This window comes from Pezoporus flaviventris, unplaced genomic scaffold (genome assembly GCF_033815535.1).
Source record: "Pezoporus flaviventris isolate CSIRO_AGI_PZ_B2104156 unplaced genomic scaffold, CSIRO_AGI_Pfla_v1 ptg000037l, whole genome shotgun sequence".
Classification (NCBI taxonomy): Eukaryota; Metazoa; Chordata; class Aves; order Psittaciformes; family Psittacidae; genus Pezoporus; species Pezoporus flaviventris.
The window spans coordinates 14,428,959-14,573,137 of record NW_026892585.1 but is presented as its reverse complement, the minus strand read 5'-3'; the positions used below and the strand labels follow the sequence as shown (position 1 = coordinate 14,573,137).

Below are 144,179 nucleotides of genomic sequence, written 5' to 3'. Positions count from 1 at the left end.
TTATTGAAAAGGGAGCTCAAATGCATAACTAGATGTACACTGTGTATGCATCTTCCTGGGCCATCTCAGTTGGTTTTCGGCCTCCTTTCTACCTATTCTTCTTGATCTTTCTTACCTTTAGCTGCATAAACATGCTTTATCAAGCATGATTTCACTTCAGGGAAATATTTCTCATGTGCTTCCTATTGATTCTGTGGAGAAAAAGAAGAGAATATTTTATTTAGTATTCATGCACTGAAAGAGCAATTGAATTCTTCTCACAAGTATAATTTTAGTCAAACAAGTCATCTGAAGGCTAGATAGAATTTTTGTTTAAATCGTTTAAACACTAATGCATTAGCATACTAGCATGTGTATATTAATAACATATAGGAAAAAATAGTACATTCGGCAGTAAGATGTTGTAGTAAGCTCCTAATAAAAATAAATTAACATAATTTAGCCATTCTAATTTAATAATCTTCAGCTTTTTATGATATACAGCAGGGTAAGCAAGCCTCATTCGTTGCTTACACATACACACTTTATGTGTATAAATATATTTGACATCAGTTTATACGCATATATTCTTTCCTAAGGATTCATACATCAGATGATATTCAAATTATATCTGGTTCAAAAAAAACCCTACTGGGATATTCAGCAACTAAATGAATTCATTCAGAACTATTAGTGATCATTTTCAAACAGGAGTTACAGAAATAAGGGAATACGTGTATTTTGAGTGATTAATCAGGACATTTTATCTGCCAATGCTTCTTAGAATAGCTAATTGGTTTTCCAGCATCTGTGCATGGTAGATCTTGGTTAGCTGTGCATTAACAAAGGGCACCTCACTGACCCTGAACAGTCAGACATCATTATTTTCAATCAGACCAGATAGTTTTTAGGGTAAATTACAAATCCATCGAATGTTGCTGTTTGTTGTGCCAGTCAGGAAGCTCATCCATTTGAACCAAATGGAACCTCACTCACTTTCTGGAATTAGGAGATAAAACCCAAATTGGATTTTTGGTTTCTTTGATGGTGTCTTTTAGAAAAATTGCCACCTTCTTTTTTATTTTTTCTTTTTTGGTAAAAGTGTTTTGGATTGGGTTTGTTTTTGTTTTTGTTGGGGGGGGGGGGGGGGCTTAAAGTGAGAAGAAAATACAGCTCTGATAATACCTGAAGATACCCTACCTCTCAAAACAATACTGCTAGAAAGGGGAAACTTAGCCTTGACTAGCTGAAATATTTGAAATAAGGTATTACTTTGATCATCTCTTTAAAACTTGGTGTTGAGTGAAGTAGGGCAGGAATAGTTTCTGACTTGGGGCAGGCATGACTGCCTGCAAAAGCGTCTGAAGTCACCCCTTGCACTTTCAGGTGAAATTATGCTGGTATTTTGGCTCAAGTCAATAAAAGTAAGTGGATTGTTTGTGTTTGATATCTTCCTAGGAGCAAACAAGTGTAGGAAATGAAAACATCCTTTAGAACTGTTCAAGTCAACAGAAAACCTCCTCTTTCGCTCCCTCTTCCCACTTTCCCCTCATTTCCTCTCAAAAAGAATAAACAAGGAAGAAATGATGATGAAGGCAGTTATTTCTTAGGCAACAAATGACCAAAACCTGTTTATAACACTAACCTTGAAATACAAATAGTAGTAAACGTGTTAAAAGTCAGTTATTTTTTCTCAAGCACCTGGTATGTGTTTTTTAACACTTGGTTTAAAGTATTTACAGGTTTCCTTTGGGCATATCAAATAACTCTTGGAAAGAAAATGCTATCGCATAAGGAAGATGATGTTGGTCTTGGAACACTAAAGGAAAGGCTTTGCTCTCTCAGTTCAGGCACTTCCAAGGTGTTCCCTTCACTTTCTTCCATTTCACAATCAATATAATGCAGGTGTTTGTGGCAAGGTGCAGTGCCTTGTATTCCCAGGACACCAGCATGCTTTATGAACCACTGAGGACAGGAGAATCAGGAACTGGAACTTTGAGTACTCAGTCAAAGAAGAGACACCAAAGTATTTTGACTCTGGATGCCTCAGCCTCAGCTGTGTGCTGCTGCCATCTCTTCTGTTAGCATCCCAAAGAGAGCTACATAACACACAAGAGAAAGGAAAGACATATCAACAGCCACTGAGATGTCTGTGCTTCAGGAGCCTTGTCCCAGCCACACACTGATCAAGAAAGGCCACATGGAGGAAGGTGGGCACACCTCTGCAGACAGTCAGGGCTATCCAAGGTAAAGGTCCATGTCTCTCCACTGACTTTATATTTAAGGTAGCCTTGAGGTTGTCGTCTTCCAGCATCAGGTCTTCTGTCCCCACTTCACCACAAACCTCTTCTGCATCCTTAAGCAAGCTGCTTGATCCAAATCAAAGGAGTTTAGCTTCCTGGTATTCAGATTCGCATTGGTAAAATGAGAGTCATGGCTCTTCTTCACTTCAGAGGGATATTGCAAGAATATTACATGAAAAACTGTGAAGCACTACAGACATGAGTATTTAGGAGAACATCAGAGGATATAAATCTCTTCTTTCTCCCAGAATAGCCTGCTCTTTCATCTTTTTGTTGCTGAGGAGCTGAAGTAGAAATTGAAGCTGACATATATTTCCCTCAACACGGTGCTGAAGCCATTTCTTTTGGAATGGTGATTCCTACACAAAACCATTTCCAAGTTCCCAGATCCAGATCCAGGTGCAAGCCTTATTTTTGTGGCAGAATTTCTTTTGGGCTTGCAAACACACTTGGGACTCCCAAAGGTGTAGAGCTCTGCAAAACCACTCTTATTGGAAAGGCTTCTTGTTCCTACTAGGACAGGAAGCCTTGTTTAATGCAAATACTAATTTCCAGTAGTACTGGCAGTTAAAACATTGTGCTATTAGCACAGTATTACAAAACTAACAATGTGACATTGCTCTTCAAGCAAAAAATCAGACTGAGCAATACTTTTGAGTTTTAAAATTACTTCCATCGGAATCTAAGTCACCGTTAATAAAGCAATTAACTTTTTTCTATCCTTTTATCAACATTAAAAATAGTCTTTACACCTCAATCCCCTTTTTTTCAGTTCAAAACTGTTCTCCCAAACAGTTTTCCTCATCTTTGCCAGGGCTGCGGTTCCCTCCAATGACGCAGAAGGAGGCCCACTCTTCCATCCTGCTGTAATGAAATCAGACTGCCTCTATAACCTGTTTTTTTAACATTCAAAGTTATTTATTGTTGTGTTTCTGTTGTGAGTAGAAGGACACATTTTTTGAAAGAAGACAAAGAATAAACAGGCTTGTTAGTGTATAATTATTGTGCATGAATTCCTAGTTAGTTGTTTCTATTTCACAGGCAAATAGGATGTACTTGAAAGCCTCAGCGTCAATTCAGCTCCAATATTGGTAGAGCAGATGAGTGAGTGTTTTCAAGGAGGGGTAGAAATGTCAAGTCCACTAACAAATTTACGGTACAATATAGCAAAAGAGAAAAACAGTGTTTATGGATTGCTTTCTCCAACATGGTACTTTTTATCCTGCAGAATAACACTTTAAAAGCACATTGACAAAATGTTTCCCTTCTCAAAGAACAGTCTTTGTATTTAGCTTGGATGCTTATTCCACATGTGTATTAAGATTGATCCAGCAAAATTATGTAGCAAATTATGTTGGGAAAGTGGCAAAAGTGACGGTACACTGAAGAAAGCAAAGCAGGGTCTCATCCTCTAAAACCAGTTTGTACAAACCAAGATTACTGGCTTGGGTCCTCTCTTAGCTGCCTGGTCACCCAGCTGTGTGAAGTTTTCCACTGGCTGCCACTCTCCAGAGCAAGGGCTCTCTGCTCCAACCTGGTAGAACAGGAAGTGGTTCCACACCAATAAGTAGTCGGATGCACTATATGCATCTGTTGGGTCTCCGTCGTGATGCCACATACTTGGTTGGGCACAGTGTTACACCCCAGACAGCTCCTACATCACTTAGCCAAGGTGGACCATGGGCAGAGTTCAGAAAGGCTGAAGCCTGAGCCTAGGGACATGCCCTGCCATCGCACTGTGCTTCTGGACGGAGGGCTCCTGCTCTTCATCCAGGTTCCTACATCAGTGGTAAATTACCAAAGCAGCAGCAAGTACAAAAAACAGAGAGTGGATGTACTAGGAAAAGATGAAAGATGAACGTAAGTAAACCCCTTGTAGGAATGACAGAAAGCATCAGCCAGGCCTCTTTCAGCTCTACAGGATAAGCTGCTGCATCTACCCAGTCAGTCAGCAGCCATCACCTCAGCTACTAGCACCAGTAGAGACATGAGATTCAAGACCCACAAAAGCACTAAGAACCCAGAGAGAGTCTGTCCTTGCAGGGAACTGATGGAAAAACCTGTTGCTCTTTCAATGCACAGCCTACATTATCCTGCCTAAATTTGAGATTTGGACAAACACTTGGAAAAACAGCCATCTAGGTCTTGAACATGAAAGTGTGCTGGAGAAACACAGCAAAGAAATTTAATCTTTTGAAGTCCACATCACATGGGATTAATTTAGCAGGCCATGCTTCTGTTCTGTTTCATTATCACAAAGTATTTGATTGACTTTGACATTAAAGTGAAGAAATGGATATTAATAAAAGAGTAAAAATAAGGAGCTAGAAGAACAGATACTGGGATCAGATTGTTAATTCTTTCACATTCACACTTCATACACATGTCTATATATGAAAAAATGCTTTTGCAAACATCAGAATGTTCATTACACTATTCAGAAACAGAGGTTGACTGTGACAATCTGCTGAAAACTGCCTCTATGATGATAACAGGAAATCAGTCACTTATTCTGCTGGATTGTTCATAAAACTGACAGGCAGGCTCCAACTGAATCCGAGAAGCCTGCACCTGGTCAGAAAACTGTGAGATCTGACAACAGCCTCTCTGTTGCTAATAATTATGCGCCAGTTTAATCACCAACCTCATGCTTAGCAAAATGAAAGCATAAAACCGGGTAAATGATGAAGCTATAGGTATTTAAATCATACAGCAGTGTTTGTTCAATTGGCATGGTGATGAGTTGCTCCCTTTTTTTTTTTTAGTTCTAGATGATGCTGACAGCATTCAAAACCGAGGTTAGAAATTACAGCAGAAGAATCTGACTTGTGACACATGTCATAGAATATGTCCTTTTTCCCCTAACCAAATATAGGTTACTATCATTCAAATTAATAGCTCAAAACACCTGCAATGCAAATAAGATTAAAACTCTGTTTGTTCTTTTCTATGCACAACGGTCACTTCTTTGATTCCTGTTTTGCATTCAAATTAGTTCAGCTGAGAAACACAGAGTACAGATGGAAGTTAGATTACATCATTAGTAAAGTTGTCCTGGATCAATTTAAATCTATTACTCTTCTGAAAGAATTAAGAAATGTCTTTGTGGGAGGATAATATGTATTTTCAGGCACAAGTCTCATCTGTTGTCAGATCCATGTGTGTTTCGTGTGTGTGTTTGGGTTGGTTTTGTTGGGTTTTTTTCCCTTACAAGGAAAATTCGCTCTTATTTCTTTTAAAACTTTATGTTATTTAAACCATGTTACCCCATCACAGCAAACTGTCTTCACTAGCATTATGCCTCACATTTCTCTGGGTTTTGGCACTGGCAAATACTCATGAAAATGAAAACTTGGTTATATTTTATTCTCCTGGGGTTCTTGAAGGACCCAACCTTGAAGATGGACCTCAGTCCAGCAGCTTCCAGGAAGGAGTAGGATGAGAAAGGGAATACAAGAGACCTCCCATGACATTCGCTGCTCTTGGAAAGGACTGAGAGATGGCTGAGCCAACATTAACCTGCACCAAGCAAGGGACTAAAAAGGAATAGCAGGCAATGTCTGTTGGTGGGACAGGCTGCCTCCAGGAACAGTTCCACCTCCCTACCCTACCACACACACACAACTTCAAACAGCAGCAGCAGGCCAGGCTCTGCTCTGGGCTGTGACAAGCTGGACAACATGTCCAGCTGTCCTAGCAGCATTTCCAAATAATCTATCGAGCTGCTTAGTTTTATTCCCTCTCCCACTACAAGCCTGTCAGATAGGCAGGAGTGGGGCTAATTAATACATACACAGAACTGGGGCTATTTAGCACATGGGGCTTTTTGACATTTGACAGCTAGGTAGTTTGAAGGTTTGATCAGCTAAAATAGGGATGCCAAAATGAGACTTGATTTATTTAACTTAGGCCTTCAGAATACAAAAAAAAAAAACACTCCAAAACCTAAAATAAATTAGATACATCTGTATCATGCGATAAATGCAAGTTTGCCTGAAGGCAGCCTACTAACTGCCTTCCAGGTGACTACCCAGCTCAGAAAAGCTACTGGACACAGAAGTACTGTATTTAAGAGCAGCTGAGATCCATCAATTAGTCTAAATTACTCTCATTCTTCTGCCATAATGTTTTCCCCTGTGAAAAAGAGGTAGGAAATGGCTGGAGCTTTCCAGAGCAGCATGTATGAGAAACAGAGGCTCACCTGCATGTAGGAGTCCAACTATGCATGTAGGAGTCCAACTGTGCTAGAGGGGCACACCACTGCTACATGTCAGAAGGACGCAGAGGTGAGATGCTGCCCAGGCACTCAGGAAATGAGGGATAATATAAAAGGGGCTCCTATCTCTTGTTATTTTCAAACTTATATAATTTCCAATGCTTTTAGCGCAGCGCTTTTGTGGCAGAGAGATACGTGTAATTGGATTCTTTCTGTTCTGTTATGTCATTACCGGCTGGATTAAACCAGCAGTGGAGAGACTCCCCAGCTTAGAAAATTCCTCAGGTAGGTGCCTGGGGCGATGGATGTCTACACTGTAAGTTTGGAGGAGGGATGAGCTGAGAATCTCTACTGAGGCACAAGTCCCTTGTGGATGCTTCTCCCCTGGTCTTAGGATGTCCAGCAAATACTCTGAGAGCAGATCCTACAGTATTAGTGCGAGAAACAGAAATTAGAACAAGGAAGCTTCTCTGTCTTGGAAATGTGTAAAACTTATAAACCAGTCACATCAAGAGATGGCTATTTAGAAAGGCAATGAACTGGTTTTTACCCCACACCTGCAGTGCAGAGAAAGGTTATGATGTTGCACTTAGCTGCTAATGACCAATTTCTGGCTTGTTAACCTCATCATCTGCCACAATGCTAAATATCAGAACCAAAGAGAACTAAGAGATGTTTAACTCCACTTTAGTAAATACACAGTATTACTTACTGTGTATATTATATTTAGTAAATATTTTAGAACATGGGCAAGAGCCAGTGAGTTTTGCAGTATTCACTACATTTCATGTTAAATTCTTGAAATCTTCATTGTTTGCAGGAAAATATTGCCAGGTTTGGGAAAATCACAAGAGTTTCCAACAGTACATAGTATATTTTTTTTAGCAAATATTATCACAGCAGGTTCAGCACAGGACTTGTATAGATTTAAAACAATTTATTAAAGATGAAGTTAATTATTTTTATCCATAATTATAATAATTTCAAATCATTTTTAAAAGGGATCCTTTTGTTTAAAAATCAGGCTGCTCTACCCTCTGGACTTCTACCTGATAGTTATCATTAAATGGCCAGCAGTTAACTTTAAAGGCTTGCTGTTCTATTAATTATATTGCACTATATAACATTCCTGCACAGGGACCTTCTTCTAATACCTCCTAACCCACTTCCTCATGAATTGTAATTATGTGTGGCAAAGAAAAGCCCACATCATTAAGACCATAAAAGACGTATTCTATTAGCCCTTCTTGCAATTGCCACCACAAAACAGGAACTTAGAAAAGCAACAACCCCTTCTTCTCCAATTAATTAAACAATGAGTATCTCCAGAATTATTCTGTTACCATCTGGTGACAGACGGTAACAAGCAAAGACAACAGAACAGCTGGGTATGCATGTGTGAGATGTCACAGGCAGCACTGCCTTTTGTTATGTTGTTATCAATTTATTGTTATCAATTTATTTCCATTGGAAAAAATATGACAAGAGGTTTACTGGAAACTGAAATGAGAGAAAATCTGGGATATACACTCTGAAACGGACATGGGATAATAATACATTCAAATTATTCCCTCAGTTTTGCAAAACCCTCTCAAAAAGTCCATACTGGTGCCACCAAAACAAAAGAAAGCATTTTCTCTGGTAGGACATTTACAGACACTGCAGCATATGACAGAAAAATGCACAAAAACTATGAGTTTTTTCACTTTTCATCTGCAACAGTGTTCACTTATGTATTTTAATGTAAATTCTTTAATTATTTTAGTAATCTTATCCTCTTATACGTCAGCATTTATGGATATCTGTGTTGTATACCTCTAACAGTTTCTGTGAATGAACTAACAGGCAAACAGCCAAGGACTACCACTTGGGGTTCTTTTAAGACAACAGTATCACTTCCAGGCTTCATCCTACCCTCTTCCAATTGTTATTTATAAGGATATTTTTACATATTACCCACAAAATGTTACTGCCTTCCCTCCTGGAAATACTGCAGAGTAACAGTTTTGTGAGCTAGCCGAGAAGACTCACTACTTCCAGGATCTATTTTCCCTATTTTTATTCAGTCACACAAGCACAAATGTGTGTAACATCACAGAGAGCTTAAACATAGCTAACAGTATCATATGCAACTGCAAAATGCTGCACTTTCTCATGGATGGAAGTTTAAACAGGGATCTTAAAATTAGTACAGAATTATTTATATACACACACTTTGGGGTTGGTTTTCGGTTTTTTTTTTGCACTAATATGTGTGCTGCTAGGTGTATTAGCACAGCACAGAGACGTCTTTTGGCCTCTTACCATCAACTTCTGCTGGTGTTGAAGAAGCACTTCCAGAAACATCAGCCAACAGTAAGGTAATTCAGTTCTGCCTTACAGCTTTCACTCATCCATCATCACTTCATCGGTCTGCTGCTGCTCGTCTAAGATTTTCACCTCTTAGTCTGAAAAAGAAAGCAGAGTTTGTGAAAAGCCTGAAAAGAACATACTAACTCTTATGTAGATACACTGACAGAGAGCTAACACAGCGAGTATAAATCACTGTTATCAGAACAGTTGATGTGAGCTTCTCTTTACAAGAGCAAATGTTTCACAGAAGGTGCTGTGTAGGCAAGCTACATCAGAGATTGCTAAAAGGTCTTTACACCTTAGAAATCTATTGCTTTACTTCTCATAATGGAGGTGTAATGTTTTCTACTAATAGACCCATTTTGCAGTTTGCAGAAATTAAATGTCTTCCAGTTCCAGATAATTAATTGTATGGCATATCATAACCTCTTCAAAAGAGGTAGGTTGTAGATTTACAGTCTGGATGTTTAATGGATTAATACTTTGCCACATTACTAACCTTGGTGTCCTTAAAGTTCATTGATTTAGTGTTTAATGAAATGAATGAAAAAGGGGCAATATGGAGCTCAAGTGGGAAGAACTGTACAGAGGTAATATACAGAATTGCAAAAAATTATATGGTACCCTACAATTATGACAATTACCAACAAAGGTAGAGAGAAAACTGAGATATACTTTCTCTCAAGCAGATGCTGGAATCTGGCAGTTTGAAATGTAGACATAATGAATGTTCATTATTTGAATTCCTCTTTCTAAAGGCCAAAAACATTGCTTTTCTGAAAATGAAGTCATGTAAAGATGGTCTGAAATTCACCCTTCTTTTACATATATGGAAGTACAAGGCTTTGAACAAAATCTTATCTGAAGCATTAATACTATTTGCTATGCAATTACAGAGTGCTGCAGAGCTCAGTTACAACAAGCCCTCCCAAGATGTTTCTGCTTCAAAGCCGGGTAATAGGATTCCTAACCAGAGTGAGCCCAAGGGTTAAGTGTCTGCCCTGTAAGTGATAGTCATTATTTACAGCACATCGTAAGATCTGAAAATAAGGTCTTAATGTTCTTGTATGGCTAAGAAATAAATGCCATCCCAAAAGTTCAGAATCAAAAAGACAAAATACTTATCTCTGTTTTTTAAATTAAGCCATGAGTAAATGAGGCTGTAGCAGATCAAACTGGACTTCGAATCTTTGCAACCCAAGCTCTATGTCTTAGCAGCACATCCGTCCTTTCACAGGAATGAAAAAGGTGCCCAGCTGGGGAAATACAGGGAATGTGCAGAGATTTAGCTCCAATTTGGCAGCATTTTTCAGAGCCTGATTAACATTAAGAAGTTTGTTTGATGGGGAGGGAGTACAGTGCTCAGCACTTTGTAAGTTCTCATCTGTAACTACTACTTTGAAGGAACAAAGAACTAAGGAAGGGAAAGATTAAAAGTTGTACGGCTTAACAATTTACAAGCTGGGTTAACAGAGGAAACTTTCCATGAAAAGATGTGAGTGTGTTTGAAGAAAACTTTTGGCACTGCCCTGAGGAAATCTTGCCTGCGGTCATAGCTCCAAAGCGAACAACCTTTCTTGGTGTGCTCAGCCCGATTCACTCTGTAAAAGATCCTCAGACTGAATGGCTAAAATGCTCGTGTTTGAACAACTCAGTTAAGCTACTAAATCCGTGTTTTGTGACCCCATGCAACTTTAAAAACACCTTGAGCTTCTACGGAATACAGCAGGATTTCTAAGGAAAAGGTCATGAAATGCCATTTTATGCATCCAATTATGAGATAAATAGGCAAGTTTCAAATAATTACCTTCAGCAGTTTACATAGTGTAAACATGGTCAAGGCAATGAAAAGCATAAGCATTGGCACGTTTGTCAAGACAGGTTCCAGTTAAGGAGCATTTTGAAAGTGCACTGGAGAAGAATCAAGAAAGAATAAAGGCTTAAGTTAATCAAAACTTAGCAAATATCTGAACCATAAATTCTAAAGAATATTAGCAGGATAGACGTGACACTGAAGAGTTGCATGAATAAAAATAATTATTTATGGAACAGCATTTATATTCAAGGATTGGTATCCTGGCTTCTCTCTTTAAATACGAAGTCATATGTGAGAACAGTGTTTACTTTCAACACAGAAGAAGCCAGCAGTTCTCAGATCAAACATTCAGGCTGAGTATTTTCTTATTTCATCTGGTGCTTAAGTTTGGTGCACGTGACGTTACCAACAGGCTACAAATACAGTAAGGTATCTCTGGGGCCACATGTTACAGGACTGGGACAATAGCGTGATGAATTTTGCAGAGTATGTATTGCACAGCAGAACCATGCAGGTGACAAAAAAAAACCCACACTTTCTGTATTTCCCTTCCTACAAACAACATTTCAGGTCTGATCTGCCAGTCCTTCGTCATGACAAATTCCCTGAGAATTCACCATTTGACTTGCAGACTGCACAACTGGAGTTACTAATAGCAGCAATAAAAATAAAAATGCTATAAACCTCACAATTTTCATTTTCAGTTGTCGTACCAAACAGCAATTAATCTCCACAAAAAGAAACTATGCTTTCTCCATGTTGTTAGACTCTAGGAAGATTTACCACAGCAGAATTAACCTTAACTATAGCAATGATGTTTCTCTAAAGGATTTCTGTCATGGTCAGGGTAAAAAACCACAAGCTTTGTTCCAGTGGCCCAGGCAAAAAAAGCTTTTCAAATCTCCTATGGCAGATAACTGCAACATGATCATAATACAAAATAGCACATGGATCACAGAGCACACCTTGCCCCACATGCAAAAACACTGTATGTGCAAGGACACAGAGTTAACTTCAACACAATGCTGGCTTCAATAGAGAGGACTGCAAAAACAAATGTTCCTAAATTTGATGCAAATTGGGTTGATAAGTAATTATCACTAAATGTTCCACCAAATCCATCAATGAAGTTAAAACAAACTTGCAGTTTTAAAACCACACAGGCCAGTAAAAGTAGAAAGGTAGTTTTAAAATATTTTCCAGACTCTAAGCATTGATTTTTCCAGTGAAATATTGGCTTCTTTGACTATTTTCTGCTAGAATGAAACAAACAAACCCTACAAACTGTGCCGGTTTTTGGTTTTGGCAGATATTCCTGTTGCTCAGTTCTGATATAACTGCAAAAAAAATAAAACCAATTCTCTCTGTATATTCATTTTATAAAGCTTTGTTGTATTTCCAGATGCACGAGAAGAGATGGCTACGGTCATTCAAGGTAATCAAAGTCTGAATGGATTTTCACATTTACTGGGTTAAAAGGTTTGACATAACATTACTCTGTGGAGGAATGACACCTGCTTTTGAACGGAAATGTAATTTTTTTGGAAGTACTTCACATAATGACTGATAAAAGACTCTGAACATGTATTTTGAAATATGCCTCCCATATTGGATGGAATACAGAAGTCATCTTGTAAAGGTGAAGTTACAATAATTTCTCATTTTAGCAGTGCAATTACCTATGTAAATTCTGTCCTGTATTACATGGAGAAAACAACTCATGTTCACTGTGCTGATGTGATGATATTAGTTCACATGAGCTCATGTAACACCTGACTTCTCCCAGAAAACCCTCAGTGCTGCCATGCGATGAATAATCACATCTGAAGGTAGAGATAAGTTACCTGCAAGTTCTCCCTGGGGCAAAATAAGGAGGAACATTTCATTTCTGGCAGGCTGCAACTCCCGAGTCCCGCTACACATAAAGATCTCACTTAAGGTTTATGAAGCAGCAACGAGATGGCAGGAGGCACAGAAACCTCCCAGGATACAATCATTCCCTTCCACATGGACTGTTAATGAATCACAGAACTGCCTGGGTTGGAAGGGACTTAGGAAGATCATCTAGTCCAACCCCAAATGAAGGGTCATTCAAAGTAAGTACCTACAGAAATGAGGCAGGACAGAAATTCTTTCCAAACATCCATAATCGATGCAATAGCAGTTTGAATTTAATCTCTCATCAAAGTGAACTGAATATAGAAAATTGGTTTCACTGTCTTGTGATCTCTAGCATCTCGTCCATCATTTATCTGTCAGGACGCTTCAGAAACATCCTGTGTTACTCTTTACATGATGTATTCAGGTTTAATTTAACAGATTACGAGGAGGTTTTATTAAAATACCAGGATTATTATTGCAGCCTGTAGGAGTTGAGCTGCAGAAGTTGTGTAAAAGCAAAACATTATCACTTGCTTTAATCCAGCATGCAGAGGCCCCAGTCAAGGGAGTCCCATTGCGCCAGGCACATCCAATCTTTGCGTGCACAGCCTGAGCCACGCACTACAATGCACTTCCTGATGGAGCCTGCCAGCAGTGCCAGATCATAGGTAAAATCTACATCTTTGTGAAACCCCCTTTCCACAGAGTAAAGCCAAAAGGGTGAGAAAAAGCAACACCTTTTTACAGCTCTCCTCACCCAGAGAGCAGTTTGAGTGAAGAGCAAATTGGATCATCTTCCACCCTGGGGCTGAGACCATCAATATGCACAGCCAGAGTGCCATCAAAGGCAGAGTATTTCACCCAGATCTCCCAAGTACCTGGGTACTTGACTGTATTCTGGTAAAGAAAACTGGAATAGGGTAATGGAGAAAAACAATCCATCTGAGGTGCTACTTGCTGTCTTGATATCAAAAGCCACAATGGTCACAATGCTCAATTTCACTTGCAGGACACTTTCCTAAGTGATGTCAGGAGATTCAAAGGATGCCTTCTGACAAGAATTTAGCACAGCCTTTAGCACAGTGAGCAAATGGGGCCTGGGATGTTAAATGCAGCGGCCAGTTATACTTGCCTTTAAACGGCAAATTCCCATTGTTTAGAATTTTATATATCACTTTAGTTCCTAAGGAACTTTGAAGCCATTTTTTCCAGCCAGTTTCTTGTTCAGCTTTAAGATTAGCTGCTATTTCATGACTGCTGTTTCTACTGAATTGCTGTCCACAGTTTGATGGTGAGTTTTTTTTTCTTGAGTAGTCACCATTAGTTTAGATCCCTACCATTCACATGGGTAATTCAGATCATAGATTTGTCCTGTCTTTATCAAAAGTTAGTCTTCATCTATCATAAACTTTAACTGTCACTGTGATGCTCAGATCACTCAGCCCTGTTGAGGTCTCTAGAATTCCTCATATTCTTTTGTAAATTCTACCTGAATAATATTATGCTCTCTTCAAAATATTGATACATCATCATTTACCCTCTCCTAAATTATAAGAATACAAAGCATCAGCTTTAGCACAGACTATTGAGGCTTTGCTCATTCTCACTTGTTGAAAAGCTGAAGATTATTTTTTTTTTGTCCTCTTCTTTTACTATTGTCTAGCATAGTCCAATTGAGATCCAAATGAGACCACCTAGTGATACCTGGCTCTGGAGAGGAAGGACTGCCCACTGCACAGTGTAGAGAGCTTTCTGCATGTTGTAAATACATGTTGTTTGGGATAATTGTTAAACCACCTGAGCAATTGAAGACTGGTCATCTGGCTGTGAGAAGCAGCACTTAATTGCACAAAGCACCCACATGTGTTACTTGGGATTAAGAAAGCCACCCCTTCCCTCCATGCGCAGTTCAGAAGCCAACTCTAATGTCTTTTCCAGCTTGTTTTGTAAATCTTTGACTACATTCACAAGAAAGACTGGAATTTAGCTTGGCTTTAGAAACAAAATCATGTTTGTTTTCTTTAATCTGATTTCACATCCACTAGCACTCATAACCAGCTGATTTCCCTCAGCACTGGACTACAAGGCACTCCACACTCCTTCACTTTATTGTAGAGGTCCTCTCATTTCAAGAGAGCACCCTACCAGTAAGTGGTATATGATCAACCTGTAGCCCAAAAAGCTCCTTTGCAAACCCTTTGCATTGCCCAGCTCTTGAAGTTACTTCTTCCCTCTCCATTTTAAACAGTATTGTTTCCTGTAGAAGCAGAGGAAAAACAGACACTGATAAAGAATGAAACAGAGTTCTTCACAGGACAGTGTTTCAATGCTTATTGAAAATAATTTGTAATAAATTTAATATGCTCAAGCATAGTGTTGGGTAGGAGTCCAATGATGACAGCATTGCTGCCCTAGCTAAAAGTACAGAAACCACTAATGCTCCTCATCCCACAAAAGTGTTTTTGCTCCTTTAGGGCTTCATTATTCTTGTACAGAGAATGAAGTTTCTTCTCTCTTTTCTCCCATTTTCACCGAAAACTGAATTTAAAAGAAAGTTTACTGTATGTTTCCAAGAGCACTTGGTTTTCATTGTTGGACATTCCTTTGTTTTTAGCACCAGTAAAGGTCTGCCACTCTGTGCCATCACTGGCAGGCTCCCACTCCATTTGGCTAATACATTCACTTAGCGTCACATACAACAATCAGACATATTCTTACTAGTAGGAAATTGCATAAGAACAAAAAGCATGTGTGTGCTATCTAAGATTTCCTTGGAGTGAATTACACTGGATGAATTATTCGGAATTATTCAGAAAAAGAAATTGTTTACTATTCCATCATAACAGATGCTCCAGACAAAGAAGAGAGGAAGCTGCTGCAGCCTCTGACTGAGCCAGAGCTTTTCACAGCTGAGCATGGTTGTGCAAATTAGCTGGTAAACTTTATGGAAGAACCCAGAAAGAAGCAATTAGAATTACAGTGCCAGTTAGAGAATCTGTAGTTTGTAATCAACCAAAATTGTGCCGTTTTCCATATTCTCTGCTGATAATGCAAATGTAACCTTTGAAGAAAACTGCTCTGTATGTAGCACATCCTGAAAGCAAGAAAAAACACTAAAGTCCAAACAAAGAGCTTTGAGGATGGTAGGTTCTATATATCTTGGTCAATTCACATATGGGCATTATACACACTGTGAACAAACTACAAAGCAGGCATTTTGGACACCAGCACAAGTAACAGGGCAGAACAAGATCAAGAGAGCAAAACAAGAACCATGAAAAAACACTGACTGGCTTGAGATCGAGAACTAGAGAGCCCTTGGGGGAAAAAGACTACAATCTCTATTGTTCAGGTTAGAGAAGACTCAAGTGAGTCATGACAACAGCTTTCACATGTGTGAAAGAATGCAGCAAAAGAGGAATAAAACATACAACACCTCAGAACTCTGGAGACAAGACAGAGAACAATGAAGTTTAAATGCAAGCAAAGACAGTATGTTAATCTTCTAATAGGAAGAATAGACAGGTACCAGGATAGATTGCCTAGGAAGATTGTAAACTTTAAGGCAATGTGATCATACATATTTGCCAGCTCACAGTTACGCAGAGGAGGTCCTCTATGCCACCAAATTGCCATGCAGTAAGAGGATGTGTGAATACCTTGCAGATCTCTTACAGATTCTTTACATCTAAATAACTTTCCAGGTCATCAAATTAATTGCCAGAGTTTTTCAAGACTCCACCTTACATCATTTAGGGGTTCACTTTGCTTTATCACAAATTAGTAATCTAAATTCTTGTCTTTCTTATACCGGACACAAATCATATGAAAATATTTGTCTGTCCTCCCAACATTTAGGGTTTGTTTGGATTTTTTTTTCTTTTTGCATGATTGTTCTAAAGTCCATTATCTGCGTTTGGTTTAGGTTTTACTTATTAATTTTTACAAGATTTGCTCAGTTGCCCATAGTACCAATTGGAAGCTTATAAAATGAAGTGAATGCTCAGCTACATTATATGGCACAGAGATATAAGGTCCATTGATCCCTGAAAAAAATTAAATTGAAATAATTGGGTTTTTTTTTCACTGCTACTATTGCAAGCTTTTTCCCCTCCATGTCTTGGTGTGCATTATTGGATGCAACAGAATTTCTCAAGATGAAGAAGGATAAATGTCAAACATATAATGATGAAAATACATAAAGATGTTCCACAGCATATGCCTCATTGCTTTGGCAAAGAAAGAATATTTGCTATTAAATTTTATTGCCAATAATCTAAAATACTGGCTAGTCACTAAAACTTTCTATTATTTTTGAGATGTCTTCATTAATACTGTATACAGATAAGTCACAGTAGGCAGCATATAATCACAATTCCAGCTATGTGACATGGATCAGAGAAATATTCTCAAATAAAACTTTCCTGTAGTCTGTGTCTCTTATCTTTAGAGCAAAGACTGGAGACACATCAGTATAAACAGCAAAGACCAAGCTGGCAAATGGTAAACATTTAATGTTCGTATCTAATTTTGGTCATTATACCCTACTACATGTAGACCAGTCATTCCCTTAGAAAAGCAGATACTTTGTTTATTAGGATAAGTTTTAGAGAATCCTCTAGGGCTTTCTATCCCATTCTTGCACTGGCTACAAAAGAAAGTAAAAACTAAAGAATATGTCCAACAACTAAGATACTCCAGTAGTACAACCACTTTCAGAGGTAGGCCATTACTGCTTCCTACACCTGATGCCAGGGCCACGTGTACTCTCTGAAGCAGTCTTTTGATAACATCTTTCTTGTTCGTCCCGTTGAAACAGCTACCACCAATTAAAGCTGAGTACCTCTTCTACCAACCTCTCTCATTTCCCTGTTCACCCACATTTCAGAAAACCTTGCTCCTGTTTACAGTGACTGGGCATTAAGATACCAAATGCCAGTAAGGAGAATAATTTCCTTCCCCATGCTTTTTAAGCTGTCTTAATTTACATGTCTTTTGTGCTCCTTATACTGCACTTCTCTGCCTGCCTTCTCCTGTTACAACCTGCAGAATGTAGCATTAAAAACATCATAAATCATGCGACTTGGGGAACAATAATTCTGTAATCACCTTACTGCATTCTTAACGTTAATGCTCCTGGGAGCTTAATTTAAAAGCTAAACATGACACAATAGATGTCGAAATTGAATTTAGATGCTTAAATCAAACAAACACAACCTAATGCCCCCACCATATTTTGCTCATAAACATCAGCTGGTTTAGGGTGACCCCATCACACTGGCAACACAGAGATGAGATCTTCGTTTGCACTGTCTTCTACACCACTGATACTTGGCACAAAGGAACAGAAATTAAAATTTTTGCTACTTTACATCTGATTTAAGGCAACTAGTACAGTGTTATGAATAAATGCTGTATAGAATCATAGAATAGTTAGGGTTGGAAAGGACCTGAAGATTATCAAGTTCCAACGCCCCTTCCATGGGCAGGGACACCTCACACTAAACCATGTCACCCAAGGCTCTGTCCAACCGAGTCTTGAACACTGCCAGGGATGAAGCATTCACAGCTTCCCTGAACAACCCATTCCAGTGCCTCACCACCCTTACAATAAAGAATTTCCTCCTTATATCCAATCTAAACTTCCCCTGTTTAAGTTTTAACCCATTACCCCTTGTCCTGTCACTACAGTCTCTAATGAAGAGTCCCTCCCCAGCATCCTTGTAGGCCCCCTTCAGTTACTGGAAGGCTGCTATGAGGTCTCCACACACACATCTCTTCTCCAGGCTGAACAGCCCCTACTTTCTCAGCCTATCTTCATACGGGAGGTGCTCCAGTCCCCTGATCATCCTCGTGGCCCTCCTTTGGACTTGTTCCAGCAGTTCTATGTCCATGTACCATGGTTCCATGTACCAGAACTGTGCACAACGCTCCAAGTGAGGTCTCACGAGAGCAGAGTAGACAGGCAAGGTTTTCTACAAATTCTTGGATCACAGTGTCCATTATCTCATTAGCTGAACTGCAGAGTGGAAAGCTTTAAAAACGTGAGAAATCAATACAAGAACACCTTTAAGCTCAATTCCAAAGGATCCAGAGGAGATATCGTAAGAGGCAGAGAGTCTGCCATGGCAGTATCTTAATCTAAACTGGGATACAAGAAACTTGGACACAACTTTTGGCCAGGATTAAGGTTCAGTCTTTTCCTCTCTCATCCTAGACCAGCAGTTCCCAAGCAAGGAAGTGAATCCACATCACAGGAGGTAATCCAGGAGGAATCAGTGGTGCCAGTGCTGCAGGAGGAAGGCAGGCTCAGGGCATGGTTTGCATCATATAGCTTTTCTGACTCCATCCTCCCCCAGCTGGGAGAGGACCAACACTGCCACGGGAGGCACACAGGCTTCCAGGAGCCCCTTACACTCCCCATCCCTGGGTACCATAAGTGTTACTAGCCCCAGGCACACACAGGTGGGGGGCTGTCCACTCCTCCTCATTAGCATGATGCACGCTGGCACATCTCCCATACCACACTGTGCAATTCCCATGACACAGTCATGATTATCCTTCTGCCATCTGTTGGGGGGTGAACCCACCCATAAAAGCAGCTTGTACAGTTATGCTAACTCAGAGTTGGTCTTACAGGTAGCCAAATCCAACCATATTTCCTCAGGAACTTCCCTTGTGGTTTTATGCACATAATTTAATCGAAAAAAAAACTGAAATTCTAGCCAGAAATTTCCCTGCAGTCACTGAATGCCCCAGCACAGAACTATTTCGTAAGTCCACTGGTTCACTCCACATCAGCTGTGCTGTTGAACAATTGCAGCATGTAGCCACATACTTTACAGCTTCCCATCCTGGGCTGGGCCCAGCTGGGACAACATCCGTACTGAAGAGAAGCATTTTGTCACTTGCTCCAAGAAATACTGACAGACTGTCACTTCTGTAACTGCTATGACCGAAGTCTTTCCCCACATCCAATTGCACGACCAGCAGCCATATTAAAGCTACTGTCTCCTCTGGCAGCTTCGTTCAGCCCATCAACAGCACTGTTGGTATTTTGCCCAGATTATACTGCACCTAATGAGCTCAGTAAAAGTCATGAGGTGCTGGGTCCTCCCAGTCCTTTTAGTCCCACATCTGTGGGGACAACATTCTCCTCAGTTTGAGGTAACTCATCTCTCTTGACAAACTTTCTACTTGGTCTCACATAACCCTAATGAATAAAGAGATAAGAAGAGAGAACCTCTCGATGCCCCACAAGGCACACTCACTGCTCACACCCATTGTCTTCACATCTTAAGAGGAACAACCACTATCTGTTGCACTCCACACGGCAACACAGGTGATTGCTTATGGTACCCCAAGTCCAGACAGATGAGCAAGGTGAGGGAAAACTAAGGACTTAAAAAAACAGGTGCTGATGTCCATGTAGCTAGATTGTCAGCATCAGGCACTGTTGGCACAAGTATTACTTTCATTACAGTGTTCAGAAACCATTGGCACTCTTTGCCTTCCTTCAGATACAGAAAAGAAAATTATCTTAAGCAGTAATGGGTGTACTAGCAAAAAAATCTAAGGGTATAAGTTGTTATGTCATGTCATCCCATCACATACCCACGGCCTCACTGAGAGGTGTGCACTGCATTGATAGAGTACATTCATTTCACCTTTGTAAGTGTATGGGGCTATCTCCACAGGAGGTGGCAGCTCACCTAGAGCTCAAGAAACTTCATCAGCAAAGCAATATGAACGTCATCATAAAGAAATCTTCATTCTGTAAGTGAGCAGAGACAGTGGCAAGTACCAGGTCTTCAACATCTGAAACTGCTGTGACAGAAACTATGACAGAGACTTCAAGATGTTTTATAATGTGGGGGACACACACACACACACACAAATATATATATATATGCACTTCAGATGCAGTTGGTCTAAGCAAGAGATTTTTATCTGTGGTTTTCTCTCTGCCTCCCTTTCTCATCTTCTTTGCTGTAGATCATGTGCAAATTGCTGTGACCTATGAAACAAATCAATGAAGAGGAAATTTAGGGGCCAGCATAAAGAGACACAAAATTATGATGATGCCCTACTAAACCATCCAGCGGGGTCAAAGTGAGAAGATCAACTTTATCCTTTGAGGTTGCTCGTAACCGCAGGAAGCTCCATTAACTCCTGACAGTACATCATAAAACATTAGCTCTTGCGCTGTGGGATGGATGTAGAGCAGGCTCCCGCCAGGAGAGACGACGGCTGTTCTGTGACAACAGCCACTGTGCAACCTCAGCACCGCCTCTGGGTCACAAAGATGCTCAGATTTATCAGCAGATTTTAGAGTCACCTGAGACAGCGTCAGTTGCAGTGTCAGGCATGAAAGCCAGAGTTAATACCAAAGCACTGTCACAAGCAGCAAAACACCCTGTCCCTTGCAGGCATTAATCTCAGACTATTCACACATGCTGGATATGGCATCATTACTTATCCTGGGTTTGGAACCCAGAGCTGCTGCGACTGACTGGTAAGGTCTTCATAACTAACTCACTAAGACCCCTCATTACAAACCCCTTGGTTTAAATCTAAGACATAAAAGAGACTGTAACAGCATCTTTTATGAAACAAATTACACCGGCTTCAGGCTGTAGCTGTGACAGTCCATGACATATAATCAAATAAATTCTCGTTCTGGGAGAACTGATTATCATAAACTGAACCATAACTAAAAATTCACTGGGAAAAACACATCCTTGCATACCCCTAGGTTTCCATAAAACTCCTCAAGGGATTTTTCAAACCTAGGATCTTCCAATATTTCTGTTTAAAACTGAACACATTAAAAATACTTCGCAACAAACTGCACAAACAGGATACATCTAAATTACTTCAATTTGTTTTGATGTTGAGTAATGACAGCTTCACAGAAATCTGTGTTACGGAATGTTTTGGCAAGCTCTATAGGAGTTGCAGGTGTATTCAGATACATTCCTTTGCAACCGGTTACTTCAAAGACATCATCTGCTGGGTCCAGGAGAATACTGGGGCACTGTGGTAAAAAAATAAATCTATTGAATATACTGTACCACAAGTAGAGATGAAGATCTTCATTGTGATCACATTTTATCACCCCTCTGGTTTTTCTGCCCCATAACATAGCCCTAGAATCATGCAAACTGTGTTGTTAGTAGGCCACAAAAGCAAGACATTACTTTTTTATTGGTGAATTTTAACCACAAATTCCATACAGGCCAGCTCTGACTGTCTTCGCAACAGGGCATTTGTCATGTGCCTCCTTTCAGACGTTTCCTATTGACAATCATCTTTGCCATACACGGCCTCAAGAACTGAAACAGCACTTCAGAAATTAAAAATTGATTTTAGCTCCAAAAATCTGACTGTGCATGAAAAAAAAAGAAGAGTAAAAGAAAACACCCCTATCTCTAAAGACTACTTTAAACATGAAAAGTGTCTGGAGCTTTTTTTGCTCCACTGTTTTCACATTGCTTACATCTCTTCTTGTTTCTTAGGGATGAAGACAGTCAGCTTTTTGAGATATGATTTGTCTCACACTGACTGCTGGGACTGGCTGCTAAAGTCTCCGTAACTAACTCAGCAAGGCCTCTCATTACAAAACCTTTGGTTTAAATCTAATACATAAAAAGAAATCATCTGGGCAGATGCAAGATTGGCATTAACCAAAGCTTGTTAGAAATGTATTTTTAATAGTCTTTATAGGAATAAAGTTCACTATCTTCTAACCCACAGATGGCATTGGCACAAAGCATAAAGGGGCAGAACAAGGTTACAACAGGTTCCATGGTTTTAACTGGAATCAGTAAGTGTGTGCGAGGTGTCAGAAAAATTCAAGTGAGCTTTACCTTATGTATTTTTACTGCCTGTATGTTCCTATTATAATAATAAAATTGGTTGGGCTATAAAAGTTGTTTAAATTATATTTATGATACAGCATTAATGAAAAACACACTAGAAATAGGTAAATTTGGGGTTATAATTTAAACAACATTAGAAGCATGTTTTATTTAGCTAAGTTTCATTTTTTATGTAAGAAGAAGCATGGAGTGATGTGTTCACTCACTAAGCAGAGGTGAGGTTACCAACTGCTCAACCCTTATACTATTCCAGCGTAGCAGTCCCCAGACCCCAATTCCACGTGAGTCCCCACCATCCTGCAGCGAGGACTCCCCGTACAGTGAGGCTGTCCCAGTCCCAGTCACACACATTCAGATCTCTGGTCCTTCCATGTTGTCCTCGACAGACAGACACAAACTTATACAAGAACAGTGCTGACAAAAACTCTGAGATGTCCAGTAATTTTTGGAACTTGCATTTTCTGGGTGCCAGCAAAGTGTTTCAGGTTGAGCAACTAAAGCTGGAGGCACCCAAAGTTACTGAATGCCATCTCAAGTGATGGATCCAAATACTGCAAAACTCTTGAGTCCTCTGCCCTTCATTTCCCAAGCCCTGTCTCCAGATTCCAAAGGGATTTAAACAGCCTGGTACTGCTTCTGCTGGTCACTGGGCAGGACCTGGCAGCCACGGGAAGAGGCACGCTGCCTCAGCTGCTGCAGAGTGCTACATGCTGTATTATCAGAGCGCAGACGCTGAGTTAGAAACACCTGGGCATTGCATCCTATGAGTGATTCAAGCCCCATTTTCCCTCACAAAATCTCACCTTCACCTGCAAAAAATCCTTGCCCACAAACATTAGTTTTCTCTAATGACATCTTTCAAGTCACCTATTACTTTGCCTTAGAACACGTGTTTTCCTTTTCAAAGCAAATGCCTCAGGAACTATGATGTCAGTTGAGGATTTATGGGTTATATATGCTCCTGCCTATGACACTGGGACAATTATTTTTTTTGCTTGTAGGCATTTCTTGGGAGGTACCTGTTTCCCTGAGGACTGTATGAAATGTTATTAATACTAATGAGGCAGATGTCCTCATGGCAAAAGGGAATAAACAGTACCATGTTAGAAGATTCAGGGCACCTTTCACTGAATCTCTTTGAAGTCCTATTGTTCAAAAAAGCCTGCAAGAAATTCGTGTATCTCTCCCATGAGAATTAGTCAACAGTTATTCTACTTCCAAAAGAAATTTATTTTGAGTCAATGTTTTTTAAAATCTATCTGTTCATCAGGCTTACTCATGCATTAAGGATGATTTTCAGTGTTCAACAGAAACTCCTGAAACAAGGAGCAATTAGAAACATCTGATTTCATGATGCATTTTGCCTCCGGCAAACCAAGCAACTGTTTCCACAAGGAAAATGCAAAGACTCTCCGTCTTCCAAGCAGTTATTAAACGTACAGCAGAAACAGCTAAATTTCAAAAGCTGAAACACAACAATAACTTGGCTCACAATGGAAGTTGTCAAATGACTGAATCAGTTGTACGACAGTAGAATAAACATAAACATTAACTCAGCTCAACTCAACTAAGTGAAAAAACGGCCAACAATACAAGCAAGAGCACCCAGCCAAAAGTACAGGTCAGAAAGCCCTGGCTTTGCTCTGGGTTTCTTGCCTACATTCAGGCAAGCTCTACAATTGTATCTCTCCTGTCTTGAAAACTGGTGATGGGGTCCATCCCACAGCTACAGCTTGGGAATGGACTAAGTAAGATCTGGGTGGTGTTAAAGGATGTAAAAGGCTGCTGAGTATTATTTAAGAATGAACATTAAGAAGTTAACGATACTTTTTACAGGTGCTAAATATTAGGCACATATGTAAGTGTTACACTGCTGCAGGGACTTAGACCTGCTAGAGTCAATGGGCTGCTGCCATGAGTCCATCTTCTACCTCTGAACCCCTCCTCCAACCTATGGCCTGAACACAGCAGAAAAGGAACAAATATGCGGGTATGCAGGAGTTCAAACAGCACCCTCTGATACAGATATAAACATAGGAAATGCCCAGTCTCAATGACAGAAAAGCAATTTGTCTGGCCTTTTCCTTTTGCAGACAACAATCAGCTCACCAGCTTGCCATAGTTTATTCAAGATCATAGATTAAAGGCAACTTATAAACAGCTTCTATCCCCTGTAAGAAAACAAAGGAAATATTAAATAGTTCTTTCACCAGTGTTTCAGCTGGTGATAGTTAAACAATAAGCAAAACAGGTCTCAACAATATCTAGTCTTTTCTACATACTGGTTAATGGCTTCTGACACTCTAATTTCTTAGGCACGGTCTGTAACTAATAGTTATAAAACCACAGCTTTTCTTAGTCAAACTACAGCACAGATGAAAGGGAGCTAATCCACAAGGCTATACAGATGTTACACTGCACTTTTCATTGAAACCATAAAAGATGGACTGGCTAGGAAAAGTGAAAAATTAAAAAACATTGCTTGCTTATCTGTTCTTTCTGCTTGTCATAACAAGGAAAAAGATGCACATGAGGCAAAGGAAGCAATCTCCAGTCTTGGAAAAGCAGTTCTTACAACTTCACATTTTTGACTCTGCCACACAAACAGATGCAGAAATATTATGCCACAAAATATATCTACTTCTCCTCCCTGCTTTCTTTTGTGATTTCGTTTCATTTCTGTCTTGTCCAGATGCAGAGAATTGGCCCTGTGGACACATCAAGCCAGGTAATGTTCATAGGTGAACAGTCTGCCTTGCAGTAGCATGGGCAGGTTTTCTCGAGGGGGAAATGTCAACATAACTCATCAGCAAGTAAGAAAACAGGACCAGTGGGCAAGGACTATATGCAATACCTGCTTCCTTCTTACCACCACTCAGAAAAAGAGCCAAAAGAAGGTAACGTGGAAGCAGACAGCAGCCTCAAGTGCCAAAATAAATACAATATTTTGAAATAGAGAGAGAAAGAGAGGGAAAAAGACAAAAAGTCATTCTGGAAACTAAACTGAAAATAGGATTATCTTTACAGAGAATCCTGAAATGGGATGTGCTCCATCTGAACACAAGAGTGGAGTATTAAGCTTCTTAAAATTAATCTGGAAATGTTAAATCGTTCCATCAGCAAGGTGTAAATCTGCAACAGTTACTGCAGTGAGAGCCACAGCAGCAAACATCCTCCCTGGCTGGTAGGTGGAAAATGAGACACTTCTCAAAGCCTCCTCTAATATGGCTGCTGAGAGCATCCATGGACTGGACTCAAGAATCCCAGAAAGCTTTTCAATTCCTGCCTCCTGGGAGAGCCCAGTGCTCAACTGTTCTGCATGTATAGCAATGTGGCTATGCATGTTTAGCATGGCAGCATCAAAAACTAAGGCTTTCCTTACAGGGCAAAGAGGAAGAGAGAGCTCTCCCAGGGAGTTCATGATCTATATGGGTGAGTGGTGCTGTGACTTCCTAGCACCAGCAAGGGGACAGTCATCCTCCACTCCACAGTGAGCATCACCCACCTTTCCAACTGACATTAGCTGCAATTTCACTCTATTCTTTACATTCTGGGAAAGTATTCATGAGCCTCAGGAGAACCAATTATTTGTCCCTTAATTATTGAAAGAGGCAGAATGGGCTGCTTTGCCATTCAAATAAATCCCCACATTCTACAACTAAAATGCATTAACATCACCTGGAGTCCTTTCCACTTTCTTGTACTGTTTAATGCATCACTGATCAGCTCCCTACCTGGGCATTTCACAGGAGTTCAACAAATTTTCCATGGAACTAGGGAACCAGAAGCATCTCTAAATAGAACTAGGACACAGAAGTATTAAATGATTGGGTTTAAGGTGCATAGAAGCATGTGGCGGAAGCCCAAGCCTCCTGACTTACAGCCCCATATAATCACAACACTACCGCCATGTGACAGCAACTGAGTAATGACATTAGCAATGAGGTCTTTCAGTGGTTTTTTTCATTTTCCACACACTGACACCCTTCCCCACTCGAAGTCTTCTGCCACTGTGCATATGCCCAGCAACAACTCACTCTTCTGACCAGTTCCAGAGAAATGGAGTAAACAGCATTGTTAATCATTGAAACAAACAAACAAAAAGATAAATATGTATACAATAATTTATTCTCACAATATCACTCTGTTGGTGTCTTCCTTTGACTGTAGCCTCTTCAGAGCTGAACCAAATAACATTTTCTATCTTGTTTGGCACACTGTGGACACCAGTAGAGATGTTTAAAGCCTGTTGGAATATTCAACCAGATAGCAGCCACAGAAATTAAGGGGAGTTATGCAGCTGAATCCTTTAGTCATCCATTTATGTTTCTCCTTCCTCATAAATCAAAGGACAGGAAAGCTATTTAATCAGAAATAAACACTGAATTAGCAGTACAATTCAGCTCCTTGCGTTCTTTCCTCATTGCTTCTGATAAGTACAGTCAGCAAACAACCAAACAGCCAAAGTAAAACATAATGAAAAATTTAAAACCCCACTAGTATCACTGTGCTGCAGATTCCATGAAGCCTTATTCCAGTCTGAAATTGAATAGTCTTCTATTTCAGTGCAGTCTGGTTAAATAACTGGATTTCCAACTTCTTAATAGGGATCTGATACTAGTTGTACCACTGCAAAGCTCAGAAATTTCAGGTTATCTAAAATATTTGTTTCATACAAATATGCAGTCCAACTACAATGATGTGGCTGGATCTCCTTCACCCAGCATTCTGTTCTGATGAGATATGTAAATATGCTTGCTAAAGGACATGGCCAGAAGGTCAGCGTGATAGCTTAGTAAAAATGTAATAGAAACGGGCAATAGCAACAAAGGGAAAAAAAGCAAGCCAACTATGAAGAATGTAATAATTAACACCTAACTGTAAAGGTTAAAGTCTCCACTGCCTTAGAAAATGGTGCTTCTCTATGCCCCTTTCATCTCACAGAAAATGCAGTCAGAAGAGAATCCATCCCATAAGAGCAAATAAAACATTAAGGAGCACAGAAAGCCTATAACAAAGGGCTGGAAAGATTAAAAATAGTCAAAGAATAATTAAGAAAGAATAGTCAAGAGATGTCTGAAAACAACAAATGCCATAAAATCAGCCCTTTACCCTTGCTGACAACATAACATCAGGATATACAAATATACTAATAAAAAGTAATGTATTCTACAGGAGCGGCAGAAGGTTTCCCATGGGATTATCTTGGGGAAGATGCTGTAAGAAGATAAAGGCTAAATATCTTTAAAGGATTTCCAAAAGACATAATTTTCACAGAAAAACAGAAGCCTTCCAGTAACATCAGGCATGCTAGGAAGTAGTTGAGAGATTAAAAATGATTTTTTTATAGTGCCTATTGGTGAGATAAACTTCCCCCTTCAGCATCTGCCAACGGTCTCTGCCAAAGAAAGAACACGATGCTTGTCAGAACACCCCTATTTTACAGCAAGTCTTACTAACTGCCTCTGGCAATTCATACCTCTGGGTATGAAAAAGTGATGAACTTGCATCAGAGTTTACAACGAGATGTAAACAATGGGCAAATTAGTATATAGTTCACAAGAGGCTTGCAAAGAAGAGCACATGTGCTGTGCTTTCAGCTGCCAACGCCAGCCTGCTTAGCCATTGGTGCTGGCTTCAATGCACCTGGCATCTCCAGCAAAAAAATCACTAAGAGCATCAGTCACTCACTAAAGAGCAGCTCTTTGCTGTCCCCACGTTCACGGGTTCGGCTCCGCACTCCTAGAGAGTCAGCATCCATCCTGTGGATAATCATCCCGTTACACCTAGCACACTTAAAAATTAATTACTGCTCCTCTGCAGTAAGATGTCATAATTGAACTCTCTCTCTTTTCATTTAAGACTGAATTCAAATGAGGGTTTGATGGCACTGCAGTACAGTAGCATTCACAAAGGCAATGCTGACCTCAGACCTTTGCGATGGGTTTTGGCCACATAACTGCCAAGGGCTTCCTACAACATTAAGCTTTTGGCCTTCAGCAACGTACATTTATAACCACCTCAGCCTTCGGCAATAGCAGCTGAAACACATGCGTGGATGATGACAGATATCTCCTCAAGGAGAAAAATAGAAGCCTTCAGGAATTTTTTCCCCCAAACTGAGCCTGTCTGTCTTTTTCTCAAACACGTCAAGCAGTGACCGAGCCTTCATGACTGACAACAGTGAAGAATAAGATGACATTTCCTGACCTTTAAGAAGCGTTTACTAATCAGTACTAACTTCATGATTTCACTCATCATGTTACTTACTAGCTTAGCTGTAAAGAAAAAAAAGAAAGTTGAAATTCAGTGTATTTTGCTCTTTCTGGAATACTGTAAGCACTGTCCTGTTCTCTGTGCCAGGACTATGTGTCTTCAAGAGGAGGAAGCCCTGGCCTGCTGTTTGCATTCAGCTCCCACTGGATAGGACACTAATGTACACACATTAGAGAATTGGATTTATTAGGTATGTTTAAAGAAAAAAGACCATGTTTTGGTCATAATGGACAGCACAATTTTTGTTGTTGTTGCAGTTTCAATTAGAGCCTGACTAAAACAATAGTTAAAAGCAGATACTCCAAGAGTAAAAAGGCTTCAGTTTGACTCCGTATATACAGTGTAAACATATCCATAGAGTCAGTCACACTAAGAAAGTATGTCTTCAGTGCAGTCAGAGCATGGAACTGCAGTTCACATACAGGCATGAAGACAGTTCTGAACAACCTAGCTTAGGTCCTTATCACACTACACGCAGACCAGGTTGGACATCAGTACTGGCTGGCTCTCTAGGTATTCATCCAGGACCCTAGACAAGCTCTGCAACTTGTATTAAACTCTGCATAACCGCAGCTGATCATCCTCATACCCGAATTGACAGTTCCAGACAGCACTCAGTGCATGCATTGATTCACCTGGATGTAAAGAACCATCTTGAATTCCGCATGCAAGAGGACATTAACACATTGAATCTCATCCAGGGCACTTGTATGCCTAACTTATCGCAAAGGAGGTTTTTGGCAGTTCAAGCAAAGAAAAAAAGCCTAAGAGAAAGTAAATGACTGATTTCTTTCTCATTAAGACTATCTTCAGCTGAAGGTGAAGCTGACTGGAGATTACTCTCAGGGAACATCTACTCTCACAACACTGCTCTTGGGCGAATGAGATCTGATGGGTCTTTCAGTGTTATTCAGCCACTCACCATGCTCTAGATACCCTCTCACCACTTACTGATACAAACGAGAAGGAGTCTGTGCAAAACACCAAGCTTTAACCCAAACGCTACCTATACCACCACTGCCTGCCAGTATCATATTCAGAGCCCTGGGAATGGGTTCACCCCAAAGATAGCAATGCTTTCGGCCTGCAGACAAGAAGTTAGGGAGAAAAAAGGTCCAGGTAGGCAGGATGGAAGAGCATGACCTCATTTTTTAATAGAAGGTACAGGGGGTGGGAAAGGAAGCAGGAAGTTCCTCCAGTTTCCTTGTCTGGGCAGCCACATTAACGGTGTTTAACAGAAGGCAGTGTCCCATATTGATATATTTTACGTAACTACTGCTGTATTTTAACCAAGCAGCGTGCCAGGAAAACCAACACTGGTGGACGCTTTAAAGTAGAGAAGCAAAGCTGTGGAAAACTGAGAAATAGTATTCAGCTCCTGAGCAGTGGGCTAGAATAGCCCTCTCAGTAGCCTGGAGAAGAGAAGGCTGCATGGAGACCTCTTAGCAGCCTTCCAGTATCTGAAGGGGCCTATAAGGATGCTGGGAAGAGACTCTTCATTTGAGACTGTAGTGATAGGACAAGGGGTAATGGGTTCAAACTTAAACAGGGGAAGTTTAGATTGGATATAAGGAAGAAGTTCTTTACTGTTAGGGTGGTGAGGCACTGGAATGGGCTGCCCAGGGAAGCTCTGAATGCTCCATCCCTGGCGGTGTTCAAGACTGGGTTGGACAGAGCCTTGGGTGACATGGTTTAGTGTGAGGTGTCCCTGCCCGTGGCAGGGGGGTTGGAACTCGATGATCTTAAGGTCCTTTCCAACCCTAACTATTCTATGATTCTATGAATACTTGGGAACGGTACTAACAAGTACCCCTGCTCAGGAGCTCGCACAATGGCAGTATCTTCTTGCAGTTAGACACTCATACTGGATTTGCAACAGGAAACCCAAATCAGTAAGAAAATCTGGGGATTTACAGTTGCTTTTCAGCAGTTCTGTCCTCTTTTAAAAAGTCTCTGCAGTTCATTCTTGTCTCTATTGCCATTTGTCGCCTTTATTCACATTTTTTTATGAAAACGAATTCTAATGGGATTTATTGCTGAGCAAGGGTGCAAAGTCACTGTCCTTGAGGAGCTAAAACCTCCTCTGGCTACAGCTCTGTTGAAAAATGACTGTTACAGATGAACCCAGGACACTCTGTCACAAGGGGTTTACACTTCCTGACTGCATTCTTAAGCAGACACCTAGAGAGATGTACATATGGGGCTATGCTAGTCTTCAAAACCCGCTGCCTCCATGCACAAGCTGTCAACACAATACCAACAAATAAGCAGCATTTGTGAAGGCTGTTCCACTGACTATTCACTGGTTCATCAGGCAACAAACTGACCCAGGGAGGATTCCCCTTCCATGCCTGTAAGAAAATCACATCCGTGGATTCATCCTCTTCTCTCAATACCACCATTCCCTTTCTGTTTTCTTCCTTCCTCTAAAAACACATTAAGTATCTTTCTCCATCTTTCCCCCTTTCATCCCATTAAATTCAGATCACCAGACATTATTCCACACTTCTCAGATGTTCCTAACAATACTTCCTTCACAGTATTTCCATTAGTTTGTGTCTTAACAAATTGGTTCACATAGTCAAGATTATTTTTAATCAGGTGAACCAGGAAAGGAATATTTGGAAATAATCAAGACTTTGCACTGCCTGTTCAGCAGCTGATTACTGTATATATGGCTTAATATTTATGTTCACCTATGCTGTGCAGGTTTATTGCTTCTTACATGTACTATTACTGATGAAATAGGAATGCAAGACTTCGTTACTTTTTACACAAAACACTGGAAACTCAGAGCCTAAATCAATGTGGAACTAAGAGGGAAATTATATTCCTACTTCATGTTCACACAGACTGGAAGGTAAACAAAAAATGGGATTAACGACCTTAAAAACAAGGAGGTGGACACAGTACCCAGGAAACAACTCTGACTTATGATGCCTCTCATAGTGCAGCACTGCAGAAACACAACTGATGGGAGGGAACCAGGAGTGCCTTAGAAACATAATGAGGGAAAATTAACAGAGAAGGCAATAAGGGACAGATATATACCCTGGAGAAAGGAAGGCAATGAAAAATTAATTCCCACCACTGTGACAATTACAAACCATGCCCAGGGAACAAACCAAGGCAACAAAACTTCTTAGTTTCACTAGCTGCCACAAGCCATCGGTTGCCACAGCATCATGGCAAGCCAGAATGAAGTTTCTGAGAAGGCGCTGGATTTCAGCAGCAGAATTAAAGTTCCTATTTCCCCATTCCTCGATTTTTCATGAAGACAAAGCATTCCAACTTAATTCTGCATTTATTTACACTCAAGTTTTGGGACTTGATTTTGGTTTTGAACAGCAGCCAAGTAATTGTAACCACCAACATCCTGAGATAAACTTTTGCATCACACCTCTCTCTGTGATCTCCTGGCTTAGCTCAGCCTGATGGCTTTTCTCCAGAACTAATGATTTTTTTTCCCTCAAATTTAACTCATTTTCTTCATGTCATTTGTGCACAAAACGTAAATGACTATTTTGAAATAAACTGCATTACTTTTGCAATACATCTTGTTCCCACAACCCCTCTTGAAATCACTAGGTGTACTCATCAAACAATGCATGTCTCAGCTACAGCAAGCATACCGTAGTCCTCCACATTTGATGAGTTTAATTAAAGTTTTCCAAATGGGATATGATTATCTGCTCTGCAGAGTTTCAGCAGGAGCAGAAGGTGTTTAACTTTCCTAAAATTAGACTTAACTTGACTGAATGTCCAAATTGTGCTGCAATTGTATTTTATTTAATTTTTACAAGTTGGCTATATTATTTTTAACTATCCGTTCCTGTTCTACATACATATTTAATCAGAGTTCTTCTTTTCCTCAATAAAAAGATTAAACATTAAAAAGATAGCTTGGCCCCTGTGTACCAAGTCAAATCCTACACTCACTGTCAAGGGAACTTGCCTTGTCATACTAAATTTCAGCACAACCCTTTTCTTCCAGATTTTCAAGACCTGAATAAAAATGAGGAGGTATTATACAGCACAGAATAAAAAGAGATTGCTCTGGGTATTTTCTTAGAAATGATGCAAATCAGCGCATTTTAACAAACAGATTTGTTCTTCATCGTGTTTGATTTGACTCCACATAAGCTTCTGGACATATTTCAGATTAATCCCCTGTACTCTTTTGGTCACATCATTTCAGTGTATAATAAAGATCACAGTAAAGCTTCAGCAGAGTCTAAGAAGTCCCATGAGGCCATGGCTCTCCCCAGAGAGCACAATCCATACCTAATTTCAGAAGGAACCAGGTAGGATTTACATTTCTGAATGCATATATGACAAATCTGTGTCCATTGTTCCAGCAATGTTTTGTCCCAGTTGTGCAGAAGTATCCTTATTGCCAAGATATATAAGCAATCAAAGGAAAGTTTAGCATTTGAGATATTTTTGTTTCTTTTTTAAACACATAGTATGTATTCAACACATTGCAGTTTCTAATACCTTAGGGGAAGTTTTCTCTATTCTCCATTCTTTGTCTCAGAAGACAAAGAGAAAAGAAACTCCTTTTTTCCTGGAGTTTCTCAAGGAGGAACATTTCCTCTGTTGCAGTTACTGTCTCAAGAGTGCTCCCACTTTGCATTACTGTAAAAGATAGTATCCCTTATGAGAGGCAAGACTCCAGGCTATGAATATGATGGTCTTCAAAGCAGACGGCATCATGCCTCTTGATGAACAGCTTGATTTCAGCTCCTTTTACCTAGATCATAAATTAAAAGAAAACCACAGCAAACCACTAGCCTATCAATGACAAATACGCCAGTGCCCATAAAACACCAAACTACCACAACCTTTCTCGACTGTTACGTTTCATAGCATTCCTACTGTACACATTCCTGCCCTCGGGCTCAGATATCTCCCCCACTACTTCCAGCCCCACATCACAGCCATCTATTTTGCCTTTCAGAGGAAAGCACCGGGTGAGGCAGAGTCAAACTTTTGTCCTTGTTTGATTGTAATGGTCTGAAACCTTTGAGTTTTCCATTTTCTTTACTATACACTGATGAAATACTTTTACAAGGCCAAACTGAAGCACAGTTCATAGGCTGTCTTAAATTTGATCTTGATTCCATCACTGAATTTTCAAAAATTAATTTTCTTATCTCTAAACCACAGAAATATGAATTAACCAGGTTGCAGAGCATTTATCTTACATCAAGATGAGCTAGCAGTCTAAGCAACAACCTTTCTTTTGCTACTAACACACACAGAGAAATCTGCTGACCTGGTATTTAGAGCGTTCTTCGCTTTCTACCCGCCAGTCGCAACACTCCTTGGAGACCCCATTTGTCATTACAATTGAAAAGTGATTTTAAAAAATATATGGAAAAATGCCTGTGCAAAATCCATATCGATGTAATGAATCAATACACGTGTTTATCACACAAAAGTAAAAATTCTACTTGTCTGCCATCATTCCGTTTTAATCAAGACTTTTTCAGGACTTTTTCTTTAAAACTGGTTTTGTACCTCCCTGGTAAGAATGGTTTTACATGAGAATAGGTTAAAATACAGTGGGAAATGCTGTGGTTTATTAGGACTAGATGTTCAAAGTTATGATTATGCATAGGTTCCCAGGGGATAGTAGGAAGGGGATGTGAGGTACCTTCATTAACATGTTCCAACAACACATCTAGACATATGAAAGTGTCTGACAGTGCAGTTGTGCAGGCACATCACTACTGCAGAGGTAAATTACTCCAGCTAAAAATGCAGAACTCCAGGCACTTACGAAATTATACATGCAATACCCGCCTGCTATATATTTGTATTTATGGTCACATCTGCATATGATGCACTTTAAGAAAATCTTTCCCCTGAAGCTTTCTGTTAGATTTGCTGCCAGAAAGCTGCAACGTGACTGAACTGTCACTACATGGATGTGATCACTCCAGCACTGATGGTTTAATCAGAATCTCTAAGGCAGGAAGGTACTTCTTGATCATCCAGACCAGCCTCTGCTCAAAGCAGCATCAGCCATAACACAATACTCAGGATTGAGTCCAGTGAAGTTTTCAGTATCTCCAAGGATCCCTTCAGCCTCTCTGGGACACCTGTTCCATCACTGACCACATTTAGAGTAAAAAAGATTTTTCTTGTGTTTTAGTGGAAACTTGGTGAATTCCCTGTATTTCAGTTTGGGCCCACGCTTCTTCTTCTGTCACAGGACAAGAATGAGAAGAGCCTGTCTTCATCTTCTTTGCACCCTCCCTTCAGGTCTTTATATACATTGATGAGATCCCCCCGAGCCTACCCTTCTCCAGGCTGAGCAGTCCCAGCTCTCTCAGCCTCTCCTTGTATCAAATGCTCCAGTTTGTTGATCATCTTTGCGTCCCTTTGCAGGATGCCCAGAACATTTTCTACAAGCTGCTTGTTCATTCATGCAGGTCTCCTTCCACATGAGTTTGTTTTCCTTAGAATCATAGAATAGTTAGGGTTGGAAAGGACCTTAAGATCGTCAAGTTCCAATCCCCCTGCCATGAGCAGGGACAAAATTCTTATCAGGATGGACCACCCTTGAGCTTGGAGGTGATCCTTGAAATGTCAGCCACCTGTCCTGGAGACTGTAACCCATGGGTTATTAATGCCAGTGCTAGTCCAGACACAACTATTCCCTTGACCAAATCACCTAACACAGTGGCAGCAAAGACTGGTCTGTCACAAATGCTGTCTTAGAAAGAGGTGATGGAACTCAAGGTCCAGACCCCTGGGGCCATCAACACACTGCTAGAACCAAGTCATTAACCCTCAAGTGCCCTGAGCTGTTCTGAGAAAGCTGATGGTAAAGCTGATGTGAAACTTTTCCCATAGATACCATGAAATTCACACAACAGTATATTTGAAGCCCAGATAACCTAAAATTAACCATGTATGATGTGGGGCTACCCATTAATGCCATAGATACCATAATTTCTGCATTGTTTGACACATCCCTGCACCTGAACCGTTAATTTTCACATTGGACACTGCACACCCTGGACTGATGGCTAGATTTGGTATAAAGACAGCTACACCACATCAGACAAGAAGCATACTTGGCCTGTAGCTTCTCTTTGTCAGTCAGCAGCAGATACTGAAAGAATGTAAGAATTTTCTGTGCTTGTCCTGGTCCTTCCTGAAAATATTCTACCCACTTCCTGCAGTCAGCACCTCAGGACATTCCTATAACCACTGCTGTTGAGAAGCAATGAATAATCACCTGCCTTCTCCAACACTTTATTATTCCATAGATTTTTCTCATTACTTCCTTAATCTCTTTACAAGCCAAGTTCTTAATCCAGTTATTCTCCTCTCAAGAAGAAGCAGGTCATTCCTGTTTCCCTTTTCTGCACCCTCCCCTAGGTCAGCTAACCCTCTTTTTAGACAGAGAAGTACTCAAGATATAAGGGCAGCATGTGTTTATACAGTGGCAAAAAATGCTTCCTCTTCAGTTCTCAGCTTGCTTTTTTATTCATTTCTAACTGCTTATTTGCCTTTCTGACCACTGCAAAGCACAGAGTTGGTGTTTTAAGAAAGCTGTTTAGTGTAATTGCTAGTAATTAGAGCCCGTAATTGTCTAGGTACAGCGTGGACTTTTTCCCTCATGTGTATTACTTGGCATTTAGTGACCCGGAGCTTCATCAGTCAGCCAGCATTCCTCAGCTTTGCCCATGGTCTGGTGATCCTGACTGATTAGATTTGGTTGGTTTTATGAAAATACCTTGTAAAGGGTTTCAAAGTTAGTGTAGCTCTATGCTTGGTGATCTCTAGCACCATGGAACTAACCAACCATTCTCTTCAATAGCCAGATAACAAAAAGCCTCTTTACTATAGCCTCTGGTAGTTGGGATAGCCCACCACATGGTTTGGGATCACTCAACACCCACAGCTGAACTGGAATTACAGGGAGCATGACTTAGCAAAAAACCAGTCTGACAGGGCCTGTCCCCATCACAACGTGGGAGGTTCCTCAGCCAGCTCCAAGGACCCAGACTGTGTGCTTGCTTATATCTTTTCACATACTCTGAGCCACCAGAAAGCTAAAGCCGAGTTAAATGGAAGAACTTAACTACTATTCCTTTGGTACTGTGTCAGCAATTTATTTCCCAAATATTTCCATACACCTTGTGTGCAGTTTAAATACACACATCTTCCCTTTTTTTTTTTCCTTTCAAGTATTGAATATTTCTAGAGCTCCACAGACCTTCTTCAATCCCAGACCACTTCTTCTTGCCCTACAGATTCCCCAGGTACCTGCTCTGTTTAATCAAGGATTTTCACAAAGAGGCTCTGGGAATACAAGTTCAGCTTCATTACAGGCAGACGTTTCAAAACCAGCTGCAGGCTCTCAGACATCCATGCACATACACACATGCACACAGCCATGTAAACACAGTGCTATATATGCGTAACTATATAGCAAGTGCTAAAACTGTCAGAATTTAAATATACATCTACATCCTTGTCTGCACAGTTTTTCTGCCTTATGGAATGGAACTCTAAATGATCCGAACATGAAGGGAATATCCCCAAGATTTCTTCCACTTTCTGTTCTTCTCCAATTAAGAAAATTCTATTGATGGAGATGCTTTTTCATGGTCTTTTAGCAAAACATGATTGCATGGACTGCTGTTTATTTGAAAATCTGCTAAGGAAACCAGTAAGGAATTTCCCCCTAAAGCTATCACAAAAAAAAAAATGATCTCCATATGGGGAATTTCATGGCTTTGTGAGCTCATAAAAAAGTACAACATTTACTCTTGTAATCCATAACATCTACTCTTGCTTTAATTTTTTGCCCAACTTCTAAATACTGGTTTTGACATTTTACCTCAAGGAAGTGTTCCTCAGTCTGCCAAAGGGGAAACAGCATGAGCTCAGGCTTTATTGGGGAGGTGAAGGTTTATTGTGCTTCTCCTGCTTTTAACAAGTCCTATGCTGTAACACAGGCATTGAACACATTATTGTATACTCCAAATTCCATACATACCCAGCAAGCTCATCTAAGACAATGCAAACCAGGTAGGCTTTTAAGCATAACTAACTCCCGCAGCAAAATCTGGCAGGTCTGCACAGCTGGAATAGGTTTACGCCCTGCCTCTAAAATATTTTGGACAGCTTTTCTCTCTCCATATGGACTCTCAGAACAGAAATCCTCTGGAGTTGATGTAAACTTCCAAGGCTGGATTCGTGAAATTTCAGCAAAGAGAATGAAAGCTAACAGCAGAATTGTCATCCATGGTGAAAAGTTCTGTGGGACAAATTTGGGGTACATACATACACACATATATCTTTCCCATGTGAAAGGTATATTCAGAGCAGAATTTGTGGCCATTGTTTGTGGTTTGTATTGAGTTGGTTGTGTACAGCCAGAGCCCTAAAATCTACGCCTGTACCTAACCAGCCTTCTTCAGACAAACGTCTCTCATCATTTACTCCATATCCCTGAGCATTCTGAATCACTGACTGTCATTTGTTACGTATTTGTTTACTATTCAGTAAACATCCTACACTGCTTTGCTGCAAAAACAACTAGAGCCCTCCTGGTTGTTTTGTGGCTAATGTAGTAAAAACAGCTCTTCTGAAGCATAGGAGATTTCACAATGTGACTGCAACCTGTATAAACACTGCTGGGAGTCTCATGGTTTTGTCCAAGGTAAAAATCCACCTGTTCATTAATCTACATTGTATTGTCTCTGAACACATCCCACAGTAAAATACAAAGCTGTGAAAATCTGGAGCCTGGAAGACTGTAGATTGATATTGCTCCCTCCTTTTGCACACATTCATTTCCCATCATGCCATCTTCTGTGCTAACCCTTCTAGCTATCAAGGAGAAAACATAGGGTGGAAAGCATTTTATGTTTCACTGTCCCCCCAAATGACACATTATGCCTTCTTATTAAAACAACACCTTTAAGGAACATGTTTGGTCAGAGAGCTTTGCAAAAATAATTGCTAGTATCGGGGTGTGTCTCTGCAATTAGTCTGTAACCTGGGACAAAACTCACAATCTTTAAATGGCATGGCTCCTTTTCTCCTATGAAAAAAGGTTAGCCTTCCAGTCAAGAGCTGGAGCATTTCAGATCTAAAAGGCTCCTGTAAACACTTCTCAAGAACTTCAGTTTGGGTGCCCAGTGCTCCTACTCTCCTCTACCAACAGCATCCTCTGGTCAAATTAACTCTCCAGACACTCATGAACCTCCCATGGCAATTGCCAAGGTGCTCCATGGGAAATGAAATCCTGTTGGTTACTTCTACCTCCAGAGGAGACCCCAGAGTGCTATAACCAAAAGGAAACACAGAATCATAGAAACACAGACTGGTTTGGGTTGGAAAGGACCTTAAGATCATCCAGTTCTGACACCCCTGCCATAGGCAGTGATGTGGCACATTAGACCGTGTCTGCCAAGGTTCTGTCCAACCTGGCTTTGAACACCACCAGGGATGGAGCATTTACCATTTCTTTGGTCAGCCTGTACCAGTGCTTCACCACCCTCACAGTAAAGAACTTCTTCCTTATATCTAACCTGACTCTCCCTTGGTTTAGTTTGAATCCATTACCCCTTGTCCTGTCACTACAGTCCCTAATGAAGAGTCCCTCCCCAGCATCCTTATAGGCCCCCTTCAGATACTGGAAGGCTGCTATGAGGTCTCCACGCAGCCTTCTCTTCTCCAGGCTCAACAGCCCCAACTTCCTCAGCCTGTCTTCATATAGGAGGTGCTCCAGTCCCCTGATCATCCTCATGGCCCTCCTCTGGACTTGTTCCAACAGTTCCACGTCCTTTTCATGTTGAGGACACCAGAACTGCACACAATACTCCAGGTGAGGTCTCACAAGAGCAGAGTAGAGGGGCAGGATCACCTCCTTGGACCTGCTGGTCACGCTGCTTTTGATGCAGCCCAGGATACGGTTGGCTTTCTGGGATGCGAGTGCACACTGAAGCCGGCTCATGTTCATTTTCTCATCAACCAACACACCCAAGTCCTTCTCCACAGGGCTGCTCTGAATCTCTTCTCTGCCCAACCTGTAGCTGTGCATGGGATTGCCCTGACTCAGGGGCAGGACCTTACACTTGGCTTGGCTGAACTTCATAAGGTTGGCACCAGCTCACCTCACAAGCGTGTCAAGGTCCCTCTGGATGGCATTCCTTCCCTCCAGCATATCAACTGAACCACACAGCTTGGAGTCATCGGCAAACTTGCTGAGGGTGCACTCAATCCCACTGTCCATGTCACCAACAAAGATGTTGAATAGGATATGTCCCAACACTGACCCCTGAAGGACACCACCCATTACCTGTCTCCACGACTGAGGCAAAGAAGTCATTGAGAATTTCTCAGACTTTTGTAAATCAAGAATAGCCAATTCTGCTTCCTTCCAGAAAGGGCCCATGTTATCCCTAGTCTGTCTTTTATCTGCGACATACCTAGAGAAGCCCTTCCTGTTAGCCCTTATCACAGCTTTCAGCCAATGCTGGTTTTGACAGAGCATTTTTAACCCATCCTATGGGGAGCTCTGAGACCTGCTGCCTCACTGAGGCTAGCAACTTTGTTGACTCACTCTAAGCAGGAAATGCACAAGAAAAAACTTCTTGAGTGATTAATTTAGGGCCTGAGCTGGGCAGTATCCAGTGTGGAACATCTTGAAGAGCTGTGCTACAGCAAGTGCTGGGGACAGAAACCATCCAGGCCAGCTTACGACACAAGAGCATCACAGCGCCAGCCCTCCAACAGTAGAGTTAGTAGAAAGCTGTTGTATGCTACTTCTGTCTCTTTTTTCGCAGTCCCTCAAATTCATAATAAAGAACGATGCAAGATATATTAAATATTCAGCAAAATCTGAATACTTTATGTTTTCTACTAAGTTATTTCCCATGAAACCAATGAGCTCATAAGATCATTCTGAATAATAAGTTATTCTTATAGGGACAAGGTATCATTATCTAATATTCATCATGACAGAATATAGTCATCTTACAATTTATGCTGCAGTATCCAAGATATTATCTAACATCCATTATCAGCTATGTCTTGAACTGCCTATATTACATTTAAAGAAAATCAGACAGGTGAGATGTCCTAAAAAGATGCCGTTTTCAAACAAGCAAATGGGAAAAAAAGGCATTGACGGCTATAAATGTAATAAACTCCTACTGATGTCTCAAACTCATTACAGTTCACTAACAAGTATAACGGCTGATTACTATGATAAAAGAAATTGAGAGAAATAGCTTCCTTTCCTTCGTAGGAAAGGAAGTACGATATCTACTCGTCATTGTGCAGATCCACCTGACTGCTACTCGTGGCATCTGCCCAACATGCTTCCCATCCTTTTTGTTAATGTTATATTCATGAAATACCCCTTTCCCCCGCCCATTTTGCAATACCAGGTTTTGAACAAAATTTCAGATGTAAGGGATGCGATCTTCAGAGCTATATTTATTATTTCTAAGGAAGTAATTTAACTAATTATTTCTTTTTCAAGTCCAAAAAGTTAAAGAAATGGTACAGCACAGCTGATATGCCAAGTTCCTTCCTCTGGCTTGCTGATAATAAGATGCCAACAAGATGAAATTTAGCATCATGCAACTAGGAAACTGGGTACTAAACAGGTTTTAAGAGATTTAATCCTGATGAAAATTGTGCATAGAAATATAAAATCCACCCAGTCTGTAATTAGTGATAGAACAGCCAGCTTCTTCTATTGAATCATCCTCCCAACACAAACTAACACTAGCTAAAAACACATGGCTTGTTTCCCCTGTGGAAAAAAAAAAGCTATTTTGGAATAATAATGGTTAATATCTTTCAGATAAACAGACAGGATCCTGATGTCAGAACATGTATCTGGAAGAGATTCTCTCTCTGTGTGGTGACATTTTCTATGTTTTGCCCCTTGCACATCATCAGGATTTAAATCTTGCCTGAAATTTTCATAGCCGCGTTCTTACCCATTATGTTAAAAAGGGAAGTCCCATTTGGCAGCACACAAGAGAGGGTGATGTTTCCCTGGAGTCAGGGCAACTCCTCTCTGCCCATGAGCTTCAGCATCTGTTCTGGGGTGGGCGAAGCAGGCAGCAAGGCTGACCCCTTCTTCCCTTCTCTCCGGTCTACAAAATCCCTCAATTGCCACTATAAGGCTCAATTTGTCAGTGATGCCAAGATGCCTGAGGAGTAAACAGGGCAGATGCCCAACACTGAATGGTTTTATTCAGATGAAGCCCTTCTGGTTTTGTTTTTTTAATTATTGAACAGCAGCGTGAAGTAAGTGAAAAAGGGACCTCAAAACACTGTCAGCCATCCTTTAGTGCTTGTTTTCCTCAAGGCCAAATATATAGCTTGATATTACATAATGCTGCTATATATCAATCCATAATTGGATACATAAATGACTATTTTCTCATTTAAAGATTAGTGTTTCTTACTTTGATCCCAATTTGATGGCGAGACATGCAACAAGTCCTTCTTGATCTCTAGCCACAGCCATATTAGAAAAAGATTTGCTAGCAAAAGACTTCTTCGTGGATTTTTCTAAGGCAGAGCATATGGAGTCAAGGACCCAATACATGGGTGACAGTGCATCTCAGGGTAACTTCATCTAAACTGTTAGGCTTCTAGCTTTCTCCACTGAGTCTAAAGAAGGAAAAGAATCAGAACTAATAAAACATAAAAATAAAATATCACAAAAGCAAGAGCCCTGGGATCCTTTGAAGCACCTCCTCCCCTTAAATTTATCATAATGAAATATGTCAACATGGTTTTACTAATGCATTCCAAATCTGGCAATAAATAATCCAGAGGAAACATGGGACTGAAATCTTAAAGTAGGTGAGAAAATCTTCACTTGACTGATTTTCCCCTATGGAAAAACTGGCATAGTAAAGAAAAAAAGGGTCTTGTGCAACTGCCTTTTTCTATTTTCAAATACAGCATCCATGGCACACACAACCAGTTTACCCACCAGTAAACTGGTCAGCACCCGGTCAGTGGCATCCCAGTGGTCCTACTGGTAGCCTGCACCAGCCCACAGGAGGTCTCCACCAGCTCCAGCCCTATCTGCAGCAGTTGCTTTAAGAGGAGACCCAGATGCTGTGAGCTCAGGGCTGCTGAAGGACTGGGAGGTCAAAGGCAAGACCTCCATGGCACCCATCCTGCCTACAGCCTTTGTGTATGGCTTCCCAGAGAGCCCCATTAACTTCTGCCAGTCCCATGCATAAAGAGGCAATTGCTTCAAAAGCGCTTACTCCAAAAGGCTCTTGGCAGTGCCTCAAATCTGGAACCTGGCCCAACACCCTGGAAAGAACACAGTGCTGCTGGGCTGCCAGCACCACCAGTGCCCCAAGTACTCTGAAGCGGGGGTGGTCTGTCATTGCCTTAAAGAGCTTTCGCCAGGGGTTGAGAGCAACAAAAATGCTTGTTCTGCTTAGCCATAGGGTGAGGCTTCACGTATCAAACCGAGGAGAAAAAACGCTACAGGGGGGTGGCAAAGGAAAGCCCCAGCACCACAGAGCTTTGCACACTGGAGGTCCTCTGTGCCTACAGCGCCCACGACTGAGGTCAAAAACATTTCAAGAATCCTTTTCCAATTAATTCAAGCCTTTTCAGTGCTGTTTGCAATTAAAGGATAATGCGCTTAATTGCTAATTGCACCGATCACTCTCCAAAAAGCCAAAGGAAAAAGTTACTTTCCCTGAATTTCACTCAAGTAATTGGCAAGCACAAGCCAGTGTGCAGACTGAAACAGTAGAAGCAGTGGGTTTATCTGTTGGAGTCTACATCCTTCCTCAGTCGCAGACCGCTTTGATGACAGTGATTCTGGCTGGCTTTCTGGTCTCTTGCTGCACAGTAGTTCTATATTGTGAAAAACAGAAAGAGAAAACTTTGCAGAGCAAGCTTTTTTTGTGAAGATACCATCAAAGCAAACATGCCAAAGAAAAGGAAAAGATGTTCAGTCTTTTAAATACAAGAACAAATATACGGATCCTAGGTTTGTAAATTGTTTTGGAAATATGTGATGTTCAAGTTCAACACAGGAAGCTAGTCACTCTTGAGGAGAGATGCCAACAATTTTGCAGTGAGCAATGTCATTCAAGTCTTGTGTGTGAGCTGCAAGCCTGACAAGAAAGCCTCACGGTGGTTCTGAGCTGTTATTATTAGGCAATAGCATATGTTAGCATCCTTGACACATTCAGCTTGTCAACACATTTCAGTCTCAGGAGGAGTCTAAATAAAGTCTTTGCCTAGCATGTTCAGTAATGGTCTCAAGAGGCAAAAGGGAAAGGGGAGGGAGAGATTACGGCACACGAACTGCAGAGATCTTGGATTTTAAGTCACCCAAAGCAACGAGAATCAGCAGTGGCTTGCTTAATCTTTTATTTCCTTTCCACAATGAGCCTGCCTCTATGAATACAGTTCTCTTGCCTCTCAGCTGTTATCTGTCACTTCATACAACAAACGCAGCTTCAAATTTGACACTTTTCTTATTGATAGTCTTTGTTCTGAAAACAACTCTCCTGTTGATCTAAAGAGCCAGAGGCTCTCAGCCCCATCCTGTAGTCATTATGGTCTTGCGTCTCCAGTGCAAAGACTTTCTTCAACTTGTTTATTCAATACTTTATCTCTCACCCCACAAACCAGAGCATCTCGACTAAACCCTACCACATTTGTGTTTCTCCCTTAACCTTAATAAGGGAAACCAAAGGTAGAAATACTGCAGGACAGTAACACTGCATCCTATGAACTGTTTGGTCTACAGCTGACCAGAAACTTTCCTGACTAAATTTCAAAAGGACAAGAACAGCCAGTAACGAGTTCTACCAGTCACAGCAGCATTACAAACACCCACAGGAAAACTGCTTGCTGCCTGCCTCTATAAAACACCTTCTGAGGGAGGACCCATTTTGGGAGTTGCCACTTCTTCAAGTCTGCAGCACATAAGCAACTTTAGCTGGGTTTATAACACCCTGTTGGAACAGCTACATTTAATAAGAACAGCCGCTCTGGACCTGAACTGCCTACCCCACATCCAGGATTCCACAGCAACAAGCAGCAGATGCCTACAATACAGAACAAGAACTGGGCAAGCATGCCATGATACCTCCCATGCTTCAACCAGCCTGAAGTTTGGACACATCCTTAAACAAAAATATGATCTACTGTTTAGCAGGCAAAAGATTTTTCTTCTCCTTTTTCTGTGCTTCTTGGCACAGACAAACCTTTGGGAATAAAGCCTTCTGTAACAGTGATTTTCACTGTCGGCCAAATGCTGTGGAAGGAAAGACCTCTTTTGGTTCATTTGCAGCCTTCACAGACCAGTTCAAGACTGCTCATTCTTGTAGTATAAAAAGTTGTAGTGACACACACCCCCTTTTCACTGTACCACTGAGCTGTTTGAATCATGGGGTACAATTAATGCTCATTTCAGAACCTGAGCACTTTCTTCTTTTACTCTTCAATCTCAGTTAATTTTTAAAGTCATACAACTAAGCTCAGCTGAATGAGTCCCTAAATTTTCACCAAAATGGCAAATGAAAACTTTATCAAATTCGTGAATAGCTCCATTTTAATAAAAATCTTCCCTTTTTTTTGGAATAGATGTGAGGAAGGAGATGAAGGTATTTATAACACCTACTGGAAAAAAAAAGTCTTTTCTTTAAAAATCTTTTTCCTCAAAGAAATATCTGGACTCGTGTCCAGAAGTTAGGCATTCAAAAAGGATCTAAATAAAAGGATTTTAAGCAGTGGTGACTGCCCACCTAGTTTCATGCAGATCTGCTCGGGTGCAGAGCACACCATGAGAAAGGTTTCTGGCCATTACCCATTAAACAAGGCAGATGTTGATGTGACCCATCAGTTCTTTCACACATCATCTCCTCTGCAGAGCATCAAACTGCACTACGGGGCCTGCTTCACACATAGTCACATCTGTTGAAGCAAAGTGAACATAAAAACACATAAAAATTCCATTTAAATATGTATTTTAGACACTTAAAACCCCAGTACGTTTGCTTCGGGCACTAGCATGTTATGTAAATCCAGAAAACATCACTTACATACACTCGGAAAGCTCCAGACTGTTCAGGGATGTAGACTGAAGTAAGGAGCTGCAAATAGATCAAGCCATCAGCCTTAAATGCCTGAAAGGCTACAGTCTAAGGATTTTCCTTTATCATGTCATTCTTTGCCTGAAGCAAAACCAGGAAGGTGATTTAATTAACTGAAAAACACCTGAATGTTCATTCAACGCATAGCCCCTCAGCCTTCTTCACTCAAGACTAAATACTTCAGCAGACCAGCTTTGCTATCTCTGTCCTGTTCAAAACCTAGAGATTCCAGTTAAGTATGCAAAAATATCTGTCAAAGAACAGTTACACTTCCTTGTTGATTCCAGCAGTTACAGTGAGAAACCTTAGGTGAACCCAGCACTACAGCAAATCCCCAGTGCGGATGAAATAATCCGCAATTACACAAACACAAGACACAGAGCAAGACTTCCATGCAGATTTCCTCATCTGCACTTGGGGTTTGCTTTTTAACTTAGGGTAAAGCCCCAGCAAATGCAGAGCCAGTGTCATTCTTCCCTTACTCCACTCCCCATGTTACTCAGAATACACATCTCAGTACACCAGAATCAAATTTCTTTACTCCCTAGCACATTTGTCTAAATGGCTGCTTCTAGCTCCAAGCAGCTGTCACTAAAGCAGGGTTAATGATGCATGTAGCCCATTTGTGAATACACAATTTGTGAAATGCTTCAAAGACATCATTGCTTGTTCACTTCTTAGTGAAGTAAGCAGAGCCATGCAAGATGCTCCATTTGATCATGCAAGGACACATGGAGAGACAGGAAAAAGACATTAAGAAAATGCTCCTAATTCAAGGGTCCGATGATGAGGCATTTTCCAGCAAATAGCATTTGGACTTCAAGCAGAGAAGCAAAAAAACCCCAAAGTAACAGCTCCAACTTCAGTAAGATTTGGTAGAGAAGCATGGCAAAAAACACTGGTGACATTCCAACATTTACAGATGTAACTTTCTCCCTTTGAACTGGCAAGTTAAGAAGAAAGCTAAAACACAATATACAAAACTTTATTAAAAAGAATATCATGTATTAAGACTAATCAAAGCTTAACAGTGATTTGGTTAAATTCCCTCGTAATTATCAAAACCATGAAACCTGTTACTAGAGTGGCCCAGGTCTGGGATTTCCCCCCTGATGACAATACCAGCAGAAACAGTTTAAAAGCACTCGATAGCAAAGCTAATTAAAAGGAAAAAAAAGCTTTCCAGTGGCATAGGAGGGGTGTTCAGAGAGGGGAAATTACTGCTTACAGTCTTAATACGTAAAGGCTATTTTGAGTGGCACTAACTGTTCCCTCTCTCCCACAGAAAGCAATTTTCTAATGATGAGCAGTTAACAAGGCAGATCCAAACAAACTTGTTGCTCATTACCTGACAAGCCCTTCAGTCCAGTGGATTGGTCTATCCCCTGGAATCCTGATGGAATCACTGTTCCTGGAAGTGTTAAAAAACCATGCAGATGAAGCCCTCAGTGACGTGGCTTAGTGGTGGACTTGGCAGTACTTGGGAATGATTGGACTTCATGATCTCAAATGCCTTTTCCAATGCAGGTGATTCTATGATTCTGTCTTTCGCATCAAAACAAGTGGTTTTTGAACAACCAGGGGCACCTACCCAAGGAAGCAGGGAACAGAGATACATCTTTTGACCTGATTATCCCTCAAGGAGTCCCGTTTAATCACCTCTGCTCTATGTTCTATCAAAACATTGTGATGATAACTTAAAATTACTTTGATCCCTATAGGTTAGCACTTGAAATAAATCACTGTTATGAAACCTTTCTGTCTACACAAAAGCACAAATCCTCCTTTTTTTACTGGTGCAGCTTCTCTTGAGGACTCTCTTAGGAGCACATTCAGTAGAATGAATCAATGTTTTTCCTTGCTCTTTCACAGTCTACCTTCTCTGGTTTACCTAATTTGCTGTAACTGGGACATTAAGCACAAGATACAAAATACAAGTATGTCAGATTAATATCAGGAGATGATAAATGCAATGTAAATAATTATCATCTGAGTTGTGGTTATTATCAAAAGACTATCAGTTGGTCATCAGCTCATTAACCAATGATTCCTATCTTGCACCCCAATATGTGTTAAGGTTACACCTGAAGATCAGGGCCCCTTCTGACTAGCAGACAACATTTCTGAAAGTTGTACAGACAGAAGACAAACAGCAGAAGCTGAGAGAAAACGTATTTGTACCACAGACACTTCAACCACTTGGCTTCATCACAGGCTGATCACAGCGAACTCCCCCAGAGTCTCACACCTGAGATGCAATTGTAACAAATGCAGAATGAGGGACAATCACTGTGGGACACCCAAACCACAGATTATCTACAAAACTGCTTCCTTCAAAGGTCTTTCTCAGTGCTGAGCGAACAGCCCTGGAAGTAGCAGACATGGGATGACATTCACTCCAAAGAAGGGAAGATCCAAGAACTAGACACTATACGAGTACAGGCATTTTATAAGCCATTTAAGTCCCACAAAAGCATCATTTTGCAGCCCTGATGAGAATATGCATTGTGTTGGTTCTTATGTGAATGCAATGCATAGGTAAGATGCAAATTAAGTTTAAGATTAGATTTTTATCACACTTTAAGGCTGTAAGAGGTCCACATAATGAGGTCCATAGGACATGCATAGCACACAACTCAAAACCCAGAAATATTATACTCCCCAATTTCTCAAAATAATCAAAGAGCAGTTACTAAAGATATTTTTTTCTCTTTGAAAATAGAACAAAACAAGAGTTGATGACTGAGTAGTAAAAATGAATGATTCAGGCTGTACCATGCCTCAGAGGAGGTGAACCTGCATTTAGAACAGTTTCCCAAAAAAAGCAGTATGAAGTTGCCAGCCAACCAGTCAGGGAGGGTTTGCCTCTTATTTGATTACCGGCATGAAAGTCATTAAACCCCAACTCTCCCGATGAATCACTGAGAGTGGGTTAACATAAGCCACCACTCCACATTTTTTGTTTCCTCAAAGTTACGTATTATGGTTCAATAAGCAAAATTTTTCTTGAGTCATCAGCATAAGACTAATTCTCATTCTCTGAAAAGCGTTAAGCAAGAGCCACTGTCACTGGAGCCAAAAAACTTAGCTCATGTTTGCTAAAGCAGCCAAAAACTCTAACCTGTTCTAACAAGGGAAAAGGGCAGGTTTTTAAGATATCGCACAACATGGCTGCTTGTGGTAAAAATCAGTAAGTCTAAATCCTTTTTTAGTACCTCATTCTCACAGCTTCCAGGAAAGCAGTAAGTCATCAACACATCTGAATATCAGAGTATGAACCTAAAGGGATCCATTTCCTTGATGTTATGATTTATAGCCATTTCTTACCACAGCTTGCACTCTATACCCTACACTCTATGCATCCATAGCAGTACATTGTGGACCGATAACATCTATACAGATTTAGCTCTACAGGGCATTTTTGATAGCTGTCAATATCCTATATGGTAATAGCATTTCCAAAGAGCTAAATCCTAGGCAGAAGTCATCACTAGGCCCTTGCTGGGAGGGAGAGAAGCCATTAAACATACATCAGACCAGCTGCCATGCAAACCTAAAATACAAGAAAAAAAAATGTATAAATAGATTTATAGGAAATGTCAGTGGGAGGGAAAACAAACAAACAAACAAACCCCAAACCCACACAACCAAAACACAACAGCTCAAGGCCAACAGCAGCCACAGTTTTTCAAAGTACAGTCATATGCAATAAACAACAGCCTTCACAGCTGACAGCATCTGCTCTCTGGCCTTTCACAGTTTAAAATGAAAGTAGGTCTTTCAGAGTAAGTCAAGCAAAAGAGAGAAGAGATGTCTCATAAAAGGAATAAACCAATCTGTAGCTAACACCCTGTTAGTCACTGCTACACTTAAGCGAGAAAAGTCAGGAACTAGCCCTTTTGATGCTGATACACTGGCTACACCGGGGACGTTTTTAGAAGGATTTTCCATAACATATGATTTGATATGAGAAGCATGCAACTGATCTGGGACCTAGTTCTCAAAAGGTAAGATGCAGCTTCATCTTCATGCAAAATGCATGTTGGTGGAATAAGGTGTGTTCAGCACCTTTCAGGACTGAAGCCTGACTCGCAGGATTCTCTCTCCCATTTCTCCTTTTATCCAATTCACTTTGTGGGTGCTTTGTCAGAACTCACCCTTGGCAGGAAAAACATTCTTTCTCACAGATGATCAGCTCTTTGTGTATAATAGGATCTCTGCATCAGTCTATCCTAGAGGATGGAAAGAGGGAGCTTTTTTTAATAAGAGCTACATGTGAGGGCAGTTGTGGGAGTTTTCCTCCTTGGAGATACTCAAAAGCCACCTGGTCATGGTCCTGGGCAACTGGTTGCAGGTGCCTGAGCAGGACCAGAAGACCTCCAGAGGTCCCTCCCAACCTCAACCACTCAGTGATTCCACGATGTGCAACCTCCTCTCAGGCACCTGGAGAGGGATATGAATTATAGAAAGGCTCCCAGTATAGAATTAACTTCAGAACAACAGTCAGAACAGTTGAGGGACTCATCTAAGGTGAAAAGCAAGGAAATTCTGTCTTCAGCCCCAGTCTTTCCCAGGTCTTAAATACCTGCATCGATTTGGGATTCACAGGTTTTCTAGATCACACCAGATTATTTCCAAAGCAGAGCAGAAGCCGTTTCAGACCTTGACTGTGAGCAGCAATAGACCCCAATCTTTGTACAGTAACATTAGTGTCTGAGCACCCCAGCTGTGCTGCAGACAAGACTTCTGCACACCCAGCTGTCAGAGAAGATTCATATCCACATACCTGTGTTCCTAAAGCTACTGGAGTTTGTAGATGTTCAGGGGGAGGAAGATATTTAGCCTGCCAGAAGCCACTCTATTGGGTCAGAGCTGTGTTTTTTCTCCTGGATGAAAGAAAACAGCAATGTTTTTGCATAGATGGGAAGAGCCATTCCCACTTCAGCATCATTACAGCAAGGTAAATCGATGGATGGTTCATGCAAGGTCTCTCATTTCCCATAGACTGATGTCATAACCACCAACCAGCTCCACACACCTGGGGACAGGATAGCACTAGCCCTCTTTTACACACCTTTTGGGGCAAGACTGTCTCTGACCACCATTTCCAGCAGACCTTTCATGTACCAGCTGCTTTCAGCAGACACAGGGACTGGCAGGTGTGATGAAAATGCTACAACCCACAAGCACACTCATCATTTACATCCCAGCAGAGGTTTCAAAGCATCTGAAAATTACCTTTTAGGACTTAGGCACCTAATTTTGCTATATTTTAAATGACTAAACCTCTTTGTAGTTCTCTGGGATATGACTGCAGGTAGGGACACACAAATAGGAAAAGACAAGAAAGAGGACAGAATATTATTAAACAAGCAATAGCAATACAGAAGAGTATGAATTATGTAATACCTGATAGTTTATTACCTCACTTTCTTTGGCATTCTGTAGCAATAAATCATGAGGAAAGATGCAACAGGCAAGACTGTTAGTGCCATTTGTCGGCCAAAAGTTTTAATAACTGAATGAGATTCATCATGCCTTTAGAGAAACAAGTATTTCTGCATGTCACTCTCTAAATCTGCCAAAAAAAAAGGTATCTAGAGTATTGGATGTTAAATAACGGCATATTTTCACAATTTATAAACTCTGGATTTAAATTTCCCCTAATTGCAAGCAGAATACGATCTCCCCAATGTATGAGATCCTAAGTTTGTCACTAATAGTGAAAAGCATAAATTTAATCTTGACTTCATAGAATAATTTTTCTTAGCAATGGCCATTAAAAAAACCTCATTGTTCTAATAAAGGTCGTAAGGTTTATTTTTCGGCATGGCAATACATGGCAATACAAAGATGCTGCTTTAGATGCTATTGTAACATTCACCAGAAGTGCTCATAGATTTTTATTTCCAGACAGGAAGATTATGACCATATAGTCTGAGCTGCTACGAAGCACCAATGACAGACAAAACAACTTCTGCATCAAGCCCATAAATTCTTGTTCAGACAATTCTTCACTTTCAGAAGGCTGTCTTGATTAATGGTTTTTACATCATATTGCTATGCTCATGTGTGACACAATGTCTGTGAGCCCTTTCTGTTAAATATGTTCCCCATGTGCATAAACAATGTGTCTGCACAGACACGGATTGCAAAAATAGCCATAAATCAGGAAATCTTACATCTTTGAGAAGAATAAATTAGGCTTACCCCAAATGTCTATTTGAAGACTCCTCTTCTTCTCCCCCCCACCAAATTGAACCAAACAACCCAACCTTTCTGTTACGGCATTGCAAGCACCTCATTGCAAGCCAGGACAACACTCTGACTTCATCTTCTCTGTAAAAGAGAGTTCTGTCTTCATGAACAGTGCTGTGGGGTAGCCTTGACTTACAGCCGAACACCCACCCAGCTGCCCATTCAGTCTCTGCCCGCGTAACAGGACCAATGTACAGGGGTACAGTGAAGTACTACTGCACCAGTTGCCCAAAGGTGTTATTCTTTGCTCTGTCCTATGTTTTATTTTTCCTCTCAAGTCATGCCCCTGGGTTTTTGTTCTTTATTCTCATCATGGTTTTATTTAGCAGTGGCCTTGCTACAGCAAATTCCAACAGCTCTCCTGTTTCTTGGTCAAAACTGAGAAGGTATCTATCCACTTTAAGCTCAAGGAAAACTGTGAATAATCAGTGTCGGTGATGCCCTAGAGAGCAATCGAGTGGCAGGTTATCTAAATAGGATCATAGAGAATAAAACCTTTCCAGTCCACCTCAGTGCAACTCCATACTCATCAGCATTGACAGAAATACACGTGTCTCCTTCCAGTGCCGTACAGCCTGATGGGAACCAAAGATACCCAGCTCTTGAATCGCTGACCTGTATCAGCACTGAAGCCCAAAATATAATTGCAGAAATAAAGACACAACTGTAACATTTGCTTCTATCTGGCTGGAAGTTACAGAGTTTGTACCTTCTGCTTCCATTTTAAATCATCAGTTATATATGCAAGTAGCTTTACAGCTTTGGGCTATGCAAGAAAAGGTGAGCATTGGATACAATTTCAGGATCTCTGCAGCATTCATTTAATCCTCACTATGCAGGTTTGGCATCTGAATTCAAACATTTCTGAGACTAAGCCCTGGAGAGAAGAAGCTGAAGAGCAAGATAAAACAAGTGAAGACTTCATCAGCACAAAGCCAGCGGTGGGTGAAAGTAGGGTTTTGAGCAGTGTGTGGTTTTCTTTTAAACATGTGCTAAGATTGAGGGCACTGATTGAATACAGCTCTGGTAGAACAGCTGCCCTGGCTACAGTAATTAGTCCTACAGTTGCTGCGTGCAGGTGTTCAATTACTGAGGTCCTCTTAGCTGCGTGTTTGTATTAGATTGGCTTTTTCCTTTTGTGGCCTTTCACTGATGTGTTCAGATTTGATGGGGATGGTACCCTTGAGAGATGAGATCTTTGCTCTTCAGGGTTTATTTCAGCCATCCAGGACAAGTGGAGGGAAGCACAAGCAGTCACAGGCATGCAAGTGCCCCAGGCTGAGCATCCTGATGAGAGCAAGCAGACTGTGCAAGCCAAGGTTATTCATCAAGGCACATCCTGGGGGAGGCAGGGGTCCCCGTTAGCTCCTGTCTCCTGGGACACACATCACCTCTAACCAGGCACGCCAACATCAGGAGTGCAATTTTCCCTCATTCAGGAAAGCACCTGAACTATGTGCACTCTGCCAAAGCAGTTTTAAAATTGTGGTTGTTATTTCATACTAGATTGAAAACTCCAGGAGGACAAACTACACCAAAAAGATCTTTGCTAGTTCCCATAAAACTGCATGAACTCCCATCACTATAGGGACACCTTTATCAAAGGACAGCCGTCAATCAAGACCAGCTCTTTAGATAAAGGACAGGACTTAATCAAATGGGAATTAATCCAAAGAAGCCTTATGAACTGAACTATGAAGAAGGCCAGACCTGAAAACTTGGCACCCCAGTCACTGTTGTGAAGTTGGACACAGAGCTCTGAGTGCCTGAAGCCTATGACTGATGGACACCTAAACTACACCCTCACCACACTGGCAGCTCCAGGGTGCCATGGGATACCAGGGACTGAAGGCTCTTCTTCTGGCTGACAAGGTTTGTCACTCAGAGACCTCAGGAAGGTGGTTAACAAAAGCTGGGGTGTAGGTCTCCTTCTCAACAGCCAGGACATTGTTGTCCAAAAGCTGTTCACTGAAAACTTACTGCCACAAACACCCTACATAAAATAAACAAAACCCACAACTGTGTAGATGATGTTGCCTTCACAATCTGCAGCAGAGGCACTGGTGGCTGCAGCTCTCATTTTAGTCCTAGGAAAACAGAAACACCACCTGGTGCTAGAAAGGGCAGAGTACACAGGCGTGACTACACCCATGAGACTGAAGTTTATTCTGCCACAGGAATGCTCCATCCTCATCACGCAAATTGGTGGATGTACACAGGATACACATGAAATACGTAGAAATGTCAGGATTAATTCTGCAGAACACACAAGAGTAATGTTGGGTTTACACCTCAGACAAGCCCAGAAGAATCTTTGTGTCTCCTCTTGCTTCAGTGTCAGCCTTCACTCACAGAAGGATATGCAGGCACAATCCATGGCCAGAGGAACCATGCTTGCAGAGGCCCCAAACAAGCACCCCTTACACCACCATTGTACCCACAGAGCACATACTGCCCGTGGACAGGAATAAGAGCGGTGTTGGACATAATTTGCTTGAACATTGCTTCCTGTGCAACAAGCTGCACAACAGGAAGAGGTGTTAATGAAGTGCAGTGGGAAATCTGAGCTGTCAAAGGGCTAATCCAGGCTCACTTGGGCAACCTCTCATCTGTGTACATCGTCACTTCCTTAATGTAAGGATTTTACATGACCTCTGTCTCTCCTGATGGAAGCAACATCTCCATCCACAAAGCAGGACCCTTGTTTTTATTCATCAAGATTTCAGAAACAAAAATACAGGTCTGAGCAATTATCCCCAGAGAAAAAGCAACAGCAAAACTGGAATGCATTAGCCATAAATGAGGCAATTAAGTCTAACCTTTGCTAACCTGGCAGGTCAACGGTACAAACAGTATGAGAGGAGTTGTTTGGGTCCTATAGATGCCCTTTAAAAAAACAATTATCTGGAAATGTGTGACTCTGTGAAATGACAATACAGCAGTCCTTCAGAAAGAGCTGGGGGGTGAAGGGGGGTCTCTCCACCTGGCCCACACACAGCTTTCCAGTCTAATTGAACCTTTCTCACTGCTCAGAGGAAGGCAAAGGTTTCTTTCAGCAGAAAGTCTTTGGAATTAATTACACTGCTTCTTAGTGGGGAAGGGTCGGGCACATTTGCCTGGATGAGGTATCAACATACAAGTAGGTTTTTAAGAGGTATGAAAAAAAGGACAAAAGCAAAACCAAACCAAAGAGAAGGGATGCAGCAAGGTATATGACTGCCAAGGCTTTCAGAAATTTCTAGGATGACGTGAAACACAACTAACAAAGCACTAAAATGGCTGTCAGGGCACGTATGCAACTCATGGTTATGAGGCAGGTAGGACAGGCATACCCATTCTAGGACAGGCATGGAGCAGGAAAGGAGGGTCTTGGTTTCAGTTTGGCTTTCAATCCTCAAATACTGATCTACACACTGTTCCAGAACGTACAGCACAGCAATCCCACTGAAGGAACGTCTTCAGGTGATACAACTGGCCTCATGCCTGGCATCTTAACCAAGGGATGGGTTTCCCGGTCTCAATATTGATTTGGGATCAGGGTTTTTTTGCCTTAGCCATGACTATATTTTTTTAAGTCTATATAACAAACTAAGCGCAGGGAAGCATTACGTATGATGGTTCACCAACAGCCCTGACCCAAAACTGAACCACTCTTCACAGATTCAGCAAGAGGGAGCCAGAAAAACCTGAAATGAAGACAGTGAATAACATTTACCTGCCATCTTGTATCCAATCTACTGCTCCCTCCTCTCTCTGCTGTCCCACTTACTCCATTCTTGCCATATTGCCTTGGGCATCCATTCCATTTGTCCTTCACTTTCACTTTTCAGCATCCTTAAGCAGCAGAGGCTATAAAAGGTTACCAGAGAACACACTCATGAAATGCACCCCCCAGCAAAGGACAAAAATCGCTACCTGCAGACCCTGCCAGCAGGAAGCAAGACCCTATATATGAGCCAAAGTCATTTAGAGAGAGCCTTTTAAAGCTCAGCCTTCAGGGTGTACTGGCCAGATGCTCTAGAAGGCAGATCTCTGAATATTATATCTGTGAATCAAGATAAGCCCTAGGGTCCACCCAGGCAAGCACTATTTCCACTGAACAGATGAGGCTGCTCACAGCCACAAGCACTACAGTTACTCACACCGTGGCTGGCCACCTTCCTATCTCCAAAGGATGAACAGTCTATAGCCTACAGTGTCCCCCAGGTACTCATCCCTCCTGCTCCCATTACATCACTGTAACACATACAAATCAGCTCTGGCTTTAACCATTGCAATACAAAAGGGATCTGCAAATTAGCAGCACAGATACCACTGGCAGGACACAGGCTGTTCTAATACAATATGCAAACACTGCAGCAACAGCAGCATGCCTTCTGCTTGCATGTGCTATCAGGGACTATGCTGCTGCCTCTCTCCGCACTAGCGGTGGGATGGGAGCCAGCCAGACAGAGGACACATCCTCCATAGTCTACTGCTGCTACTTTTTATGAGACATGCCCTATTTGCATTATGCACTGCTCTTCAGGACTCATCTTCTCCAGACCACCTCTGTTTGTACAAGATGACAGGCTGGTTCACACTGGCTTCAGTGACACACAAGACCTATTGCACATGAAAAGCCTCCAAAGCTTGAAGAGCATGACACTGTCTGGGGTTAGGAAATGATGTATAGATGCAGTATTGCTAGTCTAGGCTCCTGCCCTTGTGCATGCTTGTCTTCACAGACAAACAAGAGAGAATATGAAAATCCTTAAAACATAAGCAGAGAGAAGGGAGAAATTGGAAAACATGAGACCATAAAACAGTGAAGTACTGCAAAATCATTATATGCTCAACTTTGACACGCAAACTGACTACAGCTTTGGAAAACAAAACATGACTATCACAGTACCCAGTTGAAGTAAAACAAGCAGCAAAACCAACCGCATCTATCCCATATAGCTCCACCCCCCAAAACCTTTCAATAAACATTTATTAGTTTCTCACCCCAAATTCAGATTTACAACAGCAGACCCAGGAGTCCTTTCCACCACACTTCATTTACCCCACAAGAGCTCCTGGTCTGTAGCAGCAGCTGCTCTCTATGCCAGCCTGTTACACAGGTGAGCTGAACAAAAAGCATCTCCACATCTCCTCGGGTGCTGCAGATTTAATGAGCTGGGATCTCTTAAAAGAAGCAAATTTACAAACGTTATCTTTATTAGAACTCTCAATATACGTAACTGAAATGCACGGACCATTAGTTAAGCCAGTGTTTTGGCTAATTATGTTATCAGAACTCCCTTGGTGATGTGACTACACATTACCCTATGTTTAATGGCAGTCACTGTTTGGTGTACCTGATCTGACAATCACAGAGCTTTACAGTTTCTTTTCTAAGAAAAAATATCTCCTGAAAAGGTGACCATGTGGTCCTTTCAATGAGTCATAAAACAAAGAGCCCACTGAGCTCTCCTCAGCAACACCAGTCTCCTCTGTTATTAACTTCCCACTCAGTCCATGTAATGCATGCCCCACTGACACTGGACTTAGCAGTTTGTTTCTTACAAGCACTTAAAGTGCTACCAATTCATCTCTCTTCCCATTGCTCCTTTTTTTTTTTCCATTTAGTTATCTGCTTAGGTCTTTTTTCTCCCCTCATTTATGTTAGCGCAGCAGTAGTTTTCATACACCTTAAGCCACCTCCTGCTAAACAACCACCAAGGTCTCAATGGTGCTGCAGGCTTCATGTTGACTCAGTCCTGCTGAGACTGCCCAGAATTGGGTCTGCTCACACTATGGCCTGGACATGTGCTGCCATTGACTTATAATGGGAAAAGCATTAGTACAGAGGGTAAAAAAACCTGCGATCTCCACTTAGCACTTCTGAAATCAATAAGAGCTCTTGCTCAGATCTGACCTTTAATGACGCAACACAGGACAACAACAACAACAAAAAAAACCCAAACCCAAAGATCACTAACAGGCAGTGCTAGTATATCTCAGAAGCCTAAGGGACATTCTCTGGAAAACAACAGAAAACATGCAAGGTAGACCTAACCTAAGCATTTGGCATGACATTTGCAGATGACATGTAGCAAGTCAGCTCCTTCTGCCATTTAAGCTTTACCCACCCCAAGAACTGGCAAAGAGATGAAAGGAAGAACAATCATGGTTTCTCCTTGGGAAATTAAAATTGTGTTTGTCTCTACTTCAAATTAGTCACTTCTTCAGCACCTTGAAACAAATCCTGTTCCCCTGAAGCCATGGCAAGGCTTTTACTGAGAAGCCCCATAAAGATGGTGCTCACAAGCCTGTCTTCACACACGCCTTCTAGACTGAGATGCCTCCTCTTCCCTCTATTCTGCAGCTTCACTTCACATTGCAAAAGTGACCACAACAGTTTAGACACACCAGCAGTCTTGTGTGCACATGTCAAGTTTCCAGCCACAGTTGTCACTAGATACCAAAAGACAAGCTTGATATCTGCCTCTTCTGCAGACTAACTTTCTAGCTTTCATACCACTGCTTCCCAAAATAAATCTTTGCCCACAGTGCATGCCTACACTCCTATTTGTGTGTGCTTCACATGATGTTCAGGACCTTTCAAGACCTTTGGCATCCTGTCTCTCTGCTGAGTATACCAATGCACAACCAACATCTGCTGCCCCTCTTTCCGAGCCCGGAGAAGTCATCAGAGACATTTCTTTAGCATCACTGTCCATCCAAACCTAACATCTCACATTTAACCATCAGAATGCCCTCAAAACATTCTCTATGCTGTTTTTTCTTACAGTCTATTAGAAATGTTTTTCTCCCACTGCATCCAGTTCCTTAGGTATTGCCTGAATGGGAACCTGACCAGATCTATGCTGACCATACAGTCTTTCTCACTAATTTAACCTGTTCTCATTGTTCTGTGCATATTGTTCTTTCAACAGCTCATTTAGCCCATTTCTATGTTTTTAACCTCTGGTTCTAGCCATTATCAATCCAAATTTTTTTCCTTCCTCCTTTTAAAGGATTAAAACATTTTTGTTAATTAATTACATGTTGTTCTCAGTTACTGTTGGCCAAAGGCTCAAACAACAGATCAGAACTGGTACATTGTAATACCATAGCCTAGGTATGGTATTACCTTCTCACCAATGACCTGTCAGCGTACCAACCCCACAGTCATGGTGATCAAGGCCATTTGTGAAGTGCTTCTACTGCTTAAACTCCAGAAGGATTGTGTGGTCAGCGCAAATGACTCTCTCAATCCAACTGCACATAACACCAGAAGGTGCATGGCCACTGGTGTTAAACACTCTAATGAGTTTGGACCTCTCCGTAGAAATCTCACAGCTTCAGGAGAACAAGTACAAAGCAATCCTATCACTTGGAAGTGTTAAACACATCACAGCAATGGATAGCTGGAAGTACCTCAAGGACAAGGAGGGAAATAACTGTGGCAAAGACGAACAGCACCAAAATAGAAAACGTTTTATTTGAAAGACTCTTAATAGCAATTCCCAGAAATCACAATGCTGCTTCAATATAATGGCCATGGTAACAATTAGACTGAAGGGAAATTCTCAATACAACATTTGACGTTGGAATTGTAACAAACCTTTATTTAGGTCTATGCTAAACCCAATTTGCCTGAGCTCATCCAGTAAAAGTAATGAAGGAATTACTTCTGTTCATCTGTTTGGCTTATTCTTGCCTCACAATGCTGGAACAGACACTGTACTCCTTGTTCTTTTTTTTCCCCAGCAAAACCAAATGATTGCCAGTTTGTTTCCACACTCAAACCTGAAATAAAAACAAGAATCCCACACACTCCTTGCGCAGCCTCTACAAAGTGACTCTTTTTTCTCAGAACAAACTACGGTAACATGGACCTGTTTAGGTGGAGACTCAGCAAACAAAAAAAGCAAGGGTTATTATTTCCTTTGCTATTTTATGTCCTAGAAATGCAGCCCAAAGACTTAGTTTTGTTCATCGTGAGACTTCCTTTTGCTTAGCACTTTTCTCAACAAAATTTAGGGATGTTGGATTATGTTCTGTCTTTTCTCTGAAACAACCCAGAAATACAGAGCAAGAAAGAGGGTTCTGAATATTCAGCACCAACAGCTTTCCTTCCATTTGCCAGGATGTTAAGACGAATCTGCTTTATACACAACCTACAAAAGAGAACTGTAAATGCTCTTACAAAAAGGAATCATGCTGCCTCAGTTAACCAGATTCATTTGCTTATAATGAATGACCCTGTATGACAAGCCTGTGAACACTAGCACTCTAGTCTTCCATAAAAATGTGAGGTAAACAAGATAATTTTGTAATATGAAAGCAAACATAAGCAAAAATTCTAGTGGTTGTTCTAATACTTCTGAGAAGAGCAACAAAAAGTCCAATTCTTTTACCCTTTTGTAAGTTATTACATAAGTCACTTAGGAGCTGCGCCATCATTTCCAAATGCCTTTTCTATCACAGGAAGTTTCAATTAAATTGGTTATTAAACCAAATTAATTAAAGTTGCAAGATTTCTACACAGATGCTTGTTTTTGTTCAAGGGAGGCTTACCTGCTCCTCTTTCTAATCAACCTAAGCAAAATCAATACATGAAATCTGATGCAGTCTGTTGGTAGTTGAAGGAGGAATTCCAGCTCATTTAGTTACAGTTAATTTGGAAAAACTTTCTCTACTACACAGAGCCTACCCAAATTGCTACTCAGATTTTCTCTTATCTGAGAATCGATCCTTTTACTTGATGAAGGGAGGCTAAAGGGTGTTAAACAACTAATTACTATTTTCCAGGTAACATTTTAAGTGAGGAAGAGAAGAACTTAGATGAGAACAGCTTGTCAGAGCAGGAAACCTCCTGCAACACAAAACAGCCACAGCTGTGTAGCCACCACTCTGAGATCCCACAAGCTGCTCCACACAAGGCCTAACATGGAAAGGTTTGCCATAGTTTTGACTCATCTTCCCTCTCTTCCCACTCGCGTTCCGCTAGCTTTTCTAAGTGCTTTTCATTTGGTTCCTTCCACTCAACAGTTCCTTCATCCCTTCTCCCCTTCAAATCCTCTCTTGACCTTCACTCCCTTTGCCTCCCGCCTTCTCCCAGTTCACTCCTCCCATGCTTTTTCCTCTCCAAGTCCATTCCCAGGCACTTTTAAATGTGGCCACTCAGCAGTGAGGCAGAAAGGGAAAACCCAGGCATCAGGGGAACCTTACTGTATAAGTCTAACCTGAAATAGACTGACATGGGAGCAATTAGAATGCAATTTTATGTAATAAGATGATTTATTCATTAGCACAAGGCAGGGATGAAAGCTTACCACTGATGAGAGAAGCAGGTTTGTTACAGCTGTCAGTTCCACCAGTAAAACGTATTAGTCATTTAACTTCTTTATTTTTTTTTAAACACCAAAAGCATCCTATAATTACACCTGTGTGCCCTTCCTTATAGAAGAAGGCTTTGCACAGGATTCTTTAATTTCATAATGAAGCAGCAGCAATTAAAGTGTCATGAGATGATTGGTCTGTCAGTGAGTTTGATTGACCTATGTATTACCAAAAAACATGTTAAAGAAAAAGTAATAGTAAGATATTGGACTCAAAATACCCTCCTACTTCTCCATAGTAGGAAGCTTAATTAGCACCAGGTACTTCAAGCATACTCTTAACCAAGAGACCTATACAAAAATCACATGGTTTCTTTTCAAGGACAGCTGCATTAACAGGAGACAGCTCTCATTTCTTTCAAAGCAATTTCAACATAGGAATCTGAGTACCAACATATAAAGCACTTCTAAGGTTGGCCTTCCAACCAATACTTATAAGTCCCAGCAAAAGGTCACCATGACCAACATCTGCACTGTTGATGGGCTGAGGAAGGGAATGAGAACCTCAAGACTTTGGCTCGTTGTCTCACATGCTAGCCACAAAGCCTGAGACTGTAGAGAGTAAAGAGCACTCTGCTTTATCTTAGCCATCATGACATAAGAGCACACTTTTATCTTTGCTGTAGCTCCTACATACAATTCAAGTAGAATGGGAGCACTCAAAGCCTGCCCTATTCCTATCTGCTGGAGAGCCACGTGAAGACTTAGACCTCAGCAAACCATACCTGAACACAGACCCAACACTTAGTGGACTGAACTGGCAGGAAAAATGGTCAGGAAGGAACATTGCCCAGTACCAAGTCTCCTGGGTCATTCTACCTCCCCCTACTTCCCATCTGCCTTCCAAGGCCTTTATGTTTTTCAGAATATGAAATTATGTACTAAGCACCAAAGAAGGGTGCTTACCACAGGAATACTGATGATGGTTCACTTTAAGCAAGATTTTCAAACCATGTGGACCAGACCCTCTCTGCTATTCACCACACAGCAGTGGAGAGCATGAGCACCACTTTTGCACTATTACGGGGGATTTTGATTGGTTTTACCTATCAGACCTCAGTAACTACATTAGTATGCCTGGCCATGTAAGTGTTTCAGACAGTAAAATTAAATCCCTAGGACGCAACCTGAGATAGAAAGGAAGACAACTGGTGATTTGTGGAATCAACTAAGGCTGGTAGAAAGACATACACTCAACAGTGAACCTTCAGCCTGAAAAACATGAAGTGTGACAACAGGAAGGTCCCCTGAGGAATGGGGGAAACCAAGGAAGACTATACTCTGCCCGTGGATTTCCCAGTGCAATAGGGACATCTTGGGGTAACCCCATCTTGGATAGGTCTTGAAATGCTTTGATGCCTGACCTAGGCAAATTGCTAAAGAAATAACCTCATCGTCAGAAGAGTGGGAGGTCTAACCTAATCTGCAAAGCAGGAACTGTGTCTGCAAGAACTGCGATAGGTGAGTTACAGCTTAAAGAAAAAAAAATCTGTAAATAGCTCCTTGATTTTGTTTAAAACAACTCAGATTATGAAGTTCTGACACTAAATGTGCGTTCTTCATGATCCTTTTGAGAAAGGTGTCAGGAAAATAAAACCTTTAAAAAAACAGTAACATCTTTCCACTGTTAAAAATACCATTCATAGCAGCCTTCAGGGACACCTCATTCCTCACAGGAAGGAAATAATCCACCACTAGAACATACTGACCTTGCAGCATTATTAAGGCAGGAGGTACACACAGCAGTGGAAGGGGTGTCTGCCTCTATTTAAACTGCAGAAGCACAACACAGAAAGAAATAACGAGGACTAGTCATACAGCACACAACACACTTTGTTCTGTACTTTATGAGAAAACATCAATTACAGAAGGGAAGGCAGCCGTATAACATGGGAACAGAGCAAAACCTTGCACATACCATAGTGAGTAATGTGACCAACAGCCCAGAATGACTACAGGGAAGAGATTTCCCAGAAGAAATCCCACTATTTCAGTTTGGAAATACCTTTCATCATGGCGGACTCTACACTCGTCACTTAGAACAGCACATCCAATGAGCTCTTACAATGCACTGTACCATTTAGAAATGGAAAAGCATCCCTTCAAGTAGCTCCCCACAGGCTTTGTCCTGGAACAAGTTACACTCCCTATAGCTGCATCCAGGCACATCCTAAAACCTCAGATGGCTGACACTTGCACTGCAGCAGCTGTGCCGGGTGTCTTCCACTCTTCTGTTCAGACTCTACACCAGCCTACCAGTTACAGTGAAAACAGTGTCTCTCTCAGGAAACAGTTGGTGAGGTTTTAACTTTAAAAAAATAGCAGGTCTGCCCAGAGTTTTAACAGTGCAGCTACCTGTTTGCGCTCTCTTTCACCTCCCATTTTTCTGTCCCATTTGCTTGGATTTAGATTACAATGACATATGCTTCTAAACAATTCCCAGATACATTTTCTAGATCCTACAATCTTCTCCAAAAACCTCTATTTGACACCAAGTCTCACAGTGTACTGGCCAGGACAGAACTGTACCATCCAGAAGTGACTGCACACGACCCATACACAAACATGCCCACATCCCTCAGATATTAAATGACAGTTTAGTACCTCAATCTCACTTTCAGATCCTCCTTAACATTCACTCCTTGCCTGCTAAAGAGGAAGTCTTAGGGATGTGTGCAGGCTGGAAGAGTGGAAAGGCTGGGGCTCTCCACCTGAGAACACCAACTGATGGCTCTAAATAATACACTACAGAAAGTGTAACCAGGAAGGATCTGCTCCACTGTTTCACAGCACACAGCAAAGGGAATACTTGGATTCAAGGTTAGAACCTCAGAAGTTATAAAAATGGTTTTTTTTCACCCAATCTCAGTTTTTAACAAAAATAACTGAAGCCAGATACAGGAGTAGACACAACTAATGAGCTACAACCCAGGAATCAAGTGCCTGCTCTTTCTCCAACTCCTGAATGAGTTTCATTAGGATGCCATAGGTTTCACATTCCATCAGCAGTTATGACTTTGGGTTTTTTGCTCTTTCCTTTAGGACCAGGGATCTAGGTTAAAGATTCATCACCCAAGACTTGCATGTCTCAACTGGAACCCAGTGTTTCCATCAGTTTGGCACAGAAACAAGTTATGCCCTCAAAGCAGTCCCTTTGGCAAAAGCCTTCAGCTTCTCAAAATGCTTCAGAAATAATCATCTGCTCTATGAGATGCAAAGCATCCGGCTTCTGAGCAGCAGGTTCTGTGGCAATAAACTGACAAAACAGATCGTCTCCAGGGTCAGCAGTGCTGGTGCCTTTCTGCACAGATTAGCATGTCTGACCGTCACAACCAAGGACAATTAGTGAGTCTACAGCAGCCTTCAGCTGGATAGCTTGAAGATACAGATACATCAGCCATAAGCAGGCTCTTTCAGAAAAGTATCAATACAAACATTTCCGATCCCTTCTATAAAAAGCACCCTTGTTTAAATGCTTAAGATGCTGGCATCACCTGAAAAAGTGGTAGGACACTGCACTGAGGGTCTGCTGTAAGAAACAGAAGAGACACTCTGCAGACTTTTGTGCCACAACTTCAAAAACACAAAGAAAAATCCAACAAACAGGACCATGTCATGCTGGTTCCATAAATAAATCAATAAGGAGAATTAAGTGATATTCTGGAGTGACCTTTGAAGAGACATGGTTTATACGAAATCTTTGTTCCACACCGGAAAAAAATTATCTCCACTTCTCTCTCAGGCAATAGGAACTGGCATAAAAGCAAACACTGTTCCTGAAGCAAGCGGGTGACATGCTGAATTACACTGAGGATAAATGGCCTCCTCCAGCCAGCAGGCAAGGACACTGCACAGTTACTGATTCAACTGCATAGAGGTTTGCAGCCCACAAGTGACTGCTGGACTGCGGCAGCATCCAGAGGCTTTTCTGGCTCTGGGCCTTGTTATGCCACAGAAGCTCACACATGAAAACCTTCTGCTCTAATTTTTCTAAACCAGGTGAAATGAATGGGTAACAAACAGTAAGTGAAGAGAGCAGAAAGACTGAAAACAGCACGTATGAGATTATAGGGTCTCACTGCATATAGGGCAAGAGCAGCTCCAAATTGGACGTAAAGTGCACACATGAAGACCATTATTTGTAGCTGCTGCTCGATCTCGCTATTAGCTTAACATCTCGCAGATATCACAGAAAAACGTTACTGTAATCCTCTGCACTCAAACCTCCTATTGAAATGTCCACATCAGTTCCCATACATCATCATAGAACAGCTTGCAATGGAAGGGACCTTAAAGCTCACTCGGTTCCAATGCCCTGGCACAGGCAGGGACACCTTCCACTAGAGCAGGTTGCTCCAAGCCCCATCCAACCTGGCCTTGAACACTGCCAGGGATGGGGCAGCCAAAGCTTCTCCGGACACCCCATGCCAGCGCCTCAGCACCCTCACAGGGAAGAACTTCTTCCTAATGTCTAACATAAACCTGCCCTCTGTCAGTTTAAAGCCATTGCGCCCCTTGTCCTATCGCTACCTGGCCTTGTAGAAGTCCCTCTCCAGATGTCCTGTAGGTTGCCTTTAGGTGCTGGAAGCTGCTATGAGGTCTTCCCTGTGCTTTCTCTTCTTCAGGCTGAAGAAGCCCAGCTCTTTCAGCCTGTCTCTGCAGGAGAGGTGCTCCAGCTCTCTGATCATCTTTGTGTCCTCCTTTGTACTTGCTCTGACAGCTCCATGTTCCAGAGCCGAACGTAGTACTATGGCGGAGGGAAGAGGAGGTATGTGTGTGTGTCTCACAAGAGCAGAGGGGCAGGATCACCTCCTTTGACGTCCTGGTCACGATCCTTTTGATGCAGCCCAGGATAGAGTTGGCTTTCTGGGCTGCAAGTGCAGACTGAAGCTGGCTCTTGCTCAGTTTCTCACCAACCAATGCCCCCAAGTCCTTCTCCTCAGGGTTGTTCTCAATCCAGTCTCTGCCCAGTCTGTGTTTGTGCTTAGGATTGCCCCTACCCAGGTGTAGAAACTTACACTTCAAAACCTTGGACATATTCAACATCCAGCTGGGTGCTGTTCTGAGCAACCTGCTGTAGCTGATCCTGCTTTCTGCAGGAGGCAGGACTAGACAATCTCCAGATGCCCCTTCCAATCTCATCCACTCTGTGATTCTGCAATATGTTGGTTCTAAGTTTCTGTTGTTAGCCTAATATTCAAACAAGCCAGCAGCACTCAAGTGAAGGAGAATAAGCACAGAGGAATATTCAAGCTAAATCCATTTATCACAAACTTTTTTTCTTCTTTTTTTTCTTTTCATAGCATGTGTACATCACAGATCTGTCTACCCACGCACTTGTGACAGTTGTGAGTTCTGCTTTGGCATGCCCCGAGTTGTTCACATCATCTTGGGGGATATTAAATTAAAATGTCAGCTTTCAGATTAGATACATTTGAGTGCCTTTCTGTATCATTGTCAGCAACAGAGTTAGGAGACAAAGATCTTTGATGCAAACAAGGCTCTGCCGTAACATTTACTAACTCCTGGAGAAGACTAAGTGAGTTGAGTCACAGAGCAAAGAACTGGATGCAAGCGCATATACACATACACACAGTTTTTAATCATCACCCCCAGGAGGCTGCACTGATTTCACACAGAAACACTTTGAGAAAGTATAGGGATGCAAAACCCTCCTCCTGCATGAAAATCAACAACTACAAATACAATTTCCAACAGGCATTTTACACTCCTGTGATACTAGAAAGGAATTTTAAAGGCTTCAGCATCTGGAGAAACTGAAGCACTAACTATGGTTTGATCTCTGTCAAATGATGCAGATAGACTGAGGTGGCAAGCTAAAGGCCCAATGCTGTAATGAGAATGTTCTACATCCTTTAGTGACTTGTTAAAGAAAGTAAAGTTCAAGTAGACACATGAACAGGGATGCCTCTCATGCCACCAGCCAGCATATAAAGTGATATAGCCCTGTAAGGTTGCACTCAAAGGAAATATACCTAAAGGCACGCAATGGAGGAAGACAAAGATGAAGATGCACAAATTGCAGACTAAAAATGAGATTGAGATAAATCATTACATTAATGGAAGTGGAACAACTCCTCTTCCACCCTAGTCCTGCACAGGGCAGAATGTCCCTCGGCACAGAAGAAACTGCATGCTGATGTGAACTGATCCATTAACTTCATCTGAAGAAGACAAAGTCATCCAAAATTTGTCCATGCCAACACCACCTCCTTTTGCACACACAGATGGTCATGGGATACACATCAAATCAAAGTAGTGTTAATGAGCTAAACTTAATCCGCAGAAAAAAAAACTGACGCTGATCTCTAGATGATCATTTTCTATGCCATCACAGAAAGACAAACCTCAAAATTACAAAGGTGTCAGTAACAGAAAGGAAACTCAGGCCAAACGAACCAACTCCAATGTATTTGGATATTTTTTCATGGTACTAAGATACAAAACTTGACATCTTGCTCTGGAATTCGGATGAATTCTCTCCTCACTTCCACATCTAAACCAGCCCAGGAAAAGAACATGGCAAGTGTTCAAAGACCAAAACACCATCATTAACAACAAGAACATGCAAAAAAAGGAAAATGAACAAACAAACCCATGCCAAAGCCACCCCACTGTCAAAACATCAACAACTTGCAACTTTTTACATCATTTTAAGCGATTAAAAATGAGATTATTTAACTGTTTCTTTTTCTTTCCTCAGAATTATCTGGCACATGAGATGTAAACCGCAAGGTGAGATCTCACCCCAGTGCTGGAGAACACCATAAGGAATATATGGTTGATACAGAAATTATTTAACAGAAGACTGAATTTTTTACAGATCTGTAGCTGTAAGAGAGCTTTTCAAATATGTTTTTTAGTTGACAGATTTCCATCAAATCTTTTAGTAACAATTTTACAAGTCAACATTCCTATTTTCTTATCTTTCCTTAGCCACATAAAGCGATGAATATTAAACGTTTCAAAGTAGTTTCAACTGATCAGATTAATAATGAACTTCAGAAAATAAACTCCAAAACCCACAAGTATTACCTTGCTTTTTAAAGAAAGGCTGCATTTAGGTAAGTCTATCATAAAGTTTTCACAACTCTAAATTAAAATGAAAACTTAAACTGAATCTCTTCTGGAACTTCTAACACATTGCTCTCTTTGAAAAACAAGCCTGCTTGCATCACACCCCACGTTATTATTACTTATTATTAGTCCTACCAGGGATAGGTGAACAGAAGCAGAAGGCGCACTTCTCAGAAGTTCACTTCGTTCTGCTGCTTATTTCTCTGCCTGAAGGCAACTGCGACTAGACCATTATAACTACCTCTGCAGCAGCCAGACAAGTGCCAAACAAGCACAGCAGATGGGGAATCAACTTCAGATGATGACCTATGTAGGAAGCAAACCTGTTTTCATCATCAGGTACCATCTGTAAAAAAAGAAGAGATAAAAACAATGGATAGGATTTTGGTAACCCCTCTCAAGGGACAAAGTCAGTCCTACTTCGAAGCAGGTATCTGGGAGGCATAGGGGTCCATGTGAATACTGATGTGCATGCAGTTTCGTAACTAGCCCAATGACAATTTACTGGGAGGCAGTGTTGTTATCCGGTAATTCTTCCTCCGTGGCACATTAGACATATATGGAGCATACTCTAAATAGAATGTTCCCCAACAGAATGAGACATCCATAGGTGTTTTCAGCCTTGTATCCAAAAAAACGCTCAGTATCTTATACCCATGACGATCTGACCACAGAAGACAATTACTGCTCACAGCAATACATTTGACAACCAGCTAAGGACAACAGGCCTTTGTATAAAATAAATCCGAATGCTTTAAAACTGAATTAGAAATGTACTGAACAATATTTTACAATTGATAAAGCATTTGCTGAAGTCATCCTTATAGGCATAGCCCCACTTTGAGTGCTGCAAATGTCAAGTTACCTTTGGTACAGAGTAAGTCGTGTGTGCAGCTTCCAATAAAGAGAAGACGCCAGCTACTTTTTGAGCTTCCTAGGGCTGGAACTGCAGACGCACCTCCATTGCATGCAGTTAACCTAGGTCTCCTTTCTCTACCACCTGCAAAAGAAAGATTCTGACCCAGGTTTCTACCTTTTAATTTACCCAATTCAAGGTACTCCAAGTTCACACATTTTTTTTCTTGATGAAACCAATCTATCTAACAGTGGTGGCTTAAGGCAAAGTAATACATTAAAAAATAAGTAAGTTATAAAAGACAGAGACAACTAGAAGTGAAAAATAGTTATTTAGCCCAGCTTCCACTCCACAGAAGTTATACAAACCTATGTCATTCCTGCCAGACAGTTGCTTTATCTCACTACAGCACAGGAGGGTTCAAGCCTCCCTAAGCCATACATTCCAGTGCTCAACTATGCTGAATTCGGAAGTTTCTTTCCCTAACATTTACCCTCAACTTCCTGTGCTGTAAAAATCAACCCATTAATCCCCAAAGGGCAGAAGTAGTAATAACTCCATTTTGCTCATCTCTCTTCTAAGCTTTTACCTTGTTGAAAGCTTAAAATCCACCCTCTCTTTACCCAGATCCTTTTTTTTCTAGCTCACTGATCCTGGTTTCTAGACCTTTGACTTTCTCATACTCTTCCCTGATGAAGCTTTTATTCTTCCTTGATGTATGAAGTCCAAGCTGCAAAAAGTACCCTGGCCAAGAAAAAAGGGTATCTCTCTTATTTTACTGAAAAAATGGATAGTAGCATCAAGATCACTGGAGATGTTTTAAGTCTCAAAAATTCTGTCTTCTCCGATTGATTTATTCTGAAGTTGCCTGGTATTCAACTTGCTAAAACTAATTTAAACTGGTTCTAAGATTTCTAGGATAATAAGTGTATGGTCAAAAGAGGTGATTCTGCATATTCATTAGAAGTGACCCAATCTTGCTCAGCAACTTAAACAAATGAAAGTGAGTTACTGGTTCCTGAAAAGGCAATAAACATTACTTGAGCAAATTCATTCTCCCAAATAATGTAAGCTGCGATTTAGTACTGTATCTCTACCTACCCATCTATCTAAAGGCTGATCCTTTCTGCAGAGATTTTCAAATTTCAAAATGTAGTAAGTGGCAGGTACTGTTTCTGGCACACTACCTAAAAAGAGGGGACATTCCAAACCAAATCACACCACTTGAGCATTTTAAACTGAAAGTGAACCCACACGCAGTAATAAGTATATTACATCTCCCTAATTTGAGACATCAACAATTCAACGGCCTGACAATACTCCTTTAGTAGCACTGACTTAACATTAAGCAAATGCTGAATGATCCCTCCTTAAGCCAGCCCAGAATCATTCTGTAAGTGTCTGTGCACTGATCTATGCTGTAGGCCACCTTCAGCAAATGAACAAATGCACTGCAAAACAATTTTAACAAAGTACAAATTTAGGTTGAGGTAGCAGCCATTGGATAATCTGACTTAATCAGCAAGTGCTCCACTGAAGACGGGAAGTTGTTTTACAGATTAAAGAGGTCAGAGGGACAGATTTACTACATATATGTAGGAACAGTCAAAAATCATTCTCTCCTATAACTGCGCTAATACAGGACAATTCTGCCACCTTATATTGAGCTATTTATCTGGTGACACACTAAAAAGAGAAACTAATAGACTTATGAATCATAAAATGATACTAACTGCAGATGATGAAATTCATGACTCAAGCTACTAAGATTATCACGTTCCAAATTATGCTACTTGCATTTCTTTTATTTATTGCTTTGCAGCTAGTGTAATTTGTAGTTACCATCAATTAAATGACAGTCACAAGTGGAACTTCTAAAAGATAAAATATGAATCGTGATGCTGAGCCAAAAAAGCAAATAAAAATGTCAAAAGATTAACTTTATAAACGCCATGAGGCCTAGTATTAAGACTAGCACAAAATGTTGGTCTATCAGCACGCTCGGACTAGAAAATGTTTGCGTTTTCAGCAAACCAAGTTCAGCATTTTGGTCCATCTAACAGCACTAACAAGCTGTTTCCCACCACTGTGGTCTTGCAGTGGCCTAAAGTAGTAGCTTCTTGTGGAGTTAGAACCAACAGGAAATAATACTGTTACCTGCGCTTTGAAATAGTGTATGGGTGGTACATATAGACACTATCAAATACTCTTCAAATATATTGCTTAGAACAAGTTAGAGTGCACATTTCTTAAGCTTCCTATCAAAACTTGTCCTTTTTTAGAGACTTTCACTGAACCAGAGATACCCAGCAAGGAAAAAACAGTGTTCAAAAACTAAGTCACTGGTATCCAGTTAGCTCCCTGATTTCCCCACACCATTTTTGTCTCCAGCAGTGGGAGCATATTAAATAAGAGTGGGAGGTTTGATCTTATCTTTAAAGATCAACTACTTCCCTAATAAAACAGTGAGACAAGATGCAGCACACATCCAGACGTGGCTGAAAGTCTATTATTAAGTTGGAGGGAAAAAAGCTGCTCCATGACAAATCACTACAGCATACCCAAATGATCTGCCTCACAGTTCATACACATTAGCGAAAATGGGACCACAAAGTAAGTGTCATCTCCAAGAGAACATCAGCACCAAATCATTCTACAGTACCAATGTTCGTAGAGATAATGTAAGGGATTAAGTAGTGAAATACAGACTAAAGACATTTTTTTACAATGAGGATGGTGACACACTGGAACAGGTTGGCCTGTGTCTACCTGAAGACAGCTCGGCTCATTGCAGAAGAGCTGGACTAGATGACTTTTAAAGTTCCTTTCCAAACCAAATCATTATAACTTGAAGTGTATCCAGATGCTACAAAATTCAATATTTAAGAATTAATCATTTCACAAAAAAACCTGACACAAATGTGCAAAGAAAACAGGTAGCCACAGCAGCCAATCTCTGAGTCAATGGAGAAGGTAAAACCACACAAACAAAAGCTTCCAACTAGGTTAAAAAATTAAAAAAGGAAAATAAAAACTTTACAGAGGAAAGGTGACAGCGGGAAGAACAAATAACAACAGCTCCATCTCCTGTTGGCAAGGACAGAGGATAAATATTACAGGCAGATCGATGAGTACAACAATTGCACACTTGCACCACAAACACGGACACCAACCAGCCTTCAAAACAGGTTGGCACTGCTTTTGTGGAATCATCATTTTGACATATCTTAAGTTCAGACAAGGAAGAAAAGTTGCTATGGAACAGATCTGCATTCCCCAATAGGAGACTTCAACTTTAAACAAAGTCCTTGGGGGCAGGGGGGGAGGGGAAGGGGGGGGGAAATGTTTTTCAAATAAAACCATTTCCAATTCCAGCAGCCTCCACCTGCACCCCCTGATACTGAGGTCAGCAGGCTTTACTTTGGAGTATTTACCCAGCTTTCATCACAGTAGCTGGACTATAAGGAGAAAATTCTTTACTGTCAGGGTGCTGAGGCCCTGGCACAGGGTGCCCAGAGAAGCTATGGCTGTCCCATCCCTGGCAGCGTTCAAGGCCAGGCTGGACAGGGCTTGGAGCAACCTGCTCTAGTGGAAGGTGTTCCAGCCCATGGCAGGGGATTGGAACTGGATGAGCTTTAGGGTGCCTTCCAACCTAAACATTCAATGACTCTATATGACCAAAGCATCTTCAATCTATTACCTCCAAAGGTATCTTCCTGGTTATTCTCCTGTTTTTTCTCCTGAGGCAGACAGTCAAACTTTTAAACTGAATGTGAGATATATGCAACAAAATAAATCCTCCAAGTTGTGGTGGCTGTACATATTTGCATTGTATGTGACTTACACCGCATACGGCTTCTTGCATGTTTGTTCAGTGTTTCAGCTTGTAGGACTTCCACAGCTTGCAATTTATCACAGTTGATCCAAACAGCATAAACATTGAAAGTGTGCTAATTACCACTTAAAATCCTTCCACTGAATCTCAATACATTCGAAAGACCATCTACTGGGTACATAACTCTTATACTCTCTTTCAAGTCTTGCCCCCGTGTCTGCTCTACTCCTGCCTTGGCAGGGCAAGGCGAGAGAGCAGGCAGCAACTTAACCCACCACAGGATACATATGGCAACACTATAAAGAACTTGCATTTCACAGATTTTTAGATTCCAGTAATACCACCACAGACTGCCCTTGAGAGTAACAGAGAAACCTTATAACCAGTGCGGACTTGGAACAGAAGAAAAGCTCTCAAGAAGCTAGTTAGAAAGAGAAGCTGCGGCAATGCATAGAGGACGTGGAATTCAGCTTTGGCAGGACAGCTGTGCAACATGACTCTGAACCAACCTATTTTTTTAAGGCCTCTGGCAAACAGGAAACAAACAAAGCCAGAGCTACAAAACTGCCATAGAAAAGGTAGAAGTACAAACAGAACTGGTTACATTAAGACTGTAATCAACATTTAATTCAAATGAAAAGGCTGTCTTGTACCCTGACACTCATATGTACCAAAAGTTTTCAGAAGTTTCATTGCTGAGATCCACATGTAAAATTGTATTCCTTAAGGCTGAAGAGATTGCAGGTTTTTTATATCAAGCATACACAGACTTCTGGTTTCAGAAAACCAAAAATGTTACCAATTTGGGGATTTAAGAAGTACACTTTAGGTTGCAGGAAAACTGGGCGGAAATTTATTCCAATATATATGACACAGCACAACACAAACAATCAGGTTAGTCTTCTAACCGCTATTCAGTGTTTAACATTCATTAAAACCAAAGCTAGCCTTTTATTAACAGTGAAAGGCTGCAATCAGTTAGCTAGAAAGCATCACAAAACTGCTAAACTATTTCTTTTCATTGACAAAATCCAAGGTATTATTCTTCTGTGATTTCTGTAATGAAAATATTTATCATGCTAACCAGAAATTCTACATAAAAAATACTTTTAACAAAGGTTATGCTAGCATTGGTTATTACAGAAATTTAAAAAAAAATATCATTATCATTTAATGAAAAAAAGATGAAGCATCTTACATGCTATCGCATGTAAAAAACCTAACTGGTTTAAGGGTAGAAAACCCAGTCTAATATCACAGGTGGACCTGCCAAGGTGGCATCTTCTATCCACAGTGGATTGTATTATCATACCTGAGGGCTCCTCAATTCCCCTGGTGCTGCTTCTTGCTCATTACATACTGCATTTTTGCAGTCTTCATCTGACAAAATGCAGCTTCAAACATTCCTCTACAAAATACTATGTCTGCAAACAGTGCTGTCCAAGAGCAACACCCAGAGGCTAAAAAGACTGCTACAGCAACTCCGCACATTTTGACCAGTTTGTTTCTGAGATGAAAACCTTCACAAAGATAAGAAACAATTTCCTGTAAAAATAAAAAGATGACAAAACTCTTCCAATGGTAATATTAACAGCAAAGTGTTGCAGGCAAACAAACCTGTTCATGAAAATCACACCTTTATAGATATTGCAAACAACATTTAAGTACAGATAATATATATACACACTTATGTAGAGCAAATAAGCAGTAGTTCTTGCAAAGGTATGCATACAGTATTTTGGTTGGCAGCAGCATTGCAGAGGAACAACTGGAATGATGCCTGTTCTCTAGAAAGCCAACTGCATTTTTCAAATACAGAAAGATAGAAATGAGGCAGGCTGCTCACCATTTCCTCTACCAGTTGTCAGAGCAGTACTTTTTCCTTAAATATTGAAGGCAGTTGCTGTAGGAACAACTTGTCCATGCAATAATAAAACACTTCCAGCAAACAGGTAATTCCCTAGAGCACCTTTAAAAGGAACAGGTTATCTGGAATCACAGCAGGAGGAGTCACTAAAGCTTCATCTTAAATATATCTGGCATCTAACAAGACTATTCTCTGTAAACTTAAAGCCTAACCTAACAAAGAAAAAGGCTGACTACTAAAAATACTATCAGTAACACCATACTTATACCCCCGAACACTTATTTAGAATAAAACATACTTAAAAGAAAACACAGTGAAGATTGTGTAATCACAAAACATGACTGCATCCACCAAGCCTTCTGTATTTTCAGATTACAGATGAGGACAAAGATTTCAAAACCAAGCAAAACCAGAAGCCTCAATCAAACACCTGATAGAAAAGATCCTCATCTATTCAGTAGGGTTTGCTCCATTCTCCTCAGTTAATCGCTGCTTTTTTTTTTTTAATGTGTCTTCTCAGAACCATGTTCTTCATGTGGCTCGTGCTCTTCACCTGCTTGTGGTGAAACTGGAATCTCATCAACTACAAGGAAGCAGTCATCCCTCAGCACCTGCTCAGCTGTCAGTCTGTTACAGCAGAACAAATTCAGGAGCAGAGATTTAACTTTATCATCCTACAAACAACAGAGAGAAGGATGCAATCCGTAAGCAAAACAAACTTGATGACAAATAACAACCAATTATTTGATAAACACATCTTGTAAGTTCTTAGGGCCAAAAGCCCTCACAAAATGTTGTCCCATAGCATTCCAAATGGTCAGCAACACTTGACAGTCATAGTGCTAATTAACAACAAAACAAAAGCAAGTGTTCAGCACCAGGTCTGTCAACCTGGTGCCAAAAGATTTCACAGACGAGCATGAGTTACTATATTTTAAAATACCAATGCACTGAACCAATATACATTAGAAAAATACTGAAGTTTGTCTTGCAATTGAGAAGGAACAAAATAGGCACCATTCGCCTTCTACAGCTTCATTTTTTAACTTTTGTCATGCTGCTTTCTCTTTCTATAAGAGCACGGTGGGGGGGGAAGTAAATTAAACTATGTAAACTAAAGTAATGGGTTCTAAGTCAACAGTAACTATTTTGCTATTAACCGATCACTTACATGCAGGCTGTATGGATTTATCAGAAGGGATTATGTGCCTACATGCTTAGCACATTCACAGTGCTTGACTCCATACACAAAATACAACACAGCTGCTACACATATGCATAAACATCAGCTGTTGAGGGAAGAAGAACGCACTCTGGATTTGGACAAGGGGACTGCAAGAAAGACAATCTCCAGCGCTGCTCTAGAGATCTAGATTACCAAAACTTCTGGGTACAGAACCTTTCCATAAGAAGGCTTGCTTGCTCACAGTCTCAAGCCAGTAACACCTCTGACCCTAACCCTCTGACCAGGGTCAATAAAGCACAGATGCAAGTATACCTCTCACCTATCCAAGTTTCACCCAGATGGAAGAATCACTGTGATGCAAAGGGATGTACGCAAGTAGTCAAAAACTTGACGAAACATGCTATTTCCAATTCTTGCATTAATTATCAGAGTGACTCTGGAGAATTATCCACTTCCCAAATAATGTTAAGTCTGGGTAAAAAAAGTAAGGTTTCAAAACTGTTGATCTTACAGGCATAAGGATTGGTAAATACCTATAAAATATCTTAAATGCTTGAAGAAGTATCTCCAGTTAAGAAGACCCAAACATGTGTGATGAAATACAGGACAACCATGACTATACCCTTCCTCTACAAAATTTAAACTGAAGAAATGTCTGGGCATGTGGAAAGCTTGAAAATCTTTGTACTTGTGTATTTGCATTTCATGATATTATCAAATGCCTGTCAGCAACAAATATCCCCTTCACAGCATTTTCTCTCACAAAGGAAACCAAAAAAGCGATTCTACAAGGAATACTGCTGTAGGACAACATTTCATCATGTTTATTCCATTTCATTGTGTTTGCTCTTATTTACCTTTTTTTTTTTTCCCCTAAATACACAAAACTGAATGCTGAACCACACTGAACAATGAAGCTTGGAACAGCTACACAAGCTGCTACAAGATCTTATCTCTAAACTCTGCTTTCTTAACAGTTACCTTACATTAATATCCCTTTTTCCAAGCTTACTGTTATTTTCCTGTGGCAATTTTACATTTGCTGGAAACAACAAAAATTTTACTAGTTGCACCTCTGGGCACGAGACTGATACGGAAGGGAAATTACCAGCCTGTCAAGAGCCTGCAGATGGGCATGGAGATTAATTCCGAATAAGCTGATTATAGGTAAAGCACTTAAAAGCAAAATAGATTTTCCCCAAGAACTGGGACAAGGATTAACAGCCAGGGGTCTAAAGCATTTCTCAAGAAACAGCTGAAAGATATTTACTAATATTACATTTCTTAGTAAGACTCTTGTGTGTTCCTGTGCACAGCAGGCAGCACAGATTGCTATCCAGCAGCCTTTGGTGGTTGGTGTACATGCAAGCACATGCACCAGGATGAATCCTTAAAAACTGCCAACAATGATATATTGATTATGATTGTATCACCCGACAAGGTCAAAATCAAATGCTGCTTCATCAGGGGAAAAAAGTCAAAGAAACTTGCTCTTATTAAAAGCTGTAAAATTAATTAATCTCTGTAAAGAACAATAATGGCTAAATTCATTAATTGTCCTTGAGATAAAGCCGCTCTTTGAACTTCAAAAGATGCCTACTAAAGGAGAACACAGAAGCATAATACCCTGAAACTGGCCATTTAGGCTTTGATTTGCATACTTCAGACCTTATTTGTAGAACATTATCACAACAGAAATTTTACGGAAACGGAAGTGAACCAACTGCTAGTTTTAACATCCCAAGACATTTTTTCAACTTCCTTGAACAATTACGTTTTCCTTATGCTTGAGAGAAAGTTAGGGGTTTCAGTATCTAAGGATTACTGTATATTATCCAGATCGATGCACTGGACAGACAGTTCTGTACAAGTTTTGCAGAATACATTTAAAACCCCCTAGGTAGCCCTAATGGTGAATGATGAAGTACTGGATCCTCTTTCCTACAGTATTGTGTGTTTCATGAGATTCATTTAATTTCTAACAAGAAACCAAGCAACTATAATGAGCAATAAGAAACACTAATTCAGAGGATCACCTCCCTGCTCAAATGATGTTTTATTTTCCATGGTAGTGTCACACTGAAAATAATTTTGAGGAGGGATTCGGTAGACAGTTCTGTGCTTTATCAGTAATGCTTTCATCTCCGGATACCACTGCTGAAAAGAAGTTATTACAACACATACTGTAGAGGATAAGAGTCATTTAATAAAACAATATATTTACAGTACTGTATTATGTAGTGATAAACAACCTACCCTGCCTGGACACTGGAACCCCTACAGTTGGGTTAGTCCAGCCCTGTATCATGACAGTTTCTTACCCTAAATACAGTTAGGCAGGATACATTATGCTTATAATGAACACAAATTGAGTAATTTAGCCCCATGCTTCAATAGTTCTCTGCAAAGCAGGCAAATAATTAATACAGAAGTATAAACAATAAAGAGGGATTTATTATTTGGGTTTCTTTTTCCCTTGACACAACAACCCAAACTTATCTGACCAACAGCAACTCCACTGCTTTGTTTTCTACTTTTCCATTTAAAGTATTTTTCCACTTTTCTGAAAAACATGGGATTAACCTCTAACTCTCCATGTTCCTTAGAAAACTCTAACCATAACTTAAGGCTTCACTTAAAAGCTAAACAAACAGTCACCTGCTTGCAGGTTACTTAGGAAAAGTATAAGGCTTAATTTAAGGAGTTTCATGGCCTTCTCAAATCTAGATAATGCAGCACTCATTTAAAGTAAGATCAACAGAATAAGTGTGATACCAGAAGCAGTCCATACAGATTAAAGAAAAAAAAAAACCTCAAGGGCAATCTTCTCAAGAGATGGGAGAGATAGAGAACAAAAACAAAGTGGTCAGTAACTAGCCAGCAGAAGTACAGCAAAAAGTAGGAAGTGGAAACTAGTCCAGGAAAGCTAATGATCTGAAAGAGGTCCATAAATCCCCCAGTAAATGTCATTAAACTAGGTATGGTGGCATGTCTTTTGTTGTTCCAACTTTTCTGAGAAGGAAAAGGAATCATTTGTAGCAAAGGCAGAAGAGGTTGAAAGCGGGCAAGAAGAAAGGTTTTAACTCCTGGCCAGAAGGCTGAAAGCTTATGGGAAAGAGAGTTACACAAGAACATAAACCCAAGGAGAAATGAGTGCCCAGGTAACTAAGACACACAGAGAGAAGGCCATGAAATTATCTGCTTATGATTAACATCCAAGAGATAGGCAAGTGAAGAATCTACTTCAAAAGTTGGAGACCCAAGTTGGGAAACATGAAGGCACAAAAGCTCTCTTCCTTATTCTCGAAGACTAAATGAGACAGTGGACAGGGATAACCTTCAAAAAAGGGACTGAAAATAGTGTTCTAGGTGACAACAGTAGCTGGCATACAGTAGTCAGAGAACAACAGTTGAGAGTAGAAAGAATGAATGAAGCAACACAAACTTGTTATCATGCAGAATCCACTTAGACCTGTGCATCTGTTTCAGAGGCATATGAAAGTTTGTTTCACACAAAAAAAAAAAACAACCACAAACACAAAAACCCCAACAACACAAAACCAAAACCAAACCAAGTAAGAACTGGCATAATACGCTTTCACAACTGCATTTATGTGATCAAAGTGAAATGTGGCTGGTTTATTAATGCTCAAGCATTGTGCAACCATTATGTCGAAGACAGGTGAACAAAGACAACTTCCCTGACTTCAGAAAAGACAGGTTCCTAATTGAAATACCTCCTTTGAGGCTGAATCATAATCACTTATTCCCCAAGTCTGTAACTTGGTGTCATTCACTTAATAGTAATCTGTGAAGAAGTTGCTCCTCCTGAGGTCAGAGCTCGGTATTAAGAAAACTCTGGGGGTTTCTATCTTCCCAAACATCATTTTATTTTTGCATGCTATTTAAAATTATCCAGATAGTCCATTAAGAACATTTTCTCAACCCAGCACTTACAATGAAATCTTTGATATTTTAAAAGGTGTCGATTAACCAGAACAAGTCTAATCTTCCTTATCTGACAGTTAACATACCATGACAACCACTTCCACCTCGGGTGTTCCATCTTCTTTTATCCCAAACTCCTGGTTTTGAATGCAGAGCTGTAAATGAAAAGATACATATGGCTTAATACTGGTGGGTTTTTTCCCCCAGTTAGTTTAACAAAACCGAACATCACTCAAGGAGATTCCAGGTTTCAAGTGACAATGGATTGTTACAGGGAACTGGCAGGAAAAGGCTTTTTTCCTAATTTCACAGTAGAGTAAAACATGCAAGGATATCAAGTTTACCTTACACAGAAACAAGCAGAAAACAAATCAGTTCTAGAAGAAACTTTTAAAGCTCAAAAGAAACAGACTTTTAAAAGCATGACTCAAAGTCCATGCTCAAGCTGGATTAATTATATAATCCTCTTTAAGAAATGCTATGGGGTAAGTGCACTCCAAGAAACAAATGTGAACCCTGTACCTATCAACAAAGCAAGATTTCCCATCCTTTACTATTGCTAAGAACCATGCCAGAGTACAGCACTTTGCAAAACCCTGCCTCCAGGTTAAGCTGAAATTCCTCTATTCTGAACAATTATAAAGGCAGCAATAGGAAGCATGTATTTAGTCAGTTCTGGGCTCTTGTGACACAGATCAGCAGAGAACTCTGAAAACCACTATCTCCATTTTAGAAGCAGCAATTCTGTTTAATGAGAGAGAATACAATTTCAGACACCCAACATGACACTGGGAACTGCTGAACATAATACTAACACTTGAGCTAGAATCTTCCATCAAATAATCAATACAATGACAAGTCTGAGCTGAAGATTAGTTACACATGGATTAATTGAAGTTCAGCTGGCAAACTTGGATGAGGTTTCAAAAGAATGACAATCGTGCAGCACCCCACATATTCTCTTCAAAAAGAACCAGCCATTTGTAAAACTTTGGATTTTTTTTTATTCACTTCTACTTGTAAAAACCTTTTTTTTGACCAGATGAAAATCGGAATAGTACTGAAATTGTCCAACTAAACCATACCACATGAATAAATTATAAATATCTATGATATTAAGCTACATTTTATCCATTTCAGTACAAAAATAATTATAAGCACCTGCCTCCTAAATCGGGAATAAAACTTAATGAAGAGTGACTCTTATATGAACCAGCTTTGTCTTGTCACCTCAGGTATCTGACAGTGGCTACCTACCAACTTGCAGTTTACATCTCTGTGTGGAAGTGTTTTTAAGATGCGAGGGCACAGAAGGGATTACTGTAGCCATCACTGAGGAGCTAATGAAGCTGCCAATGTTTCCTATCTACCTGGAGCTCCAACTCACTCAGTGAACCAGTTCCAATATACCAAGTGCTCTTGCAAAAATCAGTGTCTGGGAATATCAGCACTTGCTGGGCAACTTACAGCTTTTCAAGTCCAGGAGACTGGAAGTTTTCCTATTCAGAACACATGGTACTGACACCCTGAGTTGGGGAGGTAGCAATACAGCGCCAGAAGACAAAAAGATATGGAGGAGATGCTGTGCAACATACCAGCTAACACAGGAAAGTACACTGCTTTTTCCTCCCTGGCATAACATGCACCGAGAAACAAAACAGCTATCTAAGCACTGTTGCCAGCAACAGAACAAACAGCAGCCCATCCTTACCTTCATCTTCCCTCTCTTTTGGTTTAGGTAGTTCCTCAGGGGCAAGGTCACAAAAAAAAAAAAGAAGAAAAGGCTCACAAGGAATGAACAGGAAGTGCAGCAAGAACTGACAATCCACAGCATAAGGTACAAAAGTGTAAATTTTGTTCATATTTATATTGATATATAAATTATACTTGTATTTACAGAAAATGCACTGTCTTCTGCACGTAACTGTAACCCCCATTTGTTCCACACTTACTACTCAGTCGAAAACTTGAACACTTATTTCACCAAAATAGTTCAAAGCTGGAGCTGGAGACAACATTTACTGTTCTTTATAAGCCTGCTACAGTTTCGCAATATTACTAGAAACTCCCACAAGCTACCACATACCCAGAACAGAAGGCAGCCATAAGCATACATGTCAGAGGCTGGAGAAGCTGGCTGTCCCATTTTCAGTTCAGGAGAAATTAAGCTCAAGGTACTGACAACCATAGTGTTTGCAGCAGCACGCTGTTCCTATGGGGAAAAGAGCTGTAGCTGTAATTTCAAGCAAGACTGACAGCACATTGAAGCAGATGTATCACCCTCTCTTTTTTCACGTGTCAGACAACTTTACCATAGTTCTGTGCTGACCCGGACTGAACTGTAAAGTCCTTCTTTACTGATAAAAAGTGGTGCATAATGTCAATTTATAATATCTATAAATCTGTATAGAATAGGCATGGCAGATTTTACTCCATACTAGAACTATTAAAGCTCATAAGGTGGTAAGGAACACAAATTTGAAAACTTCTTAAACGAGGAAAAAACCACCTATGAGTATTAAAAAGCATTCAGTTCTGAAGTTCAGTTCTGCCAGCTTTCCTACTTTTTTCTTCTCTGCCCTTCCAGTCTTCACCTGAGAGTAGCTGCTTCCTTCCTCCTGGTTTCCAGCACATTTTAGAACTGTCTACTGCTAAAATAAAAAGAGTTTCTATCCCCTCTGCGACAGCAGCCAACACCAACTGCAACCAGACTGGGGAAGACTAGTCTCCAGATTTCCAAGAGTACTTTAACACATCAGTTACCAGCTGCACTCCTGCGTTTGTGATCATGCAGGAAGTACCAGCACTGAGCAATACTGACATCCCTATAGAGAAGGCACAGACTGGATCCAGGCTGTGAACCATGGATCCCTGCTCTACCACACTTGAACTGCTCTTTTCAGCACAGCCCATTCCTGCAGGGAAGAGTAAAGAGCTCAGCAATATTCACAGTGACACCATCTGTACCAAGTATGACCTTGCAGAAAACTCAGCTGACAATTTTTAAGCACCTCTCTTTAGCATGTTGAAAACTGAAATTTATTTCCAAGGGAAGCACACCCTCCTGTTCAAACATGTGACACTTCATGAGATTAACAGATAATACATCTCCAAAGCAGAGATAAGGGTTCCCAATGAAACTAATTTATAGTATGTTTATTATATGAATGACATATTATTGTATTACCATTTAAAGAATTAAATAAGCATGAAGCATACCCCAGCAGAAAAATGTTTCAGCTCAACCAACATCATCTTAGAAAGTCAAAAGGTGACTACAGAACAGATACCATTCTTGAAGACTTTGCTATGTAAACACAATGAATAGGAGGAAAACAGCTTGTGTTCTTAAAAAATATTAGATTTTCCCTAAGAACTGCTAAAGAAACTCTTTACTACAGAAACTGAGGACTAAATCACGAGTACATATAAATACAGGTATATGTAGGTAACGTGTAAAATCCTGTTAACTACCAAATACCGCAACAGATTAAAACACATACTAGAATCTCACTACCTACCAAACACAAAAGCAAACACTTCATTTGAGCTTGACTAGCCCTTCTCCAAACATGAGTACTTACTCTCACCTCTGATGATGCCGATTATGATTAAATATACAAGACAGCAACAAACAGCTACTGCAACTTCTCTTTTTTATTCCACTGTTTTATTTAACCAGAGCACACTCTGTAGTTCTTTTTTCCCCTCCAAGATTAGTCTGTGTTTACAAAAAATTTCAACAAGAGTCCAACTGCCCAACCCTATTAAGATTATGAAACAGGAGTCTCACTGCAAAGCACAAAGTTTATCAAGAAATCTTTCAAATTGCAGACACAGTTATCTGGTTTGATATATAACTCTGATTAAAAGTCACTAAGGGATTTTTTTCACCTCTGATTTTGTGAAATCAAAGTCTCCAACGATTCCTTGTTTTCGATCCACAGCAAAAACATTATTTCCATTCAGAGATCCATGTACTATATTAGCTCCATGCAATGTCTGTAGACCTTTGGCCACTCCTTTCATCACTTTTAATGACTCCTAATGATTTGAGTGTTTATTGCAAAGACAGAGAGATAGTTAGACAGATAGAAAAAAACAAAGTACAGTAATAAGTTTCTATCCAGAACTAAAACTTTTCTTTCTTTCTGTAAAAAGGTTTGTACACAGAGTTCATTCCAATTCCATTTTACGAAGTATGGATTAATTCACAGTAAAACTATTATGACTTGCAGAGCCAGGCAGGGTGCAGACATGACACCACTAAAAATAAAAACAAAAAAAAACACGCAACTTGGATCTTTGCAAGTAGGTTCAAGTCAGCAAACAGAACTAGAAAAAAGACCGTACTGGCTTCTAGCTACTGCTTCCTTGAGAAGAGATGACTATCCGAACTACCTAAAAACTGTGCAGGGAGAAGGTAAAGGAAAGGAAGGGGAGTGAAGGTGGGGGGATGATTTACACACAGAGTCGTCCTCTAGGATTTCCATATAGAGATGCCTGCCACTGAACATAGTATCACAGATTATCTCAAGTTGAAAGGGACCCATAAGTATCATCAAGCCCAACTTCCTGCTCCTCACAGGACCACCTAACACTATGACTAAGATTGTCATCCAGATGCTCCTTGAACTCTGACAAGCTTGGTGCTGTACGGAGCCTGTTCAATTTTAGTACTTTTAAAATGTACTAGTAACACAGCTAAGGCAGTCAGTTAAATAAAAGAAAAAAGCAAATCCAAGCAAAATCTCTTTGAGAAAGTTATAAATTACTGCCTGATGCTAAGAATGCCAGTCAAGCTATCCTGTGCACTTTCAGCTACCAAAAAATACCCTAGTAAAACATCATCAGCACCATAAGATACAGCACAACAAGAAGAGATCAGTTCAAAAACATACAAAATAAAACACTGATAGCTTAAGTAGTTATACTTACTTCTAAAGTTAAAGGTGTATCAGCCTGTACAGCTCCCAGACTTGCTCCTGGGTAATACGGGACCATTAAATATATCAAAGGATCAGACTTTAACAACAAAAAAGGAAAAATAAGTTGCTTCAAATATCAGGTATATTGGGAAGTTTAGCACGCACTAGATGTGTAATAAATCAATTCATTATGTTTACAAAGTAAACAGTTTATCTATACTCAGAAAGGAAATACTTTTCTGATTCCATGCTCAAACTTAATACACTAAAGCTTTAAGGTCCATCTGCAAGTCTTCTAGCTTAAATCAGAAATCAAGGTTTGATTTGAATCTTGCCTTGCAGAAAAGAAGGAAGAACAGTTGTAATAATCCAGATTTTTCTTTCTGTTGATTCCAAGCTCTGTGATACTTGGCAACATTTTCTATGACTTTGGCTTCTGAGCTTACATCTACAGAGTAGCCCTTAAAAGCAAAAGAAGATACCAAACTGTTACTTTTAATGCCCAAGACATTATTGCATTCATTCACTCCTTTTTTAATTAAAAAAAAACACATATTGTTAGGTGCCATGAAATAACTTCTGCTTGACACAAAACTCAATTCTGACTGTCACAGGCTATTCCTATATTTTCTTGTTAATGCTCAGAAATTTTATACCCACAAAAAACAGAATCATGTCTTTAAGATTTAAATAAGTCAAGTCAAAACCAAGAATATTTACAATTATGCCTCTTGTAATCCTATATCCCCTGGTTTCCCAATTGCTAGCACACTGGCAAAGAAATAGAGCATGGGAAAAGTGGCAGTTCCAGAAATTTCTCAGTGAAATCATCAGAAAGACAAACCAGCATCTGCCAAAAGGGACAGAAGTAATGAAGAGGATAAAAGGTCCACCAGATACTGGAAAGACAGACAGTATAGGGGAAGCACTGCTCACTACAGCAGTCCTGAAAAGAAGGCGAGTGGGGAAAGAATCAGTAAGCAATATGGAAGTAATCCAGAAGGAAAACCACATCATGCTCTACATGTCCCAGCATGAAAATCTGCCATTAGAAAAGGCAGAAAAGGCCACGCAGATGAGGACCTCAGTGATATGGTTTAGTCATGGTCTTGACCATCCTGGGGTAATGGTTGAACTTGATGATCTTAAAGGTCTTTTCCAACCTAATTGATTCTATGATTCTAAGGGTCATTAAATACAAAGACGTGACAGGAACAGCAGAGTTCATTCAGAATCATCATGTTAATAAGCCAAGGCCTCACCTACCGCACCAACTGAAAGCCAGTGCCAACATTACCTTTAAAAGAACCTTCTGGCCCCAAATTTCTGAACACAGTAACGGTCGCTTTTTGCTCAGTGCCTTCATGGGCTCAGCATCCAAAAGATCTCGCTCCAGGCTGCATGTCAGGAGTCCACTGGAGTTCTGAAGCACATGCACACATAGATATTCAGGGTAACAGCTGGTAAGATTCAGAGGCTTCATTTACCTCTCCTCTTCCTCACTCAAATTAACAAAACACAAAACAGCTCGGACATGTTAACAAGTTACAAGATCTATTACCAAGAGATTGGCCATGATGAGGCAGCTAATGAAATACATTCCTCAAACATCTCCCAGAAGATGGGGAGAAGGAGGAAGGCTACAACAGACAACGCTCAGGGTGTTTGTTCCACAAATGGACAGAGACTATGCAGAGCCTTGATTGTGCCCAAAACAGTCACTGACAGTGCATTCAAACAATTTCTGCTTACCATATAGTTTAGAATTCCTGCTTCTGGATAAAGAAGTGGTAACTCAGGGAACCATTTCTGTACCAACCATGTAAGCTTCTCCTAAATGAAGAAAACAAGGCCACAGCTTCAGGTTGCTAGTTTCTGACATACACACTGACATCTGCAATGTATACCCAGCACATTCAAATGTACATTGACCATGACTATACCTCCTTCAACACCATCAAGGTATCAGATTCTTTAAGTCTCTGAAGATGGGTACTGTTAAGGCCCCAAACAGCTCGTGCACTATCACAGAAAATGTGTCATCTTTTCTACAAGGTTTCAGCAGGCCTAAACAAAGTAAAACAACATCCCTACAGGTAAGCGGAAGAAGACGGAAATAAAGTAGTAACACAGACCAGGCCAGCATCTCTGGCATCTCCAGATCCCACACAGCTGTAATGCTGCAAAGTAACTATTACACAAAAACATTACATCTGCAGAGGTAAGTATACTGCGACCACACATTATGGTGCCCTTCTACTTGCTCACAAGGCAATGGTTTATGATTCTTCCCTCCATATAGTGGGCTTAGAGAAAAAGTGGCCTCCTTCACTGTTTCAACCTAGTCATAAGGAAACAGTTCCCTTCTTCAGCAAGAAAGCTTATACTTTCACCTGCTGCTCTTCTGGGTTGAGAGCTACTGCTTACACTTTTTTCTCAGCTCCCCGCCCCCCCCGAAAGGGGGGAAGACCTGAAGAATTATATTCAAATAGAGATAAATTTTATCAGCCTCCATGCTTTCTACCATAGGTTTCACCAAAAAAGCGACATCTTAACATTCACCACCATAAAAATCACCCAGAGCACACGTTAAACCAACCAATGCAGGTGTGTCTCATATGGCTTTTAGTTGCCTCAGTAATTCAATACTTACATATTCTTCTTGTTCCTTGGCTATTTCCTGAAGAACCCTATTTTGAACTTCAGCAATTTCCTCTTTTATTCTTGTCATTTCACACTCACTGTAATCATCAGACTGTATTAGGAATAACAAAGTTAGTCTCATTTTGCTATTATACTATAGCCTACTATATCAGGATTAAAAAAACAGCTTCCATATCACATTTTTGGAGTGGAATGAATTCTCAAATGCATATTTACTCAACCTACTTCCTGGAAACAAGAGAGAATCTCTTAAAATCTAATCACTGAGAAAGGTGTTCCCCTTATTTGACAGACCAAATGTTCTACCCCTTTGCTTACTTATTTCCTAAGTCAAAGAGTTGTGATTATATGTGATCAGTTAATTAAAAAAACCCACAACATGAACACCATTCATCTACCAGGAATGTCAGGTTCCATCACTCATTCTTTTTTTTTTTCCTCCCATAAGCAGGCATTTCACTGATGTCAGCACATTATTCAAGAATACTTTTCCTATCCATTTCCTTAGTGTGCCTCATTTTAAATCCCTCTTGGAAGCTTACTGCCCTTTTACAATGCTTATAGAGAGCCACAGTAAGGTTCTTTTTCTCCTTAAGCATCACCAGAATAATTAAGGTGTGATCAAACAAACAGCACTGAAGCTCGAGTAATATTTACATTCTTTGGACTTCCCTGAGGGGTAGTGGGGAACCCTGAAAACTACAACAGACATAGACTTCTGTCACCAAAGAGGAGTTACACACATTATTAATGAAGTAAAATCTTAAAGTAATTCTCAACCAGCACAATAAGAGCTGAACAAACCTCCTCGTGCTGCAGACAGCAACTACCACCAGAGGGACTTAGTTGAAAGCACAGTGCCATGATTGGGGAATGAAAACGAAAAGTGGCCATGTACTGAATGCATTTTCTTTCTTTTTAAGCCATTTAGGCTTCATCTCAGGGGCCTGTAAAACTTCCAGTTAATAGCAAAATTAGGGTCAGAAAACAACACACAAAAAAGTGTTCCCAATAGTTACCACCAATAGACAAAATTAATGTTTCTAAACCAATCTGAAAACAACAGATAAAAACACTGTAACAGTTTCATACTTCCTCGAAGTTGTTCTTTTCAACCAGCTTCCATCTTAACTGGGCCTTTAAGGCTTTCACAGTTTTCTTAATTGACTGTAAGCTGTTGATATTGGGTCTTCTATTCATCCATTCCTCTGCCTGGTTTTTGAACTAGGAGGGGGGGGGGGGAAAAAAAATAGATGAGAAAGTGTTTAAGCATTTTATTTTACTATGCTTTAGTCCAATTCATTAAGAGAAACTGCTTGAAGCCTATTTGAATGCAGCTTTTCACAGTATTTCTCCAAAGGAGAGGTTTTATTGTGTTTCATTGTAATTACATTAACAAATTTCTGAAAAAACAATATTCTATTTAAAGCTCAATTCCTTAAGTTACACATCTACCAAATCCAGAGCAAATCCAGAGATTCCAGCTTCTGCTTTTTTTTAAAAGCATCTTTGTGTTTAACTGAAATTAATCATTGGCTAAGGCAATATACAACTGCAATTATCAAGCTTTAACCCAACCAATCTCTCATTACCAATACACTCCTAGAATTTCCTTGTATCAAAAAGAAATTATATCAGAAAGGGTTACTACTATAGATCAGAAATAATGAAGGCATAAATTCACCTCAACACTGGCCAAGTATCTGTTCTCTATGACAGAGATCATACTTTGCTCCTGACGAACTTTATATATAACTTCATTGTAAGCACTCATAATTATTCTCTTCTCTGATTCATCATGCTCCTGGGATTGAATTACAGAGTGAGATTAAAGATTAAGAGTTGTTCTTCGTTTATACACACCGATGTTTGAGTTGCAAAAGCTTTACTGAGAAATTCCACTATTAATGGGAAAAAAAAATATAATTTATCACATTTCTCTTCTTAAAGAGAAGTTCACAAGTGAAAGAATTCATCCAGTAGTTTCAGTGGAATACAACTGACTTACACTTCTACGTAGAAGACCGATTTCATATTCCACATGCTATGAAAGCATTTATTTTATTTTTTTGTGGTTAAATAGATATGATGCAGTAAAACATGCAACTCTTCTTCTGAACGACAGTCATTGGTTCTACTAGAGCAGTCACAAGCAGACTAAGCTACTGGTTTGTTGTTAATATGATGCTACATCAAAGGACAGGTTCAATTCTTGCTGACATGACCATTCTCTGGCACAGCAGGGACTTTCAGTGCAGAAACAATGCAAGTGCCTCCAACAGTCAGCAAAAGAGAATGGAAGAAATGCTTATCAGAAAAGGTAAGTAACTGGGGGAAAGGCTAACAGAAGCATAGAAAAACATTATCAGTAAGGCAAGAACAACTGTCCTATGCAAAATGAAAGTGATGAAAAACTTAAGACTGGAAAACGTGTATGTATCCATACATATTCACACAGAGAGACAATCTCTTTAATTTTAAAGAGAAACTTACTTTCCTGTATTTTCAACAAGCACCAAAACTCAGTACAGCTCAAAGAGAGCTTCTCTGCACACAGAGGGAGGAACCAGTTTTCCCAGTATTTCTTAGTTAAACCAGTCATATATACAGCTAAGTTCCTGTAACCCAAAGATGTCCTCTGCCTGTTGATTCGAAAACACATTCTCTTCTCTCTGGAGAGCAACCTGAGTGACTTCTATCACACTTCCACAAAAAAAAGATTCTGCCTTGCAGCAAATAAACTCATATATATCTTAAGAAAAGCTTTAAGCTGAAATTAAAGATGTATAAAATACATAGAAGTCATCACACAGTAGACATGATCAGAACTTACATTTAAGTCAGCATCCAGTTCTTCACAAATAGCCAACTCAACCTTTTTCAGAATTTCATCTGCCTTGCCAATCACTTCATCTAGCTCTGAAGATGCTTCTGACATCAGGTCAAAACACTTCAAGGGGGGGAGGGGGGAACAATCAGCCTTGCAATTGGAAGTAAGGCATTAGCAAGCATATAGCAAAAACAAGCAAGAATTACAAAGTTAGTGCTACTGGAAATCTAATCAGGATTTGTGTCAGATCTCACCTTTAACTGCCTCACACTTGAGTGATACAACCATTTCTAGAACTAACAGAGTTAAGATTCATCAGGCAAGAAGAAAGTTGATTCTTGCCTCGACTGGGTTTCATTTTCTAATCTCATTTTGATTTTTGCCAAAATGAAACAGTAGAAGAATCCAAATCCTTCTCTTACCGAGTTTCATGTCAAAAATCAACATGTGTGCTGCTCACACAGCGATACACAAGATGTACAATATGGCAGTTTCACTATCAAGTGCAGTTTCCATTCCTATACAGTACTACCTGAGATAAAGAAACATCCTGGCATCTATTTCACAGTTTATCAAGTGCGAGATAAAGTTTAAGATTTCCCCAGGAAACCCTAACTGTTTTCACAGAAGTCAGAAATAACTTAAGCTTCAAGATACGACACAGGAGGTGCCAGAGAAAAAACAGTAAAATCAGCTTATAATTACGTTAAATGTTCTTTTCAGCAAAATTTTGTCACTCCTATCTGCACAAGGAAAGACACTTCACTGGCAAACAGAACTAAAATGAAAATATGATCCTGTAGTTACCATGCAAGATACACAGTCATGACAGAAACCTGTGAACCCCAAACCCACTTTGCTCATTTACCTAACACTAAAGACTGTAAAAATATTTTGTTGCCTTTACCTTAAAGGAACTTCAAATAAAAATGTTAACACTGCCAGTTCAAACAGAACGTTGCTCCCCAAAGCCTAGAGCTACTGGAAATGAGCCATCCAGTCTCTGAAATTCCCTTGTCTGCCACTGACCCATTTCCTATTACAGATTCCAATCAGTGCTACACAAGATTAATACAGATTCAGGAAGAGAGGAAGAGGAGTTAATCCGTTTAAAAATAAGGGGAAAGGAAACACTTCAAAGAAATGTTTCCTTACACAACTGCTCACACTTTTTATTAAAAAGGAGGTAGAAATTATATTGCAACAGCATAATTGCATGTCAAAAGCTGACATGATTAAGACAGATAAATAAAAAATTTCTTCCTTGTTCTACCTACAAGGGCTTTACTGACTCATGCCAAAAGTCTGTATGCTTCCTGTGTCTCTGAACTGTTTTCAGAGTTCAGATTTGAAATCTGAATGGGAAGTTCATCACCACACTGACAAACTTTAGTCACTTTCATACATGCAAAATAGCACTCTGAATTGCACCCAGCAATCACAGAAACCCACCTGCAGGTTTGTTTGCCCCCTCTAATAACTGACATGATTATTAACAAGTATAATTAGTTGCAGATGTTTATGTTATACCACACATGACATGCACCAACCGATGCTGCTTGCTGCTGCTGAACAGCATTTATCATCAGGTCAAGGAACAGTGTCATTTCTAACAGCATCTGACCACAGTAAATGCTCTGGGTACAATGACATGCAAGGGCAGAAGACCTGGTCAGTATGAAAGCTCATGACCCTGGTGGATTATGTACAATTCACATGGGCAGGAAGGTTATGCTGACATAAACTGACAACATTTGCACAAAAAGCACAAGGAGATGAAGGAAGCTGGGCCTGCAGGAATAGAGAGAGAAAGAGCAGCTTACAGTCTTTTCGGAGTCACAGACTTGTTAGGGTTGGACGGGACCTCTCAGATCATTTAGTCCAACCCCCCTGCCAAGCAAAGTCAAAATATCAAAGCTTAGCCCAATCCTGGCTTTTGGCTGAGGGAAGATTTCTTTTTTTTCAGTGTCACAAGTCCTAAACTGAGCAAGAACACAGATACTAAGCACAGAGACGGGAAAGCCATGAAGCTACCTCCCTGCTTTGAGTTCTCATTGTAAAGAAAGGGCAATGGATGGTAACCCACTTCCACCTTCCGTCTCCTGTTAAGACAAACAGGATGCACTCCAACTTTAATGCTCCAAATCTCCTACAACTCAGAGAGACACAGAGCATCAGAATGGTATTCCAGAAAATACTGCAGGACATGCAAATAGAAGTGAACGGTTTATGTGCATAAATTCTCCATACTCAGCATTTCAATGAGGAAAAAAAGAACTACTATATATTTTTCTGCAACCTGTACCTAGATCATGTCAAGTCAGATCGGCTTCTGCTTTGCACTGCATCACCTCTTCCAGCAGCATTTATGAGCTTACTAAACTTTTAAAACCTTAAGTTTTTCTATCCAAAGGCCACGTGAAAGGACTAATTAAAAATTTCAGTCACACAATGGCCAGACAGAGCACACCCCTACAAAAGTTATATTTGCATAGAAAACCCAATCTTGATACAAAAGATGTTCTTTCAAAGCAAGCATAAACTCTGGCTCACCAAGAAGGTACACTAAGAATAAAGGTAAATTAATACTCCATTCCTCAGCACATTCCCTTTCCCTCTGTATTAAGGCACTTCCATTGAGAGCATTCCACTATTCACGGCACAATTTCCCTGCCACAAGTAGCTGTCCCTATTAATGCCTACTGCTCAATAGCTCCACTAGCATCACACTTCGTATTTTTCCACCAACAGGAAAAAATGACTGTATATCCTTACCTTTAAGACATCACTGAACCAGTCAGCAAGACTTCGCAGAGCTGTGTCTGTATCATTTCTGACACAAATTAATTTCTCTGTTTTAATACTCTTCCACTTAAAGAACTCTTGAAATACCTCCTCAGAGTCACCTGCTTCAGAACCTTGATCATACATCTCCAAAGAAGCAGACAGTTCCTGTGCATGAAATGAATCAAAGAAAAAAAAGGTCTGCAAACAAGAAGAATTTTGTGACCACAAGCTATCTATAAAAGTCATTTTATACACACGAAGGTTAGCACTACCTGCTGGCATACCATTATTTCTACTACAAAAGCCTCTTTCTATATCCAGTGAAGTATATTTTATTTACACTTTCCTCTCAGTTCTAGTGCCAGTACGTCAACCAAAAACTTCGACGTAGAAAAGGATCCCACACAGAGATCGCAGAGTCTGATTTTTCCCTTCAACACATGGAAGGAAAAGACACCCCAAAAGGTTCAACAGCTCTTAAGAATTCATTTGCCTTCTAGTCATCTTACCCTATGGATTTAAAGTCAAAAAGAAAAATGGGGTTCACAGAACGGTTTGGGTTGGAAGGAACCTTAAAGATCACCTGGTTCCACCCCCCCTGCCATGGGGAGGAATAGCTGTCACTAGACCAGGAGGCTCAAAGTCCTCTCCAACCTGGCCTTGATTTATAATGGTCCTCATAGAACTGCTCGAATTCAGAAAAAGTGAACTTGTACTGAGAAACAAGGCAAGCAGCAAGACACTCAAGGAGTGTTTCTGGACTGATCTCTCCCTTCAAAAGTCACTAGGCAAACCTCTTCAGAAACACCTTCATCATCACACTGATTCCTAGATGGAACAGCAATTACCTAGGTGCCATGACACCTGCAGGCTGTCTGAAACTAGTTTTACAGTCTGGAAACTTCCATTTCCATATAAAAGTCAAGTATTCCACAAGTATATGAAGCACACAGTGTCCACCCTCTTCTGAATTCTATTAGAAAAGAAACTGAAGTGCTACACTATGCACAAGGGAACAGCACTGAGGCTAAAGCTCAGGGCAAACAGAAGTCACTTTTAAACAAAGGGCAGTCTGCCAAATGACCTGAAGCAACAGCAGGGTCAGGGAGGAATGTATCAGTCAATTACCAGTGGAGACAACATCCTAACAGAAAGCAGCCTTCCTGGAACCTGGGTAGAAAGTCCCATGATAAAAATTCTCAAGAGCTACATTGGTGTTTGCAGGCAATTTGCTATAATTCAAAAGAGAAAATTCTCCTAAACAGTTGGATTTGACTGGATGAACCTGTGCTTTTGTAAAGCTCTCAACATCCATCATTTTACTTATTCACATCACACCTGACAAGATGACTAAAGAAACCCTGAGAAAGGCTGCTGGCAGCTTGCTTACATGCAGTGTTTCACTTTCTCTCCTATTTCTCAGATCCTGGAACATTTGAGTTAAATGTCACAGACCTTCCCAAACAACAGTTGGGTCATACTGATGAAGAACACCAAAAGAGCTCTCCAACTTGAGAAAGGTTTCCATCTTTGCATCTCCTCATCCTCAATGGCCAATACCATGGAAAAAGCAGTAGGACAGTATTAAAGTCACTTGTCAGAAGCCTTTTAGACATTTGAAATCCAGTGGTCATATAAGCAACCAAATATAACTTAAACAGACTGACAGTATATCACCACATGCCTGAACGCAGTAGCAACAGCCTCCCCTTGCTGAGGATTACAGATACTGTGGCAGTGAGGAAGTGAGCTTGACATGATGATGCCACAACCAGGACTCATCTCTACACGCAAAAGTTTGCAGCAGAAGTTCAAATTGGATACAAAAGCCTAAGAATTTCTTCACATTATAACTAAATACATTGACACACGCATAAAAACTCCAAAACAAACAAAAGAAAATCATCACACCAGCAAACAGTATTTTGCAATAATTATAAAAGCACTTTTATTACAATAGCTGCTACAATGAACAGCATTCATTCAGTACAACAGACTGTTTAAAACAGCAGTTTCCAACTGAGCCAAGTGATATGAGCTTTGAACAAACATGCTTGCCTATAAACAAATACATGAAGGAGGTTTAGTGCTAAATTTATGGAGGCTGTTTAAGTTATTCAGGTGCACAACATTTTTCTCACATTCTTGTTTTGAACACCTGGAATTTAATATACCAGGATACACATGGTTAGAAAATGACACAGCAAAGTAGAAGCCAGGTTCAAATTGAAGAGCCCGAAGGAGGCAGAAAAAAAAATCATCCCATTTAACAGCAACCCAAAGGGGGGTAATACAACTGAGAAAAGTGCTCAGTAAGTTTCACGTCTACTATCACACCCAGTTTACAAAAATAATAGCACCAGTCACACCAGTATAGTATCTGCACACATTCCATCAGGCTGCCCTCAAAGAATCCTGTAAGTTACGTCCTATTTCTTCACCCTTATTTTTTCATATTATAACACACTTCCCTAAAACATTAGCAACTTCCCAAGATACTATACAAAGATGGCTCAGTGGCATGCACTTGTCCCAGCCTCTAAGAGTGGTAATTCAAAGGGAACAGAACAATCTACTACATGCTACCAATGGGGCAAAAAACGTGCTTACACAGAACAGCTGATAACTGCTCAGCTCCCACCCTAGCTTGCTTTAGAGTAACTTATGCGTATGCCACGCTCTTGGCTTTCCTCTTAATCAATGCATTACCACTCAGGAAGCATGGAGCTCACCCACTGCTTATTTCCATCCTAGCCAGTTAGACGCAGCTGTGGCTGAAGCTGTTTGAATTTGTCTGCATTTTAGGCCAACAACAATTGTCATCAAAAGGCATAAAACAAGCCAGAAGAGATGTGTGATGCAGAAGAGAGGCTTGCAATATGCAGCCTCAGTGAGAGAAGCATTAGCCCCCAAGCTCCTGTTCTTCTGAAAGACACTGGAAAAACATTTATCTAGGACAGCACAGCATGACCCCTTTGGCTCTGTAAAACTGCAAACAAGGTTCTCACTGATATTTGGTAAATAATTATTTCCGTTTCCTTACTTAGGAGCTAGAAGATCAAAATAGTTTCCCCAGTAGAAGGGACAGGATCATCAACACAGTTAAGCTAAAGACTAAAATTCACTTAACACACCTGGCAGCACTTCAGTACCACTTCAAGTATTTTCAAAGGACTGTTACAATTTCACTGCAGTGCAGTTATCTAGAAGATGCTTAATGCCTACCACCTAGTGGATTAGCACAGCACAACCTTTAAACACACACCAAAAAAAAAAAAAAAACCAAAACCACCACAAAACAGAAAAACACAAACACCACACCACAACTTTCCATGAAATGACGTGAAATCCTTACCCTTTCAGTTTCTTTTGCAATTAAACACCAATCTGTATATCAGACTAGGACCAAAAAGTACGTATTAAAACTTTTTTTTTCAGAATGACATTGAAAAATAATTTCATTAGAAATTAAGTAATTCCATGAAAATTTGAATGCTTCCATTTATTAATGCTGCTCCAACCTTACACCAACTTATGCACAGCCTTGGTGATTTTTCAAGTTAACAAGAAAAAAAATTATTTCTAGTAGCAAAGGCCAGTAACACCAGCTTGGTAATATTTCAATTGGTGAAGTCCTCTTCAAATGTAATTACTGCCTCTACAGAGTCTATTTCCCCATCTACTTCCCCACCTTCTGTTGTTGGGTTGGCTGAGAGGGCCAGAGATTCTTGGCATAAACATGTGCTTCTGTAGAGCTTAACTTCCACATTGAAAAAAAGGCTTTAAACTTTTTATACTTTGCTACACTAGTCCAAACTACACAGCCACCTTAAGAAGAGGGCTAGGAAAGCATATAATCAAACCATAAAACCCACTGCCATAATTCACAGGATAACTGCATTGACTTTTCCATTGTAGGTGTCAGATGTCCAACTTGGCAGTGTCATCTAAAGCTTCACCTGCTGCTGTCAAGGTCTCCAGCTATAAAACATTTAACATTTAAGAAGCACCCTCTACAGGTTCTCAGCCTTTCAGAACCAGCACTGATAAGGGCAGCCTCCTTACCTGTAAGGTTCTTGAGCGCTCAGAGAGGGGCAGTTGATCCACTTCCAAAATTAATTCTTTCACTGCTGAATACAAGTTCTGCTGCACCTCATCTCTCTTGCTGATCAATTCATCTCTTTCATCCTATGCAGAAGGAAAAACACATCAGCAACTCACATCCAAACGCCACATACACAATGTGGAAAGTAATATGAAAAAACATTATTCCTTGCAAAGTCTGAATAGCACAATACACACCTGACTTGGGATGGGTAAAAAGGCAAAGTTTGGTTTTAACCTCCTGTGGAAGAAGGGCTGGAACTAGATGATTTTAAGGTCTTTTCCAACCCTAACTATTCTATGATTCTATGACATGACCACATTGCATAAACACAGCATCCTTTACAGCATAAAGATATGACATTATCAGACAACTAAAGAAACAGTTTCTGCATGACTGTTGATCACAGTAGAAGTCCTAACAGCCACTGCAAACTTGAAATGTCCTACTTGTGCTGCAGTTTTTGACTGTATCACACAAATGAGAATTTGTATTTTCCACAAAGTCAGACTGCAGAAGATTTATTGCTGGAGAAGAATGCTTTATAATAATAATAATAATAATTTAAAAAAATCCTTGTACCATTTTTTCCCTTGCCTTCCCTTTCCCCTTGCTTTCCCTTGCCTTCCAGCAGGAAGGCCAGGTGACCTGTAAAATCCCCATTCATTATCTACAGTAAGATCATTAACCTAAAGGTAATTTCCTACAAACAAAAAGGAAGTTTCTCTTGGGTGACTGGCAGGATTAGTTCTGCTCATGAGAGAGAAACCCCACATTCATATCAGCCAAGGTACCTGACTTGCCAAAACCTTTCAAAATGAATAAAGCGCAATACAGCAATACTACTTAAGCAAACATGTTTAAAATGTTTTAGGCTATACCTGAAAACAGTCACATTGCTTTAATTCTCCGAGACACACAACTACCATTCCCTTCCCTGCCTTAACACAATGCCTGCCACAGATCAGGAAAACCTTCTGTTTCTAAAGCAGCATCCCGGCACACGAGAGATGCGGTACATAACCATCCTTACCAACACAGCTACGCCGGCACACCCAGGCAGGCTTTTCAGATCTGTGCTTACAGAGAAGTTACACTAGATGGCAGTTTTCCGTTGTGTAAGACCGTCCTTCAACACAACCGTATTTGCACACCGCGCTCTCTATCCCTCCCCGTACCAGGGAAGCCTATACTAAGGAGCTGCAAGCTGCCTTAACAAAAGGTTTTGAAGACAGATACTGCAGCTGCACAGCTATCTAGCTACACTTACAAGACTAAAATACCCTGTCAGTAGCTGTTAAATTTCAGCTCTTGAGAAAAAAATAATTCTAACCTACCACATTTGTGCATAACTGAATCCTCTCTTGAGCCAAGTCATACTCTGTCCAAATCATCTTCAGTTTTTCCAAAGAACATGGAACAGTGAGACATCCTTCTGTAACCACCTTTATGGCTTCCAAGAGCTGCTTCCCAAAATGACTGCTCTTATTTGCATGCCTAAGTTTTTAAGGAGGAAACAACATTTTGCCACATTAGTAACTCAATTTCTTTCGAAAGGTAGCAGCAGCAATTTGTCTCATTTAGCTGTCGAATCTATTTTTTTCCAGGAAGAAAAGAGGACCAAGAATACATTCTTTATACTTCAAAACCGATGAGGCTTTAAATGGAAACTCCCTCCTGCTGTTAATTTCCCTTTTGTCCTATTCATCTTCCATGCACACATATACCAATATATTACATTCCTTCTTAAAGGATCTGATGGTCATTTCTATTTCAAGTCTTTGTCTCGCTGCAGTTTTGTCTCTTCTTTTAAATCTAGAAGGATAAGCTGTGCTACTCAGAGATACACCTCTCCCAGCAATACAGACACCCAAGGAACTCTGACTACTCAGTTACTTTTAACACCCAGCTGCATTTACTAATTAGCATCTTCCTTGAAGAGGGAACTGAAAGCTCTTCTTGAAATAGCTATGGTAAAGGAGCAGAAGTGAACCAAAGTCATGTGACAAACACTGAAAAGTAGGCAACACAAATTCCAATGTGAGCTTCCAAAATGCTCAGTTTTCAGCCTTGCTTCTGGGAAATACACCCCTCTGCAGAAAACACTACATTTTTCTTAGAAAATTAACAAATGAAATGCATGATTTCAAGAGATTAGCAGGGCAATGAGAAATAGTATGGGGGGCGGGGGGGGGGCAGGGGGAAGGCAGAAAACAGAAACAAAACAACATACCTAACTTCTTTCAGTGCCTTCACCTTAGCAGCCAAGCTTCTCATTTTTGTTCCTATGTAAGTATGCAGGATCTTCTCAAAACTTTCAGTAGCTTTCCTAGACAGTTCCTTTTCTTTCTGTATTATTTATGATTTTGGGAGCAGTGTTTCAACAAAGAGAGGTAAAAACAGACCAACAGTCAGTTAGAGGTACTAACATGCAGACCACAATTTAGACTTTTGAAAACTAGAGATAAACACCTAAATGCAAGCACGCACACATGAAGAACTGGCCCTCTTCAAACACTAACAAAATGCCTAGAAGGACATGAAAACCAATAAGAATAATTTTATTTTAATAGCTTCTTAAAGGTTAATGGTTCATTTCCTTTCATTTCAGTAGCGATGTGCTCAAGTAGGTTTCCTCAATTACCCCCCATTTGCTAGCAAGTCTTCAGGAAACACGGAATTTTTTTCTTTCCTTGCTGAAAAATTCCTCCCCATTAGTTGGGGAAATCAAATCCAGGACCTCAGTAATCTCCTTATTGCCATCACTACCAAGCATCAAAGTGGAGCAGCAGAACTGCTGTTCTACAATGCTGTATGTACAATCATCCTGACCTTCCTACAAGGAATAATCTTAAAACAAAACAAGGAATATTTTTGACCCAGAAAAAGCCCACACCCCATATCAGGCTATATTCCTTAAGAGGCGAAGGGTCAACTTAAACTTAAAAGCTTTTGCTCTCATACCACAGAGATGTTTTTATAAACTCCCATTAAAGTAATGAAACAGTCTTTACATGCTGTTAGCCTTTCAGACTCACTGCATATCCTTGCATTTAAGTATTTTTTCTTAGATTTTTTAAAACTCAGACATGTATTCTCTTGCTTGTTAATTTATTTTGCATAAAAGTGCACAAACATCGTATCTTCAGTGGATGGAGAATCTGTGCAATGACAGGTTAGCATATGTAGAAACAGACGTGTCCTAGGTAGAGGTAATCAAGTAGCAAAGCTGGCTGTGAAGTTTTATTCCACAAGAAAGAAAAAGGAAACAGCTGTGTGCAAGTTCAGGTTTGGGGAGGTCAAAGGGATTTACACAACAGCAGATTTTCCTTTCATCTCTGTAAGGATCAGAGTCTGCACAACATTTTTTCTGAATTCAGGCGAACATAACACCTTTCACACAATCTCTTCTTATTACTGCTGTTCATCACATTTAAAACCATTCACAACATTTGTAAGCCTAACAGTAACTATTACCAAGGACTGTGCTTCTCAGATAGTGCTAGGAAATTCACCTGAAAAGAAATATAAACATCTCCTCTGTCACAGAGCAATTAAGGAAATACTTCCAGGCCTAGGATTCCACAGCTGCTGTGATTCTGTGATGCTTAGAAACTTCCAGCCCAACACACAGAAAGTTGTTTTTCCCTTCTAGTGAAAAGCCAGCAAGGATTACATCCATACATACAAACATGTTTTTAATCACAAAACTCCATCTTTAAACTGAACACCTACATCCAAAGCAGCACTTGCATCAAGCACAGTAACAAACCAGTACATACACCAAGGGGAGCGAGGGTCCAGCCTGGACTGCAAAACACATGCTAACACATACTGACAGCCTCTCCTCCCTGCACCAGGGCAAGTCTTCACTCAACCGGTTTAATCCTCTTGCATTCCAAACAAGAGTGCCCAGCTGAACTGCAGTATAATGAAACCGTAGAGACAGAAGCATTGTCAAGAACACTTGCAACTAGGAGAGGAGCATCCTCTTCACACTTCCACATACCTGAAGCTCACATTTCAGCTGTTGAACCTTCAGTTCCAGCTCCTTCTGCCTCCGCAGGAGATCCAGATTCTCCTTTCTCAGAACTTCATTCTCTTCGGGCAGCTTCTGATCTGGTCTTGCTTGTGCCAAGCTGGTGTCTGGCACCTTTTCCCTTTTAAAAATGAATTAAGAGGAATTAAATGATTAAAATAAAGAAACCCATGATGTGTTCATTCATTCTTGCTGTTGTAATTTCAGTAACAACCACAGAACACCACATCAAAAAGACTACAGAAGCACCTACACAATCATGCTTCAGAATTTGTATCCCCCTCCATGCCATTATTTACAAAGACTGTTACGTAACACAGAGGAAAAACATACATCATCTGAAGACAACTCTTTACATAATCATCACAGTCACTAACTCAAGTCTTTCCCATCCACAAGAACCATCTTCTGATACCACACAGCAGACACAGAAGAGTCAAGGTCAATTGTAATTCAAGTCTTCTATCTACCAAATAAGCCAAAGCATTTTAACATTAGTGGCCTGAATCTATGCCCTAAAAGTATAACAAAGAGCAATGTGAAGCCATCTGTGCCATACCAACCCAAAAATGCCTGCATGTGCAAAACTTAAAGGACACAAGAATATACAGAAATGGAATTGAGAATCCAGCTTCTTAGGCTGGCCAGGACAGCCTTGTACACAGAAGAATCTCAGCACTGTGGGGGGGCAAAGGGGGCAAAGGGGGCAAAGGGGGCAAAGGGGGCAAAGGGGGCAAAGGGGGCAAAGGGGGCAAAGGGGGCAAAGGGGGCAAAGGGGGCAAAGGGGGCAAAGGGGGCAAAGGGGGCAAAGGGGGCAAAGGGGGCAAAGGGGGCAAAGGGATGCTATTGCTTTTTAAAAAATAGATTCAGCGTCTACCTGTAACTCTGCAAACAGGCCAGAGCACAGCATCAAACTCGGACTGAGGCACTTTACTATAAGTTCAGACTCTTTTGAAGGGCACCTCATTTCATATAGACTTGCCTAAGTCATAGAATTAACTCAGTTCAAAAAATCCCAGGACTGCCAAGACCACCACTAAACTATATCACTGAGAATGATCTAATTGCACACCAGATTTGGATACCATGCTGGGATGTGGAAGGACATGCCCTCAGGTGGTTCATTAACATGTTCCAGAAGCTCAAATTAGGAAATGTTAGCGTATTCTAAACAAGTTTTTTTGGAGAACATTACTTCTTACACTCTCTCAACTTTCTGAATGCCACGTACCATCTTTCCCACCCACAAACACTTCTCTCAGCAGCCTGTTGCCATGGCAATGCTAGCAACTGTAGGACAAGTCTCTTTAAAAAGATTTCTGACAACAACTAACTGCCAACTTACCACCACCTCTTGTCAATGTAATTACAAGGTGCAGAAACCGCTATCCGCTAAAGCCGACTTCAAACTGTGATAGCTGGCTTTATTTCTTGTAAGCACACACTGTTACATTCCTACACAAATCACCAAAATACATCTGTCTGCTCAGCAAGTGTACTTTTGCATTCCACATTTGTTTATACACCAATATTTTAATAGAGGAAAATAAATAGGGGGGAGCTACAAAAAGCCTCAAGGACAAGCATACGGAAATTACACAGATGCTAAACCAAACATCACTCCACTGCCTGTCACTGCAAAAACCTGCTAGAGGCCTCATGTCCTGCAACCTTCACTTTCAGCTAAGCTTTCCAGTGTCATCTCTGCTTACTCACTGACACCCCTTCCGTCTTTTTCAAAACCTTGCATTAAGATACATACGAATAGTCAGTCTCTGGAAAATAAATGAAGAACAAGCTAGCCAACCAGCAACAACACTAATGAACGGTTTCCTACAGATTAATGTCCTAATTCCCACCACCACAGTGTGCACGCGCACACACACACTCGCATATTGCCTTTCATTGAGTACCACTATTACCTGATGCTGGAAAGACAGAAATTAAACTTTGTATTTTAGATAACCCCCCCCCCGATACAACCACATCCCAGCAACTAATCTGATCAGGTCACTCATACAAAGTCTTCTATGACATTTCACTGTCTTACTTTGGGGCAAACATTCGGTTTACAGGAAAATTCCAGTTCCTGGTGCCGGCAGATCCTTGCTCAACACGCCCTCTTGGGGAGCTGTGCATCGTGCGATCAGACCTGTTTAACCACAGCGGAACTGAAATCTTCATCTTCCGATTCTGCATTTGCATGACATCTGCTTTTTTCTCTTCTGCCTCTTTAGTGTACCTTGGAGATGTGCATCTTTGAGCAAACCCTGCCTTGGCCACCTCTTCTCCAATATCTATCTTTTCATGTTCTGCCTGGGCAATGATGGCACCATCTTCGAGCTTGGCTTTTTGACGTATTTTTATTTCTTTTTCAAAAACTAAGCTGCTCAAGAACTTCTTCCCCTGTAAAATAAAATACAGTGAAGGTGTGTACTGGACACTGAATATTTCCAGCTGAAACCAGCGATTCTTAGAAAAAGAATATTTAAGACCAAAACCCAAAGAGCTGCACAGGCAAAGCTTATGTTTAGCACATTTACTCTGAAACAATGCTGTACCTCATCTAGTCACTGTCAATTCCAGACAGAACTTGAACACCAATAGCTCTCCCTCAATGTTCAGCTTTGAAGAATTCAGATTCATAACTGACACAAGTCCAAAGTCCCATCAACCCTCAACAGAAGCTGGCAATCATGTTATCCAATTCTTATAGAGGATACTAGACCAACTATGGAACAGTACTATACAAAATAATATGAAAATAATTGAATTACTACACTGTTTAACAGCCTTGTGATAAATAGTCCAGAAGCTGAAATGGAATATAGCAACAAAATAAATATTATGTGTATCTGCCTTACTGAAACTACACATTTAGAAATTGGGATACACCACAGCATTCAAGCAGCTCACAGATACAAGTGAATTTAGCACAGGTGCTGTGACCAATGGAAGTATTTCTGCCTCTGAAGGGAAAGGAGCAGAGGTACTTTGCTCCCTCAGCACCAGAAAGAACTCAGGTCAGTCAGAAATAGACATGAGGTTCTGAAAATGGCATAAGCGTACTCTAAAAAATCACCCCCCAGCACAACTTGAAACATTTTTTGATGCAACCATTTTAGTTTCTAGAGTACGTTCAGGGCAACAGGTCAAGACCGTCCTTCCCAGCATGCCCTGCCTTCACAATTAAACATCCAGCTTTTACAAGACTCCTCTGGTCACACTGTGCTGGTATTTGGCAGGATCTGTTATAGATCTATCATCTACATTCTTCAAAATCTATTACTCACCTCATCAAACATGTTTACATTCTGATCAGCCGGTATCTGCAGTCCCTGGAGTCTGTACTTCTTGGCAATGCTCGGACACTGCAAGTTCAGTGGAATTTCCACTATGTCTGATCTATTCAGAACCTCAGAATTTCCATAGTCTATGTACAATACCTGACACTGCAACAGTAACCCAAAATACAAAGCAGCAGAGGTTACACAAATGTCCTACAGAAATATGCACTAACAACTACTGGAGCATATGCATTTTAACTCATGTGAATGTTGCAGAGATCAGACTCTTCCTTGCTAAGCCTTCAGAGGAAGGAATCAAGTCAAATTACAGAAGCATTATAGAAGACTTTCTTCAATGGACAGATATCTAATCTAATGTTTCCAAGCCAACCAGCCTATCCAGATATTATAATTTTTAAATAAGAACTACTAGCCTTCTGTATCAGTCACCTAATGCTGATTAACAACTGTTTCAGGTTATCAGTGCTAATATGTAACAAGAAGACTGCCATTCTCACCACTCAGAAGTTTTGAAATTAAATTAGATTGCTTAACTACCATTCATGAACCCCCTTATCAGGAGATACAAACAGCCCTTTGCAAGTATATGATGTTTTTCCAGTCTTTTTATCAGCATTTGTCAAAACTACAGGTCACGTGAATTTGCGTCCCATGTGTATATTCACTGTTTGTATATGCATTCATGCAGCAAGTTTCAAAAAGAGAAGGTGCTGCATTTACTGCTATCATCCTGCAGGTAGAACTGATACATGATTGAAGTCTTATAAAAACAGTTCCTACTTTTTCATCGCTGATCACTTGCTGTACCATACACCTGTACCAACATCTGTCTTCAGAAAAACAGCCACCATAAATCTGGAAATTAGGGAAAAAAGATCTTAAGTAGCATTCTGAAAATATAACCATACCTCAAAATGGTATTTACAATACATTACAAATCTTATTTCCACACTCTCCAGTAATTATTCCAACAGCAGTATGGAAACAAAGTAATGCATTTGACATCCTATCTCTCATAACAATCATATAATCACAGACTGGTTTGGGTTAAAAAGGACCTTCAAGCTCATCCAGTTCCAACCCTCCCGCCATGGGCATGGACACCTTCCACCAGGGCAGGCTGCTTCAAGCCCCATCCAACCTGCCCTTGAACACCGCCAGGTATGGGGTAGCCACAGCTTCTCTGGGCACCCTGTGCCAGTGCCTCACCACCCTCACAGGGAAGAACTTCCTCCTAATGTCTAATCTCCATCTCCCTCTGTCAGTTTAAAACCATTCCCTGTTGTTGTGTCACTACATGCCCTTGTAAAAAGTCCCTCTCCAGCTCTCTTGTAGGCCCCATTTAGGTATCAGAAGACTCCTCAAAGGTCTCCCCTGAGCCTTCTCCAAAAACAACAGCTCAAAGAAAATTCCGCAAGTAGAAAACACCAACATTTTACACAGCAGACTCCAGGGGCTTTTCTGTTAATGTGTGGCTACATTTTATGGACACCGACAGCTTAGTAAGCCCAACAAAGGAACAGGACAGTCACACCACAAACATGCTGCATTTGCTGTCGGTGTGTTTTCTTCCTTTCCAAGAGGAATGCAGGTCATTTACCTTCACACACCAGCCAAATCACTTTATTTAAACCTTACTTTGCAACCCTTACTTTAGCCATTAGTACTTCACACAGAAAATCAAAAGCTGAAATCATTCTCTGTATGCTTGTCATAGAACTGCTATTAAATGTCCTTCTCAATAGTACTTTGTCCAACACATTTAACATTACGGGTTACTGTAAGATCTTCCGCAGAGCCTGAGATGGATAAAGAATCACTTCTCTGCCAAAACACGACTGTCTTGTTGAAGATAACCCATACATTGGATAACAAAAGAGAATTCAGCATTCTGTATATTACCTTCTTGTATTATCCCCCCAGTGTTTAAAGAAAAAAAAAAAAACAAAACTATGGTCACATAATTTAACTGAAGTCTGAAGTGCAGAAAGATTTAAATTGCACTAATAAGCTTTTTCTTTCTTTAGGAAAGCCAGCAGTTCTTAAAAAAATCTTAAGAGAATATATCCCACACCGTAATCAAAGATCAAGAAAATACCTAAGAAAGTGGTGGCATAGAATTAAAGCTTTTAGATCCAGGTGAAAAACAAACTCCACATATACACAACCTACTTACCTTACCAAAATCAGGTTTGCCAAAAACTGCATTAGCCTTGGGACAAGCATCTGCCAGCTCACAACTTAATTTCAAGAGGTCATTACATCTACTGACATTCTAAGAAGTGTGAGAGAGAGTGTTATGAGTTATTAACTGTCACTTTCAATAGATGCTTGATGGGCTAGAATTAAAAACAGTTGCACTGCTGTTGAGACAAGTAATACCCCACCTTAAGCTTTCCATCTTCATGATTTAAAGTTGTGTTTGTAAGCCTGCTCTCATTTTCTTCCAAAAATTAATGGAACAGTTCAGGGCAGGTAACGTACCTCAGAGAAACAGTTTACATTGAGTGCTTTTAACAGTTTAATTACCAGGTTCTGCAAGCTGTATACAGATCTTACTTATCAATCTTTCCTCACAGATTTTAGTACCCTATTTGGTTTTCTTCTTCCTTCTCTCCTTAATACAAGGAGACAACAGCTCTGGCACACCCCTCGTACTCCTTACATGCATGATCTGGGTTGTGGTTTGCCTGCTCTTTCCTTACATGCATGACTTGGGTTTTGGTTTGCCCGAGAGCAAGCAGTCTCTTTCCACTTACAACTTAGTATCTGGAGCACCGTAAAACTGGGTCAATTCCAGTAACACAGCATTTACTAGACAACATTCCAAATGTAATTCAGAGCAGGAAAAAACCCACCAGTGCAACTGAACATTTTGTTAACACTAAAAGTACACTGCTAACTTTTGTACTTCACAAAATCAAACTAAGCCCTATGATCGAGTCTCAGAATGCCAGGGTAAGAACCTAAAGGAGAATTACCTATGGCTACAACATCTAAAAATCCCTTTATTAGAATACAGTATTCCATTAACAGAACCAGTAAGGCTTGCCCCCCCAAGTTTCTATTAGGGACATAACAAGCAACATTACTCCTCCAGCTGGCTCACAGGCACAGAGTGTTGAGTAACACACGGCCCCCAATTAGCCAGCAGCCCAAATGGGAAAGGCAAGCTTTGGTACTCACTATGGATTTCCCCCTCTCCCTTCTGCACCCCCACATTAATAAAAAACACTGGTTTGGGTTTCTTCCTTTCCCTCACTCCCCTCATCCAACACCCTCCCGCCCATCTACACCAAACTTTAAAGGACCTAGCACCTCTGAGCCACCTCCTCATCAGGCTCCACTGAAACTGTCCCGAATGCTCAGCTGGAACAGTGGGTTGTCTACCCCCAGCAGGGCTTCAGCTGCCTCCTACAGCATCCTAATGACAACAGCAGACAGTTCAACCTTACATTTGTATTTTTGTCCCTAACCAACATTCATGAAAAGTACTCAAATGGATGGGCAATTCTTTTTCACATTTCACAAAAGAAAACTTATTTCAGCTTAAAAGGGAACAGTAACACTAGAAATTCTGAAATCTAAATTTAAGTGTTTTCCAATATGAAATGGTACCACTTACTCTTACTTTCATAAAAACTTCCAGGGGGCAATTAAACACCTCAGTTAAAATCAAACAGTTCTTTGAATTCACCTGTGCCCAAAATGTTACAGCATCTTCAACGTGGGTGCCCACAGCATGTTCCACAACTGCAGGGAAGGGAAAGCAAAAAACACACGAACTCAATTATTCTCCAGTGCAAGATTATTCATGTGCTTGTTTTAAACACCACCTCGCAGTACCTTTGTCATGCTCCTTGTCTCCGTCCATAACAACGGATTCTGAAACAGGACAAGGTATTTGCAGTTAAAGAGAGAGGCAGAGGCGCTCCCCCCGAGGGCCGCGGAGGAACACGCACACACACGGTCGCACCTCAGCACACCATGGGTTAACGGCTTAGCAGGCTCCTACCACCCCACCCCACGCTGACCCTCGCCCGTCGCCGTACCGAAGCCCGTTTCTTTGGCCGAAAACGCGTTTTAACGCGCCGCCACCGCGGCTCCCTCCCCACGCGGCCCGGCGCTACCTGAGGCGGCACGACAGGCTCCCGCCGACGGCCCCCGCCACGGCTGCACGTGCTCCCACCAGGGCCCGCCGCCGGCCCTGCGCATGCGGCCGCCGCGCGCCCCGGCCCGCGCTTGGCTGGCGTGCGGCGGGAAGTGTCGGCGCTGCCGACCGCGCCCGCGCATGCCTGCGGGGTGGAGGAGCCCCTGCTCCCGCCCTCCTGCCCGGCGGAGAAGCCGGCCCTCGACGGGAGCGAGCCTGCCCGCTGAGCGGCGGGTGCGCTTTGGGTCTTGTAGGCACCGGGCTTTTCCGCCATTCCGTAACCGTGGGTCCGCATGCATCCCTCACCACACGGGGTGAGCTGTTCCGAAGCCCGAAGGAAGCTCCGGTGTCCTCGACACCCTCTGCTCTCTGGCTTCCATGTACCCTTTGAACGTGCTCAGCCGGTTCCCTTTGCTTGACGTGGCTGTGCTCGGATTTTGGTGTGAATGAAAACTGCTGAAGCACCGTTGAGTTTCAGGTGCTGGTGTTACACAGGTGATGTGTTATGGTTGAGTCCCTCAGGAGGTACCTGAAGTAGTGCATGGGCTTCGTGCCCAGCTGGGGCCCACCAGCGAATGTAAAATAAGTGCTAAAACCGGTGTAAAGCAAATAATGATCAACTCCACCTGAAGACAAATGCCAAGGGCTCCAAAGCAAGAGTAGGCTTATGGACAAAATTAGTATCTTTTATTATGGAAAAAAACAGGTACCTCCGTGCAAGGTCTTTCAGACTGGTAAACCCGTGGTGGTGGTTTCAATTATATTCATGCTAAGAAAAAACACTATTGCTACCTGCAAAGTCATGTATTTTCTGAGGCTGCATGGCTACAGCAAGAGACCCCGGGGTCACGCAGACACAAGACCTGCAAACCATTTAATATGTGCAGCGTGCTGTAAAAACACAACTTGACAAAGTAATTCTGCACAGATGCCACTGCTGGATGTGAATTCACACATCACATTCCCCTTCCAAACCTGAGACAGGCAGACATGTTCTGGATTGAGTATCAGAAAAGCACAGAATGGGAAGGAGCCACTTGCCCTCCACTTGGGATCACTAACCAGTCTGTGCTATCATAAATAGCCAAGGTACATCAAAGCCATTTCATAGGACAAGCAATGAAAAGATTCTGTTCCATGCTCTAGGAGTGTAATAGCAATGGCAAAACATCAATTTGTAGGCCAGCTGTTTCAAACATGAGAAGTGCTTAGCATTGCCTGAGACCTCTGCAATTAGGCTTTAACAGCTCGGAGTACTCCCGTTGTATGACAATAAACCATTTCCCCTGTGCCAGATTCCTTGGATTAGGGTCAGAAATGGTTAATGTGCCTAGCTGAATGACAGATACACACCCACCAATAAATCATACAGATAAACTGGTAACTCATCTGTCCCGTGATACCATGTTCAAAGTTCATGACTGCCTCAGGAAAACAAACCCAATGTTAATAGCAAGCATAACAGCATGTGGTCTCTGCTTTTACCTTTACAGAAATATTCATCTTTAGACATAGAGAGATTTCTGAATAGAATTGAAGGTTGCAATTTTGATCCTACAAAATTGTGATTTTTTTTTTTTTAGGCTAAAAAATAACAGTAAGTCCAGATAAGTGCAAGTTTCACTTAAGACATGACATTAGTGTCCAGTCTTCGCAGCCAGCAACACTATGAGATAAATTGTACCTGTTTTTTTGTGTACATATAAAAATTCTGGGAAAAAGTCCTACATGAATATGAAGAAGTCCTACATGAATATGAAGAAGTCAAAAGTGTGTCTTTTAGTAAGGAAAGTGAGTTTCTTTTACTTGGACATGAACATGGGTGACAAGTGGTCAGAACTCCTAAGCAATAGTTAATACAGTTGATAGTTTTATGATTCCACCTGTTTTCCAACTGAAAAGAAATATAATGAAATAAATGTAGTAACTTTCTCATATCATTTAAGTGGAAACATTAGTTAAGTTTAAGCACAGAATTCCCTAGTGGGTACAGCCACTGGTATAAATACTTAAGTGGAATAAACTTCTGCTATAAAGCTTGTACTAATCTCTTCGATGACTGAAATAGTTTTTCTATGTATTTATTTACCATTTATTTACTAATTGTTTACCAATTGTTTTTACATTTGTTGTTTCTTGTAATTCTACTGTGAAATCCCCATTTACTTACCAGATCAAGTAGAGGATCTGTAGAAATTATTGCTTATTGGGACCAGAAGAGGGAGCTCAAATTAACGTTTTTATTTATTCAGATAAAGCAGCATGGAAGAGTGTAGAATGTAAAGGTGAAGGTACTTCTAAAACATTAATTAGTCACTCTGATATATTATGCATTTAAATTGAAGTAACGGATTAACCTCTCTGATCGACATCTGGAGTAATGGCAGCATAGGTCCGAGTTACGGTAAATGGCGTTTTTTCATCTGTCATTTTGGGCAACTGAGCCTTCCATTCCCTCTTCACTCGAACTCCAGCCATCTCCATCAGTCACTGTACGGCCTGCATGCACTCCTAAGAACTCTCATTCCCTGCCACAGGTGGTGTCTGAACAAAAGGCAAGCTCCCCTGCATGACATGCCTCCAATCTCACCTCTTTTCCACTGCCCATCAAGCACGTACAGGCATTAGGCACAAAGAAGGATTCTCTCTGATGGGTATTCCCACCTCTGGCTGTAATGTCTCAGTACGCACATACCACCTGTAAAGTCTTCAGTCCAACACACATCTTCAAGTATTTTTAATGACAAACTGACTTACAGCTCTCTTTTCAGAGGAGACTAGCAAAGTGATTTCGGGCTCTGCTTTTGCCTCCTAAACTGTAGCCTCTGCCAGTTATTCTGTACCAAGTTCTTGCTGTACTGCTTCAGATTTAAACCACCACACAAAGTTACCAAATACTATATTTTCCTGTGCACTACCTTTAATACAACATATGCTGCCACAGCTGAGAATATAGCCAAAAAAAAAAACAACAAACAAGCTCATCTCCCTTCTTGGTATCTTTTATCTGTTGGATAAGTGTATGTACCAAACACCATATAATTATTTGTTTACAGGCAATAAATAGTATATCCATTTCCATTTAATGTTTTCAGAAGTTTAGTGTAATAGAATCATTGTTATGGACAGCATGCTACAGAAATCTGGGATAAGGTATACAAGCAGCATCTCTTCAAGTAGCTACTAAGCACATGTGGAAATGGGTTTACAAGCATACAGAACTTCACGTGTAAAAAATATTTATACATTGGCAAGAACAGAGCCTAGAGAAGCCAGAGAAAGAAGGCTATGTTTGAATTTTATGTGAAGGCAATGAAACCAATAGGAAAAAAAGTATTTAAATAAAATTAAAATGTCAATATTAACAGAACAAATTCCACCAAATAAAAATTCACGAATGAGACGAGTTCTAAGGACTCTACAAATAAAGCGTGTCATAGAAGTTTAAGAATAAGACATATTTTCTTTGCCCTACTACAACATTGTACTTAAATACGCAGTTATTCTATCAGATCTTCAGTAACAGTTCTGTAAATCTATAAATATGATCTTCCATTCTCAAAGGAGTATCTATGTAATAATTCTGGAGATTAAAAGTGTATTGATTAAAGTACCAATGTTACTTCAACAATTAAATTAAAAATTCATTTCAGCAATAGAACAAACCAGCAGAATAAAGAAATTAAGAAATACAAGGATGCAGGTAGGCACAGTAAAAAATACTCTTCAATGCAATGATTAATACTGTGGTGTATAATAAATAGTTCTTAAACTTATGGCTTCTTTGATGGCACTGCGCTTTTCTCTTTCTGTTTAGCAGCCTTCTCCTTTTTCAGCTGTAACAAAGAAACCAACATTGGTTCAAGTACTAATTTGCAAATCAGCTAGCAATGCAATATTAAATCTCTACATCCAGTCACAACTTTAGGAGTGATAATATGCAGTGGGGAGAGCTACAGATCCTTGTTAGCCCAATCTAGCATTGCTTACTTTTGTACTGTAGGACAAAGCAGCACTGCCAATAGTTATGCAGCTCCCCCACTATTCAAAACAGGACTGCCTTTATCTCTGATAATGGCAATCTAGGCGTTTATGTATCCCTCAAGGCCAATGTGCCTCACAAATGCTCACGGGTTTATCTTTATGTCAATGAAAGGTAAAGGAGCTTTAACACAGGTGTGCAACAGACATATTTAGACTAATCAGCATGTACAAAATCGCAAGGGAAGTCCTCACTGACCCACAAGGTCATGTCTTCCTCTCATAAGGTTTTCCCTATACAGTAGGCTCTTAAACCATGGTCTGATTTACATATGCATTTAAATCTGCCATTTTGTAATAAGACTATTAATACAAAAAATTATTTCTGTTGGTTTTAGAAGCAACAGTTCCCAAGTATTGTTAAATTAGTGAATGACATTCTATTTAGAATAATTATGTAAAATGCATGCATGGACTTTTTCATCTCATGTAATGTAACATAACTTGTTACTATCAAAAATGCAAGAAAATACAAAATAGTACTTTTAAAATGCTTTTTTTTCCCCCCTCATATAATAGTGTCAAAAGGAAGAAAGCCCCAGTCCTGATTTGAATGTCTACAGATGAGCTCACTGCTAAGCAATTCTGTTGTTGGTCAACACAGGAACTTATTTTAAAACATTTTTCCGTATTTGGAGGCTTGAGCTTGTTTCTGAAATTCCTACTACCTTTTGCAAAGAAAGTAAAATCTTGGGGGTCAAAGAAACATAGCAATTTGAATTTGCTAATAACTTGTTTTCTCCTATAAACTGATAATGCATTTTTAACATCCTACCATATTTTGTGATGATTTCCAAAATAAAGTATTTAAAATTTCACAGAGCTAGATAAGCTTTTTCATTAACAAATGCTGTGTTGCAAGTAGCAAGTTAACAGCAGTTAAGGTTTTAGAAGTTAATTATGCAATACTGCCTTACAAAAAAATTCATAAACAGTCAAGACACGCTTTCAGCTGAGATGGGGGAGCTAAGGAGACGATGCAGGGAAAGAGCAGGTATTCAAGCATCTAAGTAACCTACAGAGCATTTAAAGATAGTCAGTGGGGTGGAGGAGGCACCTCTAAGGGGTGATTCTGATCATCTATGAAAGACACTCCAGATTTAGCCCAACTACACAGATATTCTTAAGGAAAAGAACATCATAAAGCTTAATAAATGAGGCAGCAAACACGCATTCCTAAATGTCATAAGGGACTTTCTGTGAGTCTGCTTTGCTGTTTCTTTTTGTCACATAGTAATGGAGAGCTACCTGAATAAACACCTGGCCAGTTAAGGTAAATGCCATCCCAGACATGACTGAAGTCTGAATTTCTGCAGTCACTCATAACTGTATTTAAAACTTTAAGTGGATAGTGTTTTCTCAGGAAGAGAACAAATGATAGAATGCATTTATATGCCACTTAAATCATGCATTGATCTTTTTTAGATATCCTCTTGTGCAAACACGTTTGAATTAAGCAATAAATGTAGTAACTTGCCCGTTCTTGATAACGTTTCTCAAAGTAAGCCATGTCATCTTGTTCTGAATACTTTCCAGGAGAAACTTGCCTTATGCCACTAGAACCACCTGAAAAACAAAACCAAAACCCCACCTTTTTTTATTATACTTGCTATTCCATTAGTCATGTTTTACATTTGGCAAAACAGATTTAAGATGAGAACTCACCTCTACAGGCAAGTAAAAAACCCCTGCAACTGGGACCACAGAGTAACCTCTTTAATCTAGGCTAGCAGCTGTTATAAATAGTCTTGGAGAAGTTCAGCAGTTTTATTGCTAAATTCTTAAACTAAATAAAGGACATAAAATAAGCATAACCAATCCATAATTCCATGCAGAAAAGACTTTCTGGCAGAAGGCAATTTCAGAGGATTGTGCTGAATATGCACGATCCATTCAGATCTGATGAACTTCCAGCAGGAATGAAAAATTTAAGAAAACTGATCCAATGAATAAATGACACCATTAACAGGGAAGATACCAAATTCCAGGAAAAAAACCATCATTAAAGGTTAAAAAAGTCATCATGGGCAAAAATAACAAGCAGTAACAAAAGTTATTCTAAGCAGTTCAGCTCCATGAATGTTCTACAACTTTTCACATAACAAGGCTTCAATACTCAGTTTCAACTCGGATTTTACCCCTAAGCATCCTTCAACTCTTAAATAAAACCAATTAATTCTATATTAAATACTTTTTGTAAACAGTATTATCCTAATAATACAGCACCTGCTATCTGTGGGATTGTTTGAGCAGAACTAGAAGGTCCCTGAAATGCTTTCAGAAATGGATGATCTGAGCTGGTAACAGGGGATTCTAAAAGTTCAGCAGAAGGAGCCCCTGTTAGAAAATAAGTTGAATGAAAACAATGAAATTCACGAGAACATGACAGGCCAAAACAAGGCTACAGATTCAGATCTACAACACTCAGTGCACACACCATAAACTTCAGTTATCAAAAGCATAACAGAGGATGGCTTCAAAAGAAATGAAAACCCCTGTTTCTTTAATTATTATTACTGCTACACTACTTTAGTTTCTAAACTTCAGGCAAATCCAGGAAAAGACCAGAATTTAAAAAAGAAATAATCAGTACATGGCAATAATAAGTAAAACAGCACTTTAGGACAAAGTGTGAGAATTACTAAATGACACAAAATCACACAGCAGCACACATATTGAGGCCAACTAACATGCCTGTCAAAAAGTTCTACAAATGACCTCTTCTATGTGAACAGCTATTAACCTTTGAGGTTGAGGGGGTGGGGGGGAAATGCTGTAGCTGTATAACCAAGGGCATAAACTGCATAACTGTATAACCAAGGGCATAACTGTATGACTGATACCTGGGCAGTATCAGGGTAAAGGACTAACGTAAGTATAACATGGAAGTATTAACAGAAAAACAGAAGTGGCAGAGATCTTTCTAAAAGATATGTCTCATTTCAACCAGAAACTATTGGGCTGGACACCAGACTTGTTGATAAAAGATTTTTTTAATCAGTTCACTACAGAAAGTTGGACAATAAGGCCACAGTGATCTCTTCACACTTAAGGACTGTTAGGGAAGAAGAAAAATCTCTCTTAAGTCCTACTCCTATTGATGCAGTTTGCTTTTGAACTTTAAAAAACTATGTCGAATTACTGCTTTTCAAACAACTTAGTTGGTCAGTTGCACTTACCTATACCACTGTCGTCAAGTCTCATGTAGCCTTCTGCTAGTGAACTAAAACCAGTCAGTCCTCCCATGGCAGCATAAGGAACATCCTGGCCCACAGGCTTTCCCTGGGCTAAGCGTTCTTCTTTAGTTTCCACGACTGTTTCATGAGCATATGTTGGCTGACCACATGCACAGGTAAAGCAACTATGAAAGCCCGAACACTTGGAACCTGATTAACAAAAATACAACTGTAATGAGATAATAATGCAATTTATACCTCACTGCAGACAAAACGGTTTTTCCCTAAACTGATCTTGTCAAAAACAAGAGTTCTTTCACTGTAAAAGCGTCCAGCCATATGAAAATGCTGTATAAAACAGGATAAAGGATGAATATGGGGATTAGATCATAGGGGTTGTATAGTCTCAGGGTCTCGTTCAGTCAAGTTTTGAGTACCTCTGAGGATGAAGATTCCACCTCTCAGAGCAGCTTGAACGGACACTGTTTTTCCCTTGAAGCAGACATTTATTTCCTAATATCTAATTGGATTTCCCATGCTGTGACTTATGTCCATTGCCATCAGTAACACCCTTCTCTGTCCCTCCCCTGGCAAAAGATGAAAAGAACAAAATTTCTGTCCCTGGGTGAAGCAGCCAACCTGCCAGCATTCTGGCAGTGTTATTTCCAAAGGTGTACGGCGCATGTCAATGTTGCATGGCCAGAAAACTTCAAATCACAATTTATGATACAAACCACAATTTAAATGCCTTTTGCAATTAGCAAAATCATCTCGGTAGTAAACAGAGGCTGTGGCAGTAGCAAAATGGTTTCTAAGGAAGAGTACCATTAGACTGACTTTCAGGGTTTTTTTAAGCCACAGGATGTAACTGAAATAGCTGTACAAGTCACATGCGACATTCAGAAACACAGAGTGAAGTGAGATATCTACCCTAGCTACAGCTAAGACTGTCATAAAAGCCCTGTTGAAGCAATGACGTGAACAAGAAATTGATGAACTGATTTTTGCATGTTTCATTATACAAATTACCCTGCTTCAAACTCCCAGTTACAGTTCACTTTCCAGAGCACCAACTAAGATTTTTTAAGTCTTGTGTAGTATGTTCAAGGATCACATTTTGGAATGTTGAAAAGCTTTCTCACATAATTTTGGGCACTCCTAGTAAGAGAGCTCTTACTCTATGTTTGGATACAGAATAAAATATATAAAGGGCAACAGCAGTATTTCTTTTCAATTATAATTTTCATTTCATGTTAGATTTATACAACACTGAGCTAGACTAATACCAGTATATTAAATCAACACGAGTCCAAAATGGAAGTTTTGACACTTCTCTGTTTAATCTGTGAAGCTCTCAGAAGTGCCCAGTATTTTTGAGAAACACTAGAAAAAGTGCATAATGTCAATCACAGAAATCACAGAATTATTGAGGTTGGAAGCAACAACCAAGGGTCATCTAGTCCATCCCTCCTGCTCAAGCAGGGTCACCTACAGCACGCTGCTCAGGATTGTGTCCAGATGGCTCTTGACTATCTCCAGCGAAGGAGAGTCCAGAGCTTCTCTGGGCAACCTATTCCAATGCTTAGTCACCCTCACAGGAAAGAAGTTCTTCCTCATGTAGTGATTTAATTATTATTAGAAACACTGTGTTTACGGATTCAGTCTGAATCATCCAACTGCACATTTAAGACTTTCACATTACTTAGAGCAAATTCCTGAAAGGCTGTCATATAAATATTTAATGTTTTAATTCTGTGGGATGTGATTCTCATCCAGCAGAAGCTGTTTACAATCTTTCCTGTACAAATTAGACACACTTCATGAAATAAATTTACTACTAGTAAGGAAGGCTAAGCTGGACGGGGCTTTGAGCAACCTGGTCTAGTGGAAGGTGTCCTTGACCATGGCAGGGGGTGAAAGCGGATGAGCTTTAGGGTCTCTTCCAACCCAACCCATTCTAAGATTCTATGAGATACAGAAAAAAAAAAATCCATTTACATAATTTGAGGTTTCACACTAAAACGTCTTTATGCATTATTTTCTATAGTTAATAATTACTGCTGTTTCATTATAACAGCTTGAACACCTGAAGCAAAAAGTTTCCTCTTAATGCCTTCTCAAACCTTTTTCTTGAAACTCCATTCCAATTTACATTTCTAGACCCACATTACGCTCAGAAACTGCTTTGTTAGAGTGCTAACAATAGTACTATTTGAGAACAGAGCACTGCTTCCTATTGGGTTGAGAAAAGACATAAAAATACATTAATGTTATATTCAACCAGGCAACAGAGGAATGGGGATCAACACTTCCCTCTCTCAAACTACCAAGTTCAAGTAAAAAAAACCGTCATGTGTGTGCAGCAGTGGAAGTGACAAACTGCAAATGGGGTGCTTTCATACTGCCTAATTTTAGGTGGCTGTCTCCATCTGTACCTAACTAAATCATTCAGACACTTACACTCCTTCACAGGACTTAGGAGAGCTAAGGATGTTGTTCTAAACCCTCCTGTGCAAAAGGCGATGTCTTCCTTCCCATCTCACATCCTTCCATCCCTGACAAGTGCAGTGCATACTTAATACTCTGAGCAGAATACAGATCCCTAATGCTGTTCCTGTTAAGTTTCCTCACAAAGAACACTGTGAGCCCATCAGTAACTTACAAGAGTTACATGAATGTCCAGGTGCAGCACTGTGCTGGTCAGCAAAGTGTTTGCATCTGCAACGGATGGGCTGTGTGCCATTTACAGGGACGTAGTGGTAGGACTGGCATGGACAGCGGCTCACTTTACAAGGCACACAAATAGGACGGTCTTCGGGAATCACTTCATAGTCCGTTTTGTGTTGTTTATACCTGAAACCGTTAAAAATAACAAATTTTATAACTGTGTTAGTATTTAGCAGAAAGCTGACGGCTTATAATTTATCTTGTAAGTTCTGTTTTGAAATATCTTGATTTTTATTAATTACTGTTAATTGTTACTTTTCAATTAAAGGTATAATATCAGGTGCTTTTACATCCATTCATTACATAAATAGCACAGATCTTTATGTTTCATTTTGATAGATCAGAATTCTGATATAGATCAAAATCAATCTGATCTATAAAAACTCATGGCTTAAAGCTGAATTTATTGAAGACTAAAACAATCATTTTGGTCTCAAAAAAAGTAGCGAGATTTATATTTAAGAACAGTTCTTATGATTTAAAAACTAATTTTCTCGACTCTTAGACCTTAAATTAGCTTCCCTATACTGCATTGCAGTGCACCTGGACATATTTTACATTTTCCTGATTTTTAAAACTACAACAGTGCAAAAAGCAGAAGAGATACCTACCTGTGAGTACAAAAGCATAGTGTCTCTGGCCCCACAAGCTTACAGTCCATGCCAGTTGGGGATCTCCAGCTCACGTACAGCCTGTTCCGTAACCGAATTGGCCCAACTTTTCTTTTGTACTCCTCATATTCCTCAGGGGTAAAGAGCTTTCCTCCATCATCATCACCTACAATTCTTTAAGAATGCATTAAAACACATAACAAAATGAAGACAAAGTAGGTTCGTGAAGTTACTTTTTCAATAATACATAAAAAGACATCTGCTGCAAATGCAAAAAACCTCATATTCCATAATACCATTCTAGTGATATACATTTAACAGAACTATAGCTGATCTTCAGAGAAATTTTGTGAATAATGCTTTTTTAATAAATTTGCTTTGACAGACTGAAAATCAGCACTGTAAGGAAAAAAAAATAAAGCAAACTATGAAGCTGCTTTTCACATGGCTCAAAAAGCAATGGGCATCAAGGGTTGTGTAAGCAGCCAGCTCTGCCGCAGGCATTTTGAATGACTTCTTGCAAATCATTTCACCCACACATACCTAAACCTACTGCAGATTTTTATCAGGTTGTCTAATCTTAGTCTAGTCCTTAGTCTAGCCTGAGTAAGATTATTCAACTGCAAGTAGGTAGCCACACTGCCGTGAAAGTAACAAACTACTTTAAAGTGGGCTGCTTGCTGATTTGCAAGAACATGCTATTTCTGCACATGAAGTTGGTAACAGATGTATCCTACACCTCACACAGGCCTATTTGTTTAAACTATCAGTACACTCAAATTCCAGGTCACTGAATAGCTGGAATTCTAGAGCCGCACCCAAATACTTGATTTATGGAGACAACTGAAGACAATGTCCATTTGGAGACTAGTAACGAGTGGTGTCCCTCAGGGATCAGTGTTGGGACCGGTCTTGTTCAACATCTTTGTCGCTGACATGGACAGTGGGATTGAGTGCGCCCTCAGCAAGTTTGCTGATGACACCCCTGGAGGGAAGGAATGCCATCCAGAGGGACCTTGACATGCTTGTGAGGTGGGCTGATGCCAACCTTATGAAGTTTAACCATGCCAAGTGCAAGGTCCTGCACCTGGGGGTTGAAGCTATCCCAGGCACAGCTACAGGTTGGGCAGAGAAGAGATTCAGAGCAGCTCTGCGGAGAAGGACTTGGGGGTGTTGGTTGATGAGGAAATGAACATGAGCTGGTTTCAGTGTGCACTCGCAGCCCAGAAAGCCAACCGTATCCTGGGCTGCATCAAAAGGAGCGTGAGCAGCAGGTCAAAGGAGGTGAAACTGCCCCTCTACTCTGCTCTTGTGAGACCTCACTTGGAGTATTGTGTGCAGTGCTGGTGTCCTCAACATAAAAAGGACCTGGAACTGTTGGAACAAGTCCAGAGGAGGGCCACGAGGATGATCAGGGGACTGGAGCACCTCCTGTATGAAGACAGGCTGAGAAAGTTGGGGCTGTTCAGCCTGGAGAAGAGAAGGCTGCATGGAGACCTCACAGCAGCCTTCCAGTATCTGAAGGGGGCTATAAGGATGCTGGGGAGGGACACTTCATTAGGGACTGTAGTGATAGGACAAGGGGTAACGGGTTAAAACTGAAACAGGGGAAGTTTAGATTGGATGTAAGGAAGAAGTTCTTTACTGTAAGGGTGGTGAGGCACTGGAGTGGGCTGCCCAAGGAAGTTGTGAATGCTCCATCCCTGGCAGTGTTCAAGGCCAGGTTGGACAAAGCCTTGGGTGGCATGGTTTAGTGTGAGGTGTCCCTGCCCATGGCAGGGGGGTTGGAACTTGATGATCTTAAGGTCCTTTCCAGCCCTAACTATTCTATGATTCTATGAGAATTGTCAAATTGAAGACAAATATAAAATACAATTTAGAATTAATTGCAGCACTTAACTGTACTGAAGTTTAGTTTTTTAATGCATGTAAATATTTCAGTTATTATTTGTTGGGTGCACTAAAACATGCGGAGTGATTCTTTGTTAAGTATCTCTGTGGGTTTGTACATTACCAGTACTGTGGAGCACCAGAATGATGTGCCAACACATCACTGTCATTTGCTTGTCAATCCAGCTGACATCCACTGACTCAGTGTGTAACTACTTATGCAAGCAATACCACTCCAGTGTTTTACTCAAGATTTTTGTAAGCTAAGTTAAGATCACATTTCACTAGAATCATAGAATGGTTTGGGTTGGAAGAGACCTTAAAGCTCATCCCATTCCAACCCCCTGCCATGGACAGGGACACCTTCCACTGGAGCAGGTTGCTTCAAGCCCCATCCAACCTGGCCTTGAACACTGCCAGGGATGGGGTAGCCACAGCTTCTCTGAGCACCCTTGTGCCAGCGCCTCACCACCCTCATGGTGAAGAACTGCTCTTATATCCAACCTAAACCTCCCCGTTTAAGTTTGAACCCATTGCCCCTTGTCATTCCACTTTGCTCAACTCAAGAGGAACGACAAGATGAGCAGACGCACACAGGAGTGCAAGGGCGCATGTTTATACACTGCAGAACTCAATCCAGGTGCACGGAGTCCCCGTTTCCTGAAGGAGAGGTACAGCTGGCACACCTCAGAGCACACTGTCGAGCCCGCAGGTACGTAGGCCTGGACGGGGCACACGATGCGTTCCTGCGCTCGCAGCCAGCCGCATTCACAGCACGTCTTCACACCAGCGAGATGTAGGGTGCTAGTGTCTGAGGCCCCTCCAGCGCGGCTGCTGCAGCCCAGGGAGGGATACTCCCTCCCCGCGGAGAGCGGCTCCCGTCACCTGCACGGCGCCAGGCACGGCACTCCCGATTTCCCCAGTACATGGCGAAACACGGAGGGAGGGACGGACGCAAGGAGCCCGCCAGGAACGCCTCAGGAGAAACGCGGCACGCGGGCGGGCTGCGGCCATCGCCTGCCCCCACGGCCGGGATGGAGCCACCCCGCCGCGCCCCCCATGTCCCCTCCGGCCCGGCCCTTCCCTCACCGCCGGTACTCCGCGTACTCGTCCAGGGCCGCCGCGTCCACCCGCAGCCGCTCCATGGGGCCGCCCGCGCGGTGGCTGCGGCCCGCGGCAGGTGAGTGCGCGGCCCGCGTCAGCACGGCAGGCCGGCGGCTGAGGGGCGGCCGTGTCGCCGGAGGCTGGTGCCGGCGTATAGCGGCACAACCGCCCCGGCGGGGATGGCGCTCACCCTCCGCGGCCCTCTGGACTGCAGCGCCGGGGCGCGGGCACCGGTTTGTTCGTAGCTCAGCACAAAAGGAGGAGGACTTTGGGCAGCCTCGTAGACTGGCAACCTGCAATTCCCGGTTCCGGCCCGTATGCCGCAAGCAATGCCGCCTTGTTAAAATCACTCCGATGCGTTTGAAGGCTGCAGTAAATAGACCACAGGCTGATGTTTCTGGTGCTGCGCTGTGCAAATGACTGCTTCCTCTTGATACAAACATGTTGGTCACATAGTGACTGAACGTGTGAGCTAAAGTAGTATGTTGTTCTTAACTGAGCTTTAGGAAATTGACATTTAAACTGCGCTTTGCATGTTGGCATAAGCCGCAAGCTTTATGAGCTCCAAGAGGGTAGGCAGGCTTTTCACATACAGTAAAATGACAGGTGCCTGTCAAAAAGGCACAGCAGTCAAGGAAGCCTCCAGATTGTTTTGCACCGGGCAAGCCACCAGCAATGGAGCAGAAGGTGCAAAGAGCACAAGGACCCAGGCAATGTTTTGCCAAAACATCCCCTAGAGAGAGATGAAACAACAAGGAGACCCTCAGGTTCCCAGCAGTATCAAAATAAGGGCATATGGCCTGGGCATTTGTCCTGTGGCTATGCCGCATGTATGAAATGTCAGCAGGGCGATGCAGGATGTACATTCCATCACACTGAGTTCTGAGCACAAACAGGTCCCCGTACGGGCAGAAAAGATGTGGGAGCAAGTCATCGCTGCAGTCAATATGTCTGCAAGTAAGCAAGCTGAGGAAAATAAAACCACACAAGAAAGTCACGATTGTTTCTCCAAGGGAAAGAAAACTGCTCCTGTGGCTTCACATTCCCCCAAAGCTTCAAAAAAGAAACAGATGGGGAAAGGGGGCTTCGAAAGCAGGAGCAGCAGCTCTGCAGACAGGGAAGTCAAACATACTGAGGAACACACTGCTGCACAGGAGCTATACAAAACTGAAGAGCTTCCAGACACCTTATCTGCATGCACATCACACTGGTGCCAGAGATCCCAGTACTGCCAATAAGGTGCAGGGGGAGAGCTCTGGCACGCCTGGTTCACAGACAATGAGCAGAGCTCCTATGTCATGCGTTGATGTACCTCATCTGTGCGAGATTTCTGTTAAAAACAGTGCTCTGAAACAGTTCTGGTTTGGAGAGCAGAGCCAGGTTTCTGAGTAAAGCAGCTTTTGGTGAGAGCTACAAATGTTGTATTGTACTTTAGTATCAAAAAGCCTGTGAACAGCCAGTGAGAAAGTAGTAACAGTAGGAAAATGAAAGTGACTTTTTGACAGGCACCTGTCCTAGGAACCACCTCCCATCTTAAAAATAGAGGCTTTATTCCTAGACTTGATCACAGCAAGTTGTTTTCTGCAATAAAGAGACTGCATTCAGCTTATTAGCACCCCAGCATCTGCTTGGATCTGAATTTGTGCTCATAGGCTTACTTGGGAACAGATATGAAAGGTAATACTTTATAATTAAGAAATAGAGTTCTTAGCTAATATATTTCAAGCTCCTGCTGGTTTACTGTCATAGCATGGGTATTAGAACACGTGTTGGACTCGGGAAACCCTTTTCTGTCTCTCATCCCTTCTAAGAGATTGTTAATGGACACCTGAGATATAATTCATTAAAGAGTGAATCAAACCAGGTTTTTCATGGTAAACTATCAAATAATTTTGAATAGAAGAAGAAAGAAAATGCATTCTGCTACGGTGAAGAGACCATGGCACAAGGTAAGTAGAAGGAACAGAAACCCAGATGGCATGTTTTACCTCCTATGGCTGTGATGTAGCGTACGGATGCTGCTGGCCCAAGATCTCTGAACACATCAAAATGGGTTGAACATATGGACCTCCACTTACAGTACAGCTCTCTGAGACCTAAGGTGCTGCCTACACATCAAAGCAACAGCTTAATGCCGTGTAGGGTGTTGACAGTCTCTCTCAACACCCCGTTAACAATAAAATGTGTGACCCTTTACATTTTTTAAAATCCTTGCAAGTTTGACAAGTGCTTTAGAATTCATGTTGGTGAAATACCTATGTAAATGGAAGAGAGCTGCTTTATTAATGCAAGAATAAATAATTCAGAAACAACTGCTTGAATATTTTAGACCTCAAGTCATCATTCTGAAGTAGTAGTTATTCTGGAGTAGCAGTTAGTAATTCTATTTCTATGCATCTGGTCTCTCATTAGCTATTCTGAGAATGAAGTGGCATAAAGAACAATGGAAACAGTTTCCATCAAATTGTTTCCTCCTCCTGTGTTTCTGATATACTTAAAGACAAATGCAAGCAGTACTCACAAACTTCTAGCCATGACCACACATTATGCTACAATAAAAATCAGGTTTTGTATTGTTAACTCTAGCTTATAGGCGTTTCAAAATGTCAGCATGCTTCTCTTCAGTTTTCCTATCAGAGAGACAGAACATGATTAGACATCTACCAAACAGAGTAAGTTGATGAATGCCACAGGGAGTACGTAAGCTCATATGCAAGCAAAGGTCAATTAATTGCTGGAGGTACTGACAAACATCCTAGGAAATTTGTAGTAATCAAGATCGCCTGCAGATAAGACAATACAGTAGGGTGTGATGCTGCTGGTGTTTAGGATTTCATGTGTGCATGTGATGTGAAATTTTTTCTTTAACTTGGGCTTCATTTTCATAACCTAAATGATATCTTTAAACAGATACAAATGCACAAGTGCATTATCCCAGACAAACTGAGATGCAGTGAAATATCATAAATGGTTTGTTCTCCTCAACCAACAGCTTGCAAAACTGTTCATCAAGCAGCAAGTTAAAGATACTCTAATAGTATGCTACCTCTAGTTTTACATGAAACCAGCATTATCGGGGATTGATGCAGCAATATGTATGTCAGTCTCCATGATACATCTTGCCCCAACATTTGTGGCCAGTTTTTCTGTGCTGTATAGCCTCTGACTTGTGTTCTTCTTTCACCAGCTACATCCATGACATCTGTGCTCGAGCAGTGCAGAGGGTGGAAGCTGAGCTTCATCCATTCTCCTAAGATGACAGCACTTTTCAGAATGGAAAAAATAGACTTCAGGTGTGCAGGCTAAAGAAAAAATGATAAGGAAGGGATAAGGAGAGGGTCTCAGCTGCCTTTTCTATCAACAGCAGTAGCAAGAAAACATCTGCATGTTCTACCTTGTTGCCTTCTTTATAGGGCTATTTTGAGAGGTATGACAGCTCTGCAGTTGCAGGAGGTTATGTGAAGAACCCAAGGTCTTGCCAAAAAGAAGGCAGAAAACCCTACAACTCACCTCACATCTGAAATGCTTTTGGTTATGTTGCCAAATATTATTTTTTTAAAAGAATATTTAAACTGTATTTGTGCATACAGTTCCTATGATGCACCTACGTATTTCCCATTTCAGATGATAGCACAAATCCCCCCAGAGTGACCTGCTTCAAGTTTTGTGAATTACAGAATCTCCTTAGGGTTGGTTGGTTCTTAGGCTGGGTTGGGGATAGTTGGTTTTGATTTTATTTCCTTTTTCTTTAGAGGGCAAGGGAACATACAACCTCCCTAATATAAAGGACTCCTGATTTGAGGGTTGCAGGAGGTATTTGTTTCAGTTTTGTTCTTGACATCTTACAGTAAATTGCGAGACTTGAATTTTCCCAGCTGTAATTTGCCTCATTGTGCTCATGAATGCTTACCAGCTATTTCACTAGGTAACAGGTAATGCTTCTGTGCCTGGGAATGGATGTTTAATGTAGGCAGCAAAAAAATGTTCAAGATCCACTCCCTAAAATTCTAATGAAGAAAAATAGCAAGAAAAGAGTGTACCAATCGCTATGTGAACAGCTAAAAGCACCACAGTTCTCAATATAGCTCTCGAGTTCCACAACCAAATAACCAGCAGGCAAACATCTCAGGGAAGATAGTCTTGATTCTTTAGCTTTTTTTTTCATTGTTTTCCTCATCTAAACCATTCTTGAGTCATACCAGAGTAATCTTAATGTAATTAAGATATCCAAGCATTGTCTCACAATTGTGTGTGAAGAAGCACTGAGTAGTGCCACATTAAAGAACCTTTGGGATGAATGGATGGGCAGATATCTTAACAAGCTGCTCTTCCACTGCTGGATCACAGAAGTTTGCTGATATTTTCAATGAAATAATTTAAAACCCACAGAAATACAGCACAAGGTTGTAGAGGTTCTTGTCATCAGTGTGGTGAAACATCAGTAGCATTGGCATCCAGCAATATGTCCAACATATTGCAGAGTTCTCTGTTCTTCCAAGTAACTGCCAAATACTTGTTTTCCATTAGCACAGCCATTTAAAGAAGCTGGCTAGATTGATCTAAATTCTAATTAAGAATATTTGATAATGCAGGCTGCATAATCTCTGATGTGTAGAAGTTGCCTAAGTGACCAAATGCCTCCTGTGCAAATACGTATTCTGAGCGTAATTGCTGCTGTTGCAGCCTTTCTCTGTGGGAATGCAGAAGAAGATTAAATTTGGGAACTTCTACAAGTTTGTTTAGAAAAATAATGGCATAAAATTTAACATTCCAGTTTATTAGGTTTTCTTAAAAAACTTTTTAATTCCTAAAAATATTCCGATTAACAGAATAAAATAAACGTCTAAGACAGTCTTATTTAACTGGTGTGGTATTTTTTAAAGGTGATGTAGAGTGTCAATTGACACCTTTAACTGTTAATCCAGATAGGACCCTCCTTTCCTAATGATTTTGTCCTTTCATTATTTTGTGCTTTACAAAGCAATGCAGTCTGCTGTCTGTGGGGTTTGATTTAATATATTTGATAGTATGCTTTCCTCAAAAGCAAGAGCAAAATGGGAGAGGGTTTTTTTTCATAGCAGCTAAAAAAAAAACCATTTAGACTTTTGTAATATTTTTCATGTGCAACGGATTGTTACTTTCTTAATACTGGTGTTGACTGATGAAAAGCTGATGAAAACATGAGCTGGCCATGGTCATTTACAGCCCAGAAAGCCAACCGTATCCTGGGCTGCATCAAAAGAAGCGTGACACTCGGGTCAAAAGGGGCGATTCTCCCCTCTACACTGCTCTGATGTCCCACCTGCAGTACTGCCTTCAGCTTTGGGGCCCACAACTCAAGAAGGATGTGCACATATTGGAGCAAGACCAGAAGAGGCCACAAAGGTGATCAGAGGGTTGGAGCACCTCTGCTATCAAGACAGGCTGAGAGAGTTTGGCTTGTTCAATCTGAAAACAGCCCCCAGAGACTTTAGAGCAGCTTCCAGTGCCTGAAGGGGGCCTACAGGAAAGCTGGAAAGGGATTTTTTACAAGGATGTGTGAGGATATGGCAAGGAGTAATGGTTCTAAACTGAAAGAGAGAAGATTTAGATGAGACATTAGGAAGAAATTTTTTCCTGCTAGGGTGCTGAGACACTGGCACAGGGTGCCCAGAGAAGCTGTGGCTGCCCCATCCCTGGCAGCGTTAAAGGATTTGAACGGGGCTTTGAGCAACCTGCTCTAGAGTGGAAGGTGACCCTGCCCACGGCAGGGGGTTAGAACTGCATGAGCTTTAAGGTCCCTTCCAACCCAAGCCTTTCTACGACTCAGTGAACCATATTCATTAATGGAATTTACAGGTAGTTCACAGCTCTCCCTATATATTTGTCAAATACAAGCTAATTCCAATGAGTTATTGTACTGCTGAAACCTGAGAGAAGCAACTATTTGCTAATGGCACCATGAATTACTATGTACATAGCTACCCATAAGCTAGTACAGCAGCCTCCAAAACTCCTGAGTAGAACCTCTGTGTGCACAGAGGGACAAATACTCACCTTGCAACTTTTGTTATGCTTGTTTAATAAACCTTAGTAACTTTAAGATTTCACATACCCTTACAAGAAAAGAAAAAGTCACACACAGAGAACTACTCATATTACTGTTTACAGTGCAAAGGGACACTATCCATCAAGGTTTTGGTTGGTACCAGTCAAGTACACAGGGAATGAAAAGCACAGATAGATAAGATATAAAAACCTGTCTTCACATTGTCAGTAGAGACTTGCAGGTTCAGAAGAAGTTAAGCACCGGTCTTCACTTTTCAGAAGTGAATCTTTACCATTAAAAATTCTAAATTTTTAATTCATTTCTTCCCTCACCTCTAACCTAAGGAAAGTCCCAGAGTATTAGGATCTCAAGAACAAAAGAATTCACTGATCGAACAGGAATAATAAAGAATACCAGAGAGACTACTACTAAACTTGAGGGACGCAAGATTTTTCCAGTCCAGAAACACCTAAACCACGTGTAACCAGAGTGACATGGCTTTGTCCAAAAAACAACAACAAAAAACAAAACAACCAAACAGGAGCTTTTACAAGTACAATTAAAAATTTATTTTTCTCTTTCTGCATTGAAGTGAGTACACGTTTACACACAATGTAACAGGGCAAAAAAATCACCTGGTTTCTAACTAAGGTTGTAAGTGTACCTTCCTTTTTAACAGTCCAGAGTGTCAGCAGGGAAATGAAGAAAAACCCAAACCAAAAACTTAACTTCAGATGGTATACCTGAAGCACCCCTTTTTTACCCACCCCCAAAAACCCCACTCAGAGCACACTTTTGGCAGAAATCCCTGAACATACCCTCCCTCCCAAAAAAAAACATTCAGTACATATTAAAAAACAGGCTCAGTGGCACTTTCTCTTGAATATGACTTCAGTAACATTTTGAAGTACAAAGCATTTGCACTGTACTTCACTTCGCTGTAAGGCTAGCTTAGACATAAGGCAAACATCACCTTAGCTTTCAAGTGCTCCATGCTAAGATACCCTTAGTACATGAGGTGTACTAAGTATAGATGCCTTGTTTCCTTTCATTGCTTTTACTCCCAGTGAAAAAAAGCAATTTAGGGAGATGGTGTGCTATACTCATCATGAATTGCAAGGTACTAAAAGGTTCAAGAGAAACAGCAGTGAATAAAAATAAACAGTATTCACATATCCAAAACTTATTTCCATCACTTAAATAATTTTATCTGCAATTACAAAATACATACACTTAAATATCTTTGTAAGAAATTATCATCTAAGGTATCACAGATTACGATTCACTTTTGATACTCTAACTGCCCTAACTCTGGCATAAAGATACACCTAGACAGTGTTACTACCTAGGGTGCTTTCCTATTATAATTAATTTTCTTAAATATACACTAAATTCTCTCTAGCTATTCTGACAAATAGTGCAAATAAAGACATTCTTTGGGTCACAATTTTTAAATATTACTGCCAATGCTATCCTCAATTTAATATTGTTTTAGTAAATGAGTAACAAAATATTGTAAGTATACACATTTTCTAACATCTGTTTAGCAATGTGTTTTCCTCAGTTACCTCAGCTTAATGCAGACCACAAAACATTAATAAGCTACAATACTGCTCACCTATCCAAAAGATATGTTCTATTTATACTTAAATAAATATATTTAGAAACCTACTTTTACGTTCCCCATTGCTTTCCATTTATTGTTATTATCCAATGGCATACTACATCAAACCGTGATATCAAAATATCTTTAAAGACAACAATCACTTCGGAAGTATTGCTCAAAGGCGATGACATAATGCTTTGAGAACCTATGCACGTAAGTTAGACCTATATAAAGCCAGCACATTGTATAATAGAATAGTTTATGCTTCTTTTAGAGTCAACTACTGCATTGCCCTAGCCAGAGATAAAATGCTTATCTTAAAGATTACCCATCATAGATGTAGCAACACAAAGTGGCCCTGTGTGCTATCTAATGTTGCTTGCTGGTTTTGCACGTCTATTTGAAGTTACTGGCATCTGATTGCTAGTTCCATTAGTGGTATTTGTTGCTGAGCCGTTCACAACGATGTAATCAACTTTGTTTTCCAATTTCACAAGGCGTTGCAAGATGTCCTCCAGAAGAACAGCAATTGTTCTTTTAAGATCAGCTGAAGATAATGGAAAAAATAACCAAATTAGATCCTGTTATTTGCTCTGTGTGAAAAAGAACTGCTATTTCAACACACATCTTAAGACTTGCCATCCTTCCCACTTTTGGGAAAGAGTGCACATTAGTATACAAATATAGAATTAAAGAGCTGCTTGATTTTTCTCTTATTTTAGGCAAGGAAGATACCACCATAATAGTGAACTGTGAAGGAAGACAGAGTGCAAGAACAAAACCACTAGTTGGAACATTGGACTAGTGACTTTTCAAAGACAATATTTCAAAGTTAATTTGACAACAGCACTAGGATACTCACCTATGACAACTTTTAGCCTTGGACAGCAACAGAATATATTTACTTTCCAACATAAAAATGGTAGTTCTAAATAACAGATCTGTACCACAGAAAAACAGCTACAAGAAAGCATCTTACCACTTTTTACACAAGCTATAAAGAAGGAAAATAAAAATATCCATATATTTAGACCTATATTGACTGAAAAATAAGAGAAAGGACAGTAAAAAAAAAAAATCCCATGTTCTGGAACACAAAACCAGTAACAGACCTCTCAACAAAAGCTAATTATGCTGTTGTCAATGCTGTCTTCTCTCAGATTTGGAAAAAATGAACAAACTTGCCAGCTTTTACAAGGCGTTAAGATCACCCCAAAACACACGCAGACACACTCTTTCCCTCTGATTTAGTTCATCGGTTCTTAAATAACCACAGAAATTGGGGAGTAAAAACACAGGTATAAAGAAAAAAGGTATTAACCCAGATAAAATTACTAGTTGTAAAATAAAAAAGTCTCAGATCAGTTTCTCCCTCTAAAACTAACTAGTTCTGGTTTAGCAATGTTATCTTAGGGGCTGGAAAGCGAGTTAAAATTTGAACCAGAGCAGGGTCTGCAGTCAGTGATACAGTAGGCCGTGTAGTCTGTAGTACCATAGTGAGCAAAGAAACTGCCTATTCAAGTTGCAAGTCTGATGTTCAGCATGTAGATCAAGAGTTGACTTTGTTATTTTTATTAAACTTCAGAGAAAATCTCAGAAGGCAAATCTCATTTGGAAATACACTGCAAGATTTATGCAGCAGTACAAAGCTGCAGTACACAAGGGTTTTTAAAAGAAATTACACAGAAAAGCAATTACACGGTAAAGACAGGAAATCCTTGAAGACATAAAAAAGGGGGAGGGGGAAGGAAGAGAAAAGGGGCAAGAAAGGAAAAAGAAGTGTTTGACTGGCAAAAATGTTAACTTAATGAATGAAAGAATTTAAGCCCGGGACATTTTAATACTGCTGTCCTCATCTTCAGTTGCTTCCTGCTCATCTTGTCATCAGACTCGCCTCCTTGTTCCTGAGCAGCAGCCAAAAGCGTTCAGATCCACTTTTGCTCTTTGTGCTCCTATCAGAGTGCCTTTTAAGGACATCCTACAACTGGTACAGCCCACTCTTTCAAGGATTCCTTAAAAAGGGGATCAAAGTACATTAACATAGATCTTTACATATATTCTTTTTAAAACATATTTCTTTTTAAGCCTCATACTTCCCTTATTTTCACAGATACATGTCTTAAATTTGACAGAACACAGGTAGTTTCTTCAGACCTAATACCTAAGAGACTAACTAGAGCGCACTGCAGCCTTCCCTCGAAAGAAGCTATGAGGGACCAGAGAGTTCCAATTAAGACATTTTTATAGCTTTGCTGAGAAGATCTCAAAACTATAGTCCCAAAGCTATCTTTTCTGTATTTCAGAAGATGGTGAATAGTGGCCACATACTCATCAAGTTAACACATAAATCAGAGAGATATGATGCAGCAAGTATCAAAGCTATAGAGACAAGGGACCTTACCTCTAACGGCTACTTCTAAAGCAAGAAGAGATTCTCCTAAATTAATAATTGCCTTGCAGTCTCAAGACTGCAATCTTAACCAAAGTTGGTTTCTGCTGCTTTTTTACTACTTGAAGAGAATAAAATTACAGAAATAAAAGCACAAAGTTAGCAGTGAGGCATAAAAAGAATCTGGAATGTTGAAGTGACTTAATCTAAAACTGTCCCCTTAGCAAGCATAGGCTTACGCCTCGGTAGCTTAAGATTCAGAAAAAGCACAATGCTTCTGTTAATCTTGTACGTAATAGTAGCCATATACCTGGAGATATCTAAAACATTCCTGGAAAACAGAAATCTCATGTCTCGAGCTTGATTTTGTGTCACATCTTAATCTTCACCTTCAGTGAATAAACTAAAATCAACTTTGTTAATACAGAGAGCTTTTCTTCTTACATAGCAGTACATATTACTTTTAAAAAGTAGAAAAGTATAACTTTACAGTTTGCAGGGAAAAGGGGTATTTGAATAACTAATGTTTGTTTCTTTCTCTTACCATATCCAGCCATAGAGGCTCCACCACCACCATTCATTAAGTTTTTATTTTCTTCTGCCAGTGCTTTGACATATCTTTTGCTTAGATCTAATATCTGTCCACGCAACTCAGCACTGCTTTGGCGTCTTGGATACTGAAAAGTGTAGCGTAGCAACATCAAACCCCAGATGATGCCAAAAACTAGTAAAAACATGCTCAGTTTCTGGGACATATTTTTCCTTGAAAATGCTAGAAACATTTCTGATGAAGGTCACAGGCGTGTCTTAATTTCAAGATAAATAATTGAACCTGGCTCTGTCAAATTATATTACATTATAAACAAAAATAAGATTCTATGAAGTGAAAAAATCTTCTGGGTTGATCATCTTGAATACGTCTTCTCATGTTGTAGTTGGTCTGGACTCCTGAAATTTGTAAAAGATCACCTGGTTATTCAAAACTGCTACAGTTGGGGAGATTAAGGACAAATACCAGTTTCCAGTATTATCACAGTCTAGCAAACAGGTGTGGATTTGTATCGGCTTAGAGATACAGTCATCTTCCCATCTCACGTGTTATTTACAAGTTTTCCTCTCATTTTACCAAATTTTATTCTCCAAACCCCAAACTTTTATGCTTCTACGAATCACCTGAAGTACTTTAAATACCATAATTTGAACTACATTAAACCCATTTCACACAAAATGCAATATCTAGAAGAGACTTGTAAGGGACTTACACAGAACATTTTGATAAATGTTATATCATTTGTATACACACATACAAAAAAGATCTTGTGAAATTCTTCACTTGATCCTTATTTCTCACTTAGAAGCATAGGACAAGTATAAACAGATAAAATGCAGAACAGAGTTTCTTGTTTTATTAGTTAGTTCAAAATTGGGCATCATCCTTTTCTGGTTTTGTACAGCATTGATATTCTTTTAGATTTTGTATCTTGCTAATAAATAAAGAAATAAAACCAAAATTCACTGACACATTGCACCCATTTTTAGCACTTTACTACAACTTTAAAAATGTCTTACCATAGCAGCCAATTATGATCCCTTAATGGATTAAGGCTTCAGGAGAAAAATAGATGGTAGAAAAGCTTCAGCAGTTAAACAGCAAATGTCCAGACAGTTTGAAGCAATATGAGCCAGACATCTTCAGAGAGCTCCGCACTGGGGAAGGACAAAAAAATACAAATTAAATAAAGTGCAGGACTAAACAGACCTTCGTTTTCATGTGGAGTGGCTGAAGTTTAGGGCTTCAAACCACACGCTTTTAAACCAGAAATTTTTAACTTAAGTTGAAGGGAAGAAAATAGAATCTATTTCCATATTATTATAAATGCATATGTTTAAATACCCAATATCCGATTTCAACATACTTAAAAAATGGCAAGAATCTCACGAAAATGTGTCCCTCTTCTCATGTTACTAGGCAGTGACGGCAGATGTTCCAGATTCATCATAAATGATTGTATGTACATATATGCTTATATACATTCTCTTACTCATTTTTCTCCCCCAAACGACTCTGATTTTTTCCATCTCTTTACATGTGCCTATCTCGTATTTCTGTTTCAGCCAACTCTGAAACTTCTCCAGTTATTCAGTATTTTTGAGAGGGAATTTCTATTATTTCATGTAATCTGGATAAAGCTACTTATTTTACATAATAGTTACATTCCCCTGTTATTCCCCATTCTTCCCCATATATTGCCTGACATAAGTGCTTTTCAGACTGAAATCACACATTTAAGTATTCCCCACCAGACTTTCTATAGTGGTACTTCAGTGTCTGGTTTTATTGGACTACCGGGACAGAATTTTTAATCCTGCTAAGCACTCATTTAAACCTAACTCTTCCTCCACGGCATTTTTCATTGCCTCTGCTGACCAGTACAACTGGCCTTATGCCAGCACACCAGAGTTTGCTGCAAACACAAGTGTCATTCCAGCAGGGTTCCAAGTTGTGCTTGTCACCCTTCACCTTCACCCCTCAGATAATGCTCTCAATAGGCAGGCCAAAATGACTGATTCAAGTAGCAGATTTTCAAAGTGCTCTAAAATCAACATGCGTATCTAAATTATTCTGAAAGTTATCAGCCCAAGGCAGGGGCAATATTAGGACTTGGATGCCAAAGCTGCTGTAAAGTAACAACTTATGGTGTGTAAAATGCCCTATAGTAACTGCCAATACATAAAATCTTACTGTTGCCAGTGCAAGTGGCAATCACAAGTCATTTAATGAGGAATAGCTTACTTCACCTTAACGGTGAGATACGACCGCACACACAGACAGCCAACAGGCAATAATCTGAAATCCCACTGTAAATTCAGTGTGGTGTACTTTGGTCAAAAACTGTGCTTATACCCCCAAAAATTACTTGAGACATAAATTTGTCTTAAGCACATAAGAGAGAAAACAATAAAAGCTTATCTTCTACAGTATCAGCATGATTATTTGGAATTGTGTGGTTAAAGATTTCCTGAAACAGATCCTCTCTAAACATGAGCTAACCAAAACTTCTTTTCCCTAGCTGTTTGCCAAATCCATGGCTCTGCACTCAAACTTTAAAGCGTAAACTGTACCTACATCATTATGCACCCTACACAGTTCCCGAATAGTATGAAATATGATGGAACACATTCACATATAAGGTCCAGGAGAAGGATATTCACATCATGGTTCAGAAGACCAAATAGTATCTCTCAAGGAGAGACCACAAGTTTCAACCCTATTCCCAAAAGCCTACATTCTGCATTATTTAAAAATAATTTAAAAAAATATGTCTGACAATAACAGATACCTTTCGCAGAATTTAAATTAAGTTCAGCTTTCCACAGATCTCCAGCCATATCTCCTTCTAAAGCATTTCGACAATCTCACTACAGAGCTTTGGAATGGAAGTAACTCAACATCACACTGTAAGTAAGAGCACAAGCCAGGACAAGAAGCCGAGCCAAAAGGAACAGACTGCATAAACTCCAGCCAAGGAGCAGCAGGAATTGCAGACTGGGTCTCTGCCACGTGTATTTGATTCACAGTGCACATGCTGACTACTGAAACTAACGGAAATCAAGGATTTAACCTGCTGAGCAAATGGCATAACACCCAAATACTGACACAGGGCAAAGGAACTGGGAGTAAGGTGTACCAAAATGAAGGGAACTATTTGTACTTGTCACTTTTCCTATGCATTTTTAGAGGCCATTCCCCCTAACTGAATTTTAGTGTAATTTTAAAGTTCTGCAGATTGGGCACTGAAGCATGCCCTTCTGGTGACCCGTAACACACTTCCTGCAAGAGCCTTCCAAGATTACACAGTGTGGAGCAGCAATAAAAATAAAAGCAAGCTTATACCCATGTGTTCTGCAAGAAGGAAAACAGGGTATCAGAGCAGCAGGTGTACATATTAGGAATAAAACAGCACAATAAGTAAGATGGATAGATTGGAATATTCTTTTGCCTATTGTTGCCCTGAAGGGTCAGCGTTTCTCTACATGAACATTATAGTTTAAACAAAACTTGTCCTCAGAATGGACCTTTGATTTTAGTATTTCAGAGGTAATAACCCATGAGATAAGAGCATACATGTGAGAAGGGAACCATAAGTCTTGTGATCTTTCCACTCCCTTATTATTCGTATTCCTCCTTACCCACCACTCCCTAAGCAAGGAAAAAGGAAGCTGAAACTTCCTTCTTCACACCAATTTATCCTGATGGGAACCCAACCTCATCACTCTCTGCAGAGACCAACAGGAAAAAAGGGCACAACAGAGCTATACCTTGTTGGAATTCCTACCATCTATAATCATAAAGACTGAGACAAAAGGAAGTCGCTCATGAAGATGAAGGAGTATAGCCATGACAGAATTTGAAAATCTGAGGAGAGAAAGGAAAAAACAAGAACAAAACCAAACCAGACTGAAAACAACAAACAAAAACCAGCCAACTAAAACAAACAGAACAAACACATACCAAATGAAACTGCTGACCTGACTATGGTCAGCAAAAGGTCAATCCAAAAATCCATGAACAGGAGAATATCTTCCAGATAATCCTTTCAGTAGGCAGCCTGAAGTGACTGACTCAAGTGGCAATTTCTCAAAGTTCTTTAAAACCAACGTGCGTATGTATTATTCTGAAAATTTACAATTTGAAACTATAAGCAATTCCTGAACAAAGTATCTGAGACTAGGTCTGCCTTTCACAGACATGAAGTTTGGTTTTCTTCACTGCTGCCACTGCTGGTTGTCTAAAAAAATGTATTGCCAAAGCCTGCCAATGTGGATTTAACATTGTCCAGCAGTACCACAACAAACACTGACGTACAGCTGGCAATGAAACCAATGAACTAAGGCACTCAGCAACTCCAAAACAAAATCTTGTCTCTATCCTCAGAGCTTCATTCCAACATCAGTCATGTATAAATTATATTACTGAGTGCATGAAACATAAAGAACAAGGGCCAAAGAAAAAGCAACAGAAAATCCATTCTATGTTCTGTAATAAAGCAAAGTTCTAGTATCTCTGATGCTACTTAACTGAACAGCAGCATCAGACTTCAGTTTGAGCTGACTCTTCACCATGGAAACCAGCCCATACTTAACAAAACATCATACTTGAAATTTGTTGGAGTTTTCCTCAGATTCTGCTTTACTTATTCCCAGCAAAACCCAGAGATTATATTCAAGTACAACATAAAAAATGCAAGTCTGTAAGGCAAAGGAATGCCTCGTATGTCCTCTGAAACATCTCAGGGTATCATGAAAACCAGGCATACCCAAAGCCTTAAAAGGTTACAATGCACCGCACAGCGCCATCAGTTCTGCTAGTCAGCTTATAAAAGACCAGTACATGTTTATCATCGTTTTTCTATGCCTATATGAGACATTTCTATTAAATTCATTGCAGCAAACACCTCTCAGTAAAGCAAGATTGCTGTATTAATATACAATAAGCTATGTTGTAAACAGGCCCAATGATACCTCACTGCAATAGTCAACCAAGGTTTCAGAAAAAGAAAATTCACATGGAATTACAGATACCAGGAAATAGTCTCACTGTTCAAACAACTCTATTCTATTAGTTTCCTTTTTTGCATCTATTTAGGGTGAGGCCCTCCCCCAGCCCATTTACCTCTGTGACCTCCAAAGTCTTTTATTGTCCAACATAAAACTTTGAGCATCATAGTCATTCAGCTGCCAGACATTGTGCTGACCATTCTGAGTGCAGACAGGCTAGTTCTGTGTTATTTGGAAATCTGTCAGTGCAGTTGCTGTGCAGCAATGAAAATGGGAATTCTGAAGAATGACTGATGCACACAAAAAAAGCACAGAACACAGTCACTAACCAATTAATCTTAGAAGACAGGGGCAATGAAATAAGCATGCAGAAGCTCAGGAGCTACATGCTGAGACTTTTTGGAATGCCAAAAATGATGTTTGCAGTCTTAGATGGCTATTGGTTTGGCAGTAGGAGAAAAATCTGCATGAGGTGCAGCTGACAAAGAAGTTAAGTATGTCCTGTTTGGGAAAACCACAAGTCCTGGCAACACACAGAAACTTCAGTTCTCCACTCCTATAACACATAACACAAACTCCCTCTAACAAATCATCTTACCCACATAATGCATTATTTAAAACTGGAGCCCAAGGAAGAATCACCTTCCTCATATTTTTAAGAGCACAAGAGTTCTTAAAAAGATGCCATTTTCCTGTACTGGCACATCCATACTGGTGACTTTTGCAGACCAACACTGCCTTTTGGTTCCCAGGTTCATTAATCAGGTTCAGACAACTGCACAGCACCATAAAAGTGCAGAATATTCGACTTGGAAGCAAACAATTAACAGAAACACGTGGCCCCAAAGAAGTAAGACCATGTTTGAGCTGTCTTTTGATGACATCAGCTCTCAGCATGTGAAGTATTTCTGTTATTGTTACTGTAAAACTTGGTCAACAGAATAATGTCACCAGCAGGGAGGGAAAGAGAAGGATACCCTACTCACAAAACCTCAGCAATGCCTGACGCACCAAAGCCCATCAAAATGTTGTACCTATGTGCTGATGAGACTCGAGCGTCTTTGGAGACTGCATCATCGATTGGGTGATAGAAGACAGAATTTATATTAATAGCTGCTAGGCTCAAGTAAAAAAATAACAGCACTATACAACACACTGCCATCTTTGGAATAGGTAACAAGGCATATTTCTGGGAATAAAAAAAGGCTGCCTTATCAAAATGACAGCTGCAGGACTGCAGGTTTTAACAGTTCTGTACCACTTTTTTGGAATGCACTGACAAAGGAGTCTGCCTAGTGCTTGGTGTCTTTTCCACGACATCTATCTTTATACCTTCTCCCACAGCATATGTTCCTTCACTCCCTGACTGCATGCCCCAGACTTGAATCACCAGGAAATGCTGAAAGAAAAAAGAACAAACCCTTGCCTTATTGCTACCCGTATTTCGAGGAATAATTTTAATAGATATTCCAAGTGACATCATAGAAAGACAAGAGGTTTAAGGGAACAGCAAAAAAGGGGTAACTACCAAGAAAACCTTTTCTTTTAGTGCTGCAACAAAGAGAGAGGAAAACCTCCTTGTGTGCTACCACCAGTCCCCTCACCAGTCTCTCAATGAGGTGCTGATGAGCTGCTGGGACAACCTCAAACATATCTTAAATCAGGAAGTTTTACCTCCTACGGGCTTCTAAGAACAGCACACAACCAATTTGTTTTGTAGCTGGACTTTGAGTTGAAAGGAAAACCATACTGCTTTAGACTTGAAAACCCACACATCAAGTTTACAGTGGCTCTGGTATAAAATTATCTGAGTGCCCACACACTAAATTACCTTTTGTGCTGACTTGTTTCTAATTTGAAGGCATGTACTCCTATTTCCATTGGTTTTATTTTACACTTTGTGCCAACAACTGGTTTGGGTTTTTTTGCATGTCTAAGGAGTCTGCTCAAGTACTTTTTGGTACCTTAAAGTATCCTAGCTTTTTTTCCAGCACCTCTCCCCTTTATTTTGCTTACTACTCTCAGCGAATGCTTTTAAATCAAATCAACTATTTAAGAACAGAAATTCTTTGTTCCTTGCCTGTGGGCAGTCAGCCAAGATTCAAGATTTTGAGAGGGGAAGTGACTTGGCAGGGGTTGTGAAGAAAATTAAAGCAAGCAGATATCAATGGGGACAGTATGTTATACTTGCTGAAGTCCCCCTCCTCCCACTGGATCCATCTGGGCCTCAAAATGTTTCTACATCTCTGTGTCAGCTTCTTTAAAAAAATAAATAAATAGAAATCTCAGCTTCATTCCATCTGGGACACTTCATTACTTCTTTACGCTTTAGCGCTGCTGTTCCAGGTCACAGCAGTAGAACCCTTGCTCAGACGAGCCACATGACAGAGCATGTGGTACCTTCTTAAGTTCCTATTTCCCGATAAGACTGCCACAATTTTTTTCACAGCAGCTGAACATTAGGCTATGACAAGTACTCCCTTTCAAAGCCTTAAATAGTACCTCTACTCCCTGAAATTTCACAGCTGTATTTGCATCACTCTTTCCAAAGCCCCTGCCACTCCAAAACTTCCTTCTGAGATGATCATGGCTTGACTTTGCAAAGATTTTGGAATTCTGAGATGATAATGTTCAGCTAACTAGTTAGTTTTAGAAAGCCATATCTGCAATTATGAATGTAAGCTACTGAGAAGAGAGAGATTTTCACTGAACATTTTAAAGAGAATTAAGAGGAAGGGGCGTGTCATTAAAGTGAACTGAAAGGGGAGGGGGGAGTCAACTAACAAAGTGACAGCTGCACTGGTGAAGACTTTGCCACTGCAGAACTTGTCATACATGTACACATGGTGCAACATCTACACAAACACAATTCTCATAGAATAGTAACAAAAAAAAGAAAAGGGAGAGAGGAAGAATTTAACCTGTCTTTTTTATTTCAAGAAACCTGCAGAATTCAGCTGAGTATGGATGTATGCAAGGTTTGTTTCAGTGGTGAAACTACAATACAGACCTGGCCTCAGAGTCACGCTCCTTCCCAGGAGCCTGATCCATTTAAAGATTTTAGTAGACCAACACTGGAGGAGTTCTTTTACTGTACATCTTTTATTATTTCTGTATTGACTTGCCAGTTTATCTTAGCATAGTGAGGCCACAGTTGTGTGCACTGCAAAATATTTCATTGTTAAAATTAAGTAAAAGGTACCCAGAATTTTAATTGGACTATTTATAGAATGGTAGCCTCTTACTTCTTCAATATTATGGAAGAGACCAGTTTCAGTGAAATAAGTTTTAAGTCCTCCTTTCTTGGTTCTGTTTCCCACAAGCAAAGTAGCCATTTAGTTCTGAGCGACCCAAAATTAATCCTTTAAATTACATAGGAAAATGGCTATATAAATTCTTCATAAAGTTGACAATCACAAATTTAGGATACCATTAATAATGCTTATATGAGGAAACCCAGCTCATGTAATGGTACAAGTTTTCAATCACAGGTGAAAAAGCTTGTCAAATAAAAAATACCATATAAAGTACATTTTAGCAGTAAACTTGTACTAGCACAAAACACATTCATTTGAATGACTGAGCTCCACAGATTTTTGACAGCTACTGAAAACAATTTAATGGCTATTTCTGACACTTACTAGTCTTCAGATATACTGACTACATGACTGACAATTCAAGCTGACAGCATGCATTTATCCTACTTACAGCGTGGGCAAGATGCAAGAACTAGTGCTCTTAACTGCTCTTGGAAAACGTGCAAGTGATCACGAACTCCAGGAGAAACATCTTACTTTTAGCAGTTAAATGACATCCAATCCCCAAGCTAAATTACAAGCTTGTGAAGCTAGTACCAGTGCCTCTTTCAAGAGGCTAAAAGCCAAAAGAAGTCTCTAAAAGCAGAGACTACAAAAACTTAAAAAAAAAAAAAATGTAGCTTTATTTCCAGCTGTAAAAGCTTTAGGAAAAAGGCCTATTTACTAGACCAAAGGATTTCCAGCCTAATTGCTTAATCCTCTGGAGTGCTCAAGTACCTGAAATGAATTATTAAACAATTATATATTGTAACACATAAAATGACAAAAAGAGGCCAGAATAATTTAGTCTTTATGCACATGGGTACCTCCAGCAGTCAAAACGGAAACAAAGGTAGCAATAAATTTCCACATTTGACCTAAAATTGAAATCGCTCCACTTGTGATACTTGAACTTAGAATATATCATCATCATTTTCATACCGTCTCCTTTCTTTGACATTCTCACAAGAGCAAAACAGTAATTCAAGCCATTTGCTCCAAAATAAACACTACAGTTAGAACGAATCACATGCTTAGCTATTATGCTCAGCACGTTCGTATTCTGGAGGTCCTGTTAAAATAAAGCCACAATTCCTACAAAACTCACCTTTCACAGTGAAAAACTGCCCACCCCTCTCCCAATTCACTGAGTGGGCAAAACAACAAAACCCCAACACAACAACAACAAAGCCCTAGTTGTTAACCTGATGTAAAGTGCACTAGGGAAACTCCATATCATGTCATAGGACAGAACAAAAAATTCTCCCTGCTTTGTTTTGTGGCATACAGACACAAAAATTACACCCATTTTAGCAGGCAGCATTTTTTAGATGCCAAAACACATCAAAGAGAATTCATAGGATCTACCATGTTAGATTAGGAAATTAAAGATAAGAAAGTTTATTAATAATGAATTATTAATGAAGCTGCAGAAGGCAGACTGAATAATACATTATCAATATTTACAGAAATAAACTTAATGAAAAATTAAAAACATGGTTAAAATATCAGATATTACAGTTTTATTATATTGTAAAAAGAAAACATTATTCCACACTCGTGCTGTCATGAAGCTGCATATATTGTACTCTCCTAAAATTAGATATTTGACCCGTTATTTTTTTATGCAGACTTCTTAGTGCCAAATTACTTAACCTAACGTGACTAAGGATCCTACCTTTGCTTGAATAGGAATTAGAAAAGAATTTTCTTCTTTCCAAGTGCCATCACATCACTGTAAACACGCTTTTGAAAGTTATGCCCTGACAGTACAAGACAGACATCAATCCTGCAGAGTCACTGCAGTCACAGTTTATGACAGATGAGGAAGGAAACCACAAAACCCTTATTTCCTTCACTGCTTCCTCAGCACCCAAGGACACTGCACCACAGCCCTGGCTCACGGCCGTCCGGCGGAACGCACCACCCCCGCGCACCTGTGAGAGGGGAACACAGCCACCGATAGCCCGAGGCGGGGGGAGCCCGAGCTGCCCTGCCGGCAGCACGACCCGCAGCGGAACGACGAAGGGAAGAAAGGTGGGAAGAGAGAAAGCTGACGGCTGCACAAACGCCAACGGGGGAAGCAGAAGCACGGCCAAAGCCGGGAGGTACACAAACCTGTGCCGAAGCAGGGGACAAGCCCGAGGAGGAGAGCAAAGTGGGGAGCGCAGGAGAGGTGAAAACCTGGGCTTACCCAGCAGCTGCTGCCAGGTTGTGGCCGCTCTGCTCCCCACCCAGGCCCGAGGGAGCTACCCCGGCTCCCCACACGGACTGATGGGCCTCCACCACCCTCATGCCACCCGACTCAGCTGAAGGCCCTTCCTTCCTCAGGCAGGGGCACAGCTCTCTCGCACCCCATCCTATCAGCCGCTCAGCACGGCACCTCAGGAAGAACAGGACCCCGCACCAACACCCTCACACTACCTCAACTCCACCGCCGGACCGCAGGCGCCCTGGCTCGGCTCCGCTCCGCTCCGCCCGCCCCGCGACGCACCACCTCGGGCCCCGCCCAACCCGGTCAAGGGGTTGCCGCACTCTGTGGGGCGCATGCGCGGTCCGGTGCCTGCCCCTTCCCCACCGCTGGGGAGGAAGCGTGAGGGGTGCCGGTGCCGGTGGTGGGTCGGGGTGAGGCGGTTGTGCAGTTTGGCGCAGGGCTTTCGTCTGCAGCAGAGAGGCC

The 144,179-nt window shown here is 40.5% G+C and overlaps 3 protein-coding genes across 6 annotated transcripts; all 3 read right to left on the bottom strand.

The window, feature by feature from the left end:
- Positions 1-74,153: 74,153 nt before the first annotated feature.
- STK31 (serine/threonine kinase 31) lies at positions 74,154-109,152 on the bottom strand. The gene is given in 25 exon segments (XM_061464790.1): positions 74,154-75,613; positions 75,616-75,804; positions 80,351-80,419; positions 82,351-82,476; positions 84,159-84,308; positions 85,203-85,289; positions 85,528-85,653; positions 86,490-86,615; positions 86,945-87,025; positions 87,846-87,947; positions 88,949-89,080; positions 89,541-89,660; positions 90,690-90,806; positions 93,462-93,638; positions 97,539-97,661; positions 98,916-99,075; positions 99,812-99,927; positions 101,588-101,738; positions 103,668-104,023; positions 104,911-105,069; positions 105,706-105,780; positions 107,102-107,200; positions 108,623-108,678; positions 108,772-108,810; positions 109,056-109,152. Coding segments are annotated over 25 exon segments (3,054 nt in total). The 5' UTR covers positions 109,141-109,152; the 3' UTR covers positions 74,154-75,580.
- Positions 109,153-112,156: 3,004 nt separating this feature from the next.
- On the bottom strand, positions 112,157-122,703 carry FAM221A (family with sequence similarity 221 member A). Of its 2 annotated transcripts, XM_061464788.1 has the most exons (7): positions 122,610-122,703; positions 119,631-119,804; positions 118,955-119,145; positions 116,296-116,502; positions 115,343-115,453; positions 114,594-114,682; positions 112,157-112,911 (listed from the first exon to the last, which is right to left on the bottom strand). In XM_061464788.1, the coding sequence occupies exons 1-7, from the start codon at positions 122,663-122,665 to the stop codon at positions 112,849-112,851; spliced, it is 891 nt and encodes a 296-aa protein (XP_061320772.1). In that variant the 5' UTR covers positions 122,666-122,703; the 3' UTR covers positions 112,157-112,848. The 2 variants fall into 2 exon arrangements, with proteins under 2 accessions (XP_061320772.1, XP_061320773.1); XM_061464789.1 differs by lacking the exon at positions 115,343-115,453.
- A 6,503-nt stretch (positions 122,704-129,206) lies between these two features.
- CCDC126 (coiled-coil domain containing 126) lies at positions 129,207-143,942 on the bottom strand. 3 transcript variants are annotated; one of them, XM_061464787.1, is made up of 4 exons: positions 143,927-143,942; positions 134,217-134,354; positions 133,192-133,595; positions 129,207-130,805 (listed from the first exon to the last, which is right to left on the bottom strand). In XM_061464787.1, exons 3-4 carry the CDS (start codon positions 133,427-133,429, stop codon positions 130,624-130,626), a joined length of 420 nt encoding a protein of 139 aa, XP_061320771.1. In that variant the 5' UTR covers positions 133,430-133,595; positions 134,217-134,354; positions 143,927-143,942; the 3' UTR covers positions 129,207-130,623. The 3 variants fall into 3 exon arrangements, with proteins under 3 accessions (XP_061320771.1, XP_061320770.1, XP_061320769.1); XM_061464786.1 differs by lacking the exon at positions 143,927-143,942 and adding an exon at positions 143,621-143,741; XM_061464785.1 differs by lacking the exon at positions 143,927-143,942 and adding an exon at positions 143,440-143,587.
- Positions 143,943-144,179: the final 237 nt, after the last annotated feature.

Excerpts from the sequence above, each read along its gene's own strand:
- FAM221A (XM_061464788.1), bottom strand. The coding sequence starts at position 122,665 with ATGGAGCGGCTGCGGGTGGACGCGGCGGCCCTGGACGAGTACGCGGAG. Across the intron at positions 119,805-122,609 it reads GAGTACGCGGAGTACCGGCG|AATTGTAGGTGATGATGATG; the intron begins GTGAGGGAAGGG and ends GCATTCTTAAAG. Across the intron at positions 114,683-115,342 it reads AACAATCCCACAGATAGCAG|GTGGTTCTAGTGGCATAAGG; the intron begins GTGCTGTATTAT and ends TTTGTTTTTCAG.
- CCDC126 (XM_061464787.1), bottom strand. The coding sequence starts at position 133,429 with ATGTTTCTAGCATTTTCAAGGAAAAATATGTCCCAGAAACTGAGCATG. Across the intron at positions 130,806-133,191 it reads AGCCTCTATGGCTGGATATG|CTGATCTTAAAAGAACAATT; the intron begins GTAAGAGAAAGA and ends CATTATCTTCAG.